Consider the following 131522-nt stretch of genomic DNA (forward strand, 5'->3'; position numbering starts at 1 on the left):
CCTTCTACGTGACTTTACCGAAAGAACCAAGAAGATGAATCCCTGCAGTCACGAAAGCTTTAAATCGAAATAGAATTCTTAGCCTTTCGGCCAGAGGATTTTAATATACCGGTGCAAGTCAATGCATGTGCGTTTGGGCCCTCAATGGAATGCTCAAAATTGACCTTTAACCCCGACGCAGAGCTTGAAGCTATGAAGTCATGCGCATTTACATTCGACGCATCACCGTTTTGTATCCCTCTGAAAGTTACAGGCTTGCCGCTTGGCAGGGAACATCTTCTCAAAGTTAGACAATATCTATCCCACAGGGAAAACCACGTACTCTCACACGACTCTCCTGTCTGTCGCCCTCATCCTCGTATTCCTCACCTCCCCACCTCTGAGGTCACAGCTGAGCGACACAGCCATCTGACACATGTGCCTCGGTCACTTATTGATCGTGTACTCCGCTTCTGTACCGTTGTTGAAAAGCGTAAATGAAATTTTGTTAAATTATATATTTAAAAAAAATACTCTGGCACATTCTCACGGAGGTAAAGAGTTCCTTTCCCCCAGGGGAGTCGAACGTCATTGAACCGCGGATGGTTCATCTTCGTGGAAACACTTTGACGACGAAAGGCTTCCGGAAAAAGAAAGGGGGTGGCGGGGGGGGGGGCAGAGAGAAAGAAAAAAAACCCTTAAAAATTGCAGTAAACATTTATGTAAATCATAATTACAACGGTAAATAGAGGCCGTATACTTTTGGGACCCGATTAAAAGCATGACCATGGTAAAACTAGCAAAGCAATCACAAGCACACTTTGTCACGTACGCAGGGTAACTTCTACACATTTGGTGGTTGCTAAGCAAAGTCCATTACATCATAACACACGGGAATAACAGACGGTTAAAACAGACGGTAAAACACACACCCCCTCCCCCCATCATCATCATCATCAGAGTTTGTGAATGATTACTCTAGGGTGGCGAAGGGATTCCGTTTCGGGAGGCATTTCTCGTTTGTGAAGTTGCCATCCTGTTATTGCAAAACATTTCAATTCCAAAGCGAATAAGAAATATTATTTTGTAAAAAAAGGTCTGTTTTTACGTAAACGGCCTTTAAGCTATAAAACAATATTACACTTTCATAAATGTGGCCAGTTTTTTTTTTTTTCAATGGACAAATATCAAAGGTTTCCAAGTTTCGAACTTGAACAAGTAACTCCGTTCATATTCCTCTGGAGGGTTTCTGCAGCTACGAATTCGGGGTTCCGACTTTTGAAGCAGCAATGCTCGCCCCGCATTAACATGAATTTCAAAGCATGTCCTTGTCCCCCCCCCACACCCCCCCCCCTCGTGATGTAAATTGTTTCCTTGTTTAAACAGACTCGCGTGGTTACGGATTTGGTAAAGTGTACTGCTGTCGGAAAATGTTATGACGTTTTTATTTTTACAGAAATAAATATTGCTGCTCTTGTCGTCGGAAGACAAATCTCATGACCAAAATTTGCATTTTAGCTTCCTAGCATTTTTTTTTAAATGGACTTCGTGCATATGCTCATATCGTAAAGACGAACAGACAACTGGGACATCTGAAGCTTGTACATTTTCTCTCCTCCTCCTCCTCCTCCGACCAATGAAATGTTATTTTATTGTGCGATTGACGTCTTCTAAGGTGATGAAGAAATCCCCTTGGGGAACTCTCAGAATGAGCAGTGTACCAACCCTGTGTCGGAATGGCCTCAGATGGGCGACGTGAGAAAACTCCTTCTAAAATCACCTCAATGGGCCTTTTCATTCACATCAGGGACACACCTTGAAAAAAAGCTTGTGGCATGTCAATCAAACCAATTTATTATAAATTTCAAACCTGAAATAAGCAGAACCGTGCGAGTAGCCACATTCACGATTACCATATAAGGTTTTTTTTGTTCGTTTCTTTACACTTGAGAACCTGGTTTACACTACTTTATTTATCTCCATGGATTCGAACCCAGGATTTCCGCAATGCCAGATGAGTGCTCTGATATGGTATTAGTCCATCGAATCACCCCGGCCAAGCCAAGATTGTAAGCTTGGATTCGATTTTGTAATCCGAGAACGGTGGCCACGCATGTAGCTGGCTGGCTTGGCGTTCACAGCTCTGAGCTGGTACCTCTGATTCTCCTGGGTTCAAATCCAGGCAGCTGTGATGAAACCAGTGTTCGAGTACAGAGAGATGATGGTCCAAGCCTGGTAGCCAAAGGACTGCATAAAAATACTAAATTAAAACTACAACATTAAATATGGTTCTGGCACTTTACTTGACAAAAATTTCAGCTCTGAGATTAACAGAAAATAAAATAAAAATATTGGATCTACTGTCCTGCAACGAACATTACTCTCTGTAAATTTTTGACTTAAAACTTTCGTGACTGCAGGAATTCATATTATATGGTTCTTTCGGTAAAGTCACGTAGATATAATTTTGAAAAATGAAGTGAATAAAAAATAAAAAAGATAAAAAGAAAAGAAAGATAAGAAAAAAGAAAAAAAAACATTAATGTAGACTATAGCCTGGTTATTAAACGGAGTGAGTGTACTGGCAATCTATAATGTAGACTGCAGCCTGGCTCTTGGCCTCGGTGGGCGTACTGGCAGTCTATAATGTAGACTATAGCCTGGGTTTAACCTCGGTGAGTGTACTGGCAATCTATAATGTAGACTGCAGCCTGGCTCTTAGCCTTGGTGAGTGTACTGGCAGTCTATAATGTAGACTATAGCCTGGGTTTAACTTCGGTGAGTGTACTGGCAGTCTATAATGTAGACTGCAGCCTGGCTCTTAGCCTTGGTGAGTGTACTGGCAGTCTATAATGTATTACTGAAAAAACCAGTAATTAGTCTACATTATAGACGGCCAGTACGCTCACTCAGGTTAAGAACCAGGCTACAGTCTACATTAAAGACTGCCAGTACGCTCACTCAGTTTAATAACCATTGTTACAGTCTACATTATAGACTGCCAGTAAACACACCGAGGACAAGAACCAGGCTACAGTCTACATTATAGACTGCCAGTACACTCACCAAGCTTAATAACCAGGCTACAGTTTACATTATAGACTGCCAGTACACTCACCAAGCTTAATAACCAGGCTACAGTTTACATTATAGACTGCCAGTACACTCAGCAAACTTAAGAGCCAGGCTACAGTCTACATTAGTGTTTTTTTGTTTTTTTATAATTTTATTTGTATTAGTTTAATTTAATTCACTTTAATTTTTGATTTTTCTATCTACGTGACTTTACCGAAAGAACCAAAGAATGTTTCTCTCTGTAGCAGGGTTTATGGGAAAGTGCTGCCCCCTACAGTATGGACTAAAGGTCACATACAACTTTAAAACGTTTTATTTCACCAGGTCAGGCCCACTGAGCTTTATAACTCTTTCTCAGAAGCGGCCTGCATACAGGTTATAGCTCTGACGAAGTGGCTTATCGTGTGGAAAAGTACAGCAGCCAAATACTCCAAACGCATGTTGATTCTAAAACCGGAAGCCCTAGAGAAAAAATCCACGTGACCCCTGGGGGAGACAGGACATGCAAACTCCAAATATACAGCCAGGCGCCAGGGTCACGATTGAAGCCACGACCTCCTGTATATGAGAGAATGTGCTATCATGGGAGGACCTCAGAAATAGTTACGTAATATCAACCTTTGTGGACCACCCTCTAACATGAAGCGTGGCACTGCTCTGCAGAAGATCCGAATGGGTTGTTCTTCTCACCACGTGACTCCGATAGAGTCCAATAAATGCTAACGTTTGTAAATTAAGATTTCAAAGTAATGTATAGCACTCCACGGCAACAGTGCTGCAAAGGCGTACACGTTGCTAACGCATCATCGTTACCTGCACACGTACACCAGTGGTGACTGATAACAATTGTGTTGCTCTCCTCTAAATTAGAGCACATTGGACTAGTGTTGTAAAAGTCAACAATGCATCCCTCGAAGGGGTTGTCCTCTGCCTGTATTTCAATCAGCGGTCATACATTCCTCTCTATGTGCAGGTGAGGGCCTGAGTCAGCACGTAGTCTCGTGGAGATGGACGAGATCGATTACACTGGTCAACAAAAAAAATTCTTGCCTGGACTTTTGCAGCTGTTTTAGACTAATTTCAGGGTGCTGATTCCAAATCTGATCTCAGATTTGCTCTATCACATCTCATTTTATGCTATTGGCATACCCCATTTTCATTGATTTTACCCGAAATTAACTCTGTCACTTATGATTGCAAGTTGTTGCGAGTCAGTGACTTGCTTTAGTGTTAAAATATGGTGCTGTATTTTAAGATAATGTGTTTATAATATAATTTTATGTAGATATCCACATTTCTTTAATATTTTTCTTCTGCAGTTTTTATTGAAAATGCAATATTTGATATCTCAAAAACTGATGCCAGATTTGGAATCAGCATCCCGAAAATTACATTGAAACTGTTGGAATACCTTATGCCAGAAAAAGTGTGTTGACCAGTGTTAGCAGACAACACTTGATGGCAAATCAACAGTGGCTCTGCTAAGGATTATCATACCAACCATTAGGAAGGAATCATTTCCACCAGTGGCTCAAGACTATGTAGAGAGAGAGAGAGATGAGCAGCATGCTTTGTCCGGAACATGCTTTGAAGTAATCTCTGCACCGAATCTTGAGCCATAGTTTCTGCTTACACGTTCAACAAATGTTAACAATAAACGTACAGCCCTTTTGTCAATAAAACGCTGGGAAGAAGCTCCCTCCCAGCGTTGTGTTAGTCATGGGATTTTTTTTTATGACAATGCTCCACGACACTGGTCAAAGCACATCGGGATTCGAACTCGTGTCACCAGGCTTACAGCTAAAATTTCTCACCACTGCACCCTGGCACTACCCCCCTTGGACATGTTTGCCGATGGAGAATAAGAAACTATACCAGGTCAATGATTTGTGACGAGTGCAAACATGTTTTTTTTTTATATATGGTCTACGTTCGCACTTTAATTATTCAACATTCTTTGTGAGTTCACGTTATGCAAGCTTAAACTAACAAGAAATGCTCACACAAAGTGGCACAGTGTTCACATTTTCAGTTGGGGTTACTCGAAAGCCTCTCATTTTAACTACCAGCCCAGCTTTGAGCTACTGTGTATTATTGAGCTAGGAAAATGCTAATGATATCATGGAATTTTGAACATTTCATCTGGCATCGAAACAACATTTAAAAAGCGTTTGAAATGTATCAGAATTTTACTGATTTCAGAAGTTGTTGAATTTGATTTGAATCCAAATAAAATAAAATTAAAGCCAAATAAAAGTATACATTCCGTTTTTTTGAGCTGCCCCTGTATAAATGTGATTAGTTTAATTAAAAAAACAAAGTCGTCACTTCCAACCGCGATTTTTTGTGTGTGTGATAAAAAAAATTCGGTGTTATTTCCTTTTTCTCGACAAAAAAAAACCAACTTTCCAACCTCATTCCTTCCTGGTTTCAATTTTTTTTATGAAAACAAATGACAGGAGGATGTGTAAGAGCATATTGTTCTTGCACTCGGAGCATGCGTCAGGTATCACAGGTGTCACTGACTCGCGGCGAAGGCGGGGCAACGTAGGCTCCTTCATGAATAAATAAATAATAAAGGTGCAGCTTCGCTATCACTTGCTAATTCCACTGCTGGTGGAAGGACCTCCGCTCAAGGGAGTTCTAGAGTGTCCCCTCTAAAAGAGCTTTCTCTGGTGGCTACTTGGGCCTGCTCTTCAATGCCGGACAGATATCTTGGCCAAGGTGGAAATACCAACATTTGACCCCACCAAACGCAACCCTGCTGATCCGTCCGACGGTGGTGTACCCATTTATTGCGTATTTATGTTGAACTTCTTTCGCGCCGTACGTAGCCAACTAGACTGTGTAGCCAACTGCCGCACCGGGCGATCAAATCGAACCGGCAAACCCGGTGTGCCAACTCATTCATACCAGAGCAACATCCCATTCATTTCTTAAAACTCATTCCAATACGTGGTCTGCTGTGCTCTGGCAATACCACGATTTAAACATTTTAAACAATCTCTTCGCAAAAAGAAATCGATCAACTTCTCAATATCGGCATACTCAAATGTTTCTGCTTGAAATAATAATGAATTGGTGGAGGGAGGGGGGGTGAGTGGCGAGTGGGTGGTGGGTAGCACGATGCCAATGATCCTTCTGTTACATTGTGTGCGGGAGAGAGTGATGCTTCGTAACGGTTCCAAAATGCTGTGAGTCTAGACAGGAAAAAGTCATGTGTCAAGGTAAACAGTCTGTCCAAACTGGCGATAGACCCGCTATACAAAGTCAGGCTTGCAAAACAGGAAAGCCTTCCCCCCCCCCCCCCCCGTTGCCCGTGCCAGTGTAAATGTTGTGACCTTCAAAACAGTTCACATTATCATAACCTGCATTCAGAACTCCCAGTCCCTCCCTCCCTCCCCCCGGAAGGTGAGGAAGAGTGGATGGGAGACACACACACATATTTAGTCAATACACGACGCTCAGGATAGCGTCGCAACAGCGTGTTACAGTGGCGCGTTGTCGTAAGAAACAAAGTGAAATTGACACTTAGATGCGCACTGCTGCACTGCTGGCAGAAGACCCCTCTCACGATAAAGAGAGAGAGAGACGTTTTGACTTTTGAACAACTTTTATTGCCGCCAGCAGCAAAAGCACTGGAGGCGATTCCGATATGAAATACACAAAGTCACCAGCAAACAAATGAAAATAAACGCTACAAATCCACGCGCTGTGGCGCTAAATGCAGCGCGCACAACACGAAAGAAAAGTCACGTGGTGGTGGTGGTGGTCATCGCGCACGCCACGGTGACGAGCGAGCGCTTCAGAAGGTGAACACACGAGGGTGCCATCCACGCTGGTACAGAGAGGGGCTTTTCCGGCTCCACAGCGTTCGAAGAAGACGTGCACATCAGAGAGAGAGAGAGATACCACCCCTGGAGGATAGTATGGCCTTCTCTTCAAAAGTCTACATTGTCATTCTACATTTAGAACTAATTGCATGCTTGTCAATGCGAGTGAGTTCGCGTGTAATGATATAATGACTTAAATTTCGATTTAAAGCTTTCGTGACTGGTTCTTTCGGTAAAGTCACGTAGAATGGAAATAATAAAATAATAAAAAATTAAATAAAACATAATAAAATAATTCTCACATTATTTGGAGAATTATTTAGAGAATTATTTTATTATGTTTGCTTTTTATTATTTTATTATTTCCATTCTACGTGACTTTACCGAAAGAACCAAGAAGATAGAATGACTATTAATACAATTCAAATGCTATGCATATTCGTCTTGTATATGGCATACACAGACGCTTCCATGCCCAGCGATGGGTTTAAAGTGTGTTCAACTGTCTACCGCATATTACTTTCCTGAACGCCTGGAAGAAATTAATTTCACGTAGATAACTTCAAGAAGAATAGGCAAAGGGGCAGCCCTGCAGTTGCTTGCTTAGGCACCTGCTGGCAGAAGGGCCTCCACTCGAGGCAGCTGTAGAGTGTATTTGGCCTGCTCATCAAAGCTGGACGAACGTTTTGGGATGATAAAGGAGTACGCCCACATTTTACTCCGCCGTGCCCAACATGCTAATCGACTCCGGTGTACTCATACAGATTTCAATAAATTAACAATGTAGGTGAAATTTGTGAAACAAATTTATACATGACTGAAAACTGATAGGAATCAACGTGTGCATTAGATTCCAAAGAACACAGGATGAGATGTTACTATCCTTTGTGCAAGCACTTCCAAGAGTTCATGAACAGTGAGCCTGGTGAAATTTGGGGAGCGCATCGTCAGTAGTGACCCTTTGGTTCCTAGGGTGTTTCGGTCTTTCATACTATACACCCTCCCCAAAGGCGGCCAGCGACAGGGTGATCAATCCTACGCTTGCGTCCCATTCCCAATTAGTCATAGGAGTTGCCTTGTTGTTGATAGCCAACATCCCATGGGACTATGCATGGCAGGGGCGTCCTCCTCCCTGAGTCAAGCATTGTTGACTGCATACCTCCTGGCCCTCTCACTTTGGGGCCCAGCTGGAATCTTTCCTCTTCATCCAGAGCCACTGACTGCTGCCTTCTGCCGCCTCCGATACAGCTTTGATTGCCGAACGCTGGCTCTGGCCCTTAATTCCCAGGTCTCTAAGCAGTCTGGTTGTAGATGTTGCCACAAAACCTCTGCAGCCCACCTCCACTGGTCGGACTTCTGTGTTCCAGCCATGATGCCGTGCTTCGGCAGCTAGATCAGCATAGCGCAGATGTTTTCGCTCATAAGCCTCATCTACTGAGTCCTCCCAGGGTACTGTGAGCTCAATGATGAAGACCTTCTTGAGCGAACGGGACCAGAGCACCACGTCAGGTCTTAGGGTGGTGGTTGCGATCTCCGGAGGAAACACAAGTTGCCGGCCAATGTCAGCTAGCATTTTCCAGTCGCGGGCCAAGCGCAGCTGGTCTCGCTCTATTGGTGTAGAGCCGCTCTTCGGTGGTTTAGCCCCTTCGCGGACAAAGGTCGTCCGTAAGGGGTGTGATGCTGCTGGGGGTGGTAGGGAGTTGGTGGCAGCTCGCTTGTCCTCCAGGGCGGACGCAAGGTTTTTAAGGACTTGGTTGTGACGCCAAGTGTAGCGTCCTTGGGTGAGGCTTGTTTTACACCCTGTGAGAATGTGCCTGAGGTTGGCTGGCATGGAACAGAGGGTACAGTCCGGATCTTCACCATACCATTGGTGAAGATTAACTGGTGTTGGAAGGATGTCATATGTTGCTCTGATGGAGAAGCTCAACCGCCTCGCTTCCGTGGCCCACAGATCCTTCCAGCTGATCTGACCTCGAGTGAAAAAAAAAAAATTCTGATTCCGTGCTATGTAGCGTTTGACTGGCTTTGAAAAAAAAATTCCTCCAGGTGGATGCTTCAAGATTTCTCGTAAAACACACCTAATACAAGACAAGCATGTTAAACGTGAGGGTACAACTTCGGGATAATAATAATAGTTCAATTTGTAACGCGCGCAAATTTGCAGACGTAGTAGCCGCAACTCAGAGGCGCGGAGCCAAGCTCAGAGTCGCTCGAAAGCACGTGGTTGTAGAGGTGAGTTTTTAAGTGTCTCTTGAAGGAGGCGATTGAGGTGATGCTGCGAATGTGCAGAGGGGTGATGGCGTTCCAGACTGTTGGGGCTGCCACCGAGAAGCGGCGCATAGACGTGACCATCCTGGATCTTGGTATCAAGAGGAGGTCGTGAGTCGCGCTGCGCAGGCATCTGCCGTGTGCTGAGCTGCAAGTCGTAAATAATGAAGAAAGGTACGGCGGGCAGGCGGATATGAAGGCATTGTGGCAGAGGCAAGGCGGTCTTGTATGTGACCCTACTGGCGATGGGGAGCCAGTTGAGGATAACACCGCTGGTAACGTTTCTCGACAACTATAAAGGTAAATAATGTATCCAACCACACACACGTTTACAACTTCACTGCCGACTGAAGGCTGCCCCTGCAGTGTTGGGCACGTGGACTGTTTGATTATATTTGACCATGATAATTGTTTTTTTTACCCTTCTATCTGGCAACAAAACTGACACCTTTTTGATTTAAAGCTTTCGTGACTGCAGGGATTCATCTTCTTGTTTCTTTCGGTAAAGTCACGTAGAAGGGAAGTAATAAAATAATAAAAATAAAACATAATAAAACAATTCTCACGACGTTTCGGCCACAACGCAAGCAGCCGTCCTCAGGTGAAGAATGAGACACTACCAAACTAGGAGCTTATATATAAGCTGCATTGGGGGTTGAAGAGCGCCTTAACAAAAAGAATGTGCATGTGAAGAGGGATTTAGCATATTCATGGAAAATGCGTAGGCGTTGGGCGGGGGGGTGTCAAAGTCATATTATGCCCATGCATTATGCAGGATCAGCAGCAACCAAGGGGGGTGCAGGGATTAGCAGTAACAAAGGAAAGGAATGTTAATGATATGTAGCTGCAGTTACTCAACAACCACGTAGAAAACTAAAGTATAAACTACATAAAAAACTAAAGTATAAACTGCATCGCACCATCAGTATACTTACTATACTCTATAATAAGCTGAGTTACTAACAGCAAGTAATACATTACAATTTTACCTCGTAAAAATTCTATAATATGCTTCCATCTAAACCTTATTCTCTTACATCACACGAGCATATACCGTACTATATACTGCCATAGATAAACCCAACATTAAATTATATACTGTATTGCTGTAAACCAACCTATATCTTATACATTTAATATCACACTATGTATTATTCTACACACCCTAATGTGTATCGAAATGGTTTATTACGTCCTTCCAATGATTGCTGAGCCAGAATCCATCTTCTCGGTTAAAGTTGTCTCTGTGTTTGTATATGTGGATCGCCTCATGAACGAATCTCTCATGATAGCCAGATGGCTTGCAGAGAACCTCTGTCTTGGAGAAGTCAATATCATGTGAGCCCACTGAGTTGTAACAGTGATCTGCCACGGCTGAGGTGTTAGTCCTACCGTGTTTCAGGTCAGCTTTATGTTCACGGATGCGGTCCGAGACATGTCGTTTGGTTTCCCCAATGTAACTGCTACCACAGAGGCAACTTAGTTTGTAGACGCCAGGGTACTGTATGTCTGGAACCACATCTTTTACAGACGGTACCAGATCACGGATTTTATGTACTGTGTTGAATCGGACCTGGATCTTGTGTTTAATCAGGATTTTGGAGATCTTTTTTGTGACCCCAGCAATGTAGGGTAAGGTGATGGTCTTGAAAGGCTCCTCAACAGGATCCTTCTTGATGGTTGGAGTGATGGCTTTGCGGATTGTATAGTCGGAGTAACCATTTGCCTTAAGAGCTTGGCGTACGTGTTTGAGTTCACTGGAAATGTGTTCATGGTCGGAGATGCATTGGGCTCTATGATATAGAGTCTTGATGAGGGAATTCTTCTGAGATGGATGGTGGTGGGAATCCGGTTTTAGATAAGCATCCGTGTGGGTGGCTTTCCTGTAGACAGAGTGGCTCATTGAACCATCAGGTCTCCTTTTGATTAGGACATCCAAAAAGGGTAGCTTGCCATCATTTTCGACTTCCATGGTGAATCTGATGGCTGGGTGTATGGAATTGATGTGGTCGAGAAATTGGTCTAGAGCAGGCCGGCCATGTGGCCAGATGACAAAAGTGTCGTCTACGTACCTCTTCCATAAGGTCGGGCGTAGAGTGGCAGTCTGGATGGCGTCCGTCTCAAATTTCTCCATGAAGATGTTGGCTACAACCGGAGATAGGGGGGAGCCCATTGGGGTGCCCTCAATTTGCTTGTAGAAGGTTCCATTCCAGGTGAAGTATGTATTGGTTAAGCAGTGTCTCACCAGGGGGGGTACCCCAGCATTCAGTCCTTGATGAACCAAGTCTTCAATGATTGCGATGGTGTCAGGCACAGGTACCTTGGTGAACAAGGAAACCACATCAAAACTGACAAGCAGGTCGTCTGGGGACAGGGCAATCCCCTTGATTGTCGATACCAGGTCAGTAGAGTTTAGTACTGCAGAGGTGGTTTTTCCAGTGAAAGGCCGTAGGATTTCAGACAAAAAACGAGCCAGTTTGTAAGTGGGGGAGTTGATAGTAGAGACAATGGGACGAAGAGGTGTATCTTCTTTATGTATCTTTGGCAAGCCGTACAATCTTGGTGGTCTGGCTGCAGAAGGTTTCAACGAGAACTGTTTGGTCTGATCAATTAATGCGGTTGAAGCAGAAATGATGTTGTTGGTTTTGGAGACGAGGCTGTTGGTGGGGTCTCTTTTTATTTTTGTATAGCTGCCATCGTTTAGTAGTTCTTGAATTTTGTTGTTGTATTCTATTTTGTCCATGATGACAGTGGCATTGCCTTTGTCGGCTGAGAGGATGACAATGTCATCCCTCTTTTTTAATTGAGCTAATTCAAAACGCTCCTCTTTGCTGATGTTGCTAGCTGGCATCTTAGCGTTTTTGAGGGTTACAGAGATTTCGGATCTTGCTACGTCTGCAGCGATGTGACTCAAGCCCTTGAGAGCTACATCTACTCGAGCAATTATATCATTAACTGGTATGTGTCTAGGTGTGACTGCAAAGTTTAGTCCTTTAGCTAAAACGGATTTCAAACCTTCAGAAATAGGACTGTTACTGCGATTAATTACGACTTTGTTAATATCTAGCTTTTCAATGTGTGGGTCCGGTTTCTTGTTTGAGAGGCGATTGAATTTGGAAATCAAGTTGTCCTTACATTTAGTCGACATAGCGGCAGCTGAAGAGGCAGTCATTTTTTCCACATGTTCCCAATCCGATGTGGACATTGTTACACTCAAAGATAAGTGTGATTTGTAGAGTGTCTTGTCTAACTGATCTAGTTCGGTGCGCGTAAGTCTGATTTTCTCTGAGATAAGAGCTAAGCTAGTTCTAGACAGAATTCGTTTCGCATTAGAAGAAGTTACAGCAGCAGATGTTAGTGTAAATGCGTTTGGTATTACCTTAGAGTCGCGGCATCTCTTCAGAAAGGTGAGAGACTCGATTAGCTGAGCCTTCTTATCCCGGAGCTTGTTGAAGGATCTCAAAGTTATGTGGAAACCCTCCCCGTAGAGGCGGTTAAATTTCGATTTAAAGCTTTCGTGACTGCAGGGATTCATCTTCTTGTTTCTTTCGGTAAAGTCACGTAGAAGGGAAGTAATAAAATAATAAAAATAAAACATAATAAAAAAAAAAAAAAAAAAAAAAAAAAAAAAAGATCTCCAAAATCCTGATTAAACACAAGATCCAGGTCCGATTCAACACAGTACATAAAATCCGTGATCTGGTACCGTCTGTAAAAGATGTGGTTCCAGACATACAGTACCCTGGCGTCTACAAACTAAGTTGCCTCTGTGGTAGCAGTTACATTGGGGAAACCAAACGACATGTCTCGGACCGCATCCGTGAACATAAAGCTGACCTGAAACACGGTAGGACTAACACCTCAGCCGTGGCAGATCACTGTTACAACTCAGTGGGCTCACATGATATTGACTTCTCCAAGACAGAGGTTCTCTGCAAGCCATCTGGCTATCATGAGAGATTCGTTCATGAGGCGATCCACATATACAAACACAGAGACAACTTTAACCGAGAAGATGGATTCTGGCTCAGCAATCATTGGAAGGACGTAATAAACCATTTCGATACACATTAGGGTGTGTAGAATAATACATAGTGTGATATTAAATGTATAAGATATAGGTTGGTTTACAGCAATACAGTATATAATTTAATGTTGGGTTTATCTATGGCAGTATATAGTACGGTATATGCTCGTGTGATGTAAGAGAATAAGGTTTAGATGGAAGCATATTATAGAATTTTTACGAGGTAAAATTGTAATGTATTACTTGCTGTTAGTAACTCAGCTTATTATAGAGTATAGTAAGTATACTGATGGTGCGATGCAGTTTATACTTTAGTTTTTTATGTAGTTTATACTTTAGTTTTCTACGTGGTTGTTGAGTAACTGCAGCTACATATCATTAACATTCCTTTCCTTTGTTACTGCTAATCCCTGCACCCCCCTTGGTTGCTGCTGATCCTGCATAATGCATGGGCATAATATGACTTTGACACCCCCCCGCCCAACGCCTACGCATTTTCCATGAATATGCTAAATCCCTCTTCACATGCACATTCTTTTTGTTAAGGCGCTCTTCAACCCACAATGCAGCTTATATATAAGCTCCTAGTTTGGTAGTGTCTCATTCTTCACCTGAGGACGGCTGCTTGCGTTGTGGCCGAAACGTCGTGAGAATTGTTTTATTATGTTTTATTTTTATTATTTTATTACTTCCCTTCTACGTGACTTTACCGAAAGAAACAAGAAGATGAATCCCTGCAGTCACGAAAGCTTTAAATCGAAATTTAACCGCCTCTACGGGGAGGGTTTCCACATAACTTTGAGATCCTTCAACAAGCTCCGGGATTAGAAGGCTCAGCTAATCGAGTCTCTCACCTTTCTGAAGAGATGCCGCGACTCTAAGGTAATACCAAACGCATTTACACTAACATCTGCTGCTGTAACTTCTTCTAATGCGAAACGAATTCTGTCTAGAACTAGCTTAGCTCTTATCTCAGAGAAAATCAGACTTACGCGCACCGAACTAGATCAGTTAGACAAGACACTCTACAAATCACACTTATCTTTGAGTGTAACAATGTCCACATCGGATTGGGAACATGTGGAAAAAAATGACTGCCTCTTCAGCTGCCGCTATGTCGACTAAATGTAAGGACAACTTGATTTCCAAATTCAATCGCCTCTCAAACAAGAAACCGGACCCACACATTGAAAAGCTAGATATTAACAAAGTCGTAATTAATCGCAGTAACAGTCCTATTTCTGAAGGTTTGAAATCCGTTTTAGCTAAAGGACTAAACTTTGCAGTCACACCTAGACACATACCAGTTAATGATATAATTGCTCGAGTAGATGTAGCTCTCAAGGGCTTGAGTCACATCGCTGCAGACGTAGCAAGATCCGAAATCTCTGTAACCCTCAAAAACGCTAAGATGCCAGCTAGCAACATCAGCAAAGAGGAGCGTTTTGAATTAGCTCAATTAAAAAAGAGGGATGACATTGTCATCCTCTCAGCCGACAAAGGCAATGCCACTGTCATCATGGACAAAATAGAATACAACAACAAAATTCAAGAACTACTAAACGATGGCAGCTATACAAAAATAAAAAGAGACCCCACCAACAGCCTCGTCTCCAAAACCAACAACATCATTTCTGCTTCAACCGCATTAATTGATCAGACCAAACAGTTCTCGTTGAAACCTTCTGCAGCCAGACCACCAAGATTGTACGGCTTGCCAAAGATACATAAAGAAGATACACCTCTTCGTCCCATTGTCTCTACTATCAACTCCCCCACTTACAAACTGGCTCGTTTTTTGTCTGAAATCCTACGGCCTTTCACTGGAAAAACCACCTCTGCAGTACTAAACTCTACTGACCTGGTATCGACAATCAAGGGGATTGCCCTGTCCCCAGACGACCTGCTTGTCAGTTTTGATGTGGTTTCCTTGTTCACCAAGGTACCTGTGCCTGACACCATCGCAATCATTGAAGACTTGGTTCATCAAGGACTGAATGCTGGGGTACCCCCCCTGGTGAGACACTGCTTAACCAATACATACTTCACCTGGAATGGAACCTTCTACAAGCAAATTGAGGGCACCCCAATGGGCTCCCCCCTATCTCCGGTTGTAGCCAACATCTTCATGGAGAAATTTGAGACGGACGCCATCCAGACTGCCACTCTACGCCCGACCTTATGGAAGAGGTACGTAGACGACACTTTTGTCATCTGGCCACATGGCCGGCCTGCTCTAGACCAATTTCTCGACCACATCAATTCCATACACCCAGCCATCAGATTCACCATGGAAGTCGAAAATGATGGCAAGCTACCCTTTTTGGATGTCCTAATCAAAAGGAGACCTGATGGTTCAATGAGCCACTCTGTCTACAGGAAAGCCACCCACACGGATGCTTATCTAAAACCGGATTCCCACCACCATCCATCTCAGAAGAATTCCCTCATCAAGACTCTATATCATAGAGCCCAATGCATCTCCGACCATGAACACATTTCCAGTGAACTCAAACACGTACGCCAAGCTCTTAAGGCAAATGGTTACTCCGACTATACAATCCGCAAAGCCATCACTCCAACCATCAAGAAGGATCCTGTTGAGGAGCCTTTCAAGACCATCACCTTACCCTACATTGCTGGGGTCACAAAAAAGATCTCCAAAATCCTGATTAAACACAAGATCCAGGTCCGATTCAACACAGTACATAAAATCCGTGATCTGGTACCGTCTGTAAAAGATGTGGTTCCAGACATACAGTACCCTGGCGTCTACAAACTAAGTTGCCTCTGTGGTAGCAGTTACATTGGGGAAACCAAACGACATGTCTCGGACCGCATCCGTGAACATAAAGCTGACCTGAAACACGGTAGGACTAACACCTCAGCCGTGGCAGATCACTGTTACAACTCAGTGGGCTCACATGATATTGACTTCTCCAAGACAGAGGTTCTCTGCAAGCCATCTGGCTATCATGAGAGATTCGTTCATGAGGCGATCCACATATACAAACACAGAGACAACTTTAACCGAGAAGATGGATTCTGGCTCAGCAATCATTGGAAGGACGTAATAAACCATTTCGATACACATTAGGGTGTGTAGAATAATACATAGTGTGATATTAAATGTATAAGATATAGGTTGGTTTACAGCAATACAGTATATAATTTAATGTTGGGTTTATCTATGGCAGTATATAGTACGGTATATGCTCGTGTGATGTAAGAGAATAAGGTTTAGATGGAAGCATATTATAGAATTTTTACGAGGTAAAATTGTAATGTATTACTTGCTGTTAGTAACTCAGCTTATTATAGAGTATAGTAAGTATACTGATGGTGCGATGCAGTTTATACTTTAGTTTTTTATGTAGTTTATACTTTAGTTTTCTACGTGGTTGTTGAGTAACTGCAGCTACATATCATTAACATTCCTTTCCTTTGTTACTGCTAATCCCTGCACCCCCCTTGGTTGCTGCTGATCCTGCATAATGCATGGGCATAATATGACTTTGACACCCCCCCGCCCAACGCCTACGCATTTTCCATGAATATGCTAAATCCCTCTTCACATGCACATTCTTTTTGTTAAGGCGCTCTTCAACCCCCAATGCAGCTTATATATAAGCTCCTAGTTTGGTAGTGTCTCATTCTTCACCTGAGGACGGCTGCTTGCGTTGTGGCCGAAACGTCGTGAGAATTGTTTTATTATGTTTTATTTTTATTATTTTATTACTTCCCTTCTACGTGACTTTACCGAAAGAAACAAGAAGATGACACCTTTTTTACAAGGAGTCATGTTTGCATAGACCACAATACCTGCAGCCATAATGCAAACAAAAAACATAACTCTGATAATATATGCACTGTCCTTGAAGTTGATTGGTCCACACCCGAGACAGCTTTCCTTAGAGCCTAGTCTCACATGGGTTGGACCAGATGAAGCCAAAAGGCGCACACCTCAAAGACAATACCCCGAGCTCTCATACTCTGATATTGCACTGTGTTTGAGTTGTACGCCTTCTGGTGTCATCTGGTCCAACACCAATGGGGACTAGGCTCTAAAGAAAGCCGTCTCGGGTGTGGACCAATCAACTTCAAGGACAGTGCATATTATTATCATGATCAGAGTTGCTTCTTTTTGTTTGCTTTTTTGACTACTTGTGTTGTGGTTATTGCAAACATGATGCCTTGAATAAAGGTGTCAGTTTTGTACCAGTTTAAAGGGTAAAAACCTACTATTATATTTTGCCACTGGTAAAAGAGATCTCATAGTGTAAATGCTTACCCCGAGCTCTCAATACTCTGATATTGCACTGTGTTTGAGTTGTACGCCTTCTGGTGTCATCTGGTCCAACACCAATGGGGACTAGGCTCTAAAGAAAGCCGTCTCGGGTGTGGACCAATCAACTTCAAGGACAGTGCATATTATTATCATGATCAGAGTTGCTTCTTTTTGTTTGCTTTTTTGACTACTTGTGTTGTGGTTATTGCAAACATGATGCCTTGAATAAAGGTGTCAGTTGTGTACCAGTTTAAAAGGGTAAAAACCTACTACTATATTTTGCCACTGGTAAAAGAGATCTCATAGTGTAAATACTCTCAATGCATGTTTCTAAATGTGGAGAGAGAAACCGGAAGACCCGGAGAAACATCTACACGACCACGGGGGAGAACGTGCAAACTCCAAATGTACAGCAAGAGTCAGGGTCGCGATCGAACCCACGACTCCATGTATATAAGGCGAGGTAGTTAACATCTCACCACCGTGGAGTTGGCTTTAAAGTTGGCTTTCCCTCCCACATCACAGGCCCCTTTCCCATTAACAGTCTCCGACAGATGAGTCACGTCGCTGAGAGTCTATAAGTTGGTGATCAAAAGCCACACTAATTTTACCGCATGTGGATGCTATACTTTTTGGGGGTGGCGGGGTGGGCTGTAAAAATGAACACATAGGTGTTGAAGGTTACACAGCAGTTCCACTTGTGGAATTGCATGTGGTGCTGTTCAGTGAAAACAAAATATCCGCCCAGACACTTGCGATAAATTAAGGACCACCATGGGAAAGATAACCCCTTCTGGCCCTATTAGTCGGTAAATGGCACCGTCCTAATGTCTAAACATCTTACAGTGCATGTGAAACGTTTGCCTTTAATAATGTCCGTTTGAAACTTTCATTATGAATTTTTCCTTTCAAGTTATTTCATCAGATGGGCATCTGTTTACTTCTGTAGAGAGAGGGAAAATCTGCGGAGGTCCATTATTGAGCGAGTTGAAAGTGTGGTGTCCTTACAAGCGGATACGTCTGACCTTTTTTTTTGTTCAGATCTGCTCGGGATTTTGATGTCTGGGTGGAGTGCGCCATACTCAGGAAATAGCCGATTACAACATCTGATAACGTTTCACTGGCCGGCTGTTATTCATACGCACTGCGAGATGCAGGGCACGCCGTGTGATGCATGCGCGCTGTGTGCATATCAAAGGATGGCAAACATAATACAGCACAGGAGCAATAAAACAAGCAAGGTAGGTCAATGTATGTACACGAATGCTGGAAAGCAGTTGTCCAGGTTACATGTGCAGATAACGATTAAATAAATACAATTTGGGGAAACAGTACAGAGCGTACCGCTGTACATTTAAAACACCTACCCAATTATCAAATGCTGTACATTTTAAAACGTGTATTGTTATTTAAATGAAGCGGTTGGCAGTTCGATCAATCTCCCGCGGGGAATAGGCACATGTAAACTACAAAACTAAAGCCATGTTTTATTTTACTGGTAGGAACGGCCTGGTTCCACCAGCCCACAGGGGATGATTGTGTCCGTCCGTCGTGCATCCAAAAATGGGAGGGGTGGGGCTGGGTGGAGAGGGGACGGTGGGGAGGGAGGGCTGGGTGAGGAGGGTGGGGAGGGGCTGGGTGTGGAGGGGAGGGTGGGGAGGGGCTGGGTGGGGGGTGGGAGGGGTGGGGCTGGGTGGGGAGGGGCTCGTCACCCCGTGGTGCCCTTATAAAACTCAACGTTTAACCTACTCACGCCGGCTTGTGCCCGCCCTCACAGTCGGCCATATTTGCGGAATACACCACGCCGCCGTTGACCCTGCAGGCCATTGACCGAGTAACTCAACGTTCCTACCAGCTCCCTCCGCAGGGATGTGTTACCAGGTAAGGTCCACTGAGCTTTATAACTCTTTTTCAGAAGCAACCTGGCCACAAGTGATAGCTCAACGAAGTGGCTTATCATGTGGACATTGATAGCAGCCAAACACTCTAAACGCAAGTTTCTAAAGGACCCTGCCATCTATTTAACCTGCAAGTTAAACATAGGGTATAACAACAGTTGCGTTTATTGGCAGACCGCATGTGAGTGGATTCAATTGTGGGGACTCCCACCACTTCCGAGACATCTGCCCAACGTAGAAGAGTAGGCCGAATACTTTCATTAGGAGCAAGACATTGCAAGACATTGCAGGGCAGCACTTTGACTGCTGCCTCTTCGTTGAACTGTGTTTGATGAAAGCTAATTTGCCAGAATTTTGTTTTAAAGATGTGCCGATGACTCCATTGCCAACAATTAGGCAAATGACCAAAAGGTGAAAATCTGTTTTAATAAAGCTGAAAAGTAACATTTTACTTCTTATAGGTTGAGAATTATCTGCGAGTATAGACGCTATGGCTAAAATACTCACTGGGCACTGGTGATCTTAAAAGATCGGACATGTGAACATCTACAGAAGTGAGTTATTCCACCATTCCCAAATAGGTTAGTGGATAAAAAAGAAGTGCTTCTATAAACGTGGAATTACTCTAAACATGGGGTTTGAACATCTTAACACATTTTGTTTTAATTGCCAAAAAGAGTAAAACCTATTCTTATTTTTCATCCTTTTTTATTTTTCATGATATCGCAACTCACCTCCAGCTATAAATGCTCTGATGGAGTGCATTGTCTTTGTACTGTTCGCCGTTTGGCCTTCTCTGGTCTGACACTGGTGGTGACACTAGGCCATAGAGAAGTCTGCTTTCTCTGGTGTAGGCCAAACAGTTTCAAAGACAATGCTTATATTATCAGGCCATGCGTGTTTGGATGTTCGCAACAAGTACGTGTGGTGAATGCAGATTTGAATCCTTGCAAAATGATATCTATTTGGTGTTTGAACATCTTAGCACCTGTTTCATTGCCAAATTGTGTCAAACCTATTCTTATTTTTCGGTTTAAAGCTTTCGTAACTGCAGGGATTCATCTTCTTGGTTCTTTCGGTAAAGTCACGTAGAATGGAAATAATAAATAATAAAAATTAAACATAATCAAATTATTCTCACGACGTTTCGACCACAACGCAAGCAGCCGTCCTCAGGTGAAGAACAGGTCTGTCTTCTCGACAGACCTGTTCTTCACCTGAGGACGTCTTCTCGACAGACATGTTCTTCACCTGAGGACGGCTGCTTGCGTTGTGGCCGAAACGTCGTGAGAATTATTTTATTATGTTTGATTTTTTATTATTTTATTATTTCCATTCTACGTGACTTTACCGAAAGAACCAAGAAGACTATTCTTATTTTTCACACATGGGGAAATGCTCTGCTGTACTTTAGAAGTCAATGCATGCAAGGTTATGAATGCTGTACTGTCTATCAAAAGGTGTATTTATGACCACGTAAAATGGCACTTACATCGAGCGTAAATATGGTGGTACCGCACTGGGTATGGAGTGGTGCATTGGTCAGGGCGAATATGGCAGTCGGATATGCGAAATTTCATTGCAATTTAATTGAAGAGGTTAATATCATTTTCTCTTCCGTTTAAAATTAATGTCATTTTAGGGAAAATATCGCACGTATTAATATAGGTTAATATTAAGACGCATTGGATTATGCATTGTACATAACTGAAGCATCATTATTATATTTGTATCCAGATTTTTTTTCTTCTTTTAGATTTTTATCCTGCAAGCAGCAATTCATGAAAACAATAGTATATTATTGCATTTACTGAACGCAGTATGGGAGTACACATGTACTCTTCCATGAGTTATGTATAAATTGCACTTGCATTGGCAAATGTATACGATAATTCACGAGCTTCCATTTATACGTTTTTTTTTTTTCACGTGGCATTGAATTACTTTTGGCTTTCTACTTTAAAGAATGTTTACAAAAAAAGCGGCCGAAACAGGAACAAACAACTGTATTTCCATCCAGTCACTTATTATCCTCATCTGCCCTTTGAAGAAATACAATTGTAAATCTATATTCCATTTTCAACAGGGAGGAGGGGGGGGTAACACACGTTAAAAGGCCTAGATCAGTTCTTTAGGGAAGGTTGTGGCGGAGTTGTTAGAGCACTGCTTCATGCACTGGGTGACCTGAGTTCACTCACAGCCATGACGAACATCAGTGGGCGAGCGATGTTTGAACTCACCCGTAGGCGCTACCTGGCACCAACCCACACTAACCCCTCTCGCCCCCTACCCCCCCCCCCCCCCCGTGTGACTGAAATGCTACGCTGAGGGCTTCGTCTAGCAGTGGATTGATAAAGGGCCGAACATTGGACGCCATGTTATTTATTTTTTATTTTATAATGTTGTATTTTTATTATTTTATTATTTCCCTTCTACGTGACTTTACCGAAAGAACCAAGAAGATTGTACGCCATTATAAAATCAGTTTTACGGAGCTATACTCTTAGGTTTTTTCGGTAAAGTCACGTAGGTAACAAAAAAAATAATTAATGACAGTAAAATTTTATTATTTAACTTTTATTAATTTAAATTTAATTTTATTTAATAAAAAGTAAAATATTATTATTTTGCTTTCATTCATTTTAATTACATTTTTTACCTACGTGACTTTACCGAAAAAACCTAAGAGTATGAATCCTTGCAGTCACGAAAGCTTCAAATCTAGAATTTACGGAGCTATTTGAAGAATAACGCAGTGAGAATGTGCCGTTTGAGGCCTTGTCTTTTAGCTATGGATACAACCGCCGAGTATACATTTCTTCTTACAGCAAATGATAGATTACGAATATAAAAGGTGATTATGTACGCTTTCATTTCAAGACGGAAAACGCTGACTTCCTGTTCTACTTTTGCAAGTCTTGGATTGTATTCCGCATTTATTGAGCCACTTATCCTATTTGTAATATTAACACACTCGTTAAATGCGAAGATATTTATTATTTTTAAAATACAGTAAAAGTATATATTTTTTCTTCTTGGTTCTTTCGGTAAAGTCACGTAGAAGGGAAGTAATAAAATAATAAAAAGGAAACATAATAAAATAATTCTCACGACGTTGCGGCCACAACGCAAGCAGCCGTCCTCAGGTGAAGCCCAGCGTCTGAATGATTCAGACGCTGTCTCCCTGACAGACCTGGTCTTCACCTGAGGACGGCTGCTTGCATTGTGGCCGAAACGTCGTGAGAATTATTTTATTATGTTTTATTTTAATTATTTTATTACTTTCCTTCTACGTGACTTTAGAAGATGAATCCCTGCAGTCACGAAAGCTTTAAATCGAAATATATATTTTTTGTGAATACATTGCACGCACATGTTGCGGAACAGATGTACATTTTGTCCCAATATTAAGACTTATAATCTTGAGCAGTGTCAATGATTGTGAGCACACTGCACGAGTGACCCAGTTCCATTCCTAGTCAAGACGGATGTCAGTAGCATCAAAAGTGGTCCTGAGCCTCTCTTTCACCAACCCGCATTGACCATAGTGGCGAAGTATGGTCAAACATTTCCGATATGATATAGGGAGGCCTTCTTATTCAATTATGTGTTTATTCACGTAACTATCAAGGATTACATCCAGAAAAGAATAAGGAGTTTATCTTGTAGTGCAGGCACGATCCAACCTGGTTTTGCAACACACATTTTAAAATTCATACTTATGATGAAGTAAAACAATTGTAAGTGTAATGCAATGTATAAACAGCTAACGCATGCAAAGTTAATACTTATTGCAGTGGTATCAGGTCTCCAAGTTCTATTTTTTGTCCATATAATTCTACTTTACTTGATCATAATGTTTACAAAATATATACAATTTTCCGGGATGGAAAAACAAATGATACACCGTTCAAAACACATTTATTATTATCACAAACATTACACATTTGTTTTTCTATCGAATAAACGCATTTAGAATCAAGTGAATCTTACAATAATACCATAACCAGTATCTGTGGTCAGTCCACTGCTGAATGAAAGCCCCTTCTCCCCCTACCAAAGCTAGAGTCAGGATTCAACTGTGAAAACGGTGCATAAATCAGGGCTCAACAACTGCCTGTGGGTGGCTACTGAGAAACAACTGCATGTTGATAGGAGAGTTAATTAACACATTTATCTGACTAAATACATGGAAATGTTGTATGAGAATACACTACTTACTAATAGGGTTTTTCCCCTTTTATCTGGCAAACAAAACTGACACCTTTTGCAAGGAATCATGCTTACATTAACCACAATACCTGCAGTCAAATGCAAACAAAAAACAATACTCTGATAATTTATGCATTGTCCTTGAAACTGATTGTTCCACACGAGAGACAGCTTTCTTTAGAGCCTAGTTTCATATGGTGTTCGACCAGATGACGCCAAAAGGCGCAAAAGGCGCCAATATACTACATCTCTGGAATCTTAAAATGCAACTCCAGTGTGTGCCGCAAACCCACAGCTGGCGACGATGCTTCGAGAAGAAATGTTTACCACTCTGGAAAAAATAACGTGTATTTATTTACACCCAAATTTGGCATCTGCCCACGGATGTTCCCAAATAACAAACGCACAAATGGTCACGTGTTGCATATATTCACATCGACATTGCGCACAACACCAGTTGCGACAGGTTAGAAATGTTTTTTTTTTATAGAATCAGATTTTAATGTGTACGAACGCTGCCACTGGATAGCATGGTTAGCGCACTGGTGTAAGGGTCGCAGGTTTGATCTCCATGCATGGTAGGTGGGGTGGGGAGTCAAGTCTCTTAAAATGCCCCACCACCACTGTCCACCCAGCAACATGAATGGGTTCACCAACAATTATCATATTTTGCTACTGGCAAAGGAGGTTCCAATGGTGTAAATGCTTAACCCGAGCTCTCATACTCTGATGGTGCATTGTCTGTGAGTTGTGCGCCTTTTGGCGTCATCTGATCCAACACCATGTGAGACTAGGCTCTAAGAAAAGCTGTCTCAGGTGTGGACCAATAAACTTCAAGGACAGTGCATACATTTTCAGAGTTGTGTTCTTTGTTTGCATTCTGACCACAGGTATTGTGGTCAATGCAAACATGACTCCTTGTAAAAAAGGTGTCAGTTTTGTTGCCAAAGGGTAAAAAACCAATAATCATATTTTGCTACTGGCAAAGGAGGTTCCAATGGGGTTCACCACAGTTAGCCAATGGGCAGGTCGCCTGCAGTGGTGTAAAATGCCGGTTACTCTCACCTCTCTCAAGACGTTTGGCAAGCGTGGAAGAGTAGGCAAAATAAAACACACACAGACACTCTCTTCAGTGCGATGATTGTCTGGACATCTTCTCGAGTGGAGACCCTTTCGCCACCAGCGGCACGAAGGAGCTATTACAAAGGCTGCACATTCATTCACTTTTGACCTCCCGTCGAGGTACATATGACAGGGTGGTCCAGATGCCTTGTGACATCTTAATTAATTGACCCCTGACATTTCTGTTTTAAATAAACCTTACTTTCAAATGATTAAGTTTTAGGACATTCAAATTGGGGTTACCAAACATCTGGACCACACTGTGACGCACCCCATACCGGCACAATTATTACTCAGTTCAACCAACAACGTAAGAAGTAAGTGGAATTTCCAATGCTGATGTTCAGAATCAAACACGTGACCAAATACGGTTCGCAGATAAATATTACATCAGACTTTACCCATCGTGGGGAATGCAATTAAAACCTCCAATAAATGTACGGACCATGACCGTCATGAGAAATCAAATGAAAATGTAACTCTTCAACAAAAAAAATCTATGCATATTCTACTTCCAGATTAGGTCGACTACAAATGGTTCTCGTACTAGCTGGAAAAACTGAGTGGGAGTGTATAAAATGAGAAGAGCTCAAGTTGTAAAGTGAGATGCTGCAGATGTGGCCACTGATGGGGCCTAATGCAGAGTGCGTGCGGCAAAATCTGCTTAAAGCCAAGCAAACATGTTGGACATTAATCATTCACACTTGCAGAAAATGTGTGTGTGTGGTTTTTTTCTCCCTTTAAAGCCAGCCCCTCAAATGTAATCTGTGCACGCCACGGGAAAAAAATGCATTCAACACAAAGGCGAGAACACTCCCCATAGGTTGACCACGTGTCGTCCCTTTGCAAGGAAACTACCCTCGGGCACTATCGCCACCTGCTGTCCAGAACGACGGGCACGAGACGTTACACACGAGAGGGCGTGCGGTCCTGGCGACGGCTCACAAACTAAAATTGTTTTTAAATGCCCACGGTTTAAATGTCTCTCACAACGGTAGTGTTGTAGTAATAGGTTTTTACCCTTTCAACTGGTACAAAAACTGACACCTTTATACAAGGCATCATGTTTGCAATAACCACAACACAAGCAGTCAAAATGCAAACAAAAGAAACAACTCTGATGATAATGATATGCACTGTCCTTGAAGTTGATTGGTCAACACCCGAGACAGCTTTTCTTAGAGCCTAGTCTCCATTGGTGTCAAAAATGTCAGCTCGATTGGATCCCGGGAAGTGGGTCAAAAAACGACCGAAATATTTGCACGGTCGTAAGCGCGCAAGCAAGCAAGCAAGTGAACTTAATATAAAGATTTAAGAATATCGGGCAATGTGTCAAAGCGCGTGCAGTTGAACCCAAAAACCCATCGGAGGACTAAACAGCAAAAGTCGAGGCGGGTGTAAATCCATGTTCTGTGGCCAGGTGCAAATTTCTACAGGTGTACCTCTACAGGAAATTACACCCAAGACAACTAGCTCGCTAACTTTATTATATCGTGTTCATAATAAGCCAGACAACGGCGGCGATAATTACCAATTGGAAACAAGAAAATCGGGTTTCAAAGTGTTGTAGTTTCAACCTGTGTTCCGTTGATTGCGTCTGTAACAGGGTATTTTTTTTCCACAGACACTGAATACGATCACACATCTTTCCACTATTCAATCTCAGAGGTATTTCTATTCATTCTGAATCCTGATATCTTAACATTCTCATGTGCGGGTGTCATTGGTATATGTTTTTCTCATACAGGTCTGTGCATATTACATATTTGAACATGCATTTAAAGGGCTTTTTTTTCATAATTTTTTTTCATAATTTTTACTACAAAATCTCTATATATCCCAATGCAAGATGTTGATACAATTCTGTTTGTGTGTGTAGTATTAAACTATAAATTAGAGTGACCAGATATAAAGGTATCAAATGTTTTATTAGTTTTCAGATTAACATGGGTGCTTATATTTAAACATATAACATATAAGTACCTACTTTCATGCAACTAGAAAAGTGTTTAACAAGTAATAATTTTTTAAACTAACAATGACGATAACATTCATTTAAAAAACCCAAAAATGCGTAAAACTAACCATATGCATTTTGTAAAAAATAACTCAAATCTTCATCCCAATTACATTATCATTATCAACTTTCGTCAGTTCACTGCCAAATAAAGGTCTCCCCAACCATCCGCCAGCTCTCCTGCGATATACCAAATGTATTATTCCACGTATAAAATTGTCCGATATGTTAATTAACTTTCACCTTAAAGTAAAAATCACTCTTAAAAGCATTTTTACGTATGGATGTCAAGTGGCAGCTGTCACTAGGAGTGACATTATTGACAAAAGCAAGCATGCTACAGGTACATATATAAACACTCACTAATTGGCTGAAAACATCTTAATGCATAGAGAACTGCAGACCATTGACGGCTCGCCACTTGGCAGTCTTCCAGCTTGTTTGTGGTTCTTCAGCGATTGTGAGCTGCAATTTGCATCAATGATGCTATACAAAACTAGTAATTAGATTGTTTGTATCATTACTCATGGCTTCTATGTGTAATATACTGTACCTTTAATATAATAACAATAATTGTGCCTCCGTACTATATTTATTAATTGTATTTCAAGACGTTTTTTCTTAACATCGTGTGTTTTGTCGAATGTTACTCATTACAGTTGAACCGGCTCATTGTAAAATTAATAGCTAAGTCACTTAAGACCAATTACCCGATGGAATTTTCACAGGATACTCCAGCTTGCATTGGCTAATCTCTCCCTGTTGGCCAGAGATCAGGTTGAGTGGCCTTTTTTGATAATTTTCAATCATTTCCACAACACTGTCAAATATCTGTAAAAAAGGAAGAAAGCACACATCACCGTATGTCATGGTTTCATAATTATGATGATGATTCAACACCTTTTTTTTAATCAACATCAGTAAAAATCAACTGGAAAAAACTCAAACATATACACACATCTCTGTACAATGTACAGGGTGGTCTAGATATATTCTGACCCACATTTAATTACCTAAAACATAATACGTTTTAAGTGAGGTTCATTTAAAACAGAAATGAATATGCAAAGGGAAAACGATGTTAGGGGTCAATTCATTGAGGGTCACCTTACATCTGGATTACCGTGCACATGTTGATGTCAATGCACTGCTGGCAAGGGCCTTCCCCACACACTGCGGGCCGTGAGGGATGTCTGACCACACTTCACCGCGCTGGTCAGTGCGTGTCGGGGAAGGTAGTGGGGGTACAGGATGACAGTGGACTTGCTACGCTGCCCTGGATTGAGCACAGCGCCTATCACTGCACCTGTTCTTAGCGCATGAGGGCCACCCATCCAACACCTATCCAGGCTCAAACCTTCTCGGATCTGACAAAATTGGGCAAAGGATCTTACAGGCGACCCCCCGCCCCCCGCACCTTCGACCTAATTGGTTCCTGGATAAGTCGGGGGTATGTTAATTATGGCACCATTGCTCTTCACACACACACACGCACGCACAGAGATTCCCCCACGTAGCTGAATTAGATTGTTGGGGAAAGTGCCGTTAACAATTTTCGGAATATGTTCTGCGTAAGCCCAATTTACCTTTCGAAACAGTCAACAACAAGATGTTGGGGGGGGGGGAGTCATGTATAACAGGTTCGTGAATAACATTAATAATAGTTGGAGGTACACAGCTGGAACAAAGAAAAAACTACGGAGTATTTAGAATGTAGGGTGGCATTGCAGGTGAACCGGGATCGCATTTACTAAACAGAGAGGGGAGGAACAGCAGGCAAGAGTGCTTTTGTAATATTAATTGAAAATTCAAACTCGCACACCAACGTCCCTCAAAAAAAACAATTACAATATTACCCATCATGCCATGTGAACCTGAAGCACGGACTGTGACAAAGGAGATGTAAGAACATCTGAATAGCACACAAAGGGGCAAGGAGAGACACATGCTGGAAATAAAGAGTGACAGACAGAGGAATATTCATAATAAAAGTTTTTTTTAGGTTAGATTTAAAGCTTTCGCGACTGCAAGAATTCATACTCTTAGGGTTTTTTGGTAAAGTCACGTAGGTAAAAAAAAAACTTATAAAAAAGATTAGAAAAAATATTTTATTTCTATTATTTTTTTCTATTTTTTATTAGTTATTTTTATTATTTATTTTTTCCCAACGTGACTTTACCGAAAAAACCTAAGAGTAAAAAGTTTTTGGGTTAGATCGTGTAAAAATAAATGTGTCGTTAACCCACCACCACCCGACACAGTCAATTAATAAGGTTTGTCACGTAAACAATATTGTCCCAATTAGTTACTACTTCAGCAAACCGGTGTGTTGGAGAGTAAACCCACAACATCTCCAATTTGAGGAATACGTGGGTCAGAAATCATTCCAGAATTCATCACCCAATGTATTCTTACCTCCTCCCCTTCCTTCTCATTACCCAGAGCGTACTTGGAAACACCCTCCATCCATCGAATTCTCAGGTTGTACACCGTGCCTTTGTAGAGTAGCGAAAGCGTGTACGGTTGATCCTTGCAAGCCTGAGCACTTTTCCGCACCAGGAAAGCGCCGCTCTGCAGGGCATGCGGTACAGGATCATGAAACATTTATACACTTTAAGAATCTAAACGTGTGAATACAAATACGGTACCGCCGATATGTTCCAGCAAGAGTATGCGGGTCTCTGGAGCCTGGCCTGTTGTGTATGTTTACGGCTCTGCACAACATTGTAGGGTGGACCCAGAATTCACTTCTCGTGTGGCCCAATGGCTGTGGGATTCACTTCAACTGAACGTATTCTTGGTTTCATATTCTTGGTATTTTTCGGTAAAGTCACGTGGGTAAAATTTTTAAATTATTAAAAGTAAAATAAAAATCACGACGTTTCGGAGGCAACACAAGCTTCCGTCTTCAGGTGGAACCGTCACAGCACGATAGCTGCTCTTACTTGATACAGCTATCGTGCTGTATATGAATCCTTGCAGTCACGAAAGCTTCAAATCTAGTATTCTTAGTTCTTTCGGTAAAGTCACGTAGAAGGGAAACAATTAAATAATAAAAATATTAAACAATACAATTCTCACGACGTTTCGATTGCAACACGAGCAATCGTCATCAGGTGTGAAACCCACAGCAACAAAATTTGAAAACCACAGCAAGAAAATGTGCTGTGGTTTTCACACCTGATGATGATTGCTTGTGTTGCAATCGAAACGTCGTGAGAATTTTATTGTTTTATATTTTTATTATATTATTGTTTCCCTTCTACGTGACTTTACTGAAAGAACCAAGAATATGAATCCCTGCAGTCACGAAAGCTTTAAATCAAAATTCAACTGGACGCTCGCTGTGCTGACTCCCTCACTTCATTAAAATCCCGCCTTAAGACGCAAATTATTTTTAAGGGAATTTTTTGTACTTATTTTAATAATTCGTTTTTGGGGTTGCATTTTATTGCTGTAAGCTTGCATGTTTTTTGTGAGTTATTTTGTGTTCTGTACAGCACCTTATGACCTCTGGGTCGAAGGTGTCTTACAAGTGTAAATTATTATGCTCCAGATTATAAAATTATTAGAGGGGGGTGATTACGCATTGATTCAGATTAGCTGCATACTAGGCATTTTAAATGAATTGAGTAGCTTATTAAAGAAAAACTGATGTATGGGTGTAGTACAATAGCGGCGACATGATCTTTAGAGCCCATGAATAATGCGTACCGCTAAACTACAACATTAAATTTTTGTTTCTTTTGTACAGTCCAGTTTTCGCCACGAGAATAAATCAATCACTTTGCATATAATTTACAATTAAACATGATTAATCATGTATTGCACGCACAACAACAGATTTCTACTTGCAAATTAATTGGGAAATCCCCGTGGCAACATCTCCCCTTTACTGACAGCTTAATCCCCATTTGCAGGACATTTTTGCATGCAGCTCACTTCACATAGAGCTGTCACTGGGGGTCACCTTGGTTAAACTATCGCAGGGCGTTGGAATGACCGTGATGAGATGTAATGCAAGGTGCTTTGATCTGCTCAGAAACTTAAGCAATATCTATCAATGCAAATCCTCATCTTAAGTAATCTATTAACCGTTACATGCCTATAATTTCATGGTATTGCAAGTAAGTGTAGAAAACTAATAGTATGAAAAAAACAAATGCAACTAATGTCGCAGATTGTACTGAAGATAAAATGAAATCATACCTTTCCCATTTTCTCCAAGGCCTTCGCAGCTTTAGGTCGATCACAGCTGTTTGTGTACCAGGTCTGAGAGTCCATGTCCTAAAGATGTAAAAGATGACAATCATTCTGAGTCCGTGGACTAGAGCAGAAATCGCTACTGCCAAAGATAGCAAAAATTAAATTTCTATTTAAAGCTTTCGTGACTGCAGGGATTCATCTTCTTGGTTCTTTCGGTAAAGTCATGTAGAATGGAAATTATAAAATAATAAAAACAAACAAAATAATTCTCACGACGTTTCGGCCACAACGCAAGCAGCCATCCTCAGGTGAAGACCAGGTCTGTCGGGGAGACAGCGTCTTTTTTATTATTATTTTATTATTTCCATTCTACGTGACTTTAGCAAAAATTAGTCGTACCGGTTTTTTTATACGAACCAATACTCAAGATTTACTTGATAAGTATTATTGTTGACCAACAGCCAAGCGCCCTTAAAAGATTTAGTAAAATAGTATTGTTTTTCCATATTTCAATAGCTAAACAGATGTATAGATTAAATATATACACGTAAAAATGCCAGAGTTAAAATACTTGTGTTTTCGTATTTTGATCCAGAATTTAAGAACTGCCAATTGTCACATACTTACATTTTTGTTTCTTAATTTCATCATATTATTCAAGGAATCTGTAACACAAATATAAAATATTTCTAAGGCAAAACAATACAAAAAAACAGAAACTTATGTCTAGAAACTTAAATATCTCATTTTTCATCATCAAAGTTACATGTAACAACAATACCACAAAAACAATCCATGCACATGTCATTTATAATAATGCTGCTAGATTCAAAGATTAAACAGATTATTTCGTATTTTAAGCAATGTTGTAAAAAAACTCATGAATCTGTCCAATAATAAATTTTGCGTAAACAATTTGAAACCTACTATGCGCTAACATCCTATTAACTATGCGGGTGTTTCAATAAATAAACAGCTTACTGCTTCTAATGCACAATTGTGCAAGGGCACCGTCATTTTGTTTGTTGTAGTACGGAGTTAGACTGATGGCTTTAATCTAAGTTGTCTTGTGGTTGTTGGTGTTGTTTGATTTGCATCCCACTGGGATTTTTGCACACAGCGTTGGTGTACGGTGCTTTTTCTGGAAGAGTTTTGCAGTTTTTTCCTGAATTTTTCTGTTTGCGCATAGTCACTTTAAGATGTTTTCTTGTTCATGTTTTTGTTTGTTGCGGTTGCACCCGATTCAAGTGCGAATGGCTCACAGGGCTATACCAAATAAACTGAAACTAAACCTGAAATAAATAAATAAACTGAAATATTTTACCATGTGCTACATTTCCTATCTCGTGGTTATAATCTGTACACACACATACATAGCGTATAAATAAAATGAAGATTATGACCAAACCATGTGGAATATGCCCAATCCCTTCAGACCTCAGCAGCTTAGCAGGGTTTAGCCTGGATAGTGCTTGGATGGACAGCCGTCTTGCACGAGACCGGTTTAGTAGATGTAGTAGCAGTTGTAGAGGGCAGTAGAGGACAGTGTAGAAAGATCTATTTTAAAATCCTTTATATTAAGTTCGCTTGCTTGCTTGCGTGCTTGCTTGCTTGCTTACGACCGTGTAAATCTTTCGGTCGTTTTTTAACCCACTTCCCATGATCCAATCGAGTTGACATTTTCCACACAGACTCGTCGTGCGTGACAATTAATGTTCGTGAAAATTTTTTTCCAAAATTTTACACTTTATAGGACAAAAATATTATATTTAATTACCAATTGCTTAATGGTGCAATGCAATCATCTGACCCATAGGTGGCAGCCATCTCAAGCCAGAGGACGAGAGGACTCTAGCCGCCACGCATATAAAGTATTTATAGTGAAAAACTTTGTTTTTACGGGTTTACTTGTTTTATCGATGGGACCTTCCTGCCAGTATCAAACTGATCAAAGAATAAGATATAACTGCTCAACCCGATATATGAAAAGTTGACACGTGTATTGCCTGTGTGCTGTTCACTTTTTGGTATTCTCTGGTCTAACAACTGGTGATACAAGCCCATAAAGAAGGCTGTCTCTGGATTAGGCCAATCACTTTCAAATAAGACAATGCATATATTGATTTCAAGCTTTCGTGACTGCAGGAATCCATACTCTTTGGTTCTTTCGGTAAAGTCACGTAGATATAAAATAAAATAAAAATTTCTTTTATTTTAAATAAAATACCTAATTAAAATTTTTATTTTATTCTATACCGACGTGACTTGACCGAAAGAACCAAAGACAATGCATATATTATCAGACCTTTTTTGTGTGCATATTTTTCCACAAGTACGTGTGGTTAACGCAGACTTGATGCCGTGCAGCAGGTATCTATTTGGTGTTTGAACACCTTAACACCTAATTCTAGATTTGAAGCTTTCGTCACTGCAAGGATTCATACTCTTAGGTTTTTCGGTAAAGTCACGTAGGTAAAAAATAAATAATAAAAATATAATTGAAATAATAATAGAAATAAAATAATAAATCACAATTATTTTATTTCTATTATTATTTCAATTATATTTGTACTATTTATTTTTTTACCTACGTGACTTTACCGAAAAACCGAAGAGTATCTTAACACCTGTGTAATTCCCACAAAGGATAAAGCCTACGCTTATCTATGTATTGGTCTGCGCTCTCCCCACCTTCACCAACCGGCACTGACCAGCGTGGTGAAGTATGGTCTACTAACACTCATGTCCTGCACGGCGTGGGAATGCCGTCATCCAGCAGTGGATTGACACGCGGGCTTCACGCGTGCGTGTACAAGGGTCATGTCCTATTTACTCCAGAATAAAACAAATATATCGACCTGTGTTACAGAAGTATATTTAAGTACTGAAGCACCCTGAATCGACAGGATATGAGCCAATATAGTACGGGGTGGTCCAGATGTATTGTGACCCCCAATTAATTGACCCGAACATTTTATTTCCCCTTCATATTTATTTTTGTTTCGAATAAAACTTACTTTTAATTTTAAAAAATACGTTTAAAACATTAAACGGCGGTCACAAGACATCTCGACCAGCCGGTACATTCCAAGAAGTATACAAATAAATGATTCATAAATGTATGTTTATTTTTCTAAAACATCCTTGTATAATTCTATACTATACAGGTACCCAAATAGTCCTATGATATTTGGTTATCACAATTCCTAATCAGCAGCAAATGTTTTCACGTATTTCTCGAGATAATGTGATTACGTTCTTCGACTGTATCTTTATACATTACGAGGAAAAATTGCGAGAATAATAATGATATGAGTAATATTTAAAAATACTTTTTTAAAGACACGCTTTAATGAAATGTACCCTACTCGTAATGGCAGAAATCCACGACTCCAGAAAGTGGCCGCAAAGCTTGCCATAACGCAAGGGGCCGTGGTGATGTACAGCCAACGTCAGTTGAGCGTGGACAATTAGACCCAAGCCGAAACATAACATTAAAAAATAATGTTAAAAAATATATTTTTTTTGATAGAGTATAGTATTGTCATCATTATGACATAAGTGTGCAGTCGATGCCACATTGGGAAGTGGGTTAAAATTGAGTTAGAAGATTTGAGGATGCAACAACAACGACAACAACATACATAGTGAGTTAAATAAAAGTGTGTAGATATAATTACCAGCTAGTGCCAGTCGTCCATTTCTAAAAAAAAAAATAAGGGGAATAAGTTAATAACATTGTCATGTAAATTCCATGACATTATCACGTACCAGGTTTGTTTCAATGTTGAAACCTCTTACAACGTGTACATATCTTCTTGGGTCTTTCGGTAAAGTCACGTAGAATGGAAATAATAAAATAATTAAAATAAAACATAATGAAATAATTCTCACGACGTTTCGGCCACAACGCAAGCAGCCGTCCTCAGGTGAAGAACAGGTCTTTCAACCCGAATTCTGTCTCCCCGATAGACCTGTTCTTCACCTGAGGACGGCTGCTTGCGTTGTGGCCGAAACGTCGCGAGAATTATTTTATTATGTTTAATTTTATTATTTTATTATTTCCATTCTACGTGACTTTACCGAAAGAACCAAGAAGATGAATCCCTGCAGTCACGAAAGCTTTACATCGAAATTTAACGTGTACATAGTGCAACGTGATGTATTTCAATGATTATAGAATAAGCAAATCAATACGGTGACTCACTTTTCTCCAGCTGAGTTAGTAGGAGAAGACGCTTGTGCACTGACATCCGACAGTTTTCTTGGTCCTGCAATGCATAAAGGCCATTTTCAGTTGCAAGTAGGGAAAAAAGTTCATTTTAGCAAAATAGCGGAAAAAACAACTCATTGTACAGCTCCGATAAAAGTAAAATGAACATGAATTTTACGTTTTATTTGCGTCATCATCATCATCATCAGCCATGTTCAATATACTGTTAGACAGAGGTGGGACAAAGTCATTGTTATGCAAGTCCAAGTCGAGTCTCAAGTCATCAAATTCATGACTCGAGTCTGACTCGAGTCCAAGTCACATGACTCGAGTCCACACCTCAGAGGTGGGACAAAGTCATTGTTATGCAAGTCCAAGTCGAGTCTCAAGTCATCAAATTCATGACTCGAGTCTGACTCGAGTCCAAGTCACATGACTCGAGTCCACACCTCTGCTGTTAGATGAAGGTCTCCCCAAGCCGCTGCTACCGCTTTCGTTTCTGTGATGGAATCATCCGCCTAGCACTTGCAAACAAACTCATTTCATCTCTCCCATAATTTCTGTGGACTTACTCTCGGAGGCGTTCCATTCCCTGCTTTTTGATTGAAAATCAATAGGTCACAACCGTTGGAGGCAGTCACAATGTGAAACATTTTTTTTTTTTACAATTTCCCATTTCTGTGTTTTATGATACTTTCGTTTTTCATCCCAGAGTGGTCAAAGTGGGAGAATAAAAAAATATAAAGCATTATTGCTCCGTCTTGGTTGATAACATTCTGATCTGTCGCATGTTCGATGAATGCATTCCCTCATAACTGATGCCACACATCCCGTATTTGTACTTTATTTTTAAAGTTAATGTTTGCGATGTGGGATGGCGCATTTTGAGCTTGGCAACTGTGTTAGGCCTCACCTCTGTGAGAATGGACAGGACAAAGTGTGGTATTTCCATCAAACGTGGGTAATGGCCAGATAGACCAGCGGTCATCGGTGGCTCGTGACCAGTTCAATGTGCGCTACATCTCTGCCTTGGGTTGTCCATTCTCAAGCGGCGTGCACAAGCGAATTGAATTATCTACAATCTTTTTGGTTCTTTCGGTAAAGTCACGTAGAAGGGAAATAATAAAATAATAAAAATAAAACATAATAAAATAATTCTCACGACGTTTCGGCCACAACGCAAGCACCCGTCCTCAGGTGAAGAACAGGTCTCATTCAGACGCTGTCTTTCTGACAGACCTGTTCTTCACCTGAGGACGGCTGCTTGCGTTGTGGCCGAAACGTCGTGAGAATTATTTTATTATGTTTCATTTTTATTATTTTATTATTTCCCTTCTATGTGACTTTACCGAAAGAACCAAGAAGATGAATCCCTGCAGTCACGAAAGCTTTAAATCGAAATTTATCTACAAGCTCTCCGATGTGTATTCCGGTTGTGCCGTGCGTTGTTCAGCGAAATGTCCGGCGTTTCACCACCGTTGGTCCTCGGAGCTTTCTCAGGGACTGATTCGAAGGTAAAAAAATAAAAATTAATAAAAGTAAAATTAAAATAAAATTAAAATCACGACGTTTCGGAGGCAACACAAGCCTCCGTCTTCAGGTGGAACCGTCACAGCAACGCTCGCTGTATCATTTACTTGATGTGCGCTATTTGATACAGCGAGCGTGCTGTGACGGTTCCACCTGAAGACGGAGGCTTGTGTTGCCTCCGAAACGTCGTGATTTTTATTTTCTTTATATTCTACTTTTATTAATTTGAATTTTTTACCTACGTGACTTTACCGAAAAAACCCAAGAATATGAATCCTTGCAGTCACGAAAGCTTCAAATCTAGAATTACAAAGCTGGCCTGTGCTTCCTTGGGATGCATAAAAATCGTTTAGGTTAAACGTCTTTTGGCATTTCCACTGAGCTAAGAATTGCTGAATCGAAGCTTCCAGAACGTGGAACAAGACCTCGCACATTGCGCCGAACAGCTTACAGCCACAAGCGCGACAAGCCACGCGGTGAGATTGATTTATATTTGCAATGCGAAGGCGATCGGTGATAATGCACCACTGCTGGGATCTCATAAGATCCAGTTCTACAGCAACGCTGCATGTCTCCCATCACGTGGAAAATATGCTGATGAAGTCACTGCCATTGCATGCTGCCATACTGGTTACTCAAATAAGCCATCTGCGTGTGTGTCACCCGAGACAAGAAAAAAAATCAAGGCAGACTTTGTAGGCTCACGTACGGCGAATATGAGCAATAAGCATCGCGTGGTAAAATAAATTACCGCAGTTATTTTTTTTACGACTGAAAGCAATATCCCTATAACAACTAGTACTCAAAGGCTTTTGCAATTGACCACTTATTATCACATGCAGTCGTGGTGGTTAGTGCACTGTGCTATGAACCCTGGAAACATTAATTTAATTCTCAGCCACAGCTGTCACCAGTGCTGAGTAATATTTTAGCTGGTTCTGCACACCGTCCTTGACAAACCTGCACTAACCAGCATGGTGAAGTATGGTGAAAACACCCCTACAACCAACATGGCATGGTGAGGACTTCATCCGGCAGAATAATGAACAAGGATGCTGCTGATAATGATAATTAAACGGGGACATATGGATTTTTTTTTATTAGTGATGGGCTGTAAATTATATATTTTAATCATTTGCGGTTTAACAAATACATTTTATATATGTAAAAAAATTGTAACAATAAATTCCCACCCCCCCCCCCCCATGTAATTGTAAAGTACGTACCGTTGGTTGCTTTTAACTTTCCTTTATCACCTCCCTTCCAAGACAAAACAAAATCCACACAGACATTTTTATAAACCATATTCAAATTGGGCGAAGACCCCGGGGCAGGCCCATGACACGTTAGCAGGACGATGTCGCTCGCCTGGCCTGGGAACCAGAGGTCGCAACCGGGTACCCGATACCCTACCCGGGTACGGGTACCCGTTTGCGACCCTGGTGCGGCCGGGTACGGGTACGGGTATGCCGTGAGTCACTGGTGAGTAACTGTCACTCATTTCCCAACGTCTTGTCTCTTCTCACAATTCAAGTTCCTAGAAACAACCCACCCGCACCTGCAACATGGCTTCATCCCAGAGGTCGCAATCAGGTACCTGATACCCGTACCCTACCCGTACCCGGCCGGGTACGGGTAGGGTACGGGTATCCGTTTGCGACCCTGGTGCGGCCGGGTACGGGTAAGGAATCAAAACCCGTTTGCGACCTCTGCTGGGAACGCCTGGAAATTCCCCAGGAAGAGCTAGAGTCTGTGTTTAGTAGTGTATAGTGTATAGTAATTTAGTACTGGAGTCTGTCGCCAGGGGAAAGGGAGGTCTGGACCGCCACTACTCAACACGCTGCCGCCACGACCCTCACCAGGACAAGCGGATTGAGAAACGAAGGAACAAACGATATTTAAATTGTTTACAAGTCACTACAATGACAATAATATAGTGTACGTATAGGCACAAAAATGAGCATGTTTGTTTTGTGAAATGTACCAGAGCGATTAGACCAGGAAGTTGGTTGGGAATGACCAGTTTGTTTGGAGTTGGCCCTATATAAAAACAAAATAAAAAAAATTAAAGATCACAGGATGAATACAAAACGTATTTTGTAATACATTTTTGTAAACTGAAACATTTCAGACATGTGCTATATGCAGATTCAATATGTAATAACTGTACTTTGTTAAAATCTATCCAAATGTGTGTGTGTTTACATTTATTAAAATGTGCACTTGTTTTCTTTTTTTACCCTGCATTTCTTCACAGTCATTGTTTTCTTCTTTCTTCAACGAGAGAGACACGAATATAACATGTTAATAAAATTGGTCAGAAACGCCACGTAACAATGTTAATATGTACCATACACTTTCAACAGAAGACGCATTTTAACGTGTTTTACGTCCATGCAATAACAAGAATCTCATTTTGCAAAGTGCATCTCCAAATTGTGTCATCTAAAATGACGATGTGCCCGATAACCACATCACTCAGAGCTGAACAGGGTTGAGCCCGGAGAAAGCCTTCACAAGTGGCCGCCGTTCAAGCCACAGGTGCTTGAAGCCAACTATGTGGCTACGTTGTAAGCGGGCAGCTGCCCAGCCAAATCCATTGTTGCATTGTGCTTTGCTCCAACACTGACGCTCCCTGACTTCACCAATGCACTGACCAGTACGCTAAAGTATGGTCAAGTGAGCCCCCATTGGTCGCATGACGTGGGGAGGCCTGTCATCCAGCAGCGGGTCGACTTAAGAGGCTGTAATTTGTACCTGTCCAAAATAAAAATTCGTTTTCACATGATACAAAACTAAGTTGTCTTCGGATAAGCGTGTACAAGGCACGAGTAGTGATGCTGGCACACAGCGCTTTGCACCTGTGTGCCATAACACATCGCTAAGCATGGAGAACTGGCATCCTCTGGAGGAGGGATATGTGTTTTGATAAAATATAAAGGCTCAGCCTTGCAATGCCTTGCTCATACTACTGCTAGCAGAAGGGGCCCCCTACTGGAGGTAGCCTCTATAGAGAGTCCCTCTGGAGGGTATTTGGCCTACTCTTCCACGCTGGCTAGAAGTAGGAGGACCCACAGTTTACCCCACCACGCTTGGGCAGTAGTGGGCGGGGGATGTAAGAAACTCGTCCAATTGTTTCAACTGCCAAGCGGGGAAATCGAATCGACGGCGTCAACCCGTGGAACCGTTCTTCCTTCCGATATTAGGAAACCCCCCCCCCCCCCCCCCCCGAAGCGACGCACTTTTACATAATCTCGATTGAAAACGCAACTTGAATTTCGATTTAAAGCTTTCGTGACTGCAGAGATTCATCTTCTTGGTTCTTTCGGTAAAGTCACGTAGAAGGGAAATAATAAAATAATAAAAATAAAACACTTAATAATTCTCACGACGTTTCGGCCACAATGCAAGCAGCCGTCCTCAGGTGACAGACCTGTTCTTCACCTGAGGACGGCTGCTTGCGTTGTGGCCGAAACTTCGTGAGAATTATTTAATGGTGTTGTATTTTTATTATTTCATTATTTCCCTTCTACGTGACTTTAACGTAACTTGCTTTCGAACTGATTTTTGTCTTTAGTTTGTTGTCCTTCCCTAGCACATCCGATTAGCGCGATTGGCTACGTACCGTGCAAAATAAGTACAACACACATCCACACAAATTCAGTGTGCTAACCATTACACCAGGACAGCATTCCCCCTCCTACCTGTTTCATAATTATCCCCAACACATGCTTCAGGATGGCTGGTTTAAACTGACGACACGTGGACATGGAGGGAAGCATGCAGGACCACCCAGTTACTCCATAAATCTCAAACAGCAATTAGGTGCATACCTTGATTGCTGGTGCCTGGTCACTTTTACGTCTGCAAAGACACGTGGGGATGTTATTACATGAGCGTAAAGAACAGTCTGAAATATGTAGACAAAAGTGCAGTTTCTGCTGGAGTCTATCCAGGCAAGGCAGGCGTTATCATTTGTCTATTTCATGATTTGGTTTACACTTGTGCTCTGGGAATCAATTTGCGGTACGAAGGAATGTCCTTTCAAAACTCTCAGAGTACAACGCATCACATTGTGTCAAAGAGTAGTCGTTAGGAGGTGACATTGGAAGTTGACAATGGAAGGTGATATTGGAAGGAGATATTGATAGGTGATATTGGAAGGTGATATTGATAGGTGATATTGGAAGGAGATATTGAAAGGTGATATTGGAAGGTGATATTGGAAGGATTATTGGAAGGTGATATTGGAAGGTGATATTGGAAGGAGATATTGGAAGGAGATATTGGAAGGAGATATTGGAAGGAGATATTGGAAGGAGATATTGGAAGGAGATATTGGAAGGAAATATTGCAGAGCTTTTTCTGAGATCACTTCCAATGACCCCTTATCCGCACATGCGGTGCTCCACTTTCCAACACATCCTGCTATACAGATGTTCATTGCACGGGCAATCAAACCATATTCATGTTTTTTATTCTGAACTTCAATTTTAGCCAAAATTAGCGGAAATTTCGAATTTCATTGTGTTTATTGTATCCGGTCATTGGTCCCTTAGCCGAGACCATAAACTCACGACACTTGAGGACCTGGCTTAATCTCAGGTGACCGAAACCTGTCACTGAACCAAGGATCTCAAGACTTTGACTTCAGGCTACCTCACTATCTCTCGGCCAAGAAGGATTTTAAAGACCCACGTTCTTTTTGTCGAGTTAAAGCTTTCGTGACTGCAGGGATTCATATTCTTGGATCTTTCGGTAAAGTCTCGTAGGAGGGAAATAATGAAATAATACAAATAAAACATAATAAAATTATCCCGACGTTTCGGCCACAACACAAGCAGCCGTCCTCAGGTGAAGAACAGAACTGTCGGAAAGGCCTCTCATTAGGACGCTGTCTTTCCGACAGCTCTGTTCTTCACCTGAGGACGGCTGCTTGTGTTGTGGCCGAAACGTCGTGAGAATTTTATTATGTTTTATTTGTATTATTTAATTATTTCCCTTCTACGTGACTTTACCGAAAGATCCAAGAATATGCACCTATATTTTTCCCGAAATAAATTAATTGCTCCACAAGTGCATGCACCCTTTTTTCCACAAACAACAGCCATTCCATGCAAGTGTCTAAGTCAGGGGTTGTGCGACCTGTCACAGACCAAGAGCCAACAGATACCCATGAGTTCTGCAAAGAGTCAAGAGTATATATATAGACAGCCTTGATTTGAATTTTTCGTGACTGCAGGAATCCATACTCTTTGGTTCTTTCGGTAAAGTCACGTAGGTGGAAAAATAAATAATACATCACGACGTTTCGATCGCAACACGAGCAATCGTCATCAGGTAGAGAAAGATACAACCAGTAGAACTGCTAAACAAGAAAGGGCTGTTGCAACAAGAGGTTATATATATATGTTTGAGGTGGGTGTCACCCAAGGGTAAGTGGGAAATAGAAATTAGTCCCATCGCCGTACACATGCGATCAAAACGTCGTGATTTTTCATGTATTTTTCTACCTACGTGACTTTACCGAAAGAACCAAAGAGTATATATCGACAGTTTTTGGCCCAACACGGCAGACTTTCATTCTTCTTTGCTACTGTGACACTACGTTCTACGTTATGGCCCCTTCGATAGAACGGCATCTGGCGAATTAAAGGGCCGCACGGGGCTTGGGAGATGCCGATTGGCCCACCGCTGGTCTACGTCATTATGTGCATTGCTTGGAAATTCCGTCACAGTTCCTATGATTGCTTTTTCATTGCTTTCATGGCTTTATTTTGGTGATTTCGAAAAGTGTATTGGTTTAGCCATGTTTGTTTGTTGTAGTACAGAGTTAGACTGATGGCCTTAATCTAAGTTGTCTTGTGGTTGTTGTTGTTTGACTTGCATACCACTGGGATTTTTGCACACAGCGTTGGTGTACGGTGTTTTTTCTGCAATATTTTGCTGTCTTTTCTTGGATTTTCTGTTTGCACTTAGTCACATATTCACTTTAAGATGTTTTTTGTTCATGTTTTTGTTTTTGTTGCGGTCGCACCCGATTCAAGAGCCGAATGGCTCACAGGGCTATACCTAATAAATGAACTTGAATTTGAATATCACAGGAGCGCACTAGGCCACGTTTTCGACGTCAGCTTTTGGAAATTCTGTGTCACCTCATCTTGGTCGTAACTCGGGCCCCTCTTTGTAGAGCAGCAACTATCAAACAAACTGCCTTTGGAGGAATCAGTGAGCTATCACACGTTTACACCATTGGAACCTCATTTGCCAGTAAAAAATATGATAATTGTTTTTTACCCTTTTATCTGGCAACAAAACTGACGCCTTTTGGCGTCATCTGGTCCAACACCATGTGAGACTAGGCTCTAAGGAAAGCTGTCTCGGGTGTGGACCAATAAAATTCAAGGACAGTGCATATATTATCAGAGTTATGTTTTTTTTTGCATTATGACTGCAGGTATTGTGGTCAATGCAAACATGACTCCTTGTAAAAAAGTTGTCAGTTTTGTTACCTGACAAAAGGGTAAAAAACTAATATCAGCTCACACGTTCTAAAAAAAAAACCCCACCGATGGCACGAGTTCGTTTCAACTCATATCTGTCACATCGAATGTGGAAGACAGCATCCACCGTAATCAATGGAGCACAGAAGTTGGACAAGCAATGGTCCTATCAGGTGCGCGTTTAAAAAGCGAGTCTTATTTATTCCGATGCACGGATGGAATTGTGCGCATAAAACGTGATTGTCTGTTGCTCATATACGTTCTGTGTAGCTGTTTCAAGCGACTCAAGCAGACACGGGAGGCTTTCAACTTTTTCAAAATCGAAAAATAAATCATCCGCTCTGGCATCGAATTGCAATCCCTGATCGTGACAATTAATCGATTCATTCCACACCTACTATGAAAGCATTCAGATCACCTCCATTGCACAACACAATTGAAACACTCTGATAATATATAGCCCTTTCTTAATCCATTAGCAGATGAAGTCCTCCACTTGTCATGTCAGTGTTGGGAATTGGTCGGCTATACCTCACAGGTTGGTTCAGATATCACATGCTCCTCATGTTCGCCATGGCCGGGAGTTAAACTCTGGTCGCCAGGTTTGCAATGCAGTATGCTAACCACCGTGCCACCGTTGCACAATGTGGTACATAAACTCTTACTGGATCATTCATCCTTGGCCCCGAGAGTCATATACATTACTCAAAAGCACTACAGCATTGGTTGAGAATTTTATGCAAGCAATTATAATCAAGAGGATCATTGAGCCAATTATGTTACCACTTAAATTCATCACGTGGGCTTGTGCTCCGACTACAGTAGGGCAGTATTACAATGACCCAGAACATTTTTGATACGGTACGTACTAATGTGCATTGTTCGTGCATGGATAATTTTATTGCGCTGTACCTATTTAGTGGCAGAATGATGGAATAAATAGCCACAGTACAATATCATGTATCCAATTAGTTGGGGACTAATGTGTGGATGGACATGTGAAATATCGGACGTATGAACATCTCTATAAAATGACAGTTACACCACGCACAAATACTGCATTAGGTGTGGGCAATAAATTTGTCATGACGGATATGTGATGGTCGGATATGTGACATTGTACCGTACATGAAGTGGAATACAGTTTATTGCTGCGCTTGTAAATTGAAAGAAGCTGTGATTTCAGAGTGGCTGACAGTAGTACAAAATATAATTATTTAAAACAGCATTTATTATTTTAGCAACCTACCCAGGATTTTGTCCAATCTTTGGTCTGCCACTCTGAAAGTAAGACAATGACAAAAAAGATTAGCGAATCATCGGCTTTCCTGTTTCTAAATTAAAACTTTAAAATGAATACGTTATAAAAAAATGCGGTTTGATGTGGATGTTTGTGTCACGGCAATAACATCATTCCCACCTCTGGAACAGGCGGGCGATATTCTGCAAAATATAGAGAGTGATCCAAATGAATTCAACAAAACCATCATTGTAATCTGGAATCAGGCACTTCATGACAATCTTTGATCAAATATTTGAAGGTAAAAAAAATATATCATCCTACATCTTATATGAGCATGTTCCGTGTTGAAAATAAATAAAACAGTGTGAAAGAATTCTATTTTATGAAAAAAAACTAATACGGGTGTTTTTCGTTTCAAATCCCTACGACATTCATAACATTTTAACTTAAAAAATATCATTTACGGAAGTTGAACGCTGCAAAACCCTTGTTTAATAACACTTCACACGTAAAATCCAACTCATAATCATTTCACGCACGGGTGTAATTCGAATGTAGAAAACAAGCAAGCTTGCACAAATACCTGAATTGATTTGCTTGGTGCCACCTCCAGGGATTGGTGGCTTTTTTGGCACCTGTGGATTCTTTGGATTTTGATTGCACACTTTTCTTGCCGCAGGGATATCTTGATTGGCCAGCGTCGGCACAAAACCTTGCCTGGGGTTGACTGGATTAGATGCGGGATGGCTTGCAATGGACACTGGAGGTCTGAAATCTGGGTTTTTTAAAGCAGGGGGCCTGGGTGGATCTGGGGTTACAATACCACGGCCCCTTTCATAATTCGCTTGCATTGGCTTTAAACTCCTTATCACCTGAGGAGCTGATAAAAAGAAAACAAGCACAGCATGCTTCTTCAAATGTCATAAGTCACACGCACAATGATAATTATGCGGGTCAATATACCATGTTCCACGTATAATGGGGGTAGGGGGGGTCTTTTGAGAACCCCCACAAAAAAATTACCAAATGTGAAAGCCACACAGCTGTTCTTCAAAATATGAAGAGCAAAGCAAACGAATGTGTAGCTTCACCGTTCGAGTATTGATGTTGCCAGTCTGGTTTTGCTGTTTATCTGCATATCTACATGCCGCGCAGACATGCCAAACGAACTGAGCAGTGGCCAGGTCGCTTTTGAAAAATAAGTTGACACCTCAGTTGGCTTTGCCTGGTACGATGGGGATGATTAAGTTGTATCTGTATGCGTTTGAGTGATGTCATTACCTTTCTTGTATTGTTTGTTGTTGTAACGTTCTTACCCGCCCAAACTGAACATCTATGAACAAATCTGTGTAGCTCGTTGGATTTTTCCAGTATAAATGCATATTCTGATTCTGAAACAATGGTCCAGCACCCTCCAGACAAAGTAAGTTCTTATTTTTTTTAATAGACAACTTTATTACCTTGATATTATTTTCAATTTTTTATATATGCTGTTGATTTATGATCGATCAACAAATTACACTACAAGAGATAAACGTGCCATTTGCGGTAGTTAAAGCGAAGAATGCGTGATGGATGAAAAAATTGTTGGACGAAGAAAATGAGTAAACAAGATGCAATGCTGAACAATACCGAGATATACTTACGCGGATTCGGATTAGGATCGATATAGGAATCCTCAGCTGTTTCATAAATCTAGGAAAATGTTAAATAAAAATAAACACATTCAAGACGTATTATGAGAAACGAAAAGAATAACACGTTGTATCAGAAGTGATGCGTTTTTATTTTTTTTAAATCTTGTAGCAACTTAAAATGTTTGAGTTAGGACTTGCAATTATGTACAGTATGTTGAGTAAAATGTATGCCATTGTGTTCTATGTATTAAATCTTGTTGGGGGAGAATATCATACTTTAAATAGTATTGTTATGCTTATACTCAATCTTTATCGTTCTTAGGTTCTGCTCTGTATGTGTGTCTCCGTTCCTCTTGTTTTTATGTTTTATCTTTCTTTGGAATTTTCACACTTAAATTCTAACTTAGCAATCTTTGAAATACGTAATCGACCAGGCTATGCGTTAATTGTGTGTTGACCGACTCTCTGTGTCGTTTTACATAACATTTCGATACTTTGCTAGGTTATTTAATTTAGTGTGTTCTGTCTCCCTCTAAGCCTGCTTACCTTACTTGCCCTCCCGTCGTACTCATTGACATGTAAAAAAAAAATGTCCCTACCCCCTCCCTCTCTCTGCCTCCGCCCCCTCTGTCTATTTAAGGCCACCCCACAGAGACGATCACCTCTCTCTGTACCTGGGTTGCTCTCTCTATGTATCTTGGTGATATCTGTCTGCTTACATGTCTGTCTATAGTTTTCTGGTTAGATTCTATGTCGCTATTTCATTATACCTGATGATGATTGCTTGTGTTGCAATCGAAACGTCGTATGCTATTATTTAATTTATTCTTTTATCTTTATACGTAACTTTACCGAAAAAACCAAAGAATGCTTATACTCACCTCATGTTGTGGTGGTTGTGGTGGTTGTGGTTGTTGTTGTTGATTGTTTTCCCATGGAGAACGTACACCGTCTGGTTTTTAAAATAAAGTAGCATGTTAAATACCAAGCCAACAATCGATTTATTTTTGTGAAGGTTTATGACAGTGTTCATTTAGTCAGATTTTCTTTCAATCATTTGAGTCGTAATCTTAAGTCTTGTCAATGATAATAATTTAATAATTATCTTTGTCTCGTCGACTAGACCAGTCAAAATTTAAGGTCATTGTCAGTCATTAAATGTTTGTCTAAGTGGGCTTTTCATTTTTGCCATCCACCACCAATGATTATGACATCAGCTAATCAGTGATCTCAATAGTCATCTCAATAGTAAAACATATTTGTATACAGCACATATAGTTCAAGATAATGTTGGGTCTTATTCAGTCTGCTGCTGTTACTAATAACATTGCTGTAATAAAATATCATAGTTTACACCATCATTCTTTTAAAAATAGCAGCTGACTTGGCTCTACTTAGGAAATAATAAACGATCGATTCTGAACTTATAGCTAGCTTTAACTCGTCAAATTCATCTTCTTGGTTCTTTCGGTAAAGTCACGTAGAAGGGAAATAATAAAATAATAAATAAATAAACTTTATTAAATTATTCTCACGACGTTTTGGCCACAACGCAAGCAGCCGTCCTCAGGTGGAGAACAGGTCTGTTGGAAAGACAGCGTCTGAATGTTCTGACAGACCTGTTCTTCACCTGAGAACGGCTGCTTGCGTTGTGGCCGAAACGTCGTGAGAATTATTTATTATGTTTTATTTGTATTATTTCACTGCTACGTGACTTTATCGGAAGAACCAAGAAGATGAATCCCTGCAGTCACGAAAGCTTTAAATCGAAATTCGTCAAATTCAGTCATTGCTTTCCTTTGGTAGCGGTAGTATTCGTCATGCTTGACAGTTGTCGAATAATTATTTGCTTCTTCATATACACGCATATAAAAAGCCTTTTTAAAGCAATGTTCTTCAGAGGGGAAGGGTTGCTGGTAATGTTGGCACAGTTGTTAGTGACGTTGCCCTCTGAACCCAGCTACCCGAGATTGATTCTCAGCCACGTCCAACATCAGTGGTGATATCTGAATCAGAATCTGTACTGATCCTGGAGAAATCCGATGAGCTATGAAGCACTTTTTTCCCCACATATCCAGGAGGGGTTGGATCTGACCCAATACGAGGTCCCCCCCACCACCATTACCCCTTCAGCAAACAACACCCCATGGGACCCTCATCCGGCAGTGAATTGTAAAAGGGATGTGCATCAGAGATCGCAACCGGGTACCCGTACCCTACCCGATACCCGGCTACCCGTACCCGGCAGGGTACGGGTAGGCCGTGAGTCACTGGTGAGTAACTCGAGATTTGAAGCTTTCGTGACTGCAAGGATTCATATTCTTAGGTTTTTTCCGGTAAAGTCACGTAGGTAAAAAATAGAAATCAATAAGCTATCGTGCTATGACAGTTCCACCTGAAGACGGAAGTTTGTGTTACCTCCGAAACGTCGTGATTTTTATTTTATTTTCATTAAAAATTTTTACCTACGTGACTTTACCGAAAAAACCTAAGAATATGGTGAGTAACTGTTTGTCACTCATTTCCCAACGTCTTGTCTCTTCTCACAATTCAAGTTCCTAGAATCAACCCACCCGCGCCTGCAACATGGCTTCATCCCAGAGGTCGCAATCAGGTACCCGATACCCGTACTCTACCCGTACCCGGCCGGGTACGGGTAGAGTATGGGTACGGCCGGGTACGGGTACGGGTACCCGTTTGCGACCCTGGTGCGGCCGGGTACGGGTAAGGAATCAAAACCCGTTTGCGACCTCTGATGTGCATTGCCATTACTTCTTATTCTTTAGTGGAAAAAGGGTACGTACCGATATAGGGTTTTTCAGCACTATTCGTCTTGTAAGAGAAAGGCATTTTTGCCTCTGGCTCGGGTTCCTCATACATGTCCTCTTCGACGGGCGAATCGTATTCACTGTCACTGGAACTCTGAGGAAGGCACACTCTCTGTGAGCAACAAAAGTCAACGCAGACCAGCGAGCTTGCTGATGACGAGTGCTGCCAATGTGGATCGCCCCTCATTCATACTACGCTCAGGAATGATGGGAACACAACGCGGTCCACACTGAACAATGACGCGAAATGTGTCACTGGCACACAACCACATGAAACACAATCTAAGCATGGTGCCCTCTCCCTAGCTGCTGTTGATGACGATATAATATAGGGTGACCCATTTATAGATACCTCACTAAATTTTTGTACGGCCCTTTTTCTTCACAACGGGTGGTTGGACACATTCCTGCGGAGGGAGCTGGCAGGAACGTTGGGTTGCTCGGTCAATGGCCAGGGTCAAAGGCGGCGTGGTGTATTCCGCAAATATACCCGACTGTGAGGGCGGGCACAAGCCGGCGTGAGTAGGTTAAACGTTGAGTTTTATAAGGGCACCACGGGGTGACCAGCCCCTCCCCACCCAGCCCCACCCCTCCCTCCCCACCAGCCCCTCCCCACCCTCCCCACCCAGCCCCTCCCACCCCCCACCCAGCCCCACCCTCCCCACCCAGCTCCTCCCCACACACCCAGCCCCTCCCCACCCTCCCCACCCTCCCCTCTCCACCGAGCCCCACCCCTCCCATGTTTGGATGCACGACGGACAGCCACAATAATCCCCTGTGGGCTGGTGTAACCAGGAGGTCCCTACCAGTAACATTGTGAACGTGATGGCATATCTTACGGAGAAGTGTGAAGATATTTTATAAGCGTATTCAAATTTATGGAAGACATGTAGAGGCGGTTGAATTATAAATTGTATTCTCCTTAATGTCTCCGTTATTTTAACGAGGTATCTATAAATATATCAGCCTCAAAGGAACATTGTGCAAATCATATTTTAACTTCATCTTAAAATATAGCAGAAGAACTCCTCCGTCAGCAGTTCTTCTGCTGTTTGTGTCACCTGGTGACGGTTGCTTGTGTTGCGATTGAAACGTCGTGATCTATTAATTTTCTATCCACGTGACTTTACCGAAAGACCCAAAGAGTATGGATTCATGCACTCACGAAAGCTTCAAATAAAGACTTAAAATATAATTTCCAAGACTAAATGTTTTTTTTTTATTCTGACAGGCAAGATATCTGCACATTGCATGTTATATTTTTACGCTACTTTTACTTTCAAAGTAAATTAAAGTATGTTTATTCTTTCATCACACGTGGATTTAATAGCTGAAAAGTGTCTTGTTAAAATATATGTCCTTATCCTACTGAAGTTGTACGTACAAATTCGTTGGTAGGCCATTCTTGGACGAGCTCTTCTTGACATTCTGCTGAGGATGAACACAAAATCAGAGTCATACGGATATCAGATTAAATATTCGAGACATCGTGCACGACACTGAACCCTGTAGACCTGTACACAGTATTGCAGTTCGCCTGACAGCTTCGTGTTAATCCTACAATGTTCACACTGAGCACTAGATGGCAGGAATGTAAAACAATTAAAAGTCGAGCGCGAGCGCTTCTTCATATTCTTGGTTCTTTCGGTAAAGTCACGTAGAAGGGAAATAATAAAAAAATATAAAAATAAAAATAAATTCTTAAGACGTTTCGACTGCAACACAAGCAATCATCATCAGGTGTGAAATACACAGCAATTTTTTTTTTATTTAATATGTATAGTCCATACTTTCACAGTACTCTTAACAAGACAAACGCGCCCTTCCATTCGTTTCAAATAGTGAAGCATAATTCATATCGGACCTTGCCAAAATGGAATTGTGAAGTCTGGGTTGCAGGTTTACTTTTTTACCGTCACTTTCTCTAAAGAAACGTCGTCCTATTTGAAGCGACTTTGCGTAATAAATTATTTAATTCAGCTCGACCTTCCTTTGCGTTAGTGTAAAAATCCACCCACTCATGAATATTAATGAGAGGGGGGGTGGGCCTCATGTTGAGTGACGTCACGCGCGGGACGCACAGACATTTCTGGGTGATTATAGTAGGCAATTTGAAATAATTCCAGTTTCATTTTAATTGTGCTTAATTAAATTCGGAATATTTAAAGTAATGTATTTAAAAGATGAATCGTGCAAGAATTACGTAGTCAATTTCAGCCGAATTTTTGTGAAAATATAAACACCTTAAATGCATGTTTAATTATATATAGGAGATGTACAGCATTATAAAATAAAATAAAAACGTATAGTTAGCTGCATTAGAGCGATGAGAGCAGCTTATGTTCCAGAGCAAGATGCATTGCTGCATCATGAGACCGTGTGAGATGTTGATGGCTTGGCGAATCTTTAGTCAGCAGTGGATTGATCACGGCTACTGCTACTACAGAAAGTAGCGTGTAGCCAATGTGCACGTTTATATTCTGCATGTAAACCAAATTTAAAACCAAGTCTTGTATTTTTTAGATTTTTTATATTGTATGATTAACACGTTGAAATGATATTCGTGGTTCTTTCGGTAAAGTCACAAGGGAAACAATTTTATTGTTTTCTATTTTCATTATTTTATTACTTCCCTTCTACGTGACTTTACCGAAAGAACCAAGAATATGAATCCCTGCAGTCACGAAAGCTTTAAATCAAAACGTTGAAATTAATCGAGATCTTGACAGCATATCATAATCGAGAGCCTCCCTATAATGCATCTATATCCCCAGGACTTCACGATAGTGTCCTTGTAATTGGCCCCGAGACTTTGCAGTCCATCAATTAGCTGCGAAACAATACGAAACATTTTTTTAACCCTGAAACAAGCTTTTGGAATTTAACTTACATCAAACACTTACCTGGCAGGTTACTATCCACGTGCAACTTAGCAGGCAGAGACGGTGCGCCCTGTTCGACATTCCTGTAATGATAATCCCGAACACACAATTTACACGCACGCAAAGAAGTGTGGCTATAACAATCTTCTGTTCAGAATATCCCTTTAGAATACCTGAATGAAGATGAAAGCGCAGACGTAGAGTAGAGCACGCCACAGAATTTGCACGAACGAACGACACTTCGAAAGCACATTTAGCAAAGTGATCATGTTGAAGTTCTGTGGCCAAGGCTAATTAGAGAATCTATCGAAATTGAGAGAAATAAAAAACAATTTAACCGTTCGGAGAGCTACAGAAATAGTGCTGCTTGGAAAGGAATCATCAAATAATACATTGTTTAAATGCATGCCTAGACAGGTCACTATACTGTTGAACAGGCAATTACAGGTACTGATATTTTAGTACACACAATCAACATGACGTACAATAACAATGGGCTTGCATAATGCACGTTGATTACCAAATAAATAACACAACCGGCAATGGATACCCATTGCTATATTGGTAGGAACCACCTGGTTCCACCAGCCCACAGGGGATTATTGTGTCCGTCCGTCGTGCATCCAAAAATGGGAGGGGTGGCGCTGGTTGGAGAGGGGAGGGTGGGGAGGGTGGGGAGGGGCTGGGTGGGTGAGAAGGGGAGGGTGGGGAGGGGCTGGGTAGGGGGTGGGAGGGGTGGGGTTGGGTGGGGAGGGGCTGGGTGCGGAGGGTGGGGAGGGGCTGGGTGAGGGGTGGGAGGGGTGGGGCTGGGTGGGGAGGGGCTGGTCACCCCGTGGTGCCCTTATTAAACTCAACGTTTAACCTACTCACGCCGGCTTGTGCCCGCCCTTACAGTCGGCCATATTTGCGGAATACACCACGCCGCCGTTGACCCTGGCCATTGACCGAGCAACCCAACGTTCCTACCAGCTCCCTCCGCAGGAATGTGTTTCATATGCGTTCATTAATCCCTCCCCCACTTCACTCAAGAAGACCTCACAAGTGACGTCATCACATCTACCCCTCTATTTAAGGAACGAAACAGGAGGATTTATGTACAAATCTGGCTGTTGCCTGATGAAGCTAGTTGTAATTACTGGCGAAACGTCGTACTCAGATTGTAAATGTGGATTTGCTCTCCAACACACCAGTGTGCTGTACTAGTAACGAATTGCCATGTTCTGTTTACGTGGCTGTGTCGGGTGGTGGCGGGTTTAATGACACATTTATATATTTACACGATCTTAACCCAAAAAAAACCTGTATTATGGATTTAGCGAAGTAGTTGCAAAAAAAAACGTGTTTATATTTATTTTAGGATATTATGGTAGCAGCATTACACAAAAAAATGCAGACAAAATACAAAATAGCACTTTTACAGCCAACAGATTATTTTTAAAAAATCTATGATGCAGCAAGCGTTTTACGTACAGTATATGTTACAATGCGATCAAGAGAGTATATCACGTTTTCAGTTTCCATTTGGTCTATACATTCACACATCTGCAAGTTCCGCTAATTACCAGAGGTGGGACAAAGTCATTGTTATGCAAGTCCAAGTCGAGTCTGAAGTCATCAAATTCATGACTCGAGTCTGACTCGAGTCCAAGTCACATGACTCGAGTCCACACCTCAGAGGTGGGACAAAGTCATTGTTATGCAAGTCCAAGTCGAGTCTGAAGTCATCAAATTCATGACTCGAGTCTGACTCGAGTCCAAGTCACATGACTCGAGTCCACACCTCAGAGGTGGGACAAAGTCATTGTTATGCAAGTCCAAGTCGAGTCTGAAGTCATCAAATTCATGACTCGAGTCTGACTCGAGTCCAAGTCACATGACTCGAGTCCACACCTCTGCTAATTACCATTGCTATTCGCTGTTTCTGAACGTCTGTACTGTACATTCATGTGGAATAATGGCATGTGATGTAAGCTCAATTTAGTTATGGTGGAAATAACTCACTTGTATTGTAAATTGTTTAAAAATGTGATCAAATACAATTGAAAGTACATTTTGAAAGTTTTGAAGCAAATAACAATAATAATGCTCGTAAAATGTTTGACATATTAACTATTCTGTTGATGCCCAATGGGACACAACAGTGTGCTCTGTTAAATAAAACATTTCAAGGTGGCTTAGAGGTAAGAGCACTGGGTTGGCTTTGCTGAGATCGTGGTTTTAATTTGGTCAGGCCTTAGTGAATAAAATGGGATAATCCAATCACCAATGACTGCACAAAAAAACACCTACATTAGTTTTGCTTTGGATTTGGCTACATGTTCATCCTTGAGGACGCAAAACATCACTTTGTCATCAACAAGCATGTACTCTTTGGCAAAGCAGGTGTGAAAAGGCTGCCCAAATACAGTGTGGCGCAGAGGTCACTTGAAAATACCTCAAAAGTAGTTGTGGCACATTAGGAACGGATCACTCTTTTAATTATATCCTTGTGCAGCAAGGGAGTAAAGTGTGGTTCTGTGAAAGTCCTGATGTGCTGTGCAGTACATCAATGCATGTGTGTACAGCAGCATGTGATGACTGAAACGGGCCTGTAGGTGGCTGGCAGGGTTATTGAATAACCACACTTGGACACCAGCCACATGGTTAATGGCGACTCGGAAGAATTGCTGTGTGTGACACACGTGCTGTTGCATTTTACAGAGTGACGCTGCTGTTCTTCACAAGATTGCTATTAACCACAATAAATGTGTTTGCCCTCGATTTGGAGCACCTGCTCACGTCCTTCATTTCGAGTGTGCAACATCGTCCTGCAGGAATTCATATTCCATGGTTCTTTCGGTAAAGTCACGTAGATGACTTTACCGAAAGAAACATGGAATATGCATACTCTTATTTTTTTCGGTAAAGTCACGTAGTTAAAAAATTTAAATTTAAATTAATAAAAATAAAATCATATTTTTTAGGTAAAAAATTTGATTAAAAATTAATAAAAATAAAATACTAATTTTATTAATTTTAATTTCTATTTTTTTACCTACGTGACTTTACCGAAAAAACTAAGAGTATGAATCCTTGCAGTCACGAAAGCTTCAAATCTAGAATGGAATATGCAGTTCTGTATAACCTCCTTCCACACACCATCATCTAACATCGAGTGATGCACCGCTCTGCTAGAGTTCCAAATTTACTCTTCATCTCATCACGTGATGCCAACGACACAATCAGGACAACATTGGGGACATAGATTAAACATTAATATCAATACTTGCCTTGCCTTGAATCCCGGCAGGTTGCGTCTCAAATTACGCTGGAAATCGTGGGCCATTTCTCGTATTAAACTGTGAAAAAGAAATGCACACACTCACGAATTAATACTCCGGTAACTTAAACCGTCAAGGCAAATAACGCATTCCTGCAACTGCCCAATAAAGTTTGGCAATGTGGCTACAACATTTGTGCGGAGGTAAACAGGCCGAGATGTCATATTGATCAGGTATACATTAAAATGATGAGACATTCATGAGATCATTATCGAGTTTAACATTTTGAAGTCGCGTATCGCATTTAAATGTCTATTAAGCCAGTTTATTTCTAATATGAGACAATTCAAATGGAATGTAACATTTTAAAAATAAGCAATGTCAATGTTGACATCGTTGTCTGATGTTTTGTTGTGTTGTACTGTGTTTTTCGCCACGATGTCCATTGCTTTGCCCCACGTGGAACTGAACATTTTACTGTATTCACGACAACAGTGCAGTCTATTCCATTACGTGCAGAAGCTTTCAGCAGGTTAAGCAAAACGTCGGACATCAAGCCGAACAGCATATTCGGTACAACACATCGCGCTCGCGGCTTCTTCAGGAAACGAATGTGCTGCTGAACAATAGAATTCATTTCCTGAATTAGCTCTCAGCGCACAAAGCAAAACGTCGGACATCACGTCGAAACACAACCCGAAGACACATTGGAGCGCAATACAGCACAACCGCAAACACAAACCTATGCAGTATTAACTTCGAAAGGTAAACAAAAAAATCGTACTCAATCTGTTACGGACTTGGGCTTCAACAGGACTAAGTAGCCTCTAGAACCTTTGTACAGAGGTGGGACAAGCAACATGCTATGGCATGTCAGCGTTTAAGCTTCCTCCTTCGCCGTGGCTTTTTGACATTGACCTCAAACGATTTCTTGCCACTCTCCACCCCCAATTTCACATTCCACAGCTCAACTTAACTTGTATACGTAAGTCCTTGTTCACACATTCCAGGAATTTCAATGGTGTCCAGGGAGAATCATAATTATGGTGTTACTGCCAACACTTAAGTTAAACACACTTTTGATAACAAAAGTAACTAATGCATTGGGTAGTGGCCGTACATTAATGTATTTTCTTTTTAGTGGTGACTGATAATCGATAATTATTCATTGACATGAGTGTAGATTCTGCATTAGCAAGTCCTCGTTCACTTTCCTAATACTAACTGACCTTTGAGTTTTACAACTACAGGTAAATCATTAAGCAACACAACAGCAAGGAATGTGTAAAACAGCATCAGCAAGTGAGACTACGCGAATGATACACGATTCACACTGAAGAGTGAAAATTACGGCGAGCAAAGAAAACATGGGGGGCATCGATAGTACCGTACTTTATGGATAGCATTTTTGAAATGATGAACTTTTTCATGTTTTATGCAACATATGTTCCCACCACCATGGGACGAAAATGCTCGTGCCAGAAAAATAAAGTTTTTAGATTTACGTGAATGATTAGCTCTGCAGGAGGAAGTATTTCGTTGCTTTGTTCAAGCAATTGCAAATCCCAAGCTCAATATAAATATATCCCAAGGTGATTCACCTTGCCCGTTCGTGATAATGAAAGCATGCACAGTTAATACAATTTATAAAATCTAAATCCATCAGTCAGTAAGAAGACAACCTGTGAGTCAAACTTGAGTCGTGCATGGGCAGTCTGAATGTTGCCTCTGCTCGGGGCAATGTGGGTGGCAGGATCGGTGTTTGCAGCAGCCTATGTTGCATGGGGGAGAAGGAGGTCTTCGACTGAGCACACATCCAACAAAGGCCGGTCATGTCCTTTTTATTATTACACGCTTTTTATTAACTCTGTCTGTTGTTGTTGTATCCTCAAATCTTGTAACTCAATTTTAACGCACTTCCCAATGTGGTATCGACTGCAAAACTTGGTATACGTATGTCATACTGATGACAATATTATATTCTATCATTAAAAATAAAAATAAAAACATTTAAACAATATTTTTTCTATGTGATGTTTCGGCTTGGGTCTAATTGTCCATGCTCAACTGACGTTGGCTGTAAATCACCACGGTCCCTTACGTTAGGGCAAGCTTTGAAGCCACTTCCTGGAGTCGTGGAGTTCTGCCATTACGGTACATTTCATTAAAGCGTGTTTAAACAAAATATTTAATGACTTATTCATGTTCAGCTTATGTGACTCTCCAACCTCCAATCTCAAAAGCTCACTCCCAAAACGATTGCCGGAAACAATTACGGCAGATCTCCTATTCATTACCCTGTTACCTGCAACTCCCATTGTCGGCAGAAGCTGTTGGGTTCATTAAAACATTAATTAAAATAAACCTAACGATTAATGTTATATAGGAACTGCAGGGACTGTGAGATGCAGTGAGCTGGCTCCAACAATTGTTCTGTAGTTATCTAGATATTAAGTTGTGTTCAGCCAATTACTGAATGCGTATACTATTGGGAGGAAACCGGAGTACTTGGATAAAACACAAACATGCGAGGGGGCAATACTCTATCCCAAGGGACATACTTTATCAATCCACTCTGCTGTACCGCATTATGCTGGTAAGTCGGGATATTGCACCGAGATGCCCACAGCAACTCAACCTGTCCAATCTCGTATCCCGCCTTTGATATGGCCACATCCTGGATTAATTCAAATCTGCTCCAGCGAACCATTGCCAAGAAACTGAAGTCCTCTTCGTTGGCAAAAAGCCACCTCTGAATAAAGACTTCACTTTGAATGTGCAACTTGACTATGATATCACACTCACAAAGGGTGTGTGCAACTCTGGAATACCTCCTATCATCACCCAGCAATATCTGTCCTTAACGCTCGTGACGTCACTTCACATCGACCAGCCCCCCTCATTAATATTCATTAGCAGGTGACGTCCTCCAAATGGACACCCCCCCCCCCCCCATTAACAATAATTAGTGGGTGACGTCACTCCACATGGGGGGGGCGGGGCGCCTCCTCCCCCCTCCTCGGCGTCAACTGACAACCCTCACTACGTCACGTGATCTCCGTAACGCTATTGAGACGTCAAAGTAAAAAGGACGTCATGATGAACAAGGGATTATAACCTTTAAATTAAATAAGTCTGTGTCACCGCGGCCTTACAAATTGCACACGAATTGATGCAATAAATATCACGTCACGGTCTGCTTTTCGCTTGCAAGTTTCAAATTTACTGCAATACACCCGTCCTTGGACGGGCAAAAGGCTAGCTATGTATGTATGTTGAACTTTTTTCGCACCGTACGTAGCCAACCGTGCTAATCGGAGGTGCGGGGGAATGACAACAAACGAACACGAAAGCAGTTCTAAAGAAATTAGTTTTAAATCTAGATTTAAATGGGTGAAGCTCCAGTGGCTCCCTAATATCGCAAGCAAGAGCATTGCAGATGGCTGCAGAAGTGCATCTGAAAGTGTGCGATGCAGTGACCGTCTTTGTTCGATGGTTAGAAAAAAAATGTCTGATGGTTATGACTGACCCCAAGCTCTCATTCTTTTCCTACATATTTCAACTCGACAGGAACTTCCAACCTCCACCTGTGCAACATCTCCCATATCCAGCATTCCCTTGCCCTGTGTGATGCTCAAACCCTCACCTGTGTCTTCATCACCTCCAACTTTAACATCTGCAATGCTCCTACTTCTCTCACCTCCAAGCTCAAAACATTCGAGAATGCCATTGCAAGACAGAACCACATGCCCCCAATCCTTAGATACCTCCAAAAGCTCCAAATCCACTCCTGAGTCGACTCCAAGATTGTCCTTGATACAGCAGTCGTGCTGTGACGGTTCCACCTGAAGACGGAAGCTTGTGTTGCCTCCGAAACGTCGTAATTTTTATTTTATTTTACTTTTATTAATTTATTAATTTAATTTTTTACCGAAAAAACCTAAGAATATGAATCCTTGCAGTCACGAAAGCTTCAAATCTAGAATTGTCCTCAAAATGTCCAAGGTCCTTCTTGATCTAACCCCTGCCCAACCGTCCCCTCTCATCTCGCTCAACTTTCCTGCATGTGCTCTCTGCTCCAGGAACCAAGGTTACCTGGCAAAACCCTCAATCATCCTCTCCTCAATGGGAGGTCGCCATGTACTTCTCTGCTGCTGGCCTCTTATTTTGGTCCTGTACCAGTTTAAAGGGTAAAAACCCTATCACGAAACTAAACATTGTTTTACTTTACCAGGTAAGGCCCACTGAGCTATATAATTATTTTTGCAGAAGCGACCTGGCCACAATTGATAGCTCAACAAAGTGGCTTATCGCGAGGAAATGTATAACAGGCAAATGCGCTCAATGCATATTTCTACACGTGGAGGGAAAAACCGGAGGATACAAATCTACGTGACCATGGGGAGAACATGCATACTCCCAATACACAGGCATCAGATCGGGATCGAACTCACGACCTCCCGTATACCGGGGGAGGTAGTTAACATCTCGCCACCGTGGCACCTGCGTATGACTGTCTCCTATCTATTGTATAGTGTTTTCAACTGCATCTCACTTCATTTTAAAAAAAATTACACAAAGTATCTATCTCACTTTCATCCCAATTACGTACATGTCCCACATTTTTGTACAAATGCTTGAGATGCCGTTTGACTTAGACCCTCTATAAATATGAACGGCACTGTAAAACCAAAACCGTAACATTTAAGAGAGGTTCACGAACTTCAATGTCCGAACAATGGATCGGTTGTGCAGTGACATCATCACAACATATTTAAGGGCAAGTTTATCCGTGGACCTTGATATTTGTATGTTCATGGTAAATCCTGCTCAAAACGATCTTCCCGTTTGTTCTCTACTTTTGTCCTATTTCTCTTTCAGAGTCGTGTACCATTGCTATGTTATTTGGAGCTTCGCGTTTCACGTGACAATTTAAATACTGTAAGTTTTCAACACACAGTGTGTATATATATACATTAATCTGTACTTAAACAAGGGTGTGTTCATATATGAATGTAGTACTCACAATTTGAAACGTATCCAAATGTATGCAGGCAAATGAAGAAAAAAAACACTAAAGTACACTTGATGCTTGCAGACCTTAAGCTTGTCTCAAAACTTGGAAGTAATGCTCGATTTTTTTTTTTTTGGAACATTTCGTTTAAAAAATATCAGGTCGGTCGTGGAAAAAAAAGTGAGTGGGCTGCCAAAAAGTAACATTTGCATAGAGATATCGTCCAATGGCAAGCTGTGCAGATTTCACAAACCGTGCACAGGCGGCATGCATGCATGATGAGCCGAAACCTGGTATTGTTGTCCTTGATTGTGCACTGATACGCTGTTCTTATCATAGCAGCTACATCATAGGCATATGGTAACTCCACACTGGTTTTTCCAGACAAGTGGATACATTCATACATCTGAAAGCCAAAACCTCAGCAAAATTGGGACGGAAATTGGTGTAATTCAAGGTTACAAGAAGGAGACGTCCACTACGCATTTTGGTTTTATACGTATCATTAGTCGATACGTATCAGTCGATATGTAAGAACAACTCTGTGTGCCTATGTGTGTGTCTCTCTCTGTGTGTCTCTGTGTTATCTCTCTCTCTGCGTATGTGTCTGTCTATGTGTCTCCGTTTCTGTGTTTTGTCTCTCTCTCATATTTAGCAATCTTTGGAAGAACGTAATCAACCAGGTAGGGTTTTGACTGTTGTGTTAGCCGACTCTCTGTGTTGTATTGAAGTTTACTAGGTTTGTTTTCTCTTTCATTTGTACCTGATGACGATCGCTTGTGTTGCAATCGAAACGTCGTATGCTATTATTTTATTTATGTTTTCTTTCTACGTGATTTTACCTAAAGAATCAAACAACAACTTTGAAGAAGTAAATTATATAATCTAAACACCAATGCCGATCTGAGTCATTCCTCAATTTAACTATTCATTTCTAGCCACACTCGATCACGTAATAACATGAATTTTTCTCAAGTTCGATTTAATTTTAATCTTTCGTTGGCAACTGCCTGAAGCAGCCTTTGACGGCGATGTTGTAAACATACCAATTTCTCATAAATGCTAAAATACCACCCACAAGCTGATGAGAATGGGCGAGAATGGGAGCGCAATAAGATACGACGTTGTACTCTAATGACTGCACAAGGGAGTTGTGCTGTTAGTGCAAAAGTTACCACCTGCGCATGGGAATCCAGTGCCTTGAGTTTGATTCCAGCCCTCACTAACCTGCGCTGAGCATCGTGTGTGCGGTCACACAATCCACCACCAGCGACGCACACCAGGGTACACATTTACATGTTTCAGATCCTGATTTTAAAAAAAGAAGTTATAAAAAGTTAATGTTGAATATGTTTAAAATATTCATATGCTGGGGGGTGAGAGATATTCTTCTCTCCGTGGTACGGCGCTGCGGTTAAGGAAACAATCATGGGCAGCTCTAAAGAGTCAAGTCACGCAACAAATACTGATTTTCATATTTTCAAATCGGGAGATAGGGACAGAAAAGAAACCAGTCTACCTGGAATTACTGCATTGAGCATTTGGTAGTGTTACCAGGAGCTAACAATAACACTGGCAAAATAGCATACTGTACACTGCATAGTGCACAAAGATAAGAAGTTGTATGATCAAAGTACACTAACTGTACAGGGTTAATATTGCAAGTTACACGTAGTGTTTTAGTTAAATGTTGCCGGTCATTTAGTACATACATTTAGTATGTGAACTGTATTTGCAAATCTTTGCTGAAGAAATTCGACTCCAACGGATTACCTTACACTGTAGACATTTGCATAGATAACGTCACTTAAAGTGCAAATTTTGGAAATATATTTGACAGATATCTGCTTAAAGTCTACACGTGTGGTAATGCGAAGGAGTTCACAGATCGTGTTGCTTTTTATTATTATTTTACACGCTCTTTATTAACTCATTCTGTCTGTTACTCTTTGGTTCTTTCGGTAAAGTCACGTAGGTGAAAATAAAAAATAAAAATAACTACATTTAATTAAGTTATTTTTATTCTTACTTTTTTTCACCTACGTGACTTTACCAAAAGAACCAAAGAGTATGGATCCTTGCAGTCACGAAAACTACAAATCTAGAATTCACTCTGTTGTTGTCGTCATTGTTGTAATCTCAAATCTTTTAACTAAATTTTTGCCCACTTCCCAATGTGGTATCGACTGCAAACTTGGTATACTTATGTCATACTAATGACAATACTATATTCTATCATAAAAAAAATTAACATTATTTTTTAACTGTTATGTTTGGGCTTGGCTCTAATTGTCCACGGTAAACTGACGTTGGCTGTAATTGGCCACGGCCCCTTACGTTGTGGCAAGCTTCGGGGCCACTTCCTGGAGTCGTGGAGTTCTTTCATTGCTAGTACGGTACATTTCATTAAAGCGAGTTTTTTTTTAAGTTGTTTAAAATATTACTTTTGTGTAAGGGAGGTTAGGGAGCACGCAGGTCCCTGGTGTGTTTGCAAAGATGGTGTGTGGCTGGCATGAAGGCTGGACAAGGACAGAGCTTGATGATTGATGAACAACAATTGTTTCTTGACTTTAAATACTGACACCGTGATTTCTCTGAATTATGGAGGGTTGTTTTATAGAGAGAACTTGTATGGCGAGTGAGCTGAATTATTTTTAACCGTCGACTGTTTTTTGTTTGAATTCCGACCGCAGGTATTGTGGTCAATGCAAACATGACTCCTTGTAAAAAAAAGGTGTCAGTTTTGTTGCCAGATAAAAGGGTAAAAAAAACAATTATCATATTATCGTCGACTGCATGTTTGAGATCTGAGCAGAGAGACTTCTGAGCAGACCTGGGCGAGCCTGGGAGAGTCAGTGCCAGATAGGCAAGAAAACTAAGTTCAGATGGGTTGCCACCTCTGAAATAAACACATTTATATATTTTTAATATCATGGGAAGATCTCACAATACTGGCAGAAGGGGGAACTCCATGCAAATGGTATTGCCTTGAGTGGTGTATGATTCCACACGTGATGAAAACTGAGGCTTTCAATGTCCCGGGAAGACTTCCAGATTTCCCAGGACAACTCTTCAGAGAAATATCACGATCCTGGGAAGAGCAGAACAGGTGGAAACGCGAGTTCAGAGTGTGTGAGAGGTGATTATTGTAAAGGCATGCTAAGTGAGAGCACTGGAAAGGAGTTTGACACCTGGTCAGAGGCTCCAAGAGCTTTGTGAAATAACAAAGTTGTACCGAGCATGCTAAGGAATTACAAGTTAACGTTTCTCCATTATTGCTGACTTTAGTGTTTCGTGGAACTGTATTTCCTGAGGCTTGAAATGACAAAGCTGATACTCTTATGTTTTTTCGATAAAGTCACGTAGGTAAAAAATAAAATTAAATTTAATAAAAGTAATAATACAAATAAAATAATAAATCACGACGTTTTGGAGGCAACACAAGTCTCCGTTATCAGGTGGGACCGTCACAGCTAGATTTGATATCACAGCTAGATTTACTGTATCAGACATTACATTTCTACCATTGCCTCGGTCATGAAAAAATGTTGCCTTGTTTTTCACCTTTTAAAGTATTCATTATATAAATACATGTCAGGTACTGGGGATGCCATATTTAAACAATTCTAACGTGGACCCTCCAAAACTTTTTCAAGAAAACTGTCCCGCCCTCTAGTGGTGAGTTTAGAAAGTGCAAAAACACGGTTTCATACATGGGGATGTTTGACATTTGCTCAGAATTTTTTTTATAGCGTTCCATGTGCGGATGACATAAATTGCCTACGAGACCGTCCATAAATGACGTCACGCACCTAGGGGGGGGGGTTCAGATATTTATGACGATGTGTGACGGGGGGGGGGTGAGAAATTTGACGTCACATCAAAATGCGCAAACTTTAAATAAATATAGACAACACGTTATACTTAATTAAATAGACTTTTCAATAAATGTTTTCTCCTACAACATCAGAGTGCAGCGCCACATTAAATACGCACTAACATGACAATAGTTTAAAGCGATTTGAAGCATGTTTTTTTTGCAAAATGGAAATATGGTTTTGAGCGGGGGGGGGGGAGAGCTTTGTGACGTCATATTTGAGGGGGGGGTCTGCATTTTTGTGACGCCGTGTGACGAGGGGAGGGGGGGGTCAAAAATCGTCCAAAATCGCGTGACGTCATTAATGGACGGCCCCTAAATATATGTTATGTCAGTAAGGCTCTTATGAATGCTACTTTATTTACCGCACCTCAGCTCTGTATACACAGCGGTGCAGTATATTTATAAATGTATAAATGTACGCCACAGTCGATCGGCAGGTCGCATTTGGAAGGATACAATGTGGATATTAATCCCTACTCTTTACAGATATATGGCGAGTGTGGAATAGTATCATCCTCTTCATTAAAACAAAATAGCGCTATGACTCCAGTGTCCTGGCTGGGTGCTGGCTTGCCTTCCCTCCACCCCATTAGTAACTCCGTTCAAAATCGAGGTTTTTGGGTTAGCGCACATAAACATAAACGCGTCGCTAATTCCGCCACCACCCGACACAGCCAATTAGTAAGGTTTGTCACGGAAAAAAAAACATGCAAATTCTAAATTTCGTTTTAAAGCTTTCGTGACTGCAGGGATTCATCATCTTGGTTCTTTCGGTAAAGTCACGTAGAAGGGAAATAATAAAATAAGAAAAATAAAACATAATAAAATAATCTTCGCAGCGAGAATTATTTTATTATTTTTATTATTTATTCTTTTTATCATTTACATTCTACGTGACTTTACCGAAAGAACCAAGAAGATGTATGCGTTCAGTTGCTTATTATTGCCAGCAGGTGGCAGCAGTTACCCACCACTCGAACACAGTGCTTCTTAACTTTCACTGAAGTCTTTGCACTCCTTTGATTCTCGTTCGTAAAAGAATAAAATATATTACGTTAATAAATGCATGTGATTGATCAAAACTAAGCAGTTGTGTTTGCGTGTCCGTGCTTAATTTGTGTTTCGATTATTTACCTTCTAGAAAAATCTGGCCACGTCTCGCACCCCCAGAAAGGGCATCTCGCACCCCCAGGTTTAGAAGAACCACTGCAGTCTAACAGGACGTACAAACATTGGTTGTGCTTTGGCGCACTGCAGTGAGTGGCATCACGGATGACACCCTTATGCCCTATAACATCAAGTCACCATTATCCTCTTGAATTAATTTGTTGTCCACCAAAACTGCACGCAGCACACCAGGTGAAGGCGCTCGCATGTTTTGCGCATTTCAAGTCGCGACAAAATACTACACGCTTGAGTTAAAATACCCGCTGGTCATACTGTGCAGTAGTAATACACCACCCCTCGATATCTTTAACCACATTTTTGGCGAAGCGTACTTCATTTTGCATTGTTGAAAGAGAATGACATATACAAATAAAATCCGAACATGCCAAGAGGATAACACTTAAACTCCACACAGTCATAAACCTTAATAGAGGTTTTTTTGGAGTTAGATCGCGTAAATAGAAATGTGTCGTTAAACCCACCATCACCCGACACGGCCAATCAGTAAGGTTTGTCACGTAAACAAAACGTCCCACTTCGTTACGAGTACAGCACACCGGTGTGTCGGAACTTAAACCCGCAACATTTACAATTTAAGTACCACGTTTCGCCGGTAATTACAGCCAGCCCAATCGGGCGACAGCCAGAGTTGTAGACAAATCCTCCTGTTTTGATCTTAAATGGATAATTTTGGTCGTGAAAGCCTACGTGTCAAACAGCATCAACCCACTTGCTGTACTTCCCCGCTGGGGCACCTTTTAGCCTACGGCGGAGGCATTTTCATACATCTGACGCCTTCGCTTAGAGATGGTCGACGGCTTGGAGAGGCCTTCATCCAACAATGGATTGACCCATGACTGCTGACTAATCAATCGATCAATAAAAACTGCATATCTTTAAAGGTGCCGTTCTTAAACCAAGCCCCCTGTACACGAATCGTTATTCTCCAATAAAACATTGAACTCGTGCAATTATATAAAAAAAAAACTAGGCTATGATTATACTGATGCTAATGACTTTCAGATATAATTTCAGCTCAATTCACCAACCCTGCCATCAAATGACCACCACCTACTGAGTATTTAATTCATATCTATAAGATCTTGCCTCTCTACAGATATTGACAAATCCCTATTGATATTTTATGGATTTCGTCATTTTTACATGTTTATGAAAGTGATTTTGCGCACCGAGCAATATAAAACACATTCTACAAAACTATGCATGAGATTAAAGAAATCTGTAAAAAATAAAAATTTGGATAACATTTAATGTAATTGTTTCGATTCATTGGTAAGGTATGTTTGGCTCCAACAAACTAAGCGTTTGGCCTTTAAAATGCAATATGCAAAACTATTTTTGGCTTATTTTTTCTACTTGCTGATAATTTATCCAAGACTGGATTTTATTGCGTTGAAGAAAAACATTGGCTGACCATTACATTCTCCAAAATTTCGAGTTCTTATATAACCTTGGGTGGCCTAGAGATATTTTTTTTATGTTTCATGATATTTAGTTTACATGCACATCTCAGTACTCTGGTGTGTAAAATAGCATTTGCAGTCTTTTGCACGAGATGATCATTCTGTTCACGTTATCTCGAAGCAGAATAAAAACCAACAGCTCCTAGTGCCGATTACATTTGGGTTAATTAATTGGCAAATAAAATGCTATGGAGATGGAGGTGCATCACTACAATTGCTTGCTCACGCCACTGCTAGCAGAAGCGCCTCCAGTTGACAGAGCTCAAAAGATGCCCTCTGGACGGCTATTTTGGCCTACTATTGTAGTACTATTTTTTAATCCTTTATATTAAGTTCGCTTGCTTGCTTGCTTGCGCGCTTACGACCGTGCCAATATTTCGGTCGTTTTTTAACCCACTTCCCGTGATCCAATCGAGCTGACATTTTCCACACAGACTCGTTGTGCGTGACAATGAATGTTCGTGAAAATTTTTTTCCTAAATTGTACACTTTTTAGGTAAAAAAAAAATCATATTTAATTTAAAATACCAATGTGATAAAAATGAAACTCTTACTCAAGAAAAACAGAAATGAATAATAAAATAAAACCGATGCCACGCATATAAAGGATTTATAGTGAAAAACTTTGTTTTTACGGGTTAATTTTTTACTATATTTATTTTACCAGGTTAGGCCCACTGAGCAATGTAGCTCTTCTTCAGAAGCGACCTAGCCACGAATAATAGCTCAACTAAACTCCACTATGTTTCATTTTGCCAAGTAAGGCCCACTGAGCCATATAGATGTTTTTCAGAACCGACCTGGCCACAGATTATAGCTGAATGAAGTGGCCTTAACGCGTGGCAATGTATAACAGCCAAAAACTTTAAGCGCATGTTTATAAATGTGGAAAGAAAAACCGGATGACCCAGAAAGAAATCCACGCGACGACGGGGGAGAGAAACATGCAAACTCCAAATATACAGCAGGCGTCCGGGTCGAGATTAAACCCACGACATCCTGCAAATAAAGCGAGGTAGTTAACATCTTGCCACAGTAGCACCCCCTGGGCACATTCTCGAAAGGGAATCACAAATACAATTGCAGTGCTCGAATCAGCGCTGGGGGAGAAAAAAAACAACAAAGACAAAGATCCCCCGTATAGCCTTAACAGACTGTAGGGGCAAGTGCTGTTAGCGAGCACCTATGAAGGCCGGCACGGCACACGAGGGGGTGGGTGGCCAACACCACGCCCGTCCGCCTTTGTCTCCCCAGTGGCGATGTTTACACATCGCACCAGGTACTCATTTGAGGCTGAGTCGACCTAGGGGAGGCCCAGGAGCGGTTCAGATAATCGTCACCGATGTTGGCCGTGAGCGGGAATCGAACCCGGGTCGCCAGGTTTGTAGCGCAGCGCGCTAACCGCTACAACAAGCACAGAGATACAAACACGAGTGCTGTAGATTATTATGTTTTCAGAATGTGACTACTTTGTGATAGATGCAAAGGTGAAGGTGCAGCCCTGCAATTGCTTGCCCACGGCCCTGCTGGCGAAAGCGTTTCCAGTAAAGGGAGCACAATGGAGCCTCTATGGATGGTCCACTCTTCCATACTGGGCAGATGACTTTGAAGAGATAGGGCAGGGGTCGGCAACCAAAATAACAAGAAGAGCCATTTCTTTCCAATTCGGTACAAAATTCAGTATTTCAAGAGCCGCAATGCATCTGAGTACATACGTACTCATCGTCAAGAAGCAGCCCGTAAAGAGCCGCATGCGGCTCCGGAGCCGTAGGTTGCCGACCCCTGAGATAGGGAGTACCCACACTTGACTCCACCATACACACCTTGACAATGAACTGTGGTCTACACGTGCTGCTGGATGGAAAGAGGATGATAGAAAAAGCTTTCCCACTGCTGAAACTGCCACGCTGCGACATCGAACCCGATGCACTTTGGATTGAAAGTCCACTATGCTCATCAAAAAAAATAAACCGCGGCAGCATCAACTAAATGTCCCGTGAACATTTAACATTTGCAAGAAATTAAATCGGTGTCGAAAAAAAATTGCACTCCCATAAGGCTGTGTAGCCGATAGGGTGTGTAAAACAATACTTGCTTTTTATGTTGAGACAAAAATGTGAAGGGGGTGTATTGTTAGCTTATTGTTACAATATATTCTTCATAGTAATGCTGATTATGCATTGCTATTGTAGGTGATTTGCGTCGATGCTTCTTGCCAAAAATGAGCTTACACCACAAGGATAGGAGTGCGCTGATGTAAGAACACTTATTTTATTCACCTTGTAATAAACATAAATTAAATACGTGAATTGTAGCGTGTAGTGCATAATGTGTCCGTTATAGAGGACTCGTTGAAGTGTTTAACACATTCGGTTGGCCTTGGTTGATCAGTGGATTCCTAACATTATTTCAAACCTCATGACCATTCATTCTTGCAGATCGTGCTGCAAAGCTGGAAGATGTTATCAGCATGAAGCCAGAAATTGGCTGTCTCATCAGTGGCAGGCTTTGTGGAGAGATTTGGCAGCACATTAGATGAAAGCAATTGAAGAGCTTAATGGTTTCTGACTGTTGAAGCCAGCCTTCCTTTTAATTACTCTCAACCAGCACGCCAAAATACCATTTACAATGTGTGTGTGCTCCTTTTTTTTTAAAGGTGGGTATAGCTTTACACACGCACATACCTTGGAACATCAGTCAGCTAACATACAGGCTGTACTTTACATTGAAAAGACCCAACAGCAACAATAAATACAGTTCTGGCTTTATACAACGTGAGATAAATGTTTGTTTTATTTCGCGGGATTACGCGACCTCTTTCAGAGAAGAATTTAACCAGTGGCGCGCGCGTGTGCGCATTTGTGCCGAGTCTGTAGCGAGCGGTAGTGTGCAATGGTTAGTGGTCCTTGCTACAAACACGGTGGCATGAGTTAAATTCCTGCTCGTTCAAGTTCAAGTTCATTTATTAGGTATCGCCCTGTGAGCCATTCGGCTCTTGAATCGGGTGCAACCGCAACAAACAAAAACATGAACAAGAAAACATCTTAAAGTGAATATGTGACTAAGTAAAAACAGAAAATCCAAGAAAAGACAGCAAAATATTGCAGAAAAAATACCGTACACCAACGCTATGTGCAAAAATCCCAGTAGGATGCAAGTCAAACAACAACAACCACAAGACAACTTAGATTAAGGCCATCAGTCTTACTCTGTACTACAACAAACAAACATGGCTAAACGAATAAACTTTTCGAAATCACCAAAATAAAGCGATGAAAGCAATGAAACAGTGATCATAGGAACTGTGACGGAATTTTCACAATAAATGACACAAACAACGCTGGTGATGAACCCGGCCTGGGCCTCGCCTAGGTCGACTCAGCCTCCAATTAGTACCTAGGACGGTGTGTAAACATCGCCACTAAGGAAAACAAAGGCGGCCGGGCGTGGCAATGGCCACCTACCCCCTCGTGCGCCGTGCCTTCATTCAATCTCTCCACTTGCACGAAACGTCCGTTAAGGCTGTACGGGGAGGGAGGTTGGGGGGGTCTATGTCTTGACTTTGTACATGTAACGTGAAGCTATGCAGACAAAGCACATACACACTCTCGCAAGTCACGGTTAGCCTGCGTAACATGACACTATATATTCTTCACAGGTAAAATGAGGTTACACGTCTATGACTTATTTTTTTAGTCTTCTTCTAAGGCTGGTTTTTTACTTGCATTGTGCTATTTTTAAATCCTTTAAATTAAGTTCGCTTGCTTGCTTACGACTGTGCAAATCTTTCGGTCGTTTTTAACCCACTTCCCGTGATCCAATCGAGCTGACATGTTCCACACAGACTCGTTGTGCGTGACAATTAATGTTCGTGAAAATTTTTTTCCAAAATTTTACACTTTTTAGGACAAAAATATTATATTTAATTACCAATTGCTTAATGGTGCAATGCAATCATCTGACCCATAGGTGGCAGCCATCTCAAGCCAGAAGACGAGAGGACTCTAGCCGCCACGCATATAAAGGATTTATAGTGAAAAACTTAGTTTTTACGGGTTATACTTGTTACGCCATTATGACAAGTGTAAGCGCGTGACGTGCTCGCGGAATGGCCATTGGTTGAGGTCGGTGCGTTTCCTTGTGACGTCACTAGAAAAAAACTTGTTTTGATGGGGAATTAAAATCAGTTTTCCTGGAACAGAATTTCAAGTCACTGATGCTGAAAATGGAGCCTCGTGCTCCGCAATTTTTAGACACAGAGTTCTCTGAACGACACCACTGGCAGATCGGAATTCTAACACCGTCAAAAACATTTGCTATCTGTAAATATCATGACCACGTGTTTACAGTGATGTCTGGTGCCACGTGTTGTATCATTTTGTATAGATTACAACTTGCCCGCTGTAATAAGCACCTCCAAACCAAAGGGACACGATGTCTTATTCGTGAATGTATTTGCATGGTGCTGTAGGCTTTACAGCATCAACCATTAAAGATACCTTAGAAGCCCATCTAGCTAAACAGTTTTTAAAGTAAAAAAAATAATAGCATTCAGTAGAGGATTATATTTGCGTAATTACTCTGTTGTATTGAATTTGGGATTAATATGTCAACTTGACATGTTAAAAGGTGAATATATTTGTACATTTGTATTCACCTTTTAATCTGAAAACAAATTTGTGTACTCCGATGTTGTTCGGTACGAGGTCCGATATTTTGCTTTACGTACTAGGAGCTTCTTCAAGAACTGAATGCCAAAACAGGATCAGAATATTTGTTTATACTGGAGGAATCCGATGAGCTATAAAGTTTTTTTTTTCACAGATGTCCAGTCGACACATTGGCTAGATACACAACTGTGAACACCAACGCAGTGGTAATGTCAACATGTATATACGAAAGTTGAAAGCGTGTTTGTACCGTCGTGGACATGTTGCTGATTGATCTAATCCTTGTCATCTGTTACCAGGCTGTGTTAGGTTGAATTGTCTTTCAGAAATCCATGCCAAAGGTTTTAGTGTTCGAGTCTGGGTCACGACGTTGTCCGGTACATAGTTTAATAATTGAAATAGCTTTTGTTTACATGTATAATGTTTAAGCGCAATTTGCCATTAATGTATTGCGTGTTTTGTTTTAGTGTTTATAGTTTATGTGCCATTAAACATGTTGGGCTCATGATCTTTAGTTTATCGACTCACAAATGAGAGGGGAAAAAATCCCCCAATAAGAAAATAGATGCCATTATTGTTGCCGTAATACGTTTGCGATTCAATATAATTTCACGAAAAGAAATACGTGAACTTCACGATCATTATTTGTTTTGAAGAGGGGCCAGATAGACTGCATACAGTGCGAGCAAGAGGAATGCTGTGTGAAAATGTGGCCACGGGCCTTGGATTAATAGGTTGTAAGTCAAAGGATTGGCAATTTCAATCTGCATCCACACACAGCCAAGAACACGATCTCGTAGAAGTAGCTGCTTGTGGCTTCGAGTAAAGTGGCTTGGTGATAGAAGCATTTGGTTACACATTTTCAGCACATGCGCTTGATGGCAGTGCTCCAAATAATGTTCGAGTAACAGCAAATAATGTTAGATAACATTTTTTTTATAAATTCATATCATGCAGCACATCACCTCATGTTTGGTTATTCAGTCAAAGAAATATGTATATTCTTGGTTATTTCGGTAAAGTCACGTAGAATGGAAATAATAAAATAATAAAAATAAAACATAATAAATAATTCTCACGACGTTTCGGCCACAACTCAAGCAGCCGTCCTCAGTTGAAGAACAGGTCTGTCGAGAAGACAGAGTCTGGCTCTGAGACAGAGTCTGACGCTGCTTGCGTTGTGGCCGAAACGTCGTGAGAATTATTTTATTATGTTTTATTTTTATTATTTTATTATTTCCATTCTACGTGACTTTACCCAAAGAACCAAGAAGATGAATCCCTGCAGTGACGAAAGCTTTAAATCGAGAAATATATATATTATCTCAAGGCACCACCAGTAAGGTGTTATTGCTGCATGTATTTCACCAACATATTTTGAGATTGTGACAAATGCTGGCCAACAATGATCTAGATTGTACAAGATCCAGCGGCATGCTGTGAAATTAAGTGAATTTGCCCATGTCCATCATTCTCCAAGATGGGCACACGGTTTACAGATTGGAATGCAGCCCAGACTTTTCTACAATACAAGGCACATCTAATTCAACATGACCTACAGTAAAATTAAATAGCATACAGTTAAGGTCATCTCTAACTCAACGGGGCCACATTTTATTCCCCCTGTGAATGCTTTTAAGCTAATGAACGAAATGACATGCCTGTTCAATGCAAGCTTTCCTCCTGCTGTTTATCGAACAGATTTACGCAATTTTCCATTGACAACTCCTCCGAATAGTTTGGGATGTTGCCTCGGACTCCACCACGGGACTTAATCTGTAAACAAAATGTACCCCTCAAATGTTCTGTACACAGGAGTGTCAGCTTAACAGACGCATGACGTGAAACACTATACCTCTTCTTGAACCATTTTTAGCTAAGGGGCGATTTCGTAACACACACATATAATAATAATAAAAATAATAGCCTTCCATAGAGTTATATACCGTACAGTGTATGGGGGTTTATACACACAAAATAAATGATCAATAGCAATCAGATTGTGTAAATTGACAACTAAACAAGGGGCTGTAAACGATGAAAATGTATTTTAGTATGTTTACTCTAAGAAAGGGTTGGAGCTGCGATGCATGAAGTTCATGTACTGCGCTAAGCCTGATTCCTGGCCATGACTAACACCGATGGTCAATGATATCTGATTTGGCCTAGGCTGCGCCCGCCTGACCAAAGGGCACTGACCAGTGTGATGACGTATGGTTAAACACCTCTCATGATAACATGCGACAAAGGGATATGCAATATAATTGTCGAAAATAAATATATGGGCTCTTGTAAATGTTTGACGATAAAAAAGTCCCTCCTGATAACGTAATGGTGACTCATTGAGGCTTTGCGAGGGTGAAGAATTATTACTCGACTATGTTTTACAATTTCGCAGGTTTGGTCTGTGGTTCTCGAAAATGCCTCACAGTTGGCAAGTTTAACTCCCAGTCACATGTCACTAGAATGAGTACCACTCAATACTGCTTGTCCGACTCAAGGGTAGCGAGTTGATGGACTTCGCATGGGTGCCAAATGACTACAACACATTGCATCAATAAATTAGTTCTCCTCGAACTTAATTTGGCTTGTTTCAAGCTCGAATAATTACAAATTTTGGTGGCATTGACATGCGACGAACACTGTTTGGTGGGCATAGAAAGACGTCAATAAAAAAGTCCTGCTCAAATGAGCCTAGAGGCAACCACTTATCAAGGTGCGGTACAAAATAGTGGGATACATGTAGCATGGGAGACAAGCAGGCGTATATTTTATATATATATGAAAACAAATAAACTAAGCGATACATAATTGTTTTCATTTTACCAGGTAAGGCTCATTGAGCTCTACAGCTCTTTTTCAGAAGCGACCTGGCCACAAATGATAGCTCAACGAAGTGGCTTATCATGTGGAAATGTAATAGCAGCCAAATACTCCAAACGCATGATTCTAAATGTGGAGGGAAATACCGGAGAACCCGGAGTAAAATCCATGCAAACTCCAATTATACAAGCGTAGTGACATAAATGGAGTCACTACGACGTTTAGAAATGTATAGCAGCCACATACTCTAAGCACGTGGGCATTCTAGATGTGGAGAGAAAAACTAGAGGACCCAGCGAGAAATTCACGCGACCACAGGGAGAAGATGCAAACTCCAAATATGCTGGCGTCAGGGTCGGGGTCGAACCCACAACCCTCCTGTGTGCCAGGCGAGGCAGTTAACATCTCGCCAGCGCGGCTTCCCCTATGAAATCTTTGAAAAGACAGACTTAAGTGGAGGAGAAGGCCATGAGCAGGAAGTTGACAGCACGAATGATCAGAGGGAGAGGTTCCAAACTACATTGGCAGCAGTAGAGGAGTGACCTCCTGCTAAGGGAATGCTGGCTGGGGGCTTCGATAGAAGGCGTTGTTTGCTGGAGCAGAGAGCACATTCAAAGGAGTGATATGATGAGAAACGGGAAGGCAGGGTCAAGTTCACGAAGGATCCTAAAGGCAGTGAGGGTGATCGTGTAGTTAGTCCAAGGACCCGACAGTTGAGGGAGCCAGCTGAAGCATCTGAGGATTTGGGTGTTGTGGTCGTGTTTACGTGCGTTGGTGGAAGAACATGTAACAAGAGTAGTATTGCTTGCTGCCAACATTCCCAATAGAAATGCAATTCTCAAGACACGATGCTGACATTACAACGTAAATGATGGGGGGGGGGTAACGAACAAATGGAAAAAGAGAACAAAAAACGGAATTGTCTCATGCACTAACTCATCCCTTTCACAGGAATGTCTAATTTCGTACACTGGCCCAGGGCTGTAAATAATGTTTGCATGCACGAGCGGAAAAACACGCCTGCAAGAGCCTCCTCTGCTGATGAGACTTCCCATCAGTTATCATAACAAATAGAGTACATGTGGTAGCCAGAACGTTGTGTCGAGGAAGGGATACGTGGAGAGGGAGGGATACATGTAGATTCTATTTTAGGACAATAGATTGTCTAATTTCCAATTTTAAGATTACCCATGCTAGTTTAATTGGGACATTTTGACACTCCATTCTTTCTAGTTTTTTGTAGTATCATCTTCCCACAGGTACCCACACACTTTACTCAATATTTCACTTTTCCATCCGCTTGTTATACCTATTCTAACTAAAGCCAACTTCATGAACAATGTGGTTATTGTGGATTATCCTATGTCTTCCGGGATATCCTTCGAATCGTGTAATTTTCCTCGTTATATTAGTAATGAGTAATAAACTAAAACCCGTATCTACAGCCTTATGACCCATGCTTCCTCTTATCCACACGTTTTTTTTTTGTTCCATGAAGAGTTAATCATAAAATTGATCCTATCATTTGCAATTCTGGTGTTATCAGTGGGGTAAATTTGCGGATACTATTGCAGACAAGATGCGATGCTCATTCTCCATCACTGTCATTGGCAACTCAGTGATTATTGTGGTTTTTTACCTTTGAGAACTTGATGATGGATTGTTTCTGTAACCCTCAACACATTTCACCGTTTAAAAATGTGTCGAATTTGTGGGAGCCGGTAAGTAACATTTAGCACATCTGTGGCAGCATGATCTTGTTTAAATGGGGAGGGGTTATAACTCAGTAACTCGGGGGGGGGGGCACAACACAGTCAATGTTGAACAAACTTTAAACAAATGTTAGAATGAGTAGATTTTATTGTCCAATGCATTCTGCTCAAGCGCTCACCCATTGTGTATGAGGCAAGGATGTACCAACATACGAGTTTGTGTGTGGTATTGCTTTCTGTGTTGAACGATGTCCCCCCATTTGAGGAGGAGTGCTCTCGCAAATGGCATCTGGTAATACAGCAGCAGCAGCATGATGAGACCCAGAATGTCGAAAGCGGTCCACAATCTGCTTGCTTCAACGTATGCGTGCTGGTAATGTGTGGGTTTTCAAATATAGGCAGATTAAAAACCAGGCTACAGTCTACATTAGTGGGTTTTTTTGGTATTATTTTTATTCACTTTATTTTTATATCTACGTGACTTTACCGAACAAAACAAAGATTATATGCAGATGTACTAAAACATTGGTTGTACATGTACAGTCACATGTGGATATAACAAATTTAGTTTGTTTTGCCTTCATTTAAATGCAACCCTAAATTGTTCTTTCAAATTAACCGTGAGCAGATACGAAAATTCTACCCCCGTCCCCACCACCATCACCTACCTCCACCATCACCTACCATCGCCATCACTGCCACCATCCCTCACTACCACCAACAACAACAACAACCGCCGTTCACCACTAATTGGCGTTAACGTCATCAAGGCGCTTGTGCCATGCTAGGTGCACTTTGAGGCCAGGTGAAGTGTCGAAGGCTCCCTGGCAGGAGATCACGGGACAGAACCCCAGGTGCCATGGGTTGACTCATACCACCACCATCCCCACCATCCACCCAGCTCCACTACCCCCCTCTCCCCCGCCACTCACTCACCCAACCCCCAACAACCACCACTAATTCCCCCAGCAACTATCATCAACCACCTTCCGCTCCCCCCCCCCCACCACCACCACGTGCTGTAGAGAGAGAGAGCGCGAGGCGAGATCGGACGCACGGTTGTATGGGGTTATGGTGTAGCATTGGGGGGGGGGGGGTGGTGGTGGAAGGGGAGGAATGTGGTTGACCCAATGGCAAGGCGGCACCGAAACACTCATCACAACAAAGCGCGCGTCACTGCCACGTGTGTTATTCCGGCAACGGAGTGGGCCCTCTCTCTCGCTCGCTCGCCTGCTTCAAAAGGCGCAGAGGAGCGAGCGTCAGCCCAGGGGGCACAACGCATTCAATTGTGACCGAGAGAGCCAACGAACACGAACGATATTCCGCGTGTCACTTTTTGCGGTTCGGTTTAAACCGCCTTTATTTTTTTTGTTATTTCTCTCTCGCTATCTCTCTCTCGCGCTCTCTCTCTCTCGCTGTTGCTGTTTGACTTGTGCGGGTGGTTTTGTTGAGTTTTTTTTTTTGAGAAAGTGGGGAAAAGATGCCTTTCTTGGGTCAGGACTGGCGTTCTCCTGGCGGAAGCTGGGTCAAGACTGGCAGTGGATGGAAGAGGGGCAGCCACGACAAAGTCAACGACATCATTAAATTCATGTGAGTTTGGTTGTTGTTGTTGTTGTTATTTTGTTTGCTTAATAATGTAAAATTCATTCACAGCGCGCAACACTATGTAGCCCCCCCCCCCTATCCTGTGTAGTAGATGCGTCACGCCTGGCCCTGGATCATCGCCCCGGGACGCTGGTTTAAACACGAGGCATTCAGCTTCGTGAATGAAGGACAACAACAGTCTATGAAGTTACGCCACTGAGAGCCATATATTGTGTTTTTTTTTTACCTTGTGTAGAATATCTGACAACTCACCTGCATAGGTCTTTGACCAGCTTTCGAGACGGGATTTGCGTGTGTTTGAACCAATCATAAATGAGTGCACTTCTCGAAGACCGTGTGGCTGACGAAGATGTGTAAAACATACGTTTGGGGTGTGTGCGTGCGTGTGTCTGCGAAGGGACAAGATGTGTGCTTTTTTCCTTTCCGATTTTGGAATTGTGTTGAACCCAATGCGGATGACGTCATAGTCGTACGAGCCCTCTAACGGTGACTTTAATTACTAATTTTTCTCCTGTTTCCGCCTGGTCATGGACGCGCGAAACTACACTGGACTTCAATTACGATATTATCAGTAATGATGGACAACTGATAAAGGCTCTCAATGTCCAGTTAAATCCCTGTACATTTAACATTCTTCGCAAGTAAAAACTACTTTTGTCCGTTGAACAACACGTGCTCGGCACCATTAAATACGCACAGTGTACTCTATATCACACACGTGTATCTGATGAAAATTACAGGTGGTAACCTCCAGCTAAAGCTTAGGCGCAGTAGAGGTGGCGTGTTGCATTTGGAATCTTGTTGGTAAGTTAACCTACAAGCAAACTACAGATCCAATATTAGTAGCATGGACGTGGGTAACTTGTTCAGCTAACATGCACAAGTAATCTGGGGTGCAGGTAACATTCAGGTAAAGGCAACCTGCAAAGGTAACCTGTGGTATAGGTACATTGTATAGGTAACCTTGGGGGTATACGTTAGCATTAGGAACTGTGTAACCTCTAACCAGGGTTTATTGGTAATCTATAGGTAAACGTAACCTCCGAGTAGACTGGAGATCTAAATTACATGCAGGAAATGTCATTTGCAAAGGTAACCTGTGGTGGTGTAAGTTGTATAAGTAGTCTTGCATGTATAGGTAAGTGGCAGGTATCGTCCGGTTAACCTCTACGTAGCCTGGGGATATAGATAACCTATCGGTAAAGGTAACCTCAAGTAGTTCGAGTTAATTTTGTTTAACTAGATGAGAAACAGGCAGAGTAGCCTTGGGTGATAGATAAACTGCCAATGTAGGTCATCTGTATAAGTAACCTGGGGTTGTAATATGAGGGTATAAATAGCTTAAATGGACAATGCAAGACAGTACAACAATTTCTAAGTAAAAAAAAACGTGTTTACCATCATTGAGAACACAAAATGAATTGTTTACAAATTTAATGGAAAGTATGTGACACCAACACTGTACACCATAAACAGTATTCCACAAATGTGAACTACCAGTTCGTGGGAATGCCACAACTAGGGTTATATTAAGGTCTCCGAGACTAGGCATGCAGATGTAATCAGCATATGCCGTGCATTAATCAGTGTGTGCGTCATGAACTATAATATAGTAATTGGCCCACGATGTATTCATATTGTCTCATCGCATCAGTGTTGCTGTAAATCTACGGGTCGTTACTCTCAGTTTCGCCATTTGCCAGGTATACGCAGTACAGTTAATTAGGAGCATGCTATTCTTCAACTTTGTTTATGAGCAAAAATGTCTAAGTGGCATGTACGATTTTAGACCACTGTGGAAAAATAACATGTTGTTGCCAATGCATGTGTGCTAAACATAAATGGTGGTAATTTGATAGGTATTCCAGATTCAAGTCAACTGCTCTTTAGTCAATGTGCTTCTGGTTTGATTCCATCAACAAATGCAATTTTTGCGACTGTACTGTGTCTACGATTGCTTCACAACACGTAGCAAGTACTGTGTTATTTCCCAATCCAGAGGAGGCAATGTGGGCTAAGTAAATACTGTAGGAACTGCGAATGATTAATGAAACACTGACTATGCGTGTGTGAGGAACTGGTAGAATTACAGCTCAGCACAATGTTTGGTTTGTTATTAACCTGTTATAGTTCATTATGGGTTTAGCTTAAGAAAAATAACACACAATCCCACCCCACCTTCCCACACCTGTGTATATAGGGAATGTTGAGCAATACGCTGCATTTTAAATGTATACCACATTCCAGCACCATTCGATGATCAGCTAGCCTGAGGGCATAATACTGCCACATCAACTGCAGATGGTTCACGGATGGAATTCATGCTTTCAGACCGACTACAGGTCATTGTAAGAATGTGGCCACCAGGTTAATGCCATTCAAATGACTTGCATTGAGTAAGATCCCACCTTTAAAAGGACAACATGCCTGCAAGTCAATTTTATCCCCACTCAATTTTTTCTCGTCAAATAAATGTACCCCGATACGAATGCAAATATTTATTCAACGCGAAGACCCCCAATTGCCGCCTTGTAATTGCAAATGCAAAAAAAGCCGTAACAATAACAAGCGGTGTTAACGTTTTAGAGTTACCTCTCATTGAACTCGGTGGGGTTTTTTTTTTGTCCTTCGTATATATACGGGCAGGCCTGTGACAGGTCTGCCCTCCCCCACCACCACCACCAGTGATGGTATACAGATTGTGTGCGGCGTGCAGTCACTTCAAGACTAGGCGCCACGTGAGGATAGGCAGAGACGCCGATGCAGCCACCAAGGCGAATCAGACGCTTGGTTTATTGGCGATGAGATTAGGCCTTTTGCTCTGGGTTCCATAGCGAGAGAATAACACTTGTCATTCGTCAGCAAGAGGACGAGTGCCTCCTGAGTTGTGTTGAACGTCAGCAGAGTAAACTTTGTGTTCAGTTGAAATGGTAAAGTTTTTTTTTTGGCCGGCATGATTAATGGCTTACAACGTATAAGTGTTTACTGTATGTGTGATGGACTGGAAAACACAATATTTCCCTCCCAAGGCAGCAATGCCAGGATAATTTAAAATGATGAAGAAAACAAACGTAAAGCAGATCCAATGTGTTGGCAAAGAGAGTGTTAATAATGACAATACGTTTGCATAAGGTTGTCCAATTTTATATATTGAGTTAATCACTTGATATACTTGATGCGTTGAATTAACCAAAATCGCACGAGCGCTTCCCACTCAATTGAGCATCGATGGCACTGGCTTCCTGTTTACAGCCCTGAAACAGTCATGGAAATTCCACATTCCTGTGGCGGGGATGAGTCTTCAGGACGAGGTGCCCTTTATCGACCCCTGACGGGCGAAGGGGCCTGAGTCGACTCCCAGTGTGTGGATACGAACTCGCGTAACCTCCCCATTGAGAGCCATTGCATTTTTGAAAATTCTTTATTTTAAGTTCACTTGCTTGCTTGCTTGCGCACTTACGACCGTGCAAATCTTTCTGTCGTTTTTTAACCCACTTCCCGTGATCCAATCGAGCTGACATTTTGCACACAGACTCGTTGTGCGTGACAATTTCTTTTCGTGAAAATTTTTTTCCAAAATTTTACACTTTTTAGGTTAAAAAAATTCTATTTAATTACCAATTGCTTAATGGTGGCAGGCAATCATCTGACCCATAGGTGGCAGCCATCTCAAGCCAGAGGACGAGAGGACTCTAGCCGCCCGTTTCAAAGACCAATGTGGGCTGGGTTGTGGCCCATTGAACACGCATATAAAGGATTTATAGTGAAAAACTTTGTTTTTACGGGTTACATTTTTTACCGCTGAACCTTCCCATGGGTAGCAAGTTGCATACAGCATTACAAAAAACCGCACGCACACACACAAGAGTTGAATACGGTGCTGTACGGTGGCTTCATCAGACCTGCATTTGCATAGTCGCTCGTATCGATGTTCTTACCTTCACCTTTTTTCGTGGATAAATTAAACGATAGTATAATTGATCACTCAAACATCTGCCCACGAATCCGAGGTAAGTTGGTGACAACCCCTTCTCCATCCACTGTCGGAGGATAACGCTGCGGGTTGAGGTTTCAAACTCTGTTCACGTTCCTCGCGGCGGAAGTGCGCTAACCATTGCGCCACCGCTCCACCCCACAAACATTCAAAGCTGCAGGGAAAATAGCGGAGTCATGATTCACCGTTTCACGAGTCTCAAATACATAAATAACTTTGGACTGTAACTCGCCTTCAGTTTATCCTGACCGCTTGCTTGCCTTGAAATAGCCCCTGGTAACAAGCCTGAGAAGTGGTGGGGGGGCCGTGCCATTCATGCGATTGGTTTGACTTCTCGCCAAGGAGAGGGGTGGCTGGAGATAGAGTGGGGGGGGGGCCTTGGATGTCCCGGTTTCATTGACCAATACGTGCTTAACCCTCGATTTAAAGCTTTCGTGACTGCAGGGATTCATCTTCTTGGTTCTTTCGGTAAAGTCCCGTAGAATGGCAATAATAAAAATAAAACATAATAAAATAATAATATTATTTTACTGTTTTTTTATTTTAAAATAATTATATTATTTTACTATGTTTTATTTTTATTATTTTATTATTTCCATTCTACGTGACTTTACCGAAAAATAATAAAAATAAAAGTAGTAAAATAATATAATTATTTAACTATTTTTATTTTATTATTTCCATTCTATGTGACTTTACCGAAAGAACCAAGAAGAAGGTGCCTAACCCTGTTTCCTAGCGTTGAGGGGTCACGGTGAAAGTTTTTTGTTGTTGCGTGGCATCGTTGGGCGCTCAATGTTGAAATACATAAATGTTTTGGTTTAATGTTTTTTTTTATTTCTGCCAGAGGCGTCTTAATAGCTTTTGAGGGATTTGCAATGTTACGATTTTATTTAGTCGCAAAAAAAAATCTATGTTTAGCTAATTGATGAGGAATAACATGATGAAGGCAATAACAAATAGAGTCTTTAAACACTTAATTCCAAACACAGCACAGTATTTTAGAGTACTATGTATCCTGTGTGATTTGTTTTCAGTTATGGTTTTATAGTCGCAAATTCCTGGCTCCTCTTGAACAACAACAACGTTAAGCCCTTTTTAAACAACGCAAATCATAAATGCACTAGTGTTTACAATTTTTACATGTAACAATGTATTCCCTCAATCCCAATTCCAACGATTCAGTTTATTATAATATCACATTCAATATTGTGACATCCATCATTGCACCGTTAATTATTGAATGGCTTTTAAATACGCTCACAACGAAAATGTAATTAATTCGAAAACCTTGTGGATGTATTGTATAAATATATAGTAAATAAAAGCATGGTTCCTGTTAAAAGTGGACAGTTTTTGGATCAAACAGCTGGTCGTAGTATAAATATTTAACACTCTTTAAGGTAATAAACGGTTCACGTCTGAATTTCCATGCATAAATACAAAGGGACATTGCCAAAAATGTCTGGCCTAACGTGATCACAGAATTGCTCTGCTTGTTTTGACAGGTCTCAAGAAAACAAGGAAAACTCTGGACAAGAACAGGACTTTGAAGTTGTTGTGAAAAAAAGGCGGAAGGACATGCTTAATACTGCCAAGACACAATGTACGGAATATTTGCCCGCTGCTATGAATGCATCGAATTCTAATGCATTTGATAGTGGACGCGCTCTCGAATGTGTACACATTTCACGTGTTTTCATAATTCATAGATGTCCTCAAAGTGTGCTTTCTACATTTGGTTGTTGAATACGTACGAATTTGCATTTTCTTCCCACCAAACAGATTTCCATAAGGATAAATGGATATACGTTCACAAGGGGAGCACTAAGGAGGTGAGCATTGTCTGCAAGATCTAAACACGTTTAAAACATTGGATCAACTTGTACTTAACTGTTATACAATAATGGTGGAGTGATTTCGATTTAAAGCTTTCGTGACTGCAGGGATTCATCTTCTTGGTTCTTTCGGTAAAGTCACGTAGAAGGGAAATAATAAAATAATACTAATAAAACAATAAAATAATTCTCACGACGTTTCGGCCACAACGCAAGCAGCCGTCTGAATGGGTTCAGACACTGTCTTTCCGGCAGACCTGTTCTTCACCTGAGGACGGCTGCTTGCGTTGTGGCCGAAACGTCGTGAGAATTATTTTATTGTTTTATTTTTATTATTTTATTATTTCCCTTCTACGTGACTTTACCGAAATAACCAAAAAAATGGTGGAGTGGTTAGCGCATTTGCCACTTGTTAGAGAGGTCTATTGTTCGTCTGGCGGCAGAGCAGGTTAATATTGCGGGTGTAGTAACCATGCCCCCTGCTGGCATACAGTATACAATAGTTCATCTGTGATAGCCGTGCACTATAAGCGTTGCAATCATACCGAATTGACTAATTATAATAACACGTGTAGATCATTTAAATCCCTCCGTAAATCCATTGCTAGATGACGTGCTCCGATGGCTCTCGGTCACAGGAGTTGTTTGACTGTGCTTGCCACGCAAGGCAGTGTGGGTTGTTGGAAGGGTGGGAGGGAGGGCCCACCAGGTCACATATCGCTCGCCTGTGATGTCTGTGGCCGGGAATCAAACTCGGGTTGCCAAGTGCACGAATCACTTCGCCACCACTCCGGCCACCCAACAGTTACATAAGCAATCATAATTGGGCTGTGAACGATGACCAAATAACCAACTTGTCAATTAATGTGACCGTGAAATCTGTTTATGTTTCAGCGTCACGGCTACTGCACCCTGGGAGAGGCGTTTAATCGACTCGACTTTTCTGCTGCAATCCATGACAGACGGCGCTTCACCTACGTTGTACGGGTAAGTGCAAAAACCAGTTGTAAATTATTCATCCAGTATGGAGATGGCCAAGGTTCAGCTCAGAGGTCCCAATCGGGTACCCGATACCCGTACCCTACCCGATACCCGGCTACCCGTACCCGGCCGGGTACGGGTACGGGTAGCCGTTTGCGACCCTGGTGCGGCCGGGTACGGGTACGGGTAGGCCGTGAGTCACTGGTGAGTAACCGTTTGTCACTCATTTCCTAACGTCTTGTCTCTTCTCACAATTCAAGTTCTTAGAATCAACCCACCCGCGCCTGCAACATGGCTTCATCTCAGAGGACGCAATCGGGTACCCGATACCCGTACCCTACCCGATACCCGGCTGGGTACGGGTAGCCGGGTATCGGGTAGGGTACGAGTACCCGTTTGCGACCCTGGTGTGGCCGGGTACGGGTACGGGTAAGGAATCCAAAACCCGTTTGCGACCTCTGGTTCAGCTACAAATTTAGACACAAAAAGTGGCCACGGCACTATGCATGAAAAAAATCCTAGTATATGTTCACATAAATCGAGAACCTTCCAAAACATATTAACATCTATGATTTTATGAAAAGAGTATAGCCCGAAATGTCTATATTCTTGATTGACTTTGAAATCGGCCTGCCAGCACTTGGGCTGTGATAAAAAAAAAAGTGGTCAAAACAGCTGTTGCTTTTGCTTGCTTGGATAGCAGTGTTGATTTCACGAGGTTCACCTTACCATCACGTGGAGTTGTGTAGCCTGTCACCCAAGGCCAACTCACTGCAGATGTAGGCGTTGTTGGTGATTGTGCGGTCGCCCTGCCACATGCTCCACATGGTGTGTACATAGCTTTCAGGGCGATCGGTTTTCTTTTGCTGGATATAAGCACACCTCATATAAAGCGCAGCTCTAATATAAATAAGCACGTTCTTACTGGTTGGGCAAGTCGAAGGGCAACTTCTGATTTTGAAACTGCTTTGGTTGTAAGCAAGGGGTGTACGCACACGCAGCTTCTACTGTATTAGATGTTTTGAAACTTTGTGATGTTCATAAACCTCGCTACACATTTAATCACCTAGATTTACAAAAAAAACACGAGAGGCACATTACTTTTGGCAGAACATCACAATCCTCATTGGCTGAATTCGCACTGCATTAGCGAGTGGGCACAGTAATGTATTTGTTGCATATTTGTCGTGCTTACATTGCCACGCGCACACACTAATCTATTGGAATTCAGTAGGGGAACCGTCATACATATTGCAAGAGTCAGTATTAACGTCCTTGCATGAAACGCTACACAAGTGAATGTTTACATTGTAAACTTACTGTGATGTGCAAAAACAAAACTTGTCCGGTGGTATTTTGCAATTAGGAGATTACACACACACAGCTTCGGCCACCTGGAAACACTTTCATTGTCGGTGGTTAAAACGACACCTCGAGCTGGACAGCGTTGAGCAAACGTCGAGTGGACTAGCTAGCTTGAATGAGACTCCTGTGCAGTCCCCATGTCTTCCGTTGCATTACTCCTGGCAACAGCTGACAGACAGAGGGATATACCAGTCCAATTCTATTTTAGAGCTCCGCATGACTGTCTGTAATGACTCGAAATTGACCAGCGAGTAAACACTTTCAGAACCATGTGACTCACCCCGCAGTGCTGTTGCTACGTGCTCTCAACGAATTGATTCAATATACTCTTCGGTTTTTTTCGGTAAAGTCACGTAGGTAAAATAATAATAATGATAAATTAATCATAAATGAAAAATAACTCAATTAAATTACGACGTTTCGGAGGCAACACAAGTCTCCGTCTTCAGATGGGACCGTCACAGCCAGATTTACTGTATCAACTGTAGCTGTGATGGTCCCACCTGAAGACGGAGACTTGTGTTGCCTCCGAAACGCCGTGATTTAATTGAGTTATTTTTCATTTATTATGATTTAATCTTATTACTATTATTATTATTTTACCTACATGACTTTACCGAAAAAACCTAAGAATATGAAATCTTGCAGTCACGCAATCTTCAAATCTAGAATTATTCAATATATATGCGCGCAGTAGTACGCAATTTCTACATTTCATACAGTCGAAAGCAATGTAGCTCTCGTGTAGTATGTAACATTTTACAGAAGAACTATTGTCCGCAACCCTATTGCCCACGAGTTTACACATGACTCTGCGGTTCTATGAATAATTTTATCTGCCACACTTTCGCACACAGACGCAGTGGAGTAATTTCGCACGTAATAATGTGGTGGCTAATGTGATGCATGAGGTTTGTCCCTCGGATCACCACAGAGGTTTTGGTCAAGGACCTCTTTCCACAAGAAGATGTGTCGATGTTGATCTTCTTCGTTCTTGTTCGATTTTAAAGCTTTCGTGACTGCAGGGATTCATCTTCTTGGTTCTTTCGGTAAAGTCACGGAGAATGGAAATAATAAAATAATAAAAATAAAACATTATAAAATAATTCTCACGACGTTTCGGCCACAGCGCAAGCAGCCGTCCTCAGGTGAAGAACAGGTCTGTCGAGAAGACAGAGTCTGACTCTGAGACAGAGTCTGACGCTGCTTGCGTTGTGGCCGAAACGTCGTGAGAATTATTTTTATTATGTTTTATTTTTATTATTTTATTATTTCCATTCTACGTGACTTTACCGAAAGAACCAAGAAGATTCTTCGTTCTTAGTTAGCAAGTATAGGCTTAGTTGGAGAATTAACGTGTGGTCATTTCGCACGCTGAACAATTATATTATTTTCTAAAATGATTTATGTGCAGTACTTGTTTTTCCATTTCACGGCTATCTGCCTGTTGTCATGGAATGTTTTTTTTATGGGCTCGTATTTTCCATCTAAAATCTAGGTGATTATTTTGAGGTTATGGTGGGCTGTAGGAAACCTAAGCCTCCCACCGATTAAAAAAAAAGTGAGTGTCATATTCAGTGGTCTTATATATTATCACTCCCAAGCGTCGTGCTATAGTAGGCCAAGATATTATAATGAAAAGCTATACTGGAAAATAAAAACGTTATTCTCAGGATTCTGCATTGGTATTTTTGGCCAATTCCATGAATGAATGTTTGCCATGTGAGATGAAACCACATTACCAGAGAAACCCCATGAACAAGAGGGGCTTAATTATCAGTGCACTGCCATCTCCTGGCCAACTTTTAGCCCTAATCCAAAGTAAGATTACATTATGCTGGAGGATAATATTTTGGTGATTGTACCAGTTTATTATTTATAGTGTATAATGCAAAATATAACTGTCAAACTTCAGGTTGAACTTATATCACATGTCTAACTTAAAATAAAACCGTAGAACGGTTTCAAAAAAAATAATTTAAATTGCCTAGTGACAAATGCGTCCCCCACTTAGTGTTTAATATATTTAACCATGGCTTTAAGCTTGAACTATTCGTTCATAATTAACTGCATTTATAACAAGTGTTTACTGCTCAGGACGAGCCTGTTCAACCTATTGCACGCTCTTTTATTCTTTGAACGCACTGTGGCTTGTGAAATATATCAAGAACATTATTTTACCAAACACACGAAATATCAACAATTATAACTGCAATTCAAAAAGAAAGCTAGCTCCCTTTAAAAAAAAAGTATTTCTCACAATTGCCACTCAATCCTTACGGATATGTTTTCTCAATCATTGAGCGATCGTAACAGCTGCACAACCTACAGAGGTTGCTGGTGGTGGTGATGGTGGGGGGGTAGGAAAAGCCTTGAGTGTTGTTAAAGAAGGATACGGGAGACGCGTTCGGTGCTGTGTGTGTGTATATGTGTGCATTCACTGCTACGAGACCACCAGCGGTGGGCTGCAGTAGTGATTTTCCACGTGGCATCGTGGGGCTAATTTTGTCCTGGCAGGTGACCCGTTAGTTACTGCTGTTTGGCTTTCGCCATGTGATGCAGCGGGCGCGTGCCCCACACCAACACTCGTGGTCAGACGTGGGGGGTGGGGGGAGGTCGGACTGGGTGGGGGGAAGGGGGGGATGCGAGGACTCTCTCTTGTCCAGGCTGAGGCTCTGTTGACATTTTCGTTTGGCCATGTGCAACTGGAATGACATCGTGCAGCAAACAGGGCTCGCAGCAATGCCATAAACATATCGCGTTTCAGTGCCAGTGGACCTGTGCAAAGTCGGGTTTTATAACCGATGTTTTGTCGTGGCAGAGGTGCTTAACACTTTTGTTTTTTTTGCCAGCGAACATGTTGATAATTTACGGGCTGATAAACTGCATACTTGGTACAAACATTTATACGGCGTACTTCCCTTGACACAGAAACATAAAATGCACTGTTTCACCAACACCGCATCGCATACACAACAGCAATGCGATTGTAGAAGCATGAAGTGACGTAACATATTCACTTGCAGGAAACTTTCGCTGCGGTGTTTATACAGGATAGCAACTGCCTGCGGAATTCTCTTCTGCGTAGCATGCTAACGTTGCTCGCGCAGCACGAATGCGCAACATATATGAACGTACATTTTTAGATGTGCCATACATCTTCTTGGTTCTTTCGGTAAAGTCACGTAGAAGGGAAATAATAAAATAATAAAAATAAAACATAATAAAATAATATAAAAAAATAATAGAATATAATATAAATTTGTATTATTATTTTTTTTTCCCTTCTACGTGACTTTACCGAAAGAACCAAGAAGATTAATCCCTGCAGTCACGAAAGCTTTAAATCGAAATGTGCCATATAGTTGTTTAAAAAATAACCATTGCAACGGAGTGCCGCATTTCTTTTCTTTTCTCAGCTTCTGCAGCTCATCGCGCAGAGCCAACTGACCTCTTTAAGTGGGGCCGCGCAGAAAAACTATTTCAACATTCTGGAAAAGATTGTTAACAAAGGTGAGTGAGCGTGTGTGGCCTTTAACCCGTGAGGTGCACAGTTCTGGGGGGGCACATTGTTTAAAGGGTGACTTGGCAGATTGTTCTGATGGGGGGGGGGGGTAGAGAGGGGGGAATGAGGCCATCGGTGCTTACCAGAATTCTTTGGCAGTCCAGTGCAGTCTTCATTTGATCAACAAATGGTATCTGTTACCTTGGCTGTCCCTAATGTTTGGCCAATAAAAAAAATATATTCGGCCAATGTGAGAACAACAACTGGATTTCACTTTTTGAGAATTTAAAACACCCATTGCAGATTCATACGGCAGTTATATATATGTGTTATTAGCTATATTGCAGTTTGTACTGAGATATGTTATTGTACCTCTATTTTCAGGTTAGTTATAAGGCCATTGGTCAGTCATTCTCTTTGACTCACGTTGCTAGCGGTATTACCCTCCTCTTAATGTTCAACTTAAAGTACGCTCCGGATTTGGCCAACTAACTTGGCCAACGAAAAAGATCGTGAAATACTCAAATCAAATATTTTTACAGATACAGCGCATGGATTTCAGTATCCCCTAAAGATCTAACGGCTACAGTTTTGAAAACATCAAATTTACCGCTCCGTTGGGTGCACAATAAAGTTTGTTTAAACTATCATTAAATTGTGCTTCGCCCAAATAATCATGGCCATTCCTTGCCTAGGATTTTGTCCAAAGTATTCAACAAAGTTGTTTTAATAAAAACATAATATTGCGTTTTAGCCGCTGTCGGAGGACAAAGATGGAAGCGCTTGCCAACTGCCTGCGTGTTGCATTCCGTGTGATGCAGTGCTCAAGGACCAGGAGAACATCCGCTTGATCAAAGAGCTCCTGCAGGGTCTGCACACGTCTCTGTGCCAGCTGGTGGAAGGCGTGGGGAAGTCTGTGCTCGTGGGCAACATTAACTTGTGGTACCTGCGCATGGAGAGCATCCTGCAGTGGCACTACCAGCTCAAGCATATTCAAATCACAGCCGTGAGTAACCCTCCCGTCTCAAAACGAGTGTTCGCTTATGAGTGCTTTGAACAGTGTAAACATATTCTTGGTTCTTTCGGTGAAGGCACGTAGAAGGGAAACAATGAAATAATAAAAATATAAAACAATAGTGAGAATTTTATTGTTTTATATTTTTATTATTTTTTCACAGATGTCCAGGAGAACAATGCTGTGTGGGTATCTAAGCAACATTTACACTACTTCTACTGCCCATCAACCCTTCAGAGTCGAAAGAATAAGCATGAATTAGTCAGGAAGTCAACCGTGGCTTGCTTGTCAATAGACTCGCCCCCATCATAGGACAGTGGAATTTCCACCACTGACCCGGGGCTGTATCAGAAGCTGTTTTTATCCTGGAGGAATCTGATGAGCTATAAAGCGGTTTTCAGACGTCAAGGAGGGGCGGATCAGACAGCTACAATAACGAACTATTCGAAAACACGATAGAAGTGAAAAAATTAACCCGTAAAAACAAAGTTTTTCACTATAAATCCTTTATATGCGTGGCGGCTAGAGTCCTCTCGTCCTCTGGCTTGAGATGGTTGCCACCTATGGGTCAGATGATTGCCTGCCACCATTAAGCAATTGGTAATTAAATATAATTGATTTTTTCCTAAAAAGTGTAAAATTTTGGAAAACAATTTTAACGAAAATAAATTGTCACGCACAACCAGTCTGTGCAAAATGTCAGCTCGATTGGATCACGGGAAATGGGTTAAAAAAAGACCGAAAGATTTGCACGGTCGTAAGCATGCAAGCAAGCAAGCAAGTGAACTTAATATAAAGGATTTAAAAATATAGGAAAGGTAAGTAAATCAATAATAATAATATATTCATGGTTATTTTACCAGGTAAAGCCCACTGACCTATTTCCTTCGTTTTCAGAAGCGGCCTGGCCACAAATGATAGCTCAACGAAGTACATTACGTGGAAGTTTACAGTAGCCAAATAAGTTGAACGCAATGCTGAGATTATCAGTGCTCTTTTGAGCAGTAAATCACTGACACGTTGGCTTCACACTACTAACAGCTCTCTCTGATAGTGCATATACCGTATGTTGTCCGACTTGGTGTCCTGCATTCCTGCTCCACGTTCTGGGAGCTTCTTCACGAACTTAATTGAAATGGCCCGCTTGAGCCGCGCGCACTGTCAGGACAGCTATATACAGCACAGCCACGGAAGCCTACGCAGTAGAACTAATCTCTCTGTGGAAGAGAACATTGCATGGCCTTCTTAGTGCCCTCTTTACGTACATGGCCCAATTATTGATATGCTCGCGCTCCACGATTGGTGTTTTATTATGCCGGCATTCGTATGTTGGTAAATGTGGCCCGATTCAAGTACAAATGCACTTTTTTTTTAAACAAATGCGAATAAATCAAGCACAGATTTTGACTTATTTAAAATAAATATCCACGACGGTTATGTTTTACAAAGCCACAATTCCTGGCAGTGAAAGAACACGGGAGTGGGGTGGCTTTTTTTTTTCTTTCTTAAAGTGGAAACAGATTTTGTACAAAGGTAAGCAATTGAAAACATGCTAAAATAGCATTAATTAGAGATACCTTTCTTTATTCTTTTTTTCTGGAAGGGGATAAAGCGTACAATTGTTTAAATAGTTTTCATTAGTGAAAGTCTATCATCAATGAAAAATTATGCGGTTGAAACCAATATGGGCTGAAAATGAGAACAATCTGCAGGTTGATGTGCTGCCCAAATATAGTCATGCGGAGTTCAATGCAGATGCATTGGCTATTGCACTTGCAGGTTCTAACAGCAAAGATTTTTTTCTTTTTTTCAATACCCATTGAATGCAGAAACGTGAAATGCCAAATCTGCATTGTTTCCTCATGTCAGGTTTGGAAGCCATTATCGTAACCAAGACTGATCTCGCTCGTCTGAGTTGCCACGTGTATTACGATTCTAGATTTGAAGCTTTCGTGACTGCGAGGATTCATATTCTTAGGTTTTTTCGGTAAAGTCACGTAGGTAAAACATTAAAATTAATAAAAGTAAAATAAAATAAAAATCACGACGTTTCGGAGGCAACACAAGCTTCCGTCTTCAGGTGGAACCGTCTTCAGGTGGAACCGTCTTCAGGTGGAACCGTCACAGCCACGACAGCTGTATAAAGTAAATGAGAGATTGCAGGAGCTACCATTTACTTGATACAGCTATCGTGCTGTGACGGTTCCACCTGAAGACGGAAGCTTGTGTTGCCTCCGAAACGTCGTGATTTTTATTTTATTTTACTTTCATTAATTTTAATGTTTTACCTACGTGACTTTACCGAAAAAACCTAAGAATATGTATTACGATTTCAGTAATTCGGGACAGCTTTTTAACAAAACAAAATTTATATATGGGATATTCAGTGGTTTGCAAAGTGAATATATGAAATATTCCTGTGATGTGAGCAACACAAAATGAAAGCTTTATAAATAGTTGTCCGGAGATAATTTATTCCAGAAAATAGCCACTTTTATTTTTCCACATTGACTTGAGCTGCGCATTTTTGCCATATTTTTTTCATTCAAGTAATTTCTTCCTTTTTCAATTGTTCGCTTCCATGTGAGCACCAATTATTTAGCCTGGAACTCAATGTCAGGCTCGTGTTATTGCTACATTTTTTTCTTTCCACCAAAAGTCCTCTTGACCTCATATCTAGGTACAAATACTGCTTGTCTTCTGAACCATAGGGGCACTTTTGCACATCTAGAATTTCAAGGGCAAGTTTCTTAAATCCTCGCACCTCTGCCCACCCATAAGTATACATGGTACGACTCCAAGTTAGTCGATTGGCAGGTTGCGTGTAGTGGGTTAAAGTGTGGGTACTGCCACTTCTTCCAATATCTGGTCAGCATTGAAGAATAGGCCAAACTACTCCCCAAAAACGTGGCTTTCCAGAGCTTCCTCGAGTAGAAACCCTTCTGTTAGCTGCGTGGCCATGAGCAAGGAATTGCAGGGCTGCACATTTACCCTTGTGCCTATCTCAAGGCAGTTAAAGACTGAACAATGCAACCTATAATATTTGTGCCTTGGTAAAACAATTCTCCTCGCAATGCTTGTCTGTTGCATATTTTGCCCCGACGCTGATCAGAGCACTGCCATTCTGTTTGTGTTCCCTGGACCAGAGAGAAGATGAAGGCCTGACTCTAGTTGACCTCCCGGCGGACATGCAGCTCAACATTCTGCGGCGCCTGGCTGACGGGCGCGACATCCTGAGCGTGGGCCGCGTGTCGGCTCGCCTCAGCGGACTCTCCGAGGACCGCCTGCTGTGGAAACGCCTCTGCCAGTACCACTTCACAGAACGCCAGGTACAAAAGCCACCTTCGAGAAGGGGTAGTGGTAACTGCACAAAATGGTGGTCCCGCGAGCTTGGTTTGAAGGGCCTAGTATAGTTCAGGGAGACGTTGTCATCCCCCGCAAGTGGCTTTTGGCTGCGAGCCATCGAACAAAGACGGTCACCGCATCGCCCTGCGCTTTCAGATGCGCTTCTGTGGCCGTCTGGAACGCTCTTCCTTCCCAGAAGCATCCGTCACCCCTTTCCCACCTGATGACGGACACTTGTGTTGCGCCCGAAGCGTCGTGATATATTTTATTTTATACCTACGTGACTTTACCGAAAGAACCAAAGAGTATGGATTCCTACAGTCACGAAAGCTTCAAATCAATTTTTATCCAGTCTTGAAGTGTGGCCTGCAACACGTAGTCAGGGCAAGGTGTTTTATTAATCAGCACTTCATTTAAATCTACATTGGTTATAGCTTCCTTTAGAATAATCGCAGAGGTCCACCGTTGATTGTTTAGTTCATTAGTGTTTACTTTTGATGTAAACTCTACGTGAGCTTGGGGAGGGGGGGGGGGGAGCTGTCAATTCGGACAAACAGGTGTGCAGTGGGTATTTTTTTTCGTCGTGTTTTCTGGAAGCCCAGTTAAATCGGTCCAAAAATAAAACAAAAGAATGTCCAATGAGCGTGCGTTGCTCAATGTAGTGGACTTCAGTGTTGTAGCTGGACACGATGTCCTTGTCATGCCAGTGAGGTTTTTTTTTTTTCCTCCATTTTTTTCCACGGTTAAAATTACACAGCTGTATATGTCACTGCTAGTGCCTCGTGCGAATGTGCTGCTATTACCTTGTCTGCCACATGTGATGTTGTAAAGGTTAGCTGCGTTTGATTAGGACTGCATAATTGCATACATACTATACATAATGTCTATACTATATCGGTAGCTATCTGACAAGCATGGCAAGGATTTGTTAACGTCTGGAATCGAAGCCACATTAAAATACGTCTTAATGGGGTTGGATTTTTTTTTTTTAAGACTGCTTTGCAACCCTTAAACTCAGAACATGTTTATCTTGTTGCTTACTCGCATGTGATAATGATTAACTGGTCTGAGATAAAAGAAAAGATACCTTTGGTAGCAGAGAACAATGAAGTACAGAATTCAAAGTATAAGGTCTTCAAGTGGGAATTTTCACAGAAATCATTCTAAAGTTCCCTAACAGCGTCGCTGCTTTTATTCTGACGGTGTGCGAGCAGGTATCCGCAAGGCTCATTACGCTTGTCATACAGCCAGTTTGCACAGTCGGTGATTTGAATTCTACAGGGAAATAATTAAGCATGGCATCTCTTGTATGAAGTGTAAAAAAACCTGAATAATTGTTCACACGTGTGGGTCATTGTATGTAAAGCCATACTTCACATCCCCGCATTTTAAAATTACCTGCGATTAAATAACAAAATGTTAATACATTTCAATGCATCACGGTAAGGGGATGGAGTGGTGGTGCAACGGTTAGTGTATTGTGCTGTGAACCCGGCAAGGCGAGTTCAAATCCCTGCCATGGCTAACGTCAGTGGCAAGTGATGTCGAAACCGGTCGTGGGTGTTCCCCCTCTGAGTCGTTCTGCACTGACCAGCGTAGTGAAGTATAGTCAAAACAACCCCATGAACAAAAACATGCAAATTATTACATATCTTAACAGCAAAAAAGTTATATTTTTACAAACTTTTTTAAAGACACGCTTTCATAAAATGTACCGTACTCGTAATGGCAGAACTCCACGACTCCAGGAAGTGGCCCCGTAGCTTGCCACAACGTAAGGGGCCGTGGTAGTTTACAGCCAACGTGAGTTGAGCGTGGACAATTAGACCCAAGCCGAAAAATAACATAAAAAATAATGTATAAAAATATAAAAATATATTTTTTTATGATAGAATATAGTATTGTCATCAGTATGACATAAGTATACCAAGATTGCAGTCCATACCACATTGGGAAGTGAGTTAGAATTGAGTTACAAGATTTGAGGATACGACAACGACAGACAGTGAGTTAATAAAAAGCGTGTATTAGAAAAGGCAGCTCCCCCGTTGCCAGAGGCGCGGTGAACCTCAAGATCCCAGCTCACGCTTCAAATTGCCGTGTTGTCCGTCTGTGTTTGCAGTTCCGCAGGCGCCTGATGTTGAACGACAAAGGGCAGATTGATTGGCAGAGAATGTACTTCAAGATGCAGCGCTGCTACCCACGCAAGGAAGAGTATGGCGACACCCCGCAATTCTGCCGCCACTGCCACGTGCTCTTCTGGAAGGTGAGAGAGGTCACCACTGGGGTGTGGATACCTATTCTTATGTTTTTTCGGTAAAGTCACGTAGGTAAAAAAAAATTGAATTAAAATTAATAAAATAAAAATAAAAGAAAAATCACGACGTTTCGGAGGCAACACAAGCTTCCGTCTTCAGGTGGAACCGTCACAGCATGATAGCTGTATTAAATAAATGAGAAATTCCAAGATATACTACCCCGTATATATACTGGTTGAGGGGGGGGGGGGATGGGCCAGGACAGGCCCCCTTTTATTATTATGGTAAGGTTGGTGCGTCGTGATTTTTATTTTATTTTTATTTTACTTTTATTAATTTTATTTTTTTACCTACGTGACTTTACCGAAAAAACCTAAAAATATGAATCCTTGCAGTCACGAAAGCTTCAAATCTAGTGCGGATACCTGTTGACCTCGTTAGCAAGGCATTGTGGACAATCTGCTCTCCTAGCCTTGCCAGTTCATTCTGTACGAGTGGTATGGGGCGGTATGATGCTACAAAATGAGATGAATGACCGCGTGTACGTTTTTGTGGTTATTCTGTGGAGCACTCTCGTCTGTTTTGAGGGTTGCTCCACGTGTTGTCGGCATGATGTCTGGCAGCTTCTTTTAGAGATGGATATTAATTCAGTTCACGAAGAATGGAATTCAGTTCCTGAAGAAGCTCCCAGCACGTCCGAGTGAAACGTCAGACATTGTGCCGAACCAAGCGAGAAACGACTCCCAAAAACACATCCTAGAGCATGAACAAGATAATTTCAGACAGATGTTCTCTGTTTTTTTTCTTTTTTAATACAACGTTATTGGCCAAACTATAAAACGAATCTGATTGCAGCTCACTTCGGTGATTAAATGGACACACATTAACTGTGAAAAGAAACGAAATTCCCAAACCCAGTGTTTTGATGTGTGTTGCTGTGTGTGTGTGCGTGTTCTTTTTCAGGACACTGGCCACCCTTGCACAGCTAATAATCCTGAGTGTGCCTACATTCCACTCTCCCCGCAAGCCTTCATCAATCTGTTCAAATTCTGATGAAACTGAGGACCGCTGCCCTGGAACGGTGTGCTCCCAATGCCCGCGTAAACAGTGCCAAGTTATACAAACGAAACTTTATTTTTTTTTCGAGAGGACGATTTTCTCAGGGACTAGTAAGGAATGAACAGAAAGCAGAGCATACGATAAAATAAATGTTGTGTGAAGGATTTATAAGCGGGGTTGTAATGAACTGCAAACAACTATTCAGTATGCATGCTCTAACACTTCACATCAACGAACACTCTTCATTGAGTGTTAGTTTATACCACTTAGAATTTGACGAAACTCATGATTTCATTGAACCGTGTTTTGCGCGTGATCTTGGTTTCAGTTGCACAGATTGATGTGCTCCGTGCTAATAACAGAACCACTCTTTCTTATTAAAAGTGAAACATAGCTGTTGAGTAGCAATTCATTCATAATAAAGGTTTTTGGGTTAGATCGCGTTATTGTAAATATGCGATCTAACCCAAAAACCTTTATTATGAATAATACTGGTCGCGAAAAGCCTACGTGTTCAACTGAGTAGCAATCCAAACGTTTTAGTCATTCAGGTACGGCTTGACCTGATAAAGGGAACGTATAATTGGGTCACGGTGTCTTGAACATGTAGAATCATAAATTAAAGGAATGGCAAAGACTATAAAGTTACCACAACAACGAGACCACATTTTCACATATTTCTAGTTTCGTGACGCATCTCCCAATTAACCGTGATAAAATAAGCATTGAATTGTGTCACCCTAACCTTTTGGCTGCAATCAACTCCCATAAGTCTGCACGACATTATTTTTGTTTACTGTATTTTACATCAAAGAGTAGTTTTCATGCTCTAGATTTTATTCCCCTAAGGAAGAACACAACTCTAGATAATCGTTATTTTCGAGGAACACCATATCGCTCTTCATCAAGGTAGTTTTGTTTTCTTAAACCCCGCATTAACGTGGCCATATGTACGAATCTATCCCATCAGGTTGCCTATATTGAGCCGAATCTAAATGCTTCCATGCATCGTAATCGCAGCTCGACTCGTGCTACCCGCGCGACAGGAAAGCGTCTGTCCAATACTCTTAGTTTTTCGGTAAAGTCACGTAAGTAAAAAATACTATTTATAAATAATAAAAATTTAATAATAAAAATCACGACGTTTCGGAGGCAACACAAGTCTCCGTCATCAGGTGGGACTCACTTGATACAGCAAATTTAGCTGTGACGGTCCCACCTGATGATTGAGACTTGTGTTGCCTCCGAAACGTTGTGATTTATTATTATTTTATTTTCATTAATTTTTATTTCATTTTTTTCCTACGTGACTTTACCGAAAAACTAACAGTATGAATCCTTGCAGTCACGACAGCTTCAAATCTAGAATCGTCTGACCAATCTTAGAGGAGGCGGCTTGGCACGGGTCACTGCTGTTTACCGCTACTCAAGCGCTGGGGTGAGGAGCAGAGGTCGCAAACGGGTTTTGATTCCTTACCCGTACCCGGCTGCACCAGGGTTGCAAACGGGTACCCGTACCCGGCCGTACCCGGCCGTACCCATACCCTACCCGTATCCGGCCGGGTACGGGTAGGGTACAGGTATCGGGTACCTGATTGCGACCTCTGGGATGAAGCTACGTTGCAGGCGCAGGTAGGTTGATTCTAGGCACTTAAATTGTGAGAAGAGACAAGACATTGGGAAATGAGTGACAAACGGTGACTCACCAGTGACTCACGGCCTACCCGTACCCGGCCACACCAGGGTTGCAAACGGCTACCCGTACCCGGCCGGGTATCGGGTAGGGTACGGGTATCGGGTACCCGGTTGCGACTTCTGGTGAGGATGGCTGCGGGCTTGCGTGACGGAACCAAGATCGCTGGCCCAAGTGCGAACAGGGCTGCCCAAGGTCGTCTTGTGAGATGCTATCAGACCTTTGCGTCCCTGAGTTGTGGTGTTAAGTACATACCAAGGCCTCGCGTGAATTGCCATCTTTGTAAATACCTAGCACGTATTCATAATAATAATAAGTCGGTACGTTATAGAGGTCAATGGAGCGGGATTTTTTGCTTTTATATATATTTTTAGCACCATACGTACAACAGTGAGAGCGTGGATTTTTTGTCATTTTTTTACGGATTTCTTTTTTAATGATTGTACATTAGCAGTAATAATACTGTGTATGCTTTTGTATAAAACAATGCCACAAGTGTAACTTATTCTAAATACTTCACAATGCCAGGGCACTTTAAGTAATCTAGAGTAGTTCACCAGGTAGTACAATCATTGAACTGATAAAGTAGCAGCAGTGTCCAGAGCTCATAATTACAGTAGAATCGGGGTTTTTTTTTCACTCGGAAGTATGGTATTGCCCATCGCCAAGGCTCTTAAACGTTTCCTTGCGTTGCCGAAAAGATGAAAGACAAGTGTTGGAAGTCGTTTGGTTTGAGGAAGTAAGCACGTCGCATATGGTTGAAGAAACGGTGTGTGAATCGTACAAAGTGAATTGGCGTCATCCATGTTAATTGCGAAAAACTATATTTGCAATTGTTATTTGAGTGATGGGGCTAGAACCTGCATTCACGTGTAGAGGTTAGTCAAGGTTGTTTTGAGCAGGAGATAAAATATATCGTTACGGCGTTATTGGAAGAAAAATATGATCTACAAGTTTGTGTGTATTGCAACATGTATTGAAAATGTGTATATTGCATCGTTAGAACGTCCTAAGCGTTAAACATTATTTTTGTTGTCGACCATTTCCTCACCGCATTATTAAACGCTAAAATAAGAGTTACGTGCTTAGTTTTTGAACGTAAATAAGCATGTTTCTGAAAATATGGGGGGGTTTGTTTTTGTACCACAATGCAAGGTGTAGCAATATTTGAGTGCTTTTTAATTTTATACGATTTCAAATTTGTACTTCCATTACAGCAATAAAGTTCTGTAACGTCAAAAAAATACCCGACATAAATGTTCGTGTTCTTTTTGTGTGCAGTTTGCTCGCACTCCCAAAAAGTGTTTTTGTATTCTAGATTGTCTGCTACGGTGCGAAACGAGTTCAACATATATACGTACACCCACCACCAGATTTAGCAGATCTTACGATATCACCGTTCACCTACACGTGCATTGTCATTGCACTGTTAATCTTTTGTTGTTCTCTGGTGTGACACTGCTGGTGAGACGCGGCCATAAAGAAGGCTGATATCTCTGGTGTCGGCCAATCAGTTTCAAAGACAGTGCATACATCATTATTATTATCAGATCATGTTTGTGTTTGCATGTTTACCACAAAGTACCTGTGGTTAATGCAGACTTTAATTCTAGATTTGAAGCTTTCGTGACTGCAAGGATTCATACTCTTTGTTTGTTTTCGGTAAAGTCACGTAGGTAAAACAATTAATAAAATTAATGAAAACAACTCAATTAAATCACGACGTTTCGGAGGCAACACAAGCCTCCCTCAAAGAGTATAATGCAAACTTTATTCCTTTCAAAAATGTTTCTATTTGGTGTCTGAACATCTTAACACCTCTTGGTATATTGTCAGAAAGGGTAAAAGTTATTCAAATTTTTCATACTTTTGATACTGGCAGAAAGGCCCCATTATATAAACAAGCGTGCTATAGGGAAACAAGAAAACACGAATAACATTTACGTCTTTAAAAAAAACTCCACATTCGTTAATAAACTATTCAACTAAAACTATATTTTTTATCTTGTCATGTAAGTACCACTGAGCTGTATAGCTCGTTTTCAGAAGCAAATTATAGCTGAACGAAGTGGCTTATATCGAGAGCAAATGTATCGCAGCTAAATACTCTAAACGCGTGTTTTAAATTGGCAAAACCGAAGGACGCGGATAAAAATCCACGCGACCACGGGGAAAGTGGCACGCAAACTCCAAATATACAGCAGCAGGCGTCAGGGTCAGGGATTGTAACCCACGGCCTTCCTGTATACCAGGCGAGGTGGTTAACATCTCGCCACCGCGGCAAATCATTCTGTCCTGTTCAGGAAACCTGGATTAATTTTGGTGCCCTGCCATCTGCTGCTTAACTGCTAAACTGCAGGTTAACAACACCTTGGTAATACATCCAATTGTGCATACACATGTCAAACTGCTGTTCCAGAAAACACATTCCCCAATCATAACAAAGGTAGCCGGCCTGTGACTGCCTGCTAATGCAACTGTCGACCAAAGAGTCTGTGTCTGTGCAGCCAAATCGCCCAATATTTAACCATGCAGGTGTGTGGTTACCTTTCAATGTGTGTGTGTGGATTAATTTATCTTCTCCCTTGCTATTGGAAATGATATATTGTTTTCACGAGCATTGGTGAAACTGGTTGGCATGCTGGGCTATGGGCCTGCAACGTGACCTTGTTTAAAGGGGGGTGGGTGACATAGACGAATCATCTCCTGTCTGTTGTGCAGTCTGGCCTTTGTACTCGATGAAATGCTGCGCCAACATTTTTGTGGCTAGACTCTAAGACGCTCGAAGGAGGCGAGTGGCATGATCCTCAGCAGCCTTTTCTTGCCCCTCCAACACTACGTAACTGCTGCGCTATGAACCTGACAAAACTGAGTTTAATTCCTGCCAGAGGTCGCAACCGGGTACGGGTAGACCGTGAGTCACTGGTGAGTAACCGTTTGTCACTCATTTCCCAACGTCTTGTCTCTTCTCACAATTCAAGTTCCTAGAATCAACCCACCCGCGCCTGCAACATGGCTTCGCCCCAGAGGTCGCAATCAGGTACCCGAAACCCGTACCCTACCCGTACCCGGCCGGGTACGGGTAGGGTACGGGTACGGCCGGGTAACGGGTACCCGTTTGCGACCCTGGTGCGGCCGGGTACGGGTACTGTTAAGGAATCAAAACCCGTTTGCGACCTCTGATTCCTGCCCACGGCTAACATGAGTGGCGATTAATATCTGAACCGGTCCTTCACCACGATTCCGCACTGAGCAGCGTGGTGAGCTATGCACGAACAACCCTTATGATTGACAAAACTTCGGGGAGGTCTTCATCTTAACAGCGTGTTTACAAAAGAGTTGCACGCTACGGAAAGCATGCAATGCTCCAGACGCCGATGTGGTTACAATATGACCACACGGTAAGCTGGGAACAACAACCTCACGTGCCAATTTAAAACGCATCTGGTTGCCATACATTACGAACGTGGAACATTCACCAAATCTGACCTATTTGGGCGCCACGGTGGCGAGATGTTAACTACCTCGCCTGGTATACAAGAGGTCGTAGGTTCGACCCCCGACACCTGCATATTTGGAGTTTGCATGTTCTCCCCGTGGTAGCGTTGATTTTTTTTCTCAGGGTCCTCCGGGTTTTCCCTCCACATTTAGGATCAACATGCGTTAATAATATTTGGCTGCTATAAATTCCCACATAAATGGCCGCTGCGTTGAGCTATCACTTGTTATAGCCAAGTCACTTCTGAATAATAGCTGTATAGTGTTAGGTTTTTTCGGTAAAGTCACGTAGGTAAAAAATAAAATTTAAAGTTAATAAAAGTAATAATGGAAATCAAATAACACCCTCTTGAATGGATGAATAAAATTGATTTCCATTATTACTTTAATTAACTTTTAATTTTATTTTTTACCTACGTGAATTTACCGAAAAAACCTAACAGTATGAATCCTTGCAGTCACGAAAGCTTCAAATCTAGAAATAGCTGTATAGCTCAGTGGGCCTTACTTGGTAAACATACAAAATGTACATTTAATTATTCGATTCGTGAAACAGACGTTTAAGCTATTTTACACTCAGCTTTCATTGTAAAAAAAAGCAAATGTTACATTCACCACCGTTTGACCACCACACCCTCTTGAATGGATGCTGCCATGGTATTATGGACAGCACGCCAAAGAAGGCGGGGAAGTTAGTTTACCTGGAGCGACAGGTGAAATAAATGGGCACATTTTTAAATGCCCCCGCTTCCAGGAATATAAACGGGTACACAACAAGACAGCTCACGTGTGGAGGAAGACCCAGAGGGCATGTGCCTACACGCACGGGCATGCTCGTGCTATTTACTTCAAATACTGTGTAAACAAATCTCCTAAAGTACGATGTCCCTCTTCTTGGTTCTTTCGGTAAAGTCACGTAGAAGGGAAATAATAAAATAATAAAATTCAAACATTTATTATGTTTTATTGTAATTATTTTATTATTTATCTTCTACGTGACTTTACCGAAAGAACCAAGAAGATTAATCCCTGCAGACACGAAAGCTTTAAATCGAAATACGATGTCCCTTTTTATTAAAATTTTCCCTCCATGTATATCGATGTTTTTACACGAAAACGTACACACACTAAGTCCTGTGCAACGTCGTCGTCATCATCATCACCATCCAGGGTGTGCACTGCAGATGTCGTAGTTCGTTTTCACTTTCCTCTGTCTTGTGACAGTATGCTCAAGTAGTGCCACGTCTTTCTGGCACCAATATCTTGAGTGTCATCGTCGAGCCTTTTCAACACACGTATTTGTATTTAAAGCTTTCGTGACTGCAGGGATTCATCTTCTTGGTTCTTTCGGTAAAGTCACATAGAATGGAATTTTAAAAAATCATTATTATATTATTTTATTGTATTATGTTTTATTTTTATTATTTAATTATTTCCATTCTACGTGACTTTACCGTAAGAACCAAGAAGACACGTATTTGTGTTCAACACTCTATTGCGTTACTTTTAGTTTTTCTGACTATGCTGTGTCTGTGCCTTGTGGATTCTTTGTTTTGTTGGGCGCGGCGGGGTGAAGTGTGGGTACTCGAACCTCTTCCAAGACGTTTGGCCAGCATGGATTCGAGGCCAAATGCCCTCCCGATGGGCTCTAGTGGACGACTTTCTGCCAGCAGTGATATGAGCAATTGCATGGTTGCACTTTTACCTTTTACTTGATTATGTTATCATGAGAAAAAAAAACAATGTTGTTAATGTAGTGGCCTGTAGTGCATTGAGGGTCGTGTTGGCTCATTACATATATCTATGAAATAAAAAACAAATATATCGATTCCTATACGCATACAACACAATACTGTATATGCGTCATGAGCTTAAGCATCAACATAAATCAATGCATTCTTAGACCCTTCAGCTATGCTGCATATCTCAGTGCATATCTGGACATGCTATACAGTAACATTGTACAATTCTCATTTCAAATATAACTATGACATTATCACCATCAACCTTTCCCTAAACAATGCTGGATTAAAGCCTCGCCAAGCCATCGCCCAATCGGCACGGCCTCGTCATGCAACGGTCCACGTGGCTGCTTGCACGCTAAGATGATGCATTATCGCTCCATCTCCACGGTTGCGAAAACATCCGCTCTCACACGCGCGTTCACCTTTTTTCCGGCGGTCACACCGTTGTCGGCCTTGACCACCAGCCACCATCTCTTCCCATAATCAGACTCAAATTTTCTCGCCCCCATCTGCATTGCACTTCCAGTTCTCGCCACAAATGAACCACAGCACCGCGCTGATGTCGTCGCTGATCTCGTTAAGGAACCATCACAACTGACTCCGGTCATCCTCGCAGTAGCGGCGGCGGCTTTTGGCGAGCCACCGAACAAAGGCGGTGGTCACCGCGTCGAGCGATTTTTAGGTTCGCTTTTGTGGCCGTCTGGAACGCTCTTCCTTCCGATATTAATAAGCCGCTAGAGCCATGCACTTTTACATCTGAATTAAAAACTCACTTCTTTAGAACTGATTTTTGTGCTTAGATTGTTGTCCTTCCCCCGCACCTCCGATTAACACGGTTGGCGACGTACAGTGTGAAAGAAGTTTAACATGCATGCATAAGGTCAATCCACACACACACACTCAGCACATACACATACAAATTCACACAGTCAGCACATCTGCACATTCACAATCAGCACATAGGCATGCTCATAAGACACCACCAACTTCCAAAATATACCTGTGCCCCTACTTAAAAGTAATTCCTGTTAGCTCATCCCTTCGTGACCATGCTTTATTTTTCCACAAATGTTAAGCTTCCTGTAATAACTGTGTTGGGTGACTGGTTCCGTAGTGGTGAATATAATGCACTGTGAACCTGGTGACCTCAGTTCGACTCTCAACCACGGCTAACATCAGTGGCTTTTGATGTCTGAACTGGTCTTTGACCCAGACCTCCACCCCTTCCCCCCGATTCTCCAACCCGTATTGACAAGCATGATGAAGTATGGTCAAACAATCTCAAGGCCCTAAAGGCATGGTGAGGCCCTTCATTCAGCAGTGGCTTGCCAAAGGCATGTAAATGATCACTATTACGTTAGACATCAGAGGCAAAAGAAAATGACATTCGCGTAAAGACACAGGGATGGATCTTGGCATGTAATCACATGAATGCTATACTGCCTGAAGGCACTTTTTCCATTGAAGATAATAAATAAATATAATTAAATGCCATGTTTGTGTGCACATATATCCACGCAATACGTTGCATTAAGCAATGCATATCCGGTTGACATTAAATATAAATTGATTATTTTCATGCTATGGAAACTACAGATATTCGATGTGTAACTTTTTGTAATTTTATCATCAATGTCATCCCTTTGTTAATCCACTGCTGGATGAAGTCCTCTGTACGCCATGCCAGTCATGATGGTGAGTTCATGTTGGTAAAGAGAGGGGTGAGGAGGACAGAATCAGTTGATATATCACTCACCACTGATGTTTGATGCAGTAGGGAATTGAACTCGGGTCACGGGGTTCATAGCGTAGTGCGCTAACCACTGTGCCACTGCTCAAACCCCTGTTTTAGAAAACATATGAATCTACATTTTCAAACTTGTATGAGCATGCTCGAGCCAACGAAATGCTCCGCCATTGAACACTGTTGAGAAACTCAGACGTCACTTTCCCACTGATTGTCATGTCAAAAAGGCACCAAGATAAATGTGACCACAATTGCTCAAAATACACAAAAGCCACGACCTAAAGTTCCTTACAAATATGTCTTTGTGAGTTGTCAGTCCCAATGCAGGTTTTTAAACTCTTTAATGTCACCAAGTTGAAAGAATACATCAAGCGACAACTGGCACCATCTCAAAATCCCAGAACCCACAAATCGAGAAGACATCCAACACCTCCAAGTGTCAATGTGCCTGAAGCGTTATCGAGGCACACAGGATACCAAAGAGGTGAATATTACAGGCTCTGTCAGCCGCAGGGCTAACGCTCTCTTCTCTATAACACAGGATTTTCTTTGGGTTAGATCGCGTAAATATACAAATGTGTCGATAAACTCGCCACCACCCGACACAGGCAATAAGGAACGAAACAGGAAGATTTCTCCACAAGTCTGGCTGTCCGCCTGATTAAGCTAGTTGTAATTACTGGCGAAACGTCGTACTCAGATTGTAAATGTCGTGGCTTGGGTCTCCAACACACCGGTGTGCTGTACTAGTAACGAATTGGCATGTTCTGTTTACGTGCCAAACCTTACTAATTGGCTGTGTCGAGTGGTGGAGGGTTTACCGACACATTTATATATTTACACGATCTCACCAAAAAATAATCTATATTATTGGGGGGAGGGGAGGTCCGTGCATAGAATCATTGGGTCCTTGTGAAATTGTACCCGAGTTCATGCCTTCCCAGGTTAGAGATGAAATTATTATTTTAGCCAGAATAATGCCAACCACAACCAACAACTGGGCAATGAATAGCCATCGCTGTTGTGATCGGATTGCCAGTATGTTGTGCACGAACAACAGCTCATTTAACTGTTGAGTCATCATCATCAGCCATCGTCTCATCTCCTGGTGGATGAAGGCCTCACCATGCTATTGCAACTCATCCGCACGCCACAATCCATTTCACTCCTGCACGTGAACTGATCGCATCGTTACATCGTGGTGATGGGCGTCCCCTCCACAGCTAGCAGTGAATTGAGCATGGCTGGTAATAACGACGATGATGATGACGACGACGGTGCCAATGTTACATTTTGACTTAAAACTTTCGTGACTGCAGGAATTCAGATTATATTTGTTTCTTTCGGTAAAGTCACGTCGATGGGAAAAAATAATCATATAAATTAAGTGAATAAAAATACCACGACGTTTCGATCGCAACACAAGCGGTCGTCATCGGGAAGAGGTGTTCGCCTCTAAAGGAAAACTGTTTATAAAGGTTTGGAGATGGGCGTAGCCCAAGTGTATCAGCAGCACCAGCAGTATGGGCGGGGCAGCAATGCCAATGCAGCAGCAATGCCAATTCAGCAGCAATGCCAATGCAGCAGCAATGCCAATGCAGCAGCAATGTCAATGCAGCAGCAATGCCAATGCAGTAGCAATGCCAATGCAGCAGCAATGCCAATGCGGCAGCAATGCCAATGCAGCAGCAATGCCAATGCGGCAGCAATGCCAATGCAGCAGCAATGCCAATGCAGCAGCAATGCCAATGCAGCAGCAATGCCAATGCAGCAGCAATGCCAATTCAGCAGCAATGCCAATGCAGCAGCAATGCCAATGCAGCAGCAATGCCAATGCAGCAGCAATGCCAATGCAGCAGCAATGTCAATGCAGCAGCAATGCCAATGCAGTAGCAATGCCAATGCAGCAGCAACGCCAATGCGGCAGCAATGCCAATGCAGCAGCAATGCCAATTCAGCAGCTATGCCAATTCAGCAGCTATGCCAATGCAGCAGCAATGCCAATGCAGCAGCAATGCCAATGCAGCAGCAATGTCAATGCAGCAGCAATGCCAATGCAGCAGCAATGCCAATGCAGCAGCAATGCCAATGCAGCAGCAATGCCAATTCAGCATCAATGCCAATGCAGCAGCAATGCCAATTCAGCAGCTATGCCAATGCAGCAAAGGGCCGCAAAGAAATCCCTGCACCCCGCTCCACACACCACACTGCTGACGGTGGAGGTTGATTGACAAGGAAACACAAGTCAAGGCATGACCCAAAGTGGTTGAAGACATCTTTCCAATGATTGCTGAGTCTATAACCGTCCTCTCGGTTGAAATTGTGTCTGTGTCTCTATATATGGATGGCTTCATGAACGTATCTTTGTTGATAGCCAGTAGGCTTGGTTTCTCTAAGACGATGGTACTTTGCAAGCCTACTGACGTCACTCCACGTGGAACACCCTCCCCCCTCATTAAGAATCATTATAAGGTGACGTCCTCCAAATGGACCCCCCCCATTCATAATAATGAGCGGGTGACGTCACTCCACATGGGGGGCCGAGGCGCCTCCTCCCCCCTCCTCGGCGTCAACTCACAACCCTCACTCACAAGGCAGAACCCTCACGTCACGTGATCTCCGTAACGCTGTTGAGACATCGAAGTAAAAAGGACGTCATGATGAACAAGGGATTATAACCTTAAGATGAAATAAGTCTGTGTCACCGCGGCCTTACAAATTGCACACGAATTGTTGCAATGAATATATCACGCCGCGGTCTGCTTTTCGCTTGCAAGTTTCAGATTTACTGCAATACACCCGTCCTTGGACGGGCAAAAGGCTAGTAGATTATATTTGCATATGTTTTACTAAGCTCACCAGCGTGAAGAAAAGTGCTTCTGAAAAGTGTAAAGACAACAACCCCAAGCATTGCTCAAACTATTTTCTTGAAACTTAATATTTGAATAAAATGTTTATGAATCTTACTGTAAAAAGAAGACTTTCAAAAAAAATGTATAGTCACAATACGTAAATAACATTGCTTCCTGCTAGAAATGTGCAATTCAAAGTACCAATTTACCATACTTTATCTCGATGTGGTGGTAGCCATGATGCGTATTTGGTTAATGAAAATTATACTTAGTAAAAAGTAAATGTACTTAAAAATATATAAACACTTATTTTGTATCGTTATTTTAAGTCGTTATGCTCTTCTACATTGTCTATGACATTTTGGTATTTTTATTGAAATACAACTCTGCAGTGATTTCAGGTTGACAATAATAGTCCTTTCAGTAAACAGTCACCCACAATTTTGGCAACGACAAATACATTTTGCCCTGAAATGACAATTGTGTATTTCGTTACGTTTTCGTGTATATCTAATTTTTATTTTATTTGACTCTCATTGTTAAAATATTGTTATTGGATATGACCAAATCCCCCTGTAAGCGTCCAATCTCGTCAGCTCCTGGATGTTACTCGGATTTAAGCCGGTTAATACTCGGCTTTGTGATTACCATGGCTTTCCGCCTGTTATGGGCACGGTGCTATTCATTGATAACAGCGTTGAGAATAACCCCTTCATGCGCAGTAGGTTTTCTCCAGGTACTCGCATTTCCTTCCCCGTGAACCCACACACTCGTTAGTGTCATTGTCCAATTGTCATCATGCAGAACTCTCCTAAAAATAGAGTCTTGAGAGAGAGTACATCTTTCCTGGTAACTCAATATTTGTGGAGGAAGGCAAAAGGCCCCTTCTGATACTTCAGGATATATAATACGTATTCAGAATCAGAATATGTATTATATTCTCGAGGAATCCGATGAGCTACAAAGCTCTTTATCACAGATGTCCAGAGCGTTGAAGTAAAAAAAAGTCTTGCTCCAAATTCTAGATTTGAAGCTTTCGTGACTGCAATGATTCATATCCTTAGGTTTTTTCTGGTAAAGTCACGTAGGTAAAAACATTAAAAGAAAAATAAAAGAAAAATAAAAATCACGACGTTTCGGAGGCAACACAAGCTTCCGTCTTCAGGTGGTACCGTCACAGTCACAACAGCTGTATCAAGTAAATGAGAGATTGCAGGAGCTACCACTGCGTTTATATAATGGTTGGAGAAGGTGGTGGGGCATGGGCCGCATCTTTATTATTAATATGGTAAGGTGAGGCTTGAGACTAAGAATAGACTGCATAACAAAGGCTGAGCCTTATGGAGAGGTGCGATTTGTGACTCAACCTGTAACAGGGAGACCACCACTAAACATGGTAAAACAGTAATGGTTGTCTGTCAAATAAGATGGGCAAATAAGTGTAGTTAAATCTTTTTTGCATGGTTAATCACATCTTTCCAATGATTACTCAGTTTGTAACCGTCATCACGGCTGAAATTATGTCTGTGTTTGTATATTTGTATGGCTGAGCATCATATTGAATATGATGCGTGCTAATAAAGGAAAGGATATGTCTGTGGTTGGCTGGCTGACAGGTCAGAGCGCTGAGCTGGCGCTGCTAAGATCCTGAGTTTGGGGCGAGATGTTAACTACCTCGCCTGGTATACAGGATGTCGTTGAATCGATCGAGACCCTGACGCTTATATGTTTGGAGTTTGCGTGTTCTCGCTTTGATTTTCCCCTCCACGTTTAGAGTATTTTGGTTCTATACATTTCCACGTGATAAGCCGCTTCGTTGAGCTATCATTTGTGACCAGGTCGCTTCTGCAAAATAGCTATATAGCTCAGTGGGCCTTACCTGGTAAAATAAAAAGGTTAGTTTTTCACGTCTTCACGATTCCAACTCTTGTGTGTGGCAAAAGCTTGAGAGGAGAAATTATGAACACAGCCCAACCTGGACAACCGGCAGAAATCAAAGGAGGTTGTAGAAGGTCACAGCCAAGGACCTGCGGTTCAGAATGAGCACCGGCAGTGTAACTTGCGTGGGGCAGGAGGTGCCTTGGCACCAGGGCCAAAGCTACAAGTTGGGACCCCCTTGACAACTACCACGGGTTTATGTTTTCAACAACAGTGTAAATGAACAAAATTGATTTAAAACGCGGTTTAAATTGATTTTGATGAAAATACTTTCATTTTCGTGCCACGTTTCATTTCAATTCAATTAGAGCGCCTGTGTTTGGCTTCTGCAAATTGCGCATCACCCGTTTGTTTCTATGTCGTTGTCATCTTAGTGTAACCGAGTAGACAAGCAGAGCTGTATTTTGCGAAGACGGAGTGCCCCTACAGCATTAAATGTTCGAGACCGTGAGCGTAATGATGTGATTAGACAAGAGGAGCCGCGATAAGTGTGACCGTGTGAGACAAATCTAAGGTTGGGGCCCCACCAGACCAATTCCCGTACTCCTGAGCTGATAATGTAGTTACTAAGCCACTGATAATATAGTTACTACGCCATTGCTAATGTCGTTACTACGCCACTGATAATGTCGTTACTACGTCATTGATAACAAAGTTACTACGCCACTGATGATGTAGTTACTATGCCACTGATAATGTAGTTACTACGCAACTGCTAATGTAGTTACTACGCCACTGATAATGTAGTTACTACGCCACTGCTTATGTAGTTACTACGCCACTGATGATGTCGTTACTACGTCACTGATGACGTAGTTACGCCATTGCTGAGCACCAAAGTAGAAGTTGTGAATTGCATCACAATGGAACACAGGCCACACCAACATCTTCGCTATGGTTGCAGTTGTGGTTTCCCCAACCGATGAACTTGCACTTCCTGATGTCAGTGTCAGTGGAGCTGCAATCAACCTCATCCATCCAGATGGGACCTCTCCCTGGACAAAGAAAGCGACAGTTATTGGTGTCTTCGTTCAAACATTATATCCACGATTTAAAGCTTTCGTGACTGCAGGGATTCATCTTCTTGGTTCTTTCGGTAAAGTAACGTAGAAGGGAAGTAATAAAATAATAAAAATAAAACACACCAAGAGGAACCCAGCATATTCATGGGAAATGCGTAGGAGGTGGGCAGGGGGGTTTCAAAGTCATATTATGCCCATGCATTATGTAGGATTAGCAGCATCAAAGGGAGGGGGTAGGGGGTAGCATTAACAAAGGGAGAGAATGTTAATAGTATGTAGAAGCAACATGCTTCTACATACTATTAACCCCCCCCCCCCCCGCCCACCTCCTACGCATTTCCCATGAATATGCTGGGTTCCTCTTGATATGCACATTCTTTTGTCAAGGCGCTCTTCTTCTACCTCCAACCCAGCTTATATATAAGCTCCAAGCTTGGCAGTGTCTCATTCTTCACCTGAAGACGGCTGCTTGCGTTGTAGCCGAAACGTCGTGAGAATGATTTTATTATGTTTTATTTTCATTATTTTATTACTTCCCTTCTACGTGGCTTTACCGAAAGAACCAAGAAGATTATATCCACAATTTGACTTTTTAAACAGCAGTTATTGAAATGAGTAATATCTGCGGTGTATAAGCACACAGACTTTCAAACTTGCATACGAAACATGTTGGGGCAAGCGCTGTTCGTGAGCAAATATTCAGGATGGAATGGTACACGATGGGGTGGTGTGGCTCACACCACGACTTTTGTCTTCCTAGTACCAAAGTTTACACCAAGGCCGTAGCCATGGAGTCAACATTGGGGGGGACCAAATCTTCCAGGGTGTCTGGGGGTCCAAACCTATAAAAAGTTCAAAATTTGAAAACTCATTTCCTGCCTAATATATTTATTTTTTACAATAATGTATAATAGTTTATTGTATTTACATTGCTCTGTTTTTACGTGTTTACAATTCCTTGTTGCATTGTATGTAATGGCAGAGATTAGGGATTGATAAAGTACAACCATAACCACAATCATATAAACATAAATATACGCATTGATTTATATGAAGACAAGTCCAGATATTGTGGCCAAGGTTTAGTAAATTGTTGTTTTTATTTACATAGCATAACAATTATTTTTTAAGCAATATATTGGGGGGGATATTTTGAGCATATTTGAATATTGGGGGGGGGGGTGTGTTTCCCCCCCAATACATATGCAAATTACGGCCTTGGTTTACACAGCACCAAGTAATAATTTAGAGCAGTGGTTCTTAACCTTTAATGCAGCCTGCACCCCTTCAGTTCTCAATCGTTAGAAAATGTATAACCTTAATAAATACGTAGGTTCGATTGAAAAAACTAGTTGTGCCTCCGTGCCCGTGCTTAATTTGGGGTTTCTGGCCATGTCTGACACTCCCAGAAAGGGCATCTCCCACCCCCAGGTCGTGCGTGCACCCCAGGTTAAGAACCACTGATTTCGAGGCTTCCAACCGCGGCGCACAAAAACACACGCGCGCCTGCGTGCCCTATAATTGCGCAACTACTGCACTGAACGTACCTTGGCCATATGGGCTCGCAATGGTAGGTGATGCAGAGGCACTTCTGTAGCCCAACATTTTGCAAACGACATTCGCATTCTGCACATTCCAGTTGTCGTTACAGATGGTGCCCCACTGCCCATCGTGCAACACCTCCACTCTCCCCTCGTTGGACCTTCTTCCACCAACAAGCCTCACCACGGGCAATATGACGTTGTCTACGGACACAGAAACACCGTCGCAAGCATTTCAACTTGAGCCGGGGACAATAAATCCATGAAGTCAAATTGATCCACAACACATTTTTTATCGGCTACATTTTGTTGGATCGATTACTTGTGCCCTTTTAAACAATGGGGGGCTTAGCCAACATCCAGCCTCTCGAAGGGAGGAACTCCCAACAAGCCATGCCCAGTGGGATATGGCAGCGGTGTTATCCAATTCGTCAAATAATCCAATCGATCATCAGAAGAGTTCTGAAATCCGCGTGTCTCTCCATGCAACTCTAAACACGCATATCTCCACCCCTTTTTATGTAATTTGCTCTATGTTTGCTGTTGATGGATGTGTAGTGACATAGAATTAGCTATGTAGCAGCATAGCGCTGGCTGCTGGCGGGGAAGGTGATCTGCCGCTTACAGCAGACCTGACAGCAGCAGGCCACGTGATACACCAGAGGGGGGTCGAGGGGAAAGGTCACGGAAGGGACACACCAGGAACCCGCTGGTAGGTTCTAGAAAAGGGGCGTGGCTGGGAGCGGAGCCAGACCACGTGACAGTATAAGAGGGGCCCCAAGAGGGGACCTCGGGGCTGTCGTTTGGAGTGGGATCCCGTCATGCTGCTGCTGGAGTCTTCACCATTCTTATCGTCTCCGTCTTCACCATCTCGGCGTCGCCAGTCAGGCAGTCAACCCACTACCCTGACTGGGAACCGTAGTCGACTATAGACGGATTATTTGAAAGTGTGAACCCGTTGGTGCGTGTGTTAATAAACAGAGTGCCTCCAACTCTTAGTGTCTCCGATTGAGTCACTACAGATGTATGTAAATCCATAAATAGCAACAACAAAAAACATAGCAAATGTAAATCAATGGTCAATTACTGAATGCAATATTTGTAAACAGTGATAGTAATTAAAATTACCTGGATCACCTTTGTCACCTTTGTCACCTTTGTCACCTTTGTCTCCACTCATACCCTTTTCTGCCCGGACACCTAGGGTGCAGACACACTTCAGAACTGCCTCTCCCCATCGCACGAGATCAGGACACTGGATTTGCAATCCAGATGTCGACAGCTGAATCACCCGCAGTGGCAGTTGCATGCAACCTGATCGTTTTCTTAAATACCCTCGCCACTGTCCACCCAGTTGATTGGAAGGTTGCGTGTGGTGGGGTAAAGTGTGAGCACTTCCACCTCTTCCAAGATGTTTGGACCAGTGTGAACTCTGCAAGACTGTTTTTTTGCCTTTTAGCTTTTCCTTGAGTATGTCCTCTCATTTTGATATATTTTTTACATGTGTATTGATTAGTGGGGGCGAGCTTTTACTCAAAACATTAATTGAATGAATGATAGAGTAAGCTAAATACTCTCTGGAGAGGCCCTTTAGAGCTCCCACGAGTGGAGACCCTTTCACTGGCAGTGGCATGATCAAGCAATTTGAGGGCTGCATCCACACCTTTTATCTGGTTAAGTAATAGACTATTCTTGATTTGAAGCTTTCGTGACTGCAAGGATTCATATTCTTAGGTTTTTTTCTGGTAAAGTCACGTAACTAAAAATTTTAAATTAATAAAAGTAAAATAAAAAATCAAATACAAATCACGACGTTTCGGAGGCAACACAAGCTTCCGTCTTCAGGTGGAACCGTCACAGCACGACAGCTGTATCAATCAATCACTCAATCAATCACTTGATGCAGCTATCGTGCTGTGACGGTTCCACCTGAAGACGGAAGCTTGTGTTGCCTCCGAAACGTCGTGATTTTTGTTTTATTTTTTATTTTATTTTAATTAATTAAAAAATTTTACCGACGTGACTTTTACCGAAAAAACCTAAGAATAAGTAATAGACGTTATTTGGTTCGACAAATGGCTCTGTCCTGGTATGTATGTTGAACTTCTCTCACACCGTACATAGCCAACCGTGCTCATCGGATGTGCAGGGGAAGCATAACAAATTAAACACGAAACAGCAGGTCTAAAGAAATGAGTTTACAATCTAGATGATTTTAAAGTGCCTAGCTGCAGTGGCTTCCTCATATCGGAAGGAAGAGCATTCAAGACGGCCGCAGAAGCAAGTTTTAAAGCGTGCGGTGCAGTGGCCGTCTTTGTTCGGTTAGCCAAAATCCGCAGGTAAATAACATAAACATTGTTATGGCTGTTAGCTAAGTCCAGGAGGAAATTGGCCAATTGTTGCAGTAATTACATGTGATGCACATGGCAACTCTATGCGAACTATTTTTGGTAACTGATTGCGACATGGTCTGCTGTGCATACCACACATTTCATACTTTACATTCAATCCAGGTCAATTGCAGGAACATGCAACAACCTACTAAGTGCTAAGAAGTTGACCAGACTTTTAAATATTTCCGGATGATATGACTAAGGGCTGTGATAGTTATAGTTGACAAGGGGGTGGGTGACAGCACCACGCCCGGCCGCCTTTGTCTCCCCAGTGGCGATGTTCACACATCACAATAGTTACTTGTTTGAGGCTGAGTCGACCTAGGGGAGACCCAGGACCGGTTCAAATAATCGTCACCGGTGGTGTCCGTGAGCGGGAATCGAACTCGGGCCGCCGGGTTCGTAGCGCAGCGCGCTCACCACTACACTACAATGCGTTACGCTTCCACATGCGCGGGTCACGTGACAGATTTGACGTCACAGCTCACTTGCATTATTGAGCTCCCCCCCCCCCAAAAAAAGTGTGTATTTTTATAATGTTTGCATGGTGTACAGTCTGGAAAGTACCCACATGGCTAATTTCTAGTTTGTTGCATGTAGGGAAGTACGCTAAACATTTTGAACAGACACACATATTCACAACTTTGCCTTGTATATATATGGAGATCAAAACCAGTGGTTACCAGCCATTGTGGAACTCTGGTCCACCGACCGTAAACTCTCAAATGTATTTTGTGAATCACCGAGCAATAGAGCGTCGAGTGTTTGGTGAACGAAAAAAAACATTGTATCTGCAAGCGTTTTGTGGCACACTTCCCATGACCTTGCAGACCACCAGCGGGTAGCAGATCACAGGTTGGGAACCACTGCTCTGTACTATTTGAGTTCGTTGCATAAAGACATAACAAGTGACCAACCGGGAGTTCCTGGAAGTCCAGACGGCCCTCTGGGTCCAATGTCCCCCTTTTCTCCTGGATATCCCTTCTGTCCAGCAAGACCAAGGAAACCTTGGCAGAGAGGGGTGGCAGGGAAGGGGAGAGAAAGAGAGAGCGAGAGAGAGATAGGAAAGTAGATGCATTGACAGGCAGGGTGCACAGAAAACACACAACAACATCGGTGGAAGTGAGAAACAATTTTATTTTCATCCTCTAAACTGGTTGCAGAAGAATATGTATTGGCGTTTGTACCGAGGCAAGGTTGTAGTTACATCATTTGCATCGTAAGCCATAGAAATGGGCTAAAGGAGTAATATTTAAACACACTTGCATGTTTTATTCCTCCAATCAATGTACCATCCGCAATGATTATTTTTTACTGTTTTTAAATTGTTGCTATCACTGTCTCTACACGCGAATACCTCATACATTATACGAGGTTGAATAAGATGAGTTCATGTTAAAGACATCAACTTAATTTTGATTTGTGCATAATCGTAATTACTTCTTTATCCAAGAAAGCCCAACTCAGTCTGAATAAACCTTTTCAGGAGGGTTTCATATTGAGATTTTTGACTAAATGTGTAGTTTTTTACTTTGGGAGGAAACCAAATAATCCGGAAGAAACCCATGCAGAACAGGAATTTAACCCTGGTACCACTTCACCCTGTGGCATGGCAACAAACACACATGCACACACAGTTCCTCCTGTTGGTGTAAAGTTCAGTGTAAGTGGCAATGTGCGTGCAATTAACAACACCTGTAAATCCTCTTTCACCCTTTGAGCCAGGCATGCCAGGTACACCTGTGTGCCCCATGTCGCCTTGGTTCCCCTTTGGCCCAGGAGGACCTTGGAAAGGAGAAGAAAACATTTTTAATCCAGCAGATACTTTTGAAAAAATAAAAAAAAGAATTCTCCCACGTAAAAAAAGGCTAAAAAAAAGGCTTTTTTTTGTCTTTTTTTAGTCTTATTTTTTACGAATTTATTCTAATTTTGCTAATGGCATCGGATCATAGGGCAAATCATTCATTTAGGAAATCTTGCATTAAAAAATCCCACGTGTGTGGTAGAATGGCTGCGCAGGAGATTGTTCACAAGGACTTCTCCAGAAAAAAATCCTTTAAGCAGCTATTTTAAAACTTACACACGAACCTTTCTGATACAATCTAAGAATAGATTACCGCATGACAGCACGGCAAATTATGTTAATTTTCATAGCAGGTACCAAATCGAAAGCAAATTAAAATTTAGTATGATTGTTTTTTTGTAAAGGTATTGACGACTGGGTTGCAACCATCAACTAAGTAGCCTTGCGAATCTGGTTAAATCATTGGCGACTGCACAGATTCAACTGTTTACGAAACAAAAACATTTCTTTATTTTACCAGGTAAGACGCACTGAGCTATATAGCTCTTTTTCTGAAGCGACTTGACCACAAATGATAGCTCAACAAAGTTGCTTAACATGTGGAAATGTATAGCGGCCAAATGCTCTAGCACATGTTTATAAATGTGGAGGCAAAACAATCCAAGCGACCTTATGTGGAAATGTATTGCAGCTAAACACTCTAAATGCATGTTTTGTAAACGTCGAGGGAAAACTCCACACGAGTACATTCAAACTTAAAATATACAGCAGCAGGCATCAGGGTCGAGATCGAACCCACGACCATCCTGTATACCAGGCGAGGTAGTTAACATCTCATAGCCACCGTGATAATGACGATGATGAGAGAGAAAGAGAGAGCGAGACACGCCATCTCCAAATATACAGCAGCAGGCATCAGGGTCGAGATCGAACCCACGACCATCCTGTATACCAGGCGAGGTAGTCAACATCTCATAGCCACCGTGGCACCCCCAAACTCAGGATCTTAGCAAAGCCAGCTCAGCGCTCCTTTTTTAATACACATCATACGTGTACATACATCTATCTGTGGATGCTCAGCATTCTTTGCCCCACCTGTCAATATGGTAATGTTCTGCAGTTTGATGCTGTGCTCCCAGTTATTCAGTCGCACGTCCTCCGTCACTTTCTTGAGAATTTCCATCTCATTCTTCAGCTGCCTCTGCATGTCCCTTTGGGTCTGCTTCATCTCCATGGATTGGTAGGTCACGTTAGCCACCATAGAGTTCAAAGTGAGCATGTCATTCCCGTAGGAGGCAATATCCGCTTGATAAGACTGGTTCAGTCGTTGGACAGCACTCATCAACTGTTGCAGGAGCATCTCCACCCCCTCAAGCCTATCCTGCAATTGATGGATGTGCATCTTACTCTGCTCTGTTATGGCAGTGTTCGTGTTCATTTGAACTGTGGTAATGTCTGAGAGGTTCTCCGTTTTATCATTCAGGGTTTTGAGCTGGGATTGCAAGAGCAGAACCGTTGAATTCAACTCCTCGGTGGAAGAGAAGAGGCTTTTGACATCTGAGTGTTGATGATAAACATTCTGGCTACGTGACTCAAATGTAGCAGTTTCAGTCTCATCAATCACTCCTGCAGGCAACTGTTGGTATTTTTCAAACGGCAATGTCATGTTTTTTTGAAGATCATTGACATCAGTTTCAACTGTTTTGGCTTCATTGCCTTGCCTCATACTCTGGGACACTGCTGTTTTGGTGGAAACAAAGAAAATCGTATACATCATTGTGGTAGTGATAAGTATTTCTCTTTTGTTTAAATTTCCTAAACAAGGCTAATAGAGCGGCCCATGAGTCAGGGCAATTAGGGTTATTATATTTATTTTAACAAGTCACAAAGGGTTATTTCATTTATTTTAACCAATATTCAAATTGACGTCCCTGAATATGAATGCATGGATACATCCTATTGAAATGAATTTAGGACTTCTTTAAAGATTACAGGTGTCATATTTTAACATTAATACTTTATATTTTTTCTGAAGTCACCTAAGATGGATTTGAGGTGACTCCACAGGAAGAATAAAAAATATATATTAATCATGATAAAAGATACAATTTTAACCTAAAGAATAAACAATGAAAATTGTGTAATGGTAGTGTTAAAATTAAATAACTCTGTGTCTCCTCTCTTTTGGGCCACCCTGTATAAAAAATAATAATGCCAAAAATAGATACTTTTCAATTGCATCAAGCTCAGCAGAGAGATGTTTAGTTCCATTGAAGCACAAAGTGCCGTGATTGAAATCAAATCATGGGAAACACAAAACAACAAAAAACTCACATTCATCAATAACTCTGCCATAAATTAAAATAAATTGCTAAAATTAAATTTATGTCGCTCATATTGTATCCTAACTTTTGAGAATGTCCGTACAGTGGCAAGAAAATCTAATAATTTAGAAACAAATAACTACTCTAAAGTTGTGTTGCTCATCAGAAGCTGTCTCATGGACATGATTGATATCAGATCCCCACAAAATCAAAGTGAAGGTGCAGAGTAACCGAAACAACACCACATACCCAAAATTTCCACTCAAGGGCATTAACATTCGTGATGTATTCCTGGAAAAAAGACTACATTCTGCCAACCCATGGTTTCATGGAAATAATCTTAATTTTTGGAGCTTTCGTGACTGCAGGAATTATTCTTTGGTTCTTTCGGTAAAGTCACGTATAAAGATAAAATAATAAATTAAATAATAGCATACTATGCTATATTCAAAGTAGACTTAAGTATTTCCATGAATTATTCTTTGGTTCTTTCGGTAAAGTCACGTATAAAGATAAAGTAATAAATTCAATAATAGCATACTATGCTATTTATTTATTATTTTATCTTTATACGTGACTTTACCGAAAGAACCAAAGAATAATTCATGGAAATACTTAAGTCTACTTTGAATATTTAGTTTGGAATCGCCACCTCACAAATGGCCACAAAATTAATGTATTATTTAACCCATCCACTTCATTTATATGCTGTCAACAAAACTGGATACATATAAAAAGTTTGTGCGAGCTATCAGGTGTTTTCAGGATACCCCTAATTCATCAAAGCAGCCTATGCCCATTGTGCATCTGTATCTCAAATTGGTATTTCGAGGAAGGCAAACAATTCTGGCTATTACCTGATTAAGCTGGTTGTAATCACCAGCGAAATGTCGTACTCGAATATTGTAAATGTTGTGGGATTACTCTCCAACACACCGGTGTGAACGAGTATCTGATGGGCACGTTTTTGTTTACGTGACAAACATTACTAATTGGCCGTGTCCAGTGGTGGTGGGTTTAACGACCCTTCTTTCATTCACGTGATCTCACTCAAATAAACCTCGATTAAGGCAAACGTGGCGCTGCTCTGCCATTGCTTGCCCACACCACTTCTGGCAAAAGGGCCTCTACTCAAGGATGTTCCTAGCGAGCGGCTACAGAGATAAATATTCTTAGGTTTTTTTTTCCGGTAAAATCACGTAGGTAAAAAAAAGTAAAAAACCTAAGAATATGAATCCTTGCAGTCACCAAAGCTTCAAATCTAGAATACAGAGATAAATTTTGGCCTACTCTTCCCACGCTTGCCAGACAATTTGGACCTGTTGATCAACTAACTGCGGTGTGCCAAGTCTGATTGCTGGGTGGGTCGAGGTGGGGGGGTTTAAGAATCAGTTTCAACTGCTGTGCAGGCAATAAAAACTGGCGACCTCTGGATTGCTAGTCCAGTGGCTTCACCGTAAAATCAATGTCATCGTTCACAGGGTGTAAAGTCCAAATGAAATTCAAGAGAAAGAGTAATCTAAGTCTGCTGGGGCTCATGTCTGGTTACATGACAGGATTTTGATGATAAGCCGTTCGAAGCAAAACAGTGCAAAACAACTGTCGCTATTAAGTTGATGACAACGAATACACATTTTAACCACGCTCTTGATTCACCTGCAAAGTCATGTAGATCGTCTACAATACTATTCAGCGATGGTTCAATAGGGATAACAAAATGCCTACCTGTCATTGCCCACAGTATAAAATGTACGGCGAAGAGAATGTACAGCACAATGATCGCTCTCTTCATTGCATTTGGGCTGGAGAGGAATCGTGGCCAAGATCCACGTTTTGGAGTCGGACTCATTCTCATGCTGGAGCCTTTGAAAACAGTGCAAGCAAAACAACTTGTATACAACAAAAACAACAACAAAGACTCGTTGAGCATTGCACATTTCTCGGGGGATTGATACCCGTGGCAGTAAACGTCGCATATCTGGCTCGACGGGAGATGAATTCCAGGTAGATCAATGAGAAAAGTTCGGATATCTGAAAATTAATATGAAATGAAAGTTACAGCCAATGCACAAATTAGGTTGCTCTATAAGACAAAGAACGAACTGTTTTCAACATTGCAAAATGCTTTGCTGTACCCTAGAATTAAGCGAATTTATTCAAGAGAAAAACAAGTATAACCCGTAAAAACAAAGTTTTTCACTATAAACCCTTTATATGCGTGGCGGCTAGAGTCCTCTCGTCCTCTGGCTTGAGATGGCTGCCACCTATGGGTCAGATGATTGCATTGCACCATTAAGCAATTGGTAATTAAATATAATATTTTTGTCCTAAAAAGTGTAAAAATTTTGGGAAAAAATTTCACGAACATTAATTGTCACGCACAACGAGTCTGTGTGCAAAATGTCAGCTCGATTGGATCACGGGAAGTGGGTTAAAAAACGACCGAAAGATTTGCACGGTCCTAAGCAAGCAAGCAAGCAAGTGAACTTAATATAAAGGATTTAAAAACACACGACTGTATTTAAAATGTCTAATTTGTGAACACGTCTTAAATAAATATTGCCAGTTACGCCATACACACATATCACTCTGGGTGTGGGTGGCTGAGTGGTCAGAGGAGATACGTGATGGGAGGATATGTTAAGTTTTACTGTATTTAAGGCCACGATAATAGAACGTTTCACAAATATTTACTATGTTGTACTATCTAGCATAAAACACTAGCATTGTAAGGTTGAAAACATGTTATGGTAATGTTTACACATTCACAAATGTTGTGTGAGTCTAAATTCGGCAGTTATGTTCCTAAGGCACACGACTTTTGTTATTGTATAGCCACTAAAAAAACAAAACCTTTGGCATTTAGTGACAGGGCCACATTTTTCGTGAATAAACAATTGCGACAATGTTTACTTGCAAACAGTATTAGGTTGTTGTTAATTTATACAACAAAATCAGGAGACAATTAAAGAACATGTCTACGTTTGCTGGCATGATAGGATCGCACACTTAATTAATGTTCGTATGAATCAACAGCTCTCCAATTCGGTGCATGGTTAATACCGCATGCTGTACAACTTACGGCATAAACCCAAAACACACCGGTTGAAGACATAACGCATCAGTATTTACGAGTGTGACATTGAACATCGCTCGTTCGTAAACGGAAAATGATGGATGGCAAAGTGTCGTGCTCTTTACCAAGCACCAAACCAGCGGTTGATTCCGAAATGTGGCCATTGGATCCACTTGTGTCTTCTTCAAGGGGCTCAGATGTTCTGCTTTCAAGTTTCTGCCAAGTAGCCATGGGTCCTGTAACGAGATGGTAATGAGACATTACTGCTGCTCTTTACAAGCAAGTAACATCAAACGCATTTAACTTTTGACGTAAGCAACAGCAATTAATAATATTTTCCCATGACAGACAAAACTGTTGAAACATTAAACGTATATATTTACAGAAACATTTACCTTTAATCGTTGTCGTATTGCTACTACTACTACGATGATATTATTACTACGACTGCTACAATTATTTGAAACTATGTTAACATTAAAATAAAACAATACAGTAATTAAACATGTTTTTATCATTAGATTATTCATAGAACAAACGTTCTTAAGGCGTCCTGTTACGAACACTAATACTAATGATGATGCATGCCTACCTGCGCGGGTGGAGGTGTCGTCGGAGTGTGAGATGCGAAAGCTGACAGTGACACACCTTCTCGTTAAAACACCTCTGAACAAAACCACAGGAACAGCTTGGAGTGATGAAAACGTAATTTATATCACGGACGAAAAAAAACACACACCGCTTTTAATTTGTATGTGGCTGTTGATCATCACAAAAATCACTCGCATCGATTGTGCCTAGACCTTAGACATTTTTACATATGATGGGGGCGGCGGGGGGGGGCGGAAAGTATTCTCTAAATGATTTTTTTAAAACAAAAATGTTCTGCTTACCTCGGTGTACAAGCACACTACTGTAATGCAAAAAAAAACGTAGCAACACATGCAATGTAAGCCAATGCCTAAAAAAATGTTATCTTCACTCAAAGTGTGTAAATGAAAGGTTGGCGGGTGTTCACGGTTCAAAGTGCAGGTGTAAATGCAGCATTTGCGTTGCTCGAATCTCGCTCAAGAAATCCTTTTCACAAAGTCAGGTGAACTGAAAGGTTGACAGCAAGCACACACGAAGCTATTACTCCGTAGTTTTTTGTCGGGATTCTACCTCGGGCTACGTATCAACGATTTTTAGTTTTTCACACTCCAAACTGGTTATAACTTGAACTACATTTTTTTCCCCCAACTATCTTGGGAGTGGTGGTGTGAATTACAAATTGCAGTTTGATGTATAAGCACATCATCAGCCCGTTTCTCTCCAACAGTGAAGGCCTCCCCATGCTGTTGTCATAAACAACAAAGACCCACCTCGCTCCTTGACACGTCCACGTTAGAAATCCTCTCGAGTGTATGATCTCCTTTAGCCGGTATTCTGATTAGTATGGTTGGATACATACGGTGCGAAAGAAGTTCAACATACCATAGGAACCTCATTTGCCAGTAAAAATATGATAATTGTTTTTTTACCCTTCTATTTGGCAACAAAACTGACACCTTTTGGCGTCATCTGGTCCAACCCATGTGAGACTAGGCTCTAAGGAAAGCTGTCTCGGGTGTGAACCAATCAACTTCAAGGACAGTGCATACATTATCAGAGTTATGTTTTTTTTTGCATTATGACTGCAGATATTGTGGTCTATGTAAACATGACTCCTTGTAAAAAAGGTGTCAGTTTTGTTGCCAGATAGAAGGGTAAAAAAACTATTATCAAGTTCAACATACATACATAGATTGGGTGGGTGTGTGTGAGTTTGTGGGTGAGCGAGTAGGTGAGTGGGTGAGTGAGTGGTTGGTTACATACGTATGTTGAACTTCTTTTGCACCGTACGTAGCCAACCACGCTAATACAACAGTCGCAACAGTCTCATCAATAAATCTTCCCTTAAAGAAATGTGTCCTGCCCAAACCCACTTACTTTCATAACATTTGAAAAGATATCTCTAATTTCCATGATTCCTCTGATCCATTAATTGCTCTTTATATGTATTTATACTCTTTGGTTCTTTCGGTAAAGTCACGTAGGTATAAAATAAGATGAATCACGACGTTTCGGGCGCAACATTAGGTGGGAAGCATGGTCTGCTGCTGAGGCAGACTGTTTTAAAGAACCAAAGAGTTTGGATTCCTGAGTATGGATTCCTGCAGTCACGAAAGCTTCAAATCAAGATTATATGTATTTATGTTTAACTTATTTCGCACCGTGAGTAACCAACCTTGATTATCGGAGGTGCGGGGGAAGGACAACAAACTAAACACAAAAAGCCATTCTTAAGAAATTAGTTTTCAATCTACATTTAAAAGTGCATTACTCCAATGGCTTCCTAATATGGAAAGGAAGAGCGTTCCAGACGGCCGCAGAAGCGCATCTGGAAGAACACAATGCAGTGGTCGTCTTTGTTCGATGGCCAGCCGTAAAGCCGCAGCGAGGATAAATATCATTCCTCGAGAACAAATAACATGAGCACCACTGTGTGCAAATCAACACTCGCACTCACCCTATGAAATTAGGAATTCCCACCACTGCAAAACATGACATGAGCACCGTTTAAATGCTCATTTGACAAATACATCTTTAGACATTTTCAAAAAATTAAGAATCCCAAACTTTTTAACTCCATCGCAATGTAGTGAAATTTGAAGTTGTGACCCAGAACAGGTTGTCTCCAAAGCAGTTGACTTGTGTACACAGGTCGACCTCCTGGCATGAGGCCCTGTCTTGAGGCGCAAGTTCCTTGCGTCTGTCACTGGAAATGTGCCAGCAGACGAATCTCTCCACACGGCACCATTGATGACACATTGGGTGCGTCAGTTGCCCACTTCAATGACAGGAGCCCACACCCAGATTCTCCAAAGAAAATGTATTGCGCTCCTCAGCAGTTCCTGTCAAGTCGCCATGCCGTATCACATCACTGCGCTCTCTTCTGCTACTTTGCCTCGATGAGGGATGCCACCGTGTTGCAACGGCAAAGCTAACCGAACTTGCAATCCAGAACTGAACTTGCCATCTTGGTTCAATTCGATTTCCCAGCGCGGCAGTTGAAAGAGTGGCCAAAATGTCGCAAAGTGTATCCACCTCTTTTCAGGCAGCAGCATGAACGGGTACGTCACAGTCAGAATATCGAGTGTGGTAGGGTAAAGTGGTGTGCTCCCACCCTCTTCCAAGGCGTCGTCTCCACAGCGTGCAACAGTCGACGAACAAAAACACCCTCTCACATCTCCGAGACACCTGACCAGCACATTTCTTTCAGAGGGACTCTTTGGAGGTCCCTATAGTGAAGTCCCTTCTGCCAGCAGTGGCATGAGAAAGCACTTCCTGGTCTGCACCTTTATATTAACTCGTGCTGGGAATTAATGTGTGGCCCTTTAATGTTCAATGAACATGCACGCACGTGCAGATTCATCATCATCATCAGCCCTTGTCTGGTCACGATTCAGTGAAGGCCTCCCGTCATGCCATCACCATCACTCGCTGTCCTGCAATGCCATCATCTATGTCACGCATGCATACGACCTGAGATCATTGCTGCATCTCCGTATGGTGGGATCTCTCCTATGGTCGCCATTCCATCACCAGTCTTATTCGTCAGAAAGCCATATTCCCCCGTCAAGCAAATGTCTTGCTGAACCCACGACAAATATTGATATAATGCGATGATAAAAAGCACGTGTGGTTTCCAATTATTTAGAGCCATTATGCATCACCATGCTCAACCGTGGCCTAACTACTGCTGGATAAGAGCCTCCCTTTTTAATTGATGGCCTTGCGATGCAACACCCCAATTCGTTCCCGAATATGATCACATTTCATTACTTCACCTATGGCTGCTTTCCTTTTTACACGTTCAACTCACTCTGTTGTATCCTCAAATCTTGTAACTCAATTTTAAGCCACTTCCCAATGTCGTATCGACTGCAAACTTGGTATACTTATGTCATACTGATGATAATACTATATTCTATCATTAAAAATGAAATATTTTTTTAAGCATTCTTTTTAATATGTTATGTTTTGGCTTGGGTCTAACTGTCCACGGTCAACTCACGTTGGCTGTAATTGGCCACTGTCCCTTACCTTGTGTCAAGCTTCGGGGCCACTTCCTGGAGTCGTGGAGTTCTTCAATTACTAGTACGGTACATTTCATTAAAGCGTGTTTAAAAAAGTTTTTTTTTTAAGATTACTTATTTAGCTGACATTCTACTGTCAGCCATCACCTATCATCTCTAGCAATCTGCCCTGTCCAAGCCCGCTGACTTTAACAGTCAATTTGATGGCTACGAGTCTGATCCATACGTTCTCTTCCCGTCTCTTGGCATAATTCTCGATAATTTCTTCCCTGCAAAACTTGTCAGCTTTCTTTCATCAGTCTTTTGTTCATGTCCACGTGTTCGTTCCATGTAATTAAACAGTGATATCCACGAACAGGAGAACGTTTTCCTTAAGGCGCATTGGTGCGCTGCTTTTAATTATCGAGATTGATTTTGCAGAAGTACTACATTTTTTGTGTCTGGAAAAAAAAGTTTGCACAAGGAGCATGTTTGTCAAAACCAATACGCTCCAAGGTATGCAGCCAAATCATTTGTTGATCATTCACCGTTTACAACTGTTTGATTAATATTTTTGACAATGTGGCTTCACCATTGGAACCTCATTTGCCAGTAAAAAATATGATAATTGGTGTTTTACCCTTCTATCTGGCAACAAAACTAACACCTTTTATTCACAAGGAGTCATGTTTGCATAGACCACAATACCTGCAGTCATAATGCAAACAAAAAACATAACTCTGATAATGTATGCACTGTCCTTGAAGTTGATTGGTCCACACCCGAGACAGCTTTCCTTCGAGCCTAGTCTCACATGGTGTTGGACCAGATGACGCCAAAAGGCGCACAACTCAAAGACAATGCACCATCAGAGTATGAGAGCTCGGGGTAAGCATTTACACCATCGGAACCTCATTTGCCAGTGAAAAAATATGACAATTTTTTTTTACCCTTCTATCTGGCAACAGAGAAATATTCATCAAAGTGCTTAAGCACTATCATTTTATGTAAAAACACCAAAGTTCTGATCGTAATAATTATCGGCGGAATAAACATCGACGTCGACACATGAATTTATCGAAAGCGAAACGGCGTCGTTGCCGATGTATAGCTGGATTTTGCTCATCCCCAGTGTTGAACGTTGTGCAGGGTGCATCGTGTAACTATTCCTACTGCGAACCTTGTTCCCCCGGGCAGTTATAGTTGCGTGCGCTGCATATGAAACATTGTGTAGTGTGTTTAATGCATTATGCAGTGCGCATCATATCCAAAGGCTGTTCCGTGCATACCGTTGGCTTGTGGGGTATGTTGGCTCATGACACTCCAGTAAACATGCAGCGTTGTACCAATGCCAACGTTGGCTAAACGTTAACTGGGATGTTGCTTTTGGTGGCATTGTGATGCTCCTTACGATAAATATAACAGGACCATAAAAAAAACATGCAACAATACAGTAGAGCCCCTCTTAACGAGAGTAATTGGTTCCACCGGTCGTTAAGTGATTTGATCGTTAAGCGAGTATAGGAAATACATGTTAAAAACTTAATTCGTTCCGATAGCATAAAAAGTTTCCCTTTTGCACCCTAAATATTTAAACGATGGATAATAATGCATAAAGATACTAACAAACATGAAAATACATATTAAAATATATTTTTTTATAAATGCATTAATTTATATTTACTGTACCTACAACAGCCCATCGTTAACAGGGGAATGGTCGGTAAGGGAACACATTGGGCTCTATGAAGGCACTATACTACTATACTAGTATACACGACACCGTACACTACACTACTATACACTACACTATACACTACACACTGGGCTCTATGGAGACCCGTCGTTAAGCGGTTAGTCGTTAACAGGGGTGCACGTTAAGAGGGGTTCTACCGTAAAGTACTTACCTGTGTAATGACAGTAGAGTCAACCTATGATGTGAATGGGCTAGTGGCCACGGGAGGTAATGACAGGGGAGTCAGCCTAGAGTGCGAATGGACTAGTGGCGACGGGAGGTAATGACAGAGGAGTCAGCCTGCAGTGCGAATGGACTAGTGGCCACGGGATGTAATGACAGGGGAGTCAGCCTGCAGTGCGAATGGACTCGTGGCCACGGGAGGTAATGACAGGGGAGTCAGCCTGCAGTGCGAATGGACTCGTGGCCACGGGAGGTAATTACAGGGGAGTCAGCCTGCAGTGCGAATGGACTCGTGGCCACGGGAGGTAATGACAGGGGAGTCAGCCTGCAGTGCGAATGGACTAGTGGCCACGGGAGGTAATGACAGGGGAGTCAGCCTGCAGTGCGAATGGACTAGTGGCCACGGGAGGTAATTACAGGGGAGTCAGCCTGCAGTGCGAATGGACTAGTAGCCACGGGAGGTAATGACAGGGGAGTCAGCCTGCAGTGCGAATGGACTAGTGGCCACGGGAGGTAATGACAGGGGAGTCAGCCTGCAGTGCGAATGGACTCGTGGCCACGGGAGGTAATTACAGGGGAGTCAGCCTGCAGTGTGAGTGGACTAGTGGCCACGGGAGGTAATGACAGGGGAGTCAGCCTGCAGTGCGAATGGACTAGTGGCCACGGGAGGTAATGACAAGGGAGTCAGCCTGCAGTGCGAATGGACTAGTGGCCACGGGAGGTAATGGCAGGGGAGTCAGCCTGCAGTGCGAATGGACTCGTGGCCATGGGAGGTAATGACAAGGGAGTCAGCCTGCAGTGCGATCATGCATTCTGGTCTAGCGCTCAGTCAGTATGTGTACGGGGAAAGGGGCCATCGATTGAGTAGATACGCAAAATCTGCCAAAACTCAACCCCTCCCCCCCTCCCTGCACGCACGTGTACTTTTTACACCCCCCCCCCCGACACCTGCGTACATACCCCTGACGCACCACCCCCCGACCGATATTTAATCCACGTTTATTTTAAGCAAACAGATAGTCCACCGCCAGACTATCGAACTAATTTGAAGGCCAATGTAGACAAATTATTATCGAGGCTTCACACCCCCCTCCCCCCGGTTTCCTATGTGTACGTGCATTGTCAGTAGACCCCCAATATGCAAGCTACGCCTTTGGGTTAACCTCCGCCCTCCCCGTTCCATGCGTATGTACTAAATGGATGGCCCCAAAGGCTGCGGACGCCACTAGTTTTAGATATTCTACGAACAATTTTTTATACTTTAAACATATTTAATTAAAAATGGGGGCGCCGCAGCCTTCTGTGAGAGTCCTGGTTGGGTATACTTTGTCTGAACACCAAGAGCACAATTTGAATGAAATTGGGGTAGGGGGTGGGGAAATAAAATAAAAATTCCAACTTCAAATATAACTGAACACGCATAACAATTTGCAACCTGTCTAACACGTATTGAATAGATGGTCAAGATCTGTTTTAAGATAAAGTGGTCAGTAAGGATGAGCATTACGACACGGTATACGCTGAACTTTTAATAAACCCATGTTTATTCTTAGTTTCTTATGAAAATGCTAATATCCTACAGCTAATGCTTTACAGAGGAGGATTTTTTTGTTTGTTCCCCCTTCATAAATAGGAAAAATGCTGTGGCTTGTTCCGTTGAAAGTAGTCCATATTATTACACCTGTCTGGAATAGACTGTATAATTTTTCATTTCCTTTGGGTAGGTTTCAAATAAATCTGTTTTGACTCAGCAAGTAAGTAATATGCAATAAAAAGGAATTGTGCCATGCATTACACAACACGCTTGTATTTTTTTATCCTCACTCTATTGTAACACATTGCTCTATTTGTAACAATTGGTATTTTTTCCCATTCATTTATTTATATATTAGAAAATATGTGGATATTAGCATGGAACAACCTTGACTGGCCATGTTATATAATATACACATGCGTAGTGTATGTGCATGCTGCTTACATTGACCATTGTAAAATGTATATGCAATGGCAAAGATTATTATAATTATTAAACTGCAGATAAATATGTACAAAATGCAATGTTAGCATACAACATTCGAGCTTTCGGAATAAAATGTTGGCATTAAAATAAATATTTTCAATGTATGGTCTGTACTTTTACATATAATATATATATGGCATATAGAGCTGTATACATTACACATGGATTAGGTACAAATAATAGCACACTAAGCGTTCTTATTTCCCCATTAAGAAATACAACACTCAATGTGTCTTTTCTGGTAAACCTTTCTCATAAAAAGTATTCATTCTATAGCCTTCTTCACTTTCAGTAGAGTCTTAGCTTCATATATTTACCAGGATAGAATATCACTGAAGCCATATACAGTGGTACCTCGGTATACGTCGTTAATTCGTACCAGGAGGTAGGACTTATACCGAAAATGACGTATACCAAACGAATTTTTCCCATAAGAAATATAGGGAAAGGAAATAATCCGTTCCAGGGGAAAATAAATTATATTTTACATGGCATATTATACATTAATGGGGTTGTATAAAACAATTTAGACACTAATTACTAAAATTCATACAGAAGCCACGTGACCGCGCTGCTGCCAGCTGCGCTGGTCACGTGACGTCGCGCGCGCCTCGACCCGGGGCTCCACCCTCCATGGGGGCAGCCCCCCACGCCCCCCGCCCCTCCCCCCCGCGTCCCCCGCCCCTCTCCCCCACGCCCCCCGCCCCTCTCCCCCACGCCCCCCGCCCCTCTCCCCCACGCCCCCCGCCCCTCTCCCCCACGTCCCCCGCCCCTCTCCCCCACGCCCCCCGCCCCTCTCCCCCACGCCCCCCGCCCCTCTCCCCCACGCCCCCCGCCCCTCTCCCCCACGCCCCCCGCCCCTCTCCCCCACGCCCCCCGCCCCTCTCCCCCACGCCCCCCGCCCCTCTCCCCCCCGTCCCCCGCCCCTCTCCCCCACGCCCCCCGCCCCTCTCCCCCACGCCCCCCGCCCCTCTCCCCCCGCCCCTCTCCCCCACGCCCTCCACCCTCTCCCCCACGCCCCCCGCCCCTCTCCCCCACGCCCCCCACCCTCTCCCCCACGCCCCCCGCCCCTCTCCCCCCCGTCCCCCGCCCCTCTCCCCCACGCCCCCCGCCCCTCT

General features: G+C 41.9%; 3 protein-coding genes across 6 annotated transcripts; 1 reads left to right on the forward strand and 2 right to left on the reverse strand.

The window, feature by feature from the left end:
• Nucleotides 1-26611: 26611 nt before the first annotated feature.
• On the reverse strand, nt 26612-60151 carry LOC133349174 (SH2 domain-containing protein 6-like). 4 transcript variants are annotated; one of them, XM_061562445.1, is made up of 20 exons: nt 60048-60151; nt 55031-55099; nt 51783-51844; nt 50264-50310; nt 48856-48973; nt 46933-47003; nt 46061-46109; nt 44998-45294; nt 44592-44614; nt 44421-44452; nt 40502-40532; nt 38909-38942; nt 38653-38708; nt 37895-37928; nt 35133-35196; nt 34606-34628; nt 31553-31590; nt 30929-31006; nt 29135-29290; nt 26612-27550 (listed from the first exon to the last, which is right to left on the reverse strand). In XM_061562445.1, the coding sequence occupies exons 2-20, from the start codon at nt 55084-55086 to the stop codon at nt 27416-27418; spliced, it is 1404 nt and encodes a 467-aa protein (XP_061418429.1). In that variant the 5' UTR covers nt 55087-55099; nt 60048-60151; the 3' UTR covers nt 26612-27415. The 4 variants fall into 4 exon arrangements, with proteins under 4 accessions (XP_061418429.1, XP_061418426.1, XP_061418427.1 ...); XM_061562442.1 differs by lacking the exon at nt 60048-60151 and adding an exon at nt 56704-56793; XM_061562443.1 differs by lacking the exon at nt 60048-60151 and adding an exon at nt 56704-56791 and having other exon boundaries at nt 50264-50307.
• A 16745-nt stretch (nt 60152-76896) lies between these two features.
• LOC133349176 (F-box only protein 32-like) lies at nt 76897-97831 on the forward strand. The gene is made up of 9 exons (XM_061562446.1): nt 76897-77361; nt 82879-82976; nt 83156-83205; nt 84103-84195; nt 88974-89067; nt 89881-90065; nt 93221-93403; nt 95542-95685; nt 96641-97831. The coding sequence occupies exons 1-9, from the start codon at nt 77252-77254 to the stop codon at nt 96728-96730; spliced, it is 1047 nt and encodes a 348-aa protein (XP_061418430.1). The 5' UTR covers nt 76897-77251; the 3' UTR covers nt 96731-97831.
• A 9574-nt stretch (nt 97832-107405) lies between these two features.
• LOC133349177 (scavenger receptor class A member 5-like) lies at nt 107406-122789 on the reverse strand. Its single transcript, XM_061562447.1, has 9 exons — nt 122765-122789; nt 122495-122605; nt 121019-121156; nt 118065-118709; nt 116861-116950; nt 116083-116172; nt 113901-113972; nt 112779-112976; nt 107406-111204 (listed from the first exon to the last, which is right to left on the reverse strand). The coding sequence occupies exons 2-9, from the start codon at nt 122598-122600 to the stop codon at nt 111068-111070; spliced, it is 1476 nt and encodes a 491-aa protein (XP_061418431.1). The 5' UTR covers nt 122601-122605; nt 122765-122789; the 3' UTR covers nt 107406-111067.
• Between the last annotated feature and the right edge of the window lie 8733 nt (nt 122790-131522).

This window comes from Lethenteron reissneri, chromosome 29 (genome assembly GCF_015708825.2).
Source record: "Lethenteron reissneri isolate LAM-NWPU_2019-01 chromosome 29, ASM1570882v1, whole genome shotgun sequence".
NCBI classification, from domain to species: domain Eukaryota; kingdom Metazoa; phylum Chordata; class Hyperoartia; order Petromyzontiformes; family Petromyzontidae; genus Lethenteron; species Lethenteron reissneri.

What these genes read in the sequence shown, in the direction of transcription:
- LOC133349176 (XM_061562446.1), top strand. Translation starts at nt 77,252, where the DNA reads ATGCCTTTCTTGGGTCAGGACTGGCGTTCTCCTGGCGGAAGCTGGGTC. An exon ending in ACAAGGGGAGCACTAAGGAG is followed by an intron (nt 83,206 to 84,102) that starts GTGAGCATTGTC and finishes TTTATGTTTCAG; the next exon opens with CGTCACGGCTACTGCACCCT. An exon ending in AGCATATTCAAATCACAGCC is followed by an intron (nt 90,066 to 93,220) that starts GTGAGTAACCCT and finishes TCCCTGGACCAG; the next exon opens with AGAGAAGATGAAGGCCTGAC.
- LOC133349177 (XM_061562447.1), bottom strand. Translation starts at nt 122,600, where the DNA reads ATGGCTACTTGGCAGAAACTTGAAAGCAGAACATCTGAGCCCCTTGAA. An exon ending in GAACATTACCATATTGACAG is followed by an intron (nt 116,951 to 118,064) that starts GTGGGGCAAAGA and finishes CTCCTTTCCAAG; the next exon opens with GTCCTCCTGGGCCAAAGGGG. An exon ending in GGGTGAAAGAGGATTTACAG is followed by an intron (nt 116,173 to 116,860) that starts GTGTTGTTAATT and finishes CTCTCTGCCAAG; the next exon opens with GTTTCCTTGGTCTTGCTGGA.
- LOC133349174 (XM_061562442.1), bottom strand. Translation starts at nt 56,729, where the DNA reads ATGCACGACTCAAGTTTGACTCACAG. An exon ending in CACCAAGCAAATCAATTCAG is followed by an intron (nt 44,615 to 44,997) that starts GTATTTGTGCAA and finishes TATATTTTGCAG; the next exon opens with AATATCGCCCGCCTGTTCCA. An exon ending in TGGACGACTGGCACTAGCTG is followed by an intron (nt 31,591 to 34,605) that starts GTAATTATATCT and finishes TTTGTGTTACAG; the next exon opens with ATTCCTTGAATAATATGATG.